The sequence below is a fragment of the Halichoeres trimaculatus genome, unplaced genomic scaffold, assembly GCF_033239565.1.
Source record: "Halichoeres trimaculatus isolate MK-OKI-2021-1 unplaced genomic scaffold, fHalTri1.1 fHalTri1_scaffold_19, whole genome shotgun sequence".
Lineage (NCBI taxonomy): Eukaryota > Metazoa > Chordata > Actinopteri > Labriformes > Labridae > Halichoeres > Halichoeres trimaculatus.
In genome coordinates this window covers 18,464,722-18,608,900 of record NW_027437197.1, presented here as the reverse complement: position 1 = coordinate 18,608,900, position 144,179 = coordinate 18,464,722, and the positions used below count along the sequence as shown (strand labels likewise).

The window sequence follows — 144,179 nt, the reverse complement described above, 5'->3', positions numbered from 1 at the left end:
GGGGGGGACAGTGTGCAGGCAGTCCGTGTGGACCCCCACGCCAATACCGCCGGCTCTGCAGAGAAACAGTGGCAGCCTGCATCTCACATAATGACCTCAGTGGGTAATGTGCTACACTAATATCTGGACAGGGTAATTCATTTGCACAAATGGACAATCCATCACATTTCTGCAGACAATGAATCCTGCAGCCGGCTGAATGGATGTCTTATCAACTTTTCAATAGAATCCTAAAAAAGAAATCAATGGGAAAATACTGTAATTTCTATAAGTGATATTTAGTATGATGCAATGTTTATGCATTATCCCCATGCTTAATTGAACCTGGTTTGGTCTTGTAGTAACAGTCAAATGCATCTAAATGACTATAAATGGGAAAGATGATTTTGTACCTGATTAAAAAGTAATTAATCAAAACACAAAAAGTAGGATTAGTCCACAGTTTCAGGAACAATTTGCTGCATACAGTCACCACAGAGGTGGCTGGAAATACCAGAGGTTAATGATGCTAACAGTGACACTACCTCTGGACAAACATTTACATGGCTCAGTGGACTGTTTGGGGACATACCATGTGCTTCTGGATGTTGTGGTTTCAGGTCCAGTTTGTGGCCTGTGTTGTGTGTCATCCCTTTCTCTCTGACCCTCAAATTAAATGTTCAAATTTTGCTCCCCCAGTTTCCATGTCTGGTTATTTCATTTTAAGTGGAAACTAGAGCCCGACTGACCGATTAATCAGGCCGATTATGCCTGTCATCGATTAATCAACATCGGCCAAAATATAGCCGATTATAAAAAATGTTTGCTCCAGATTCTGTCACTCCTGCTCCTGTGTGTCTGTGTGTTGGGCTGCACACTGCCCGAGTGACCACCCCCTCCGTCCACCATTATGTAATGTAAGACTTAAGAACGGCATTTTAACGTTGAGTTAGTTGCTTTTTTGAGAGATAAACAGAGATAAATGGTACTGTTATTTCACCCGTCCACCATTATCTAATGGAAGACTACAATACGGTGTTTTAACGCCGTGTAAGTTGCTCATTGTGCGTTCACAGTTTGACTTTTTTTTCTACTTACTGTGTTTGACTTCTTTAATTTAATAGTGTTCTGTCTCTGTCTTGAATCATATGGGTGTTATAATAATTTGTGTTCATATACAGTATATATCCTGTGTATATCAATGAATTTATTATATATATCAGCCGATATATTGGATATCGGTCGATATATCAGATATTGTTTTTTTTTGCCCCCAGTATCGGCATCGGCATCGGCATCGGCCCCAAAAATCCCATATCGGTCGGGCTCTAGTGGAAACACTGGTCTCGTGTCAGGGGTTAAACTAGATGTGAGGTGCTCTGATCTTTGACTAAATGTTAATTGAGTAGTGTAAGCTAACTCAAGAATGGGCAGTGTTAGAGCTGACATTATCAAGAGGTTACCTACAGTACAAAGAGTAAAGTGCCCACTTTATATTCCATCACCTTGGATCTTTTCGTCCTCCTGCCGCCTCTTATTTCCACTCTTTCCAATCAATTTCATCTCCTTGCAATGGACTGAAACAAACACAATTTCTATTTACCAAGCAGGATCAGACACAAACAAATCTGCAAGATCTGCAGTCCAAAACAACATCTGCTAGTCAGCGTATGCAGATTAATTGAAAGTCTTTGTGCTGTCATTTCAGTTGAGTGCAGTTTGACTAACATCTTAACCTACTTAGTGCAATTAGTGCTTCATTAGAGAGGCTAACTAACTATTGCTTCTCTCCATAATGATGTGCAAGAGTGTAGACATAAAAGTACATAATCAATGGTTTCCAATTACTCCACAAGTGCAACCACTATTTCAAATAAACTGGATAATAATATAGAGCCATTACAAAGTCTAAGGTAGCAGAACCATTTAATTGCAGTGCAGTTCTTCTCAGCTCCGAGATTTTTTCACACTAATGAAGTGTCATACAAAAAAAGCCTGTATTGATTTTTTCACCACACAGCCTCCACCACAAATATGTAATTATCCTTTTTATATCTGGCAGGGGATTAAAGTAATCTATAGTATCTAGCCTTTGCGCTTCCCTGACAGGGTTGTGTGCAGCTTTTACCCTTTTCAAAATATGCAGCTTTTTGATGACTGAACTTTAGACAAAATGCTGCTCTGTTCTTTATTGTTTCGTCTAAAAACCTGTATTCTGAAGACATCATGCAGCATGTACAGCTGCCTGAGCTTTCAGTACACAATCATGGCATTTCAAGTCCTGTCATCTTTGAGCCAGGCAGTTAGGGCTTACCATCAGCTAACACACACTCAAAGCTACACACACACATACACACACACACACACACACAGATATGCTCCACAATCATACACAAAACAGAAACAGCCGCACACTTTCACACAATTTTCTTCTTGGAGATCTCTGTGAAGCGGTGAAGCTCAATAGAATTCATCACAGCTGGTTAATAAGGTTAATTTAATCCAATAATGTGTCCATGAAAATCACTGCTTCCTCTGGAGCCGAACACAAAAGCTCCCTGCTGTTCACTGTCAGACACACAACACATCCACACTCATCCTCAGCTTCACGTAATAACAGCCCAGTCCATTTAAACTTTAAGCCAGCTACTCTTCTCCTCCCTCTCCCTCTTTCTGCCTCTCTGTCTGTCTTTGTGTCTCCAGACCTGAGATGGACGAGCAACCTTAAGACTACCCCACGCTGGGCTGCCCTTCACGATAATAAAAAGCCATTACCTTGACCGCTGACACGAGGCCAAGTGTGAGGGTCAGAGTGATATTTATTGATGAAACTCTGAGCTCCCAATCTGCTGCACTCAGTGCGCATCATACAGCTGTCAGCACAGACAGGGATCAGGCAGCATGATGGCCCTCGACATGGCCCATCTATAATTTATGAACTACACAGAAAACAACCAGGAGACAACAGAGAAGCCCCGGCTGCCCAGGGATTACCCTCCAGCCCAGCTAAAGAGATCTGAACGAGAACCATCTAAGGGCCACTGTGGGCCACGCTGATATGGGGCAGCAGGTAAGCACAATAGCTGGTGTTCCATATTCAGAGGTGCCTCACCGGGATCCATCTCTCTGGAGGACACTGTTGTGAATAATATAATAGACAGTGTTTACAGTGTGGATGTAAAGTGAGTGCGCTGGTGCATCACACACCCCAGCACACTTCAGCTGAGCCCTGTAAATGAGCTAACAGAGGGGCAGGAGATGTAAACTTTCACACTTTATTCTGCAAAAAGCTCCGGGACAGCCCGCTGGCAAAAACGCTCAAAAATGGCAACTGCAGGGTGAGAATAATTCTGTGTTATTGTTACAATCCTGAAAGCATTTTCTAGAGCAAAACCCAAATACCTGTAAAATAACAGTGGTTTAAACTCCAGGCAGCAACTAGTAATTCAATTTATGATGAATGGATCAAAACTGATTTCTAGAAACCTTTTTTTTATCTGCTAAAAATTTTTTCTTGTCACTCAAAGAATAAATTTGAAACAGTATTGCAGTCAGTATTATGCTTTTTTAGGGATGCACGATATTGGATTTTTGCCGATATACGATATGCCGATATATCGAAACCCCTTTTGGCCGATACCGATACCAATAATCACAAGTTTGTTTGTTTTTTTCACTGTAAAGAAAGCTAAGTCTATCCTGTACTGGAATTTATGTTACTCTTATTGTGACAGTCTTATTTGTTTAAGAAACACACATAAAACAAGACAAAAACATTTCATTTTTACCATAAATAAGAAATGTATTATTTTTTCCAACTCAAGACATTCAGTATTGAAATACAGAAAAATAATTTCTGTAGATCACATGAACTTTAAATGTACAATGCATTTTTAAACATAACCAAGTTGCATTTGATTATTTTAGAGCTACTGTAACAACCTGGTGACAGACACAGAGCTCTGCAGTGCAAATAAATGAAGTGCTACATTTTATTTAAGGAGCTTATTTTTCAGATGGAAAATAATAATAATCCTAACTGAATAGCACCTTATCGGCTGTGCATATCGGCAGAAATTTTCAAATCTGCCGATACCGATGAACGCGTTTTTAAGCTTTTATCAGCCGATACCAATATTGTGCTGATGATGCAGACAATTTGTTGCTTAGAAACATAACTGAAGCTCTTGCAAAAGGCAAAACAAACATTTGCGAACAAAAACAATAGTTAGGGACGAAATTAGTGTCACACCTACACAAAAACTCGCCAAGGGTCAAACAGCTAATTTTGTCACAATGCATCAAGTGGAAAAACGTACGTTTAATCTTATACATGGCCCCCTTAGGATTACATATGTTCACTTAGAAAGACTTTTTAAGTTAAACTTTGGTTTGACTTTTGTTAATAATTACCGTGGTCTTAACAAGACATATGCAGGTTAAATCAGTTAGAGGCCTTTTTTCTAACTCTTTCCCCCCACTGGTTTATTTCTGTATTGTTATTTTTTTCTCCTCATTTTAAATCCCACTTGACAGTTCTTTGTGGAAACTTTAATTGCAAATACACTTCTGGCCCATTTTTTAACACAAGGGTATTCTGTCTCCATTCTTGAATTCCCTCCCAGATCAAATGCAATCCTTCATCGGCCAATTTCCCTGACACTTTCTTTTTATCCCCTGAATTCATCTTTACATGCTGCAGACAGACATATATTGTTTCTGATCAATAAATAACCATATAATTGAATACTGCTGCATCCCAAATGAAGCCCTCATTTACCAAGCTTCAGTAAACAGCGAGATTCTTTGCCTATCTAACGCTGACATTTCAGAATTCAAACACATTCAGGGCAGTGTCAGTGCACACAGCTTCTGTATCCCACTTAGGCTCCCTTTTCAATATGGAACTATCTCCAGCCAATAAATTATTCTGGGCATCTCCAAAGTCATTACACATTTATTTTGATCTCGCATCATAATTCACAGCTTGGCGCACAATGCATTTTCTCAAAATGCATGGTAATTCCTTGGTGCAGAGCAAAGTTATGATTCATTTATACTGGAGTGACAGCATAATGCAGAGACGTCAAAATCCATTAAACTGTTCAATGTCTTGGGGTTTATTTTTAGATCCAATTGAGATTTAACTGATGGTGAAAAATATACAGTCAGGTGTGTTTACCTCACCTTTAGAGGGAATGTGTTATGGTTCCAATTAATTTGTTATTCCTGTCACTAAAGGCATTGTCTATGTCAAAGCTGTCACCGTGTCTAGGGCTTTGTTTTCTGGAGAATGGCATTTAATTTCACCGCATTCCTTCATAACTATACCCGTTTAAAAAAGGTGTGCATTTGATTTAGACCCACTTAAACTAAATGCAAGCTGATTTGATTGCTCATCACAATGGCAGATTGCGAAATTGCTGCTTGTTGCCTTGACCACTGAGCTAGTTAAATGATCATCCACATTTTAAAAGACATTCAATTATCTCGTGGGCGCCTCCTGAGATGGGAGTTGAGAGGAGGGTTCTCCTGGCTGAGTGGATGCTAAATTGCATTACTGTGGACATAATGTTACCATTTAACAGTGTTACCTTTGTAAACACGTTCCTATGGATAGCAATAAATGGGTCTATAGTGAGCTGGGGGTGTGCATACACAAACTTTTCAGTAACAAATACACATGAGGGCTATTATTTGTCATAGAAATCTAAGCAGTAGAATGTTTTATTTCTTTATCACATTTATGACCATAAACATTACTTAATGTCACTTGACTATAACATTTCCAATTGTAGTTTTATTACAGGTTTAGTTCATAATTTATTCGCTTTATTAAATGTAGCATTTTGCTCCATTAAAGATATATTTTGCAAAATAAATATCCAAATAAGTAAAATCTTAAAATGTAAATAGTGTCTTAACTGTGCATACACGTCTGTCTGTATGAATTGATTTCAGTCAGGACTGAACCACACTGCTATCTTTCCCCTCTATGAAAGCCCACTGGTGCACTGAGTATGGCTAGCTGCTGTCGGGGATGGGGAAAGGCAGGCAGGGGGGATTTTTTTCCTTTCTTCTACAAGGATTTTTTTGTGTGCAGTTATGGTCCATCATTATTAAATGTCTCTTGTTGGATGGGAGAGGCGCTTTATCAAAAACAGCCATTCATCAGGCGCTGTGCAAGACAGCTCACATCTGACCTCTGCGGCAATAATGCCGCATCAAGTAGGCCAACTACCTAGTTTAGCGGCAGAGCAGGGAGCAGGGGCTGGCTCCAAGATTAAGTGTGCTGTTTCAGGTTTTCATTCCCAGGGGCTCTGCTGGCTGATGTTGTATTGATTGCAAAAGTTTACCAGTAAGTATCACAAACAACAATAGCCAGGTCAACGATCGGTGATGCCTGAACCGCTATTCCCCGGCGGGGGGCTACACGTTCAGGGCTAAAGCACTGCCATCATCATAGCTGTGTGCAGGGTGTAGAGAGGGCTCTCCTGAGCTAGGGGGAGAGAAGTGCACTGGCTGTTCCAACTGACATTTAGGAAAGCGATATGTCAGTGTGAAATGAGCGAGCGTGAGATAATTATAAGCCTTTGCATTATAAAAGGCTGCATCGACAAACTGTCGGATTGGCCTTCCACAGAGGCACCCGGCCCCGTTATATAGTCCTGCATAGGCTACTCCCCATCCCATCTAATGCTTTGGTAATTTTTTTAACAGCATAGTAAAGACCCATGTCTCTCTACACGTGTGACAGGTTCAAGCTCAGCGGATGGGAAATTACTCACAGTACAGCTTATTTCCAACAGCTCACTTCCCATGTTTATGATAGCATGTCAAGACAGGAAGTGTTACCAATAAGCAATATTTTCTGAAGGAAACTGCAGTGCTCTACTCTAAGATAAGTGTAAGAGCTGAGCAGTAAAGAACACGATTCACCCTAAGGCCATCCCCGGCAGGCTGAATGATGGTGCATCCTTGGCCCTGCATGGAGGACAGCACACAACCCTCCATCACAGTGCCACTGGACCATTACCCAGGGACTGCAACGGCCAGCCGCACAAAGCAGGCCTCCTCCACTGCCCCATGAAGCTAATCATGTGATTTGATGCAATGACAGAGTAATGACACAGATTGGTGGTGTGTTCAGCTGCCCCTGCTGGAGACTACAGAGGAGGTGGTGAACACACGAGACTGCCCGAGCCAGAGCAACAGCCAGAGACGGAGACAACACATAACAGCAAGTTAGTGAAGATTTCCAAGCACTCTCACAAGTGAAATCAAGATTAATGGATCTACTGAGGGATTCTTTTATGTCCTTCACTAACTATATTTCACTTAATGAGGGACATTAGCTGTAATAAAACTACTCAGAAGTACAAGCCGTTAATTAATGCCTCCACATTACCACTGAATGAGAATAACTGAGTTGTAGGACCCATTGGACCAAATATTAAAGGTGCAATCTGTGGGCTCATAATTTCCACTGCTCTGTGCCAATTCATCATTTCCACCACTAAGATGTATCCAAGTACTTAATTACCAAACCAGTACAGTGAAACTTTGATAACTGTACAACACATCATTCCCTATTAGACTCATTCTGTCTTCAGTAACTGTGTTTGTTTACCTCTCATTGCCATGTGAAGAGGAGGTGGATGGAATTAGAGCCAGGGCTGTTGCAGATGAAGTAAACAGTCCTGGTTCGTTTTAGTTTGTTCTGATTGTGGTGAGTCCTGCATCTCTGTTCTAAAAATGACTTCCAGATTTCCACCACAGAAATACATCTCACTAACCTCCCTCTTACAGCACCTTTATCTGGGCTATAATCCTGGCTGTAATGTGCCCTCGTTAGGAGAGCACTGCTGGCCCACACCAGTAGCAACACGGGGAAGGCCTCAGGCACCACTGGAATTAATTACAGACAAAAGCGATGGTGTTTGCAATTGTCATGCCAAATTTATCACTAGCCACTTAATGTGCCTCATCTGAACTGATCCACACTAGCTGAATTGCCCCAGGGCATCCATTCTTCCTCTGCCAGGGGTGGGGTGCTAGAAGTAAGGGAGCTTTGTGCATGTGTGTATGTGTGTGTATAGGGAAGTCTGCATCTGCTGGGGGCCTGCCTAAGTCCTGGGCTGGAGGCGTTGTGTGCTAACAATGCCCCCAGCAAATACAGAGTGTAGGAGTCTATAACAAATGTTAACACCCCCCCACAACCCCCCCTGGTCTCTACCCACCCAGCTTTGTCTCCAGAGAGAGCTTCAAAGCCAGTCCTGACATCTTTAATTCTGTCATTTTTGTGATGATAATCCTTGATGTGCTTGGATGTGGTGTCAGTAGTCATTTGTTCAATGCCAAAGTACATCTCTACACAGGCTTGGTGCACACAAAAATCCCCGGATCAATGAGGGAATCAAACCTTATTTATCCATAAATAGTGTCAAAACAGAACACTCAGAAGAAGAGCTGTAACCGGTGATCATTCTCATCATCAACTCATCGGTTAGATTTTTTTAGAAAGTCAGTAAAACTGTAACATTTCTGAAAAAGCATGTCAATCAATTGTAAAGTTTTCTCAAAATAAATATTTTTTTAATATATATTTGTTGAATACTTCTGTGATCATCTATTCCCAGAATGATTTTTTCAGTTTTATGTTGAAGTTGTGGATACAGTCGGCTAAGTAAGCATATTATAAAATTGATTTATGATACTTTTATCACTCAAGGTGAAACAGAGTTCGCATCATTTAGCATCCTTCTTTAATCCTGTCATTTATATGGCTGTTTATATCATAAGGACACAGGCTGTCCCAAATGCACACTTACACATAAGCCACCATTATCTTTCTGCTTGTGCAGCTGAAATCCTAATACCTTAGTTCAATAATAATGCAGAGGGGACAGCTCATTGGTAGCTCGGTGGTACAACAGAATAATAGCTCAGGAGGAGTCTTGCCTCTCTTAAACAAATACACAGGTGCTGCAGTTCAACTTAGGAAAAATGCAGCAAAATATTGTATCCACAAGTGCATAATGTCTCATCAACACCGATCGGTTATCAATTAAAGCAAAACCATCTCACTATATTAATGAATGGCCTCAGCCAGTAATAGCCTGTCTTATTGATGTTTGAGCAAGGTAAGCACAAACCCCCTTACACAGCACAGAGATCCACAGTATCAGCAGCTGTGAACACATTTGCAAGGAAGAGGAAACAAAAAAAAAGGAAAAGCAAAGAGGAACTGAAGGACACAACAGGCTACTCTCAGAGGGACTGCATTTATTCCAGCAATTGTCATGCAAGCCTTGTTGTAAGTAATAATGTGGCCTTTAATGACGGAATGATGGACCTGCCAAACACTGCCTCTGCCATATACTGTGTGCATGTCCCCGCCGTCCGCTTCTCACATACCCATCTGGGACATATTAGCATATCCTCGTCAATTCACAGCCCACTTTAACATAATCCATATTTGTTGGGTAAAGTCCAACAGCAAGGCTCCCGTACAGCGGTCATATGATGCTATGACACACTTCAGGAGCCTGGCCCACATAAAAGCATGCTTGGGCAGCTAAGCAATTCAGAAATGCAAAATAGCAGGGCACACCGTTCCCTACCTTGTACCTGGAGGGACAAATCCCTTTTGGCCAGACATCTCCAGACTGTTACCTCAGTATTTCTCCACAACAGTACTTGTGATTTTTATTCTAAGTGTTCAGGAAAGAGGAGGAAAAAGAACAAAAAGGAGCCTGCTGTCATGGCTGGCAGTGAGTGTGTAGAATACATTGAGTTGCTGAGGCATGTCAAAGTATGTATGCTTCACCTATCAGGGAATAATGCCATATTTTGATACACATTTGCTTCGTAAATATTCGTAGCCTTTAGAAAAAAGGAAGGAGTGCTGAAAGACAAAGCTGGAAATAACCTTAAACTGTCATTTAAGTGTAAATAATAGGAATGTTTCTTTTTTTATTACTGACACTGGGCTGCTGTAGGCAAATAATGTGTACAAACATCCACCTGCAGTTACATTAATAAACTGCTAAAAATGGATGCTGTGAGATAAATTCAGCTATGGTAAATAAAGCTACAGTGTTAGCCTTTACTAATAAAAGCACATGGGTGAAATCTTACTAATTATATCATAATGGGCTAACTCTTCAGAGGGTGAAGACATAAAAAAAGCAACTAATGATGAAGTGACTCGTATTAATTCTCCACTTTCACCGATGCACTTCATGGAAGCTATCTGCAGTAAAGACATTCAGCTGAGTTCCTTCACCCGCTTGAAGCAATACCTGTCATGAACCATCATCACAAAAGCCTTCTGAGATATAATCTCGGAGAACTTTTAACCCAGGAATTTCAAACCCTCCTGTCAAAGAGAAAGCAGAGATCTCGGGATCATGACACTCAGTCAGCAGCAGTCACACAGCTCTGGGCCCGGTGCCTCTCAAGTCCTGGACTGTCTGGCAGCCAGCAGGGCCAGAGGCTGAATTTCACATAGCTTAGTTAAATAGAAGTCCAATGGAATCCACTAACAGTTGGAAAAAAATAACATACCAATACATCAAGGCTCGCTGCATGCTATTCCTCATCGAATATTGAAAAATAAAATCTACCGCCACTGCTGGGAGGTAAACAGAGAGGAGCAAATCGTAAACATCACAGATATAAATATTTCAGCTATGTCAGTTGTCAGACCCACCTAGTGTTCAAGCCCAAGACATCTAGTTATAGCTGAATTCTAACTGAGGTTGGCTTATGATAATGACATGCACTCACAGCACGATCTACTGTAAGTATACAGGACGCCTCCTTCATTTCCTTAAGTTTAGGAAGTTTCTCATTTGGATCCTCTCTACCTTCGAAAAAAGGAGAAAATCTGTTACGCATGACTTCAATTTTAGGAAAAATTACACAAAGCAAACACGCTCCCCCTGAGTCACAGGCCAATTTAATTTGTGCTCTGGAGGGGTCAGGGAGGGATCTGGCAGAACACACATCCCCCCCTGACCGAACCCCCAATGCGGCTGCGAGCGGGACGCTTCTCCGAGGGATGTCATGCTGCATGTCATCAGCCTGGTTAAATTGCACTGCCAGTGGGTAAGCAGCAGGGGTCACATGAGGCTCAGTGTGGACTGCAACATGTAACGCATGGGAGACCACAGTCTGAAGGCTAGCCAGTAATGACTCCAAAACACCCAGATGAAGATTGAGGGGCAGCTGTTTTCATCTAAAACAACTTGTCTCAGACACACGTGCAAACACAATGGATGAAAGGCTGTGTAAAGCTTTGCAGCAAAACCTTGAATAGGGCGGTAAGGTTGTGGCTGTTCACGCTACAGAAATCAATACGTCAATACTGTGTCAATAGAGCATACCTATGATAAGGCAATTTGTAGGGTGTAGTATTCCAGTGGAGATGATTTAGTTCAGAAACAATTAGGCAAACCAGAGTATCAATTTTAAGAAAAATGTCTGTTTTGGGAGCGAGTCCAAGCGTTTGCCCTTGTAAACACAAAGCCCACATGTGACTGGGAGAGGCCTCAGTTGGGCAGACAGCAGAGGGAGTTAACAAAGCTAATTAGAGGAGGCTGACATGTTAAAGTGAGCTGCGGCTTGGGAGTCAGCTCTATCACATATGTTTCCTTTGTGGCGGGTGAAGTGGCTCCTTTGTTTGTGAATTGATGGCGTTTCGCTCCGCCGTCCCTTTGGGTAGAAGCACTGACCTGCGGAGGCCCCGACAGTGAGAGGAGGCTCTTTCTCTGTCTCCCCAATGCCTGCTGCTCCAGCTGTCCCACTCCCTCCCAAACCTAAACCCTCCCAGAGCCCTGGATGCACAGTGAGATGGGCAACACCTGTAAAAGAGCGAGTACCCCCTCAGCCCAGGCACCTCAAAGCAGCCTGCCCACCTGCTACTGAGCTCTCTGGGCCCTGCAGCTTAAACGCTCATTTTGTGCCTCTCAGCACGGGACTTATTGATATAAATAGCTGTGCACAAAGTGCACACTCTGTTTTCTCTTGGTCTGATGCAGTAGGTGTGTATGTGATTATATTCAATGGCAGCCTCTTTCAGGTGGGGATGAAATATGAGCAGTTTGGACACTGGGTAAATGACAATCTCTGCTAGATTCACTGAAAATGATTATAGCACAATTGACATATATCGAAATGGACAACATGATTCTGGTCCCCATCTTAAACAAGGATTCAATATCTAATATGTAGACACAATTTACTCTGTATTAAACATTACAGATAGTGCGATTGATTTAATGATGACCTTTCCATTTATCTTGATAAAGCTTGTCCTTTCTCTCCTCTGAAAGGTAAGGGATGTCCTTGAACAAGCCGCTATGGTATGAAAGAATAAAGCAAAGTGAGGAGCTCGTAAAGCACATTTTATTACATTTCTATTTTGTTTGAGCACCAAATTAACCTATTAATGTTTCCTATGAATGTGTTAGGGTTATTTAAAATCTGATATTAAAAAAATCAGCAGACAAATCTTCCTGTACAGACTTGAACAGGTCTAAAGTGTGAAGTTGCCCGGCGGGGCCACAAGCAAAGTTTGGAAAAAGTCAATCTCTTTCATTCACCTTAGGAGGCATGGCAACAGATTAATCCTCAGCCATTAAGATGACAAGACAATTTGTGGAGTAGTTGAGTGTAAATAAATACGTTGAGGAGGAGATAATACATTAGGCTGCTGACCGGGCTATTCCATTACAGCAGCACATTTGTTTCCATACGCGAGGAAGCCATTCGGCCGACGGCGTCTTTCCTTCACGAGGTGAAAGTGGATTCTTGTCTCTGAGAGGAAAATAAGGGCATCAGGACTCCCCGACATTAACTTTCATCACAAAAGTCATCTCACCCACCAGGAATAGAGGCTTTCTTCAGCTCGCTCATAAAAAGGAAGAGATATAATACACAGCCTTCAGTTTAAGAGGCAACAATAGTTTTGTCTCCATTAGGTGATATAAAATAACAGCAACAAGAGCTGCACCCACTGTCCTGCTTTTTTCACAAACATGGCTGTAAAACACTACCCTGTAACACAAAACAGCCTTAAAAAACTTCACTTTTTGGATTCTTTATATGCATCTGGAGATTTACTCGTCCTTTTTTTACCATTTCAGGTGTTAGGTCTGCAGGAAGAAAACAGGCAGTACGAGCCAAGTGGCCGCATTGATTTTGCAGTAATTGATCTGATGGTTCCTTGTGATAATTGACAATTATCCCTGATTACCAGACAGGGGCCTAAAATCAGTCTAAGAAAATGACCGGCATTATGGGATGTTGTACAATGGCTGAACAAAGATAAATCAATACGCCTCCGAAAACTGCTTAGAAAACAAGACAAAAGGGTGTCACAGCGGACCACATGCTGCTCTGCCTCTAACAACCTCTATCATCCAGTTTACCTTACCACTCCATCCTACACGTACACTCATTTCAAGAGCAGGAATTAAGCTAACATAATTAGTTGCAAATTGGAACATTTTCTGCATGCTCGTGTGTGTGCACAAGCTGCAAACGTCAGCATCTCTGTGAGTGTGTGTGCCCATATTAAGGGTGTGTTCATGTGTGCTGTATGTCTATATTGCTCTGTTACTGCGTGTCTGACCTCAGCTGATTGGTCTTCCTGATTCTAGCAGACAGATGCAACTCATTGCAGCTTAATAAATATAGGGGCCCAGGGGATCTGCGCTAAACAGTTCTATTAAGTTGGAAACATGTCAGCCAATATAAAAGCAGCCTGACCCCCGGAAAGGTCAACTGTGACACGCATGTTTACTCAGGAAAACAACCCGAGGCTGGAAGGTCTTGTTTTATCGGATGTCTTCAAAGGAGAGAGAGTGTCTGGCTGCCCAATTGTTGGTTTTACGTGGTTTTGGGTCTCTGAACCCAGACAAAAAAGAGCTGCACTGTCACGGAGGTTTCTGCACAGGTAAAAAGACAGTTACACAAGGTCAGGGTGTAGCTCAGTGTAGTATAGTATAGAAAAAACTATTAGATAGATAGATAGATAGATAGATAGATAGATAGATAGATAGATAGATAGATAGATAGATAGATAGATAGATAGATAGATAGATAGATAGATAGATAGATAGATAGATAGATAGATAGATAGATAGAAGGGGTGGGAGAAAAAATCGATATATTTGGATTTTTGTTTGAAAATATCAAAATTGGGATTCCTTGTCCAAAATCATTGTTTTTTAAACTCAGATTCTTCATTTCAGTATTTGTTTCTACACTAGATTAGAAAAAAGTGGTGAAATGTTTCTCTCTGACTCTCGTGATGTGCATTTTATGGGCTCCTGATATTCTGTACACATCATCATTTAACTTTTTTACATGGTCTGATATTAAAAAAGCAAACTAACAATCCCAAAAAATTGTAACTATTGAAGAATCGCAATTTAATCAAAATCAGCACCCCAAAAATCGTAATAGCATCAAATCTTGAGAATAACATATTGTCTTAGCACTAGATAGATAGATAGATAGATAGATAGATAGATAGATAGATAGATAGATAGATAGATAGATAGATAGATAGATAGATAGATAGATAGATAGATAGATAGATAGATTAAATTAAATGTTAATTGTTGTTTAATATAATATAACATCGTGTCTCTTGGTCCTGGCAGACTACCTGCGTTTGTTTATGTTTGGCACGCCGCGCGCCCGGACTGATACACTAAGCAGCGAGCGCCTCGTAGCCAGCTGTGGCTCTGCAGCGGAGGTAGCGCCGTTTTACGACACGATGAGAACTAGAGCCTTATTTAGCGTTTAGTTTATTTGTGTTTTTGGTCAAGTAAAAATTGACCCCGTCTGAGTGCAGAGGAAACCGGCAGAGGAGCAGGGAGGGGGTGTTTGGTGCGAGCGCCCTGGACTTCTGCTGCACAAAAACACTGCTGTAGGGGTAATTTCTGCCCTAAACCTTGTGATAGGACCCAACTTGTTCCATCCCGGAGTATCACTTTAAGGGTCCACACATGTTGCTCAATACATTCAAGCCATTTAGAAAAGATAGTTGCGTTTGTGCACTTAGAACATGGGTAATGTAATAATGAGCGAACAAACAGTGCCAGCAAACAAAACATAAACATCACCAACCTCTCCGTCCATGTTGTGGCTCTGATCATCCTCACTCCCAGGGAGCTGGTTCAGCTTCAAAAGACAATTGCTGGATGTTGGTCAAAAGATTTCAATCTGCAGGCAACAAGGGAAAGCGACTGCTTCTCAAACATTTTTTCATCAACAACAAATTTACCAATACACCAAACATGAAGAATACAAAAATTTTGCAAGAAGGTGACGACAACGTAGCAGCTAAGGTATACCAGCACTAAACACACTCATCAAACTTCGGCAGAGTGGTTCTTGTTTATGCTAAGGTATGCTTTAACTATAATATTAACAGCTATCACAAAGTTAGTAATCTAAAAAGTGTCCAGGGTTTTTGACCAATCATTCCGGCACCCCTGCTTCAGCGATGTTTGAGACTATAGTGTTCTGTATGAGGGGTGTTTTGTGAAGAGCAGACTGCAGCATTTCAGATACTGCGTAAATTCATGCCTTGTCAAAGTGAACACAAGATCATTTTGGATGTGCTTTCTCACTTGCATGAAATGTTTACCACGTATTGCACTTTTTAGTGAGGCTTCGCCAAACTTACTGCAGTGGCTTGCTACAGTCCACCAGATCCTCTGCTCACAACTTGTTGCCACACGGCCCTTGATCATATAATAATGTTATGTTGGCACAGAGGTACAGCAGATAAATAAATCTTCTGTAGAGTGAAAATTTCTCAATATGGTTTATCCTGCAACATTAATAAAATTAACCTAGCTAATCTTAGAAATTTAAATCTGTTTCCAAGGCAGAATCAGTTCTTGACAACTAAACATGCTTTGGTATATCATAAGCACAGCAACCAAAGGAATAGGTACAGAAAGAAAGACATGATAAAAACTTGAACACGTTTCAAGTGAGGGAGGAGGGACAAAGAGGGACACTACAGTCCGTCACGCTTCCAGTGACAGGAGTGTTGAATGGACTTCATGTCACTGGAACAACCTTCCTCCTCAATTTTTGGTGCTGAAAGCAGTGCCAGGCACGAGCACCCCCCCTGCTGTGACAACACAGTGAACCCTGTCGCTCAGGAACGGCAGAGGTGAGAGGGCCCTGCTTCTTTTCTCCACTAATCTGCCTCTACAACGTTTAATCAGCACATCAAAACATTGAGGGAGAGGAATTTCCGTGCTTGGTGAGCCTATTAGGGATGCAGTCACAGCGTTAACTAGCATTGATGAACTGTTTGCTTATGCAGTAATAATTAACTTCCATTACATTACTTTGTGTGATTACTTTCTTAATTGCCTGAATTATGCATCAATTTAATATCTAATAACCAGTCTCAGACATTAGACACTGTTCAGACACAAATTGCATGTAGTTTCCGAGCTTTAATTAAACACACTAGAATAAATGAAACGATGCAGGATGGATGTCTTGCAGTGATTTCCTGGGTGCTTAAATATGCTATTTATTATAAAAGCATATAAAATTCCCTTTCTCCTCAGGAAAGCAAACCACAAGATGCCAATTATAGTATGCAAGTTGCTTTGCCATGGCTTTTTCAGAATCTAGACTAATAAATTTGTTGAGTGGGACTCATTGTTATATTATGCAAATACATTATTATGCCATTTTTTAAGTTTCAAATTTTGTGTGCAGAGCAAAACATGTCCCCGAAGATGATTTTAATTATATAGCAGAATGGGCTCATGTTTTGCATTGTTATTGTCCTCTTGAAGGGAACGTGTGAGCTGGGATATTAAATGAGAGTCAATGCAGATATTCAAATTATTTTTCATACCACTTTAATGTCATATATCTTACATATTCTCTGCCTGAAATACTGCCATGTGTTACCGCTTGAAGCAAGGAATAAATAACCTCATCAGAAATATAAAAACACTGTAAAGGTGCAGCAGCCATAGAGCAATTATAGGAATGTTATTTTAGACGTGTTTTGGGTCGTCGCATCAGTGTGAAGAAAAGCTTTCTGCACAAACTAAATGACTTTGCTCATCTCTTGCTTTGCAATGCAAAAATAAACATTTTAGAATTAGGTCCATCTTTCTCAATTGTACCCTTCGTGCCACCTGATTTAAATTTGATTTACAGGTAGTAAAGCAACTGTATATCATATGAACGGAATATAATTAAAAAGCCAGCCAATGGAAGCACCGGGTCATTCAGTGAATTGATATTAACTTTTAGTCCTCTTGCATCATCATTTTACCCTCACTCAAAAAGTGACACATCCACTTAAAGAGAAAAATGAACCCTATTTACTTCATCAGCAGTGGTCTGGCAAACATACATGTAACAGAAACTAAGCCTGAGCACACTTCCGTTAACACAGCTTTCATTTTAAAAGAGAAAGAAAATAATGTTTTTAAAAATGTTTTTTCCTAAACAGGTGAAAACTTGTAAAAAATGTAAACGACTTATCAGCACCTAAGATACAGTGGGAATAATCACCTATGGCTGAAATAAAGATCTATTTAGCAGACCCAAACTGATGCAAATCCTTGTGACTGGTGTTAGGGCTGGCAGCATCGTTAGTCTGCTTTTTAAATGATCTCTGGAGCTGGTGAGCTGCTGGCAATGCAAGGTTAGACAGAAAATGATGGCAGCACGCTGATGCTTCACAGACCTCATGATAGTTTCCGTCTGTCATTATTTACGTCTGACTAGTCGCGTCATGTCAGCTACCTAGAGAGACACTTTTAATGTGAACCCCCCTCCGTTCTCCTATTGCTTTTCACAAGCACTGTAGTATACCATTATTTCTTTGCTTCAGTACCTTTAGGTGAAGCTCGCCCTCCCATCAGCTACAATCAAAGACAGATCCTCTGCTTGATATTACACAAGCCCTGCTCGTGCAGAGCTGGCACCCGGGCTGCATATCCCAATAAGTGAGGCTGTTCTGTATTTCATTTAACTAATTCAACAAAGAGAAGAACACAAAGAAAACAGGGTGATGTGGAGCTTTGGGGTTTAAAATATGGATCTCAAAAGATTTTGGTGGGCTCAGCTGCAGCAGCTGCTCCATAATGAATACAGGAATACTTCACAGTTAGCCTCTCACTTTTTATTGTTGTATGATCTAGTCATTAGTTTGTTGTTTGAGAAAATGATATGCATCGATTGATCAGTCGGTGGATCGATTGGTGCTGATTTTCTTAATTTTGGGGGATCGGTGATCGGCCCATCCTTACATATGAAACTGATCTTATATACCTCCAGGAAGGTCTGACAGCCAGCCATTGGTGCTTTTTGCTCTGAGACCTAAAACTCAGGACACTTTATTGGTTGTTTAAGTTAAAAAATAAAGATTTTACTGTTTCACAGGTATTGTTCAATGATTTTTATTAAATTAGATTGGAACATTGACAGGGTATATGCTGATATCCTGAGGTTAAATTCAATACCTTTTTAAGACTTTTTTAAAAACCTTTCAAAAAGTCTTAAGACCTTATCATAACAATAAGCTGTTGTTAGCAACCGATCTTTGACGGTTGTAGTTTTCATTTTAACATAAATTAGGTACACTGAGAAGAAATTGACGTAAACATTCTCACAAAAAGTAACAGTGGTTATTCAGGGCCAACTTGCAGAAAAAAAAAACAAGAATTTTATTTCATCATTGTCAAAATTTAGGACATATGCTTAAGATGGTGTGATTTGCTTTCTATCAGCGTTACATACGGGCTGCTACTAAACTACTGTACAAACTGAGTTTGTTGTCACATTAGCCTACGGATATGTTGGGCTGCTAGCGCCACATATAGCTGGTGCCTCACAAAATTACAACTTTGCTTGTTGTCACGTCTCAAACAACAGCACTACATAACTGTATTGGTAAATACCTTTCCTCATCGCGTTGTATCCAGGAAAAAGGTGATTTGAACAAAAGAATTTTTGTCCAAAACAACTGAGATCAGGGGAAGCTTTCTCTAGATCGTAGGAAACTAAGATATCAGGTGATCAAAAGTCTGAGAAATTTTCTCAGGAGGCTTGAGAAACTCTTTTGATCTAGAGTGAAATATTTTGAGATGCTAAAGCTTTTTCTAGATCATCACGCTGTCTGTGATGAGCGTGACGAGCAGAATGATCGTCCAATCACCAGGTGTGGTTATTTTTGAAGGTCCAGACCCTGAAAACATTCTCCAACCAGATGGACTTTTTCCGTGGCAGATATTTGGAACTGTCAGTCTTTGGAGTCAAAGCTTGAACACCAATGAAATTTAATATCCCATAACATTAGGGTTAAGACTTTTTAATACTTTTTAAGGGCCTTAATTTTCCCACAACTGATTTATCAACTTTTAACACTTTTTAAGACCCCGCGGACACCCTGATTGAAGGTATAAGCCGTCAGTTATAAAAAATAAAAAATAAAAATTGGTATCGGTCCAAATCGATATTGGCAGGTCAGGCTTTTTAAAGATCTGTGATTGTGATCAGCCAGAAAATTATGATCAGTGCACCCCTAATAAAAGTCTCCAGTGTCATTCAAATAAATATTGGGTTATGAACAAATCACAAGACCTGAGGATATCAAATATCCCACAGACAAACAGTGTTTCACTTTATTCAGACATTAATTTGAACAATCAAATAAACGTTCAATCGACGTGTATCTTTAGTCACACCAGCGGTTAAAAGGGTTAGTAAGAATCATCAAGAAATGAAAGAGAGAGCAAACCCAACAGGCCGCTCTTATGAGTTCTCCCTCAGAACATACAAATTTATTTCACAACAGTTACCCTCAAGCTCGATAAGACGGCCATTTATCAAAGCACTGCCCATGAATCAAGTCCCGTTGTAAAATCGATCATTGATTCACCTTATTCCCTTGTTTTTCCATCTGAGCCACATAATGATCATTAAACTGACCACAGAATGTCCAAAAAATGGATTTATAATACACTCAGCTCAGCCTGAAACACCACAAGAGTGGTATCATGAGGAAAAGATGACACAGATGTAGGGTACAAAAAAGAACGATCATTAGTGCATCTTACGACTTTGATGCTCTCTTCTGCAGCTGTAAGTGCACCAACTCTTTGGTGGTTCAGCTAAAAACCACGGACCCAAGACCTCTTGGCTGGAGTCCATCTCTACGCTTTGTGCACGTGATCCCAGCCTAGATGAGCAAGCTGTAATGGGGCTGCTTAGCCCCATCATGACCCAATGAGTGCCGGCTGTGGAGTGGATGTGCTTGGTGTGTGTGCTTGTGTGTGTGTGTCTTCCCAGCAGGGAGACAGTGCCTTATGAAGGTCACAACTGCAGCAGTCTGGGGCTCTTTAAGTGAACCCTGGAGAGGATAACAAGCCACATCTAACGCTCTTTCTTTGTGCTCTTACAGCCACTAATTCACCGGAGAATAGCACAAAACAAAACACAGTTAGGGCTAAGCAAAGCAAAGCAAAATTCTATCTCAGGATGGTACAAAAAAACACACATTCAGCCCCTGAAAATGCTGTTTTCCATTACTGCACAGAATTATTATCTCTGAGTCTGAAATCCGTCTTAAGCCAAAATGAGATATGCTCCGTTTTGAAAAGCAATACTGGTGTAGTCTGTACACAAAAATAGGAAAATGAAGAATACCAATCGCCTCATGGGAATTTCGGTTCAACCACAGTGTGTGACAGCATTGCCCTGTGTTATGGCCGCCTAATGGACAATATAGCATTAATTCAGCTTCAGATGAACAGGCAGGACAGCAGAATCAAAAATGAGGAGGGGGCCCTAGGTGTATGAATTATGCATATTACATTACCATAACCCTACAATACACTGTGCAACAAAACAATGCAGCGAAAATTGGCTTCGACTGAGATATTGAACAATTTCCTACATGGTTCTTGCCTACCTTAGAAGTGAGATTGCATTAAGCTTCCTCGATAACAGCCGAACCCATATGAGATTTGTATGTGAACACCTAGTCCAGTGAACAAAACGCTATGTAAACAAGTCAGGGGATAATTGAAAAGAAAGTCTCTTGACTGCTTTCCCAGGGACCTATCATTCAGGTAGATGGGAATTTGGTTAAATGGCAGGAGAGAAATTACTTTTTCCATTGATTTTCCTTTCGACATCACAAGCAGACGAATGAAATGGAGCAATTTACTTTGTCCGGCTCTGAAATGGTATTCAAGCAAAACATGTCAGAAACTATTATTTGCAATCATGTTGCTCTTATTAATCCTGAGGAAAAAATGGATAAATGAGAGCACACAAAGGGATTACTGGGCTACAACAGATTTTTTTTAGTTAGTATTAAGCCACAAGCAGCGCCGAGAGACACACGCAGTCACAGAGTGCGGAGCTGGAAATGTAAAACTTAAGTGTACTTTTAATCAAAGTTAGGGCACAAACATCACCTCAGGAAATGGTTTACACGATTATTATCAGTGATTACAAATAAGTTGCATCAGATGTCTACTTTGTTATTGTTTTGCTGATTTAATGAATAAAGACTGGAAATGTGAGTAATCAGCTGTTAAACTATGTCACCTGAATTCATCATGCTGTTAAAGTTGCTTTTCTCCCAGAAAACTTTGTTTCATCCATGTTTCCAATTATTTGTGTGTTTGTAATTTGAAGATGACTCCTGTTAAGGATCCAGCCTCTAGCAGCAGCAGAGTGTAAAACAGCATGTGGTATTGGTAACTGCTTCTGTTCAAGCCTTGTAATCATTACCTGGCATCTTATTGCCTCTGTGGCTTTTAAAGCTCTTGTCTCACCCCCAGAAAACAGCGAGTTATAGCTGATCTTTTATTAAAACTTTAGGAGAGCGTCCCCCTCCGGAGGGGGCGGAGGAAGAGTGGGACAAATTAGTGTTGACAGTAGACACTTAAAGCAGGAAAATCACAGGCCCACTGGGAGGCAGGAGCCACATGGGGCTCCCCGCCTGTGTAAAGAACACTCCAGATTTCACTTGAGATGCAGTTGCCTTTTAACAGGGCAGGGGGAATGTCAACAGACCCTTCTGAATGAACCAATAAAGCCACTAAAAGGAGAGGATTAACCAGCTGATATCGGGGACAGCGGTTTTGAATGAGGCCCCACCTCTCTGGGACAAGGCCTGAACACGCTGGGCGGAACATTTCTTTTCATATGCAGGGTGCTACACGGCAAAAAAGGGTTCTTCATTGTATTAACGCTTCATTCTGGTCATGGCAGAGTTAACCGTGTAATTCCATTCTGGCTTCACTTCTAATGGATTAAACTGAGTATAAGCTGAGTACTCAAAACGAACGACGTGTACTCCTAACCTCTACTTGTGGTGTAAAAGGAGCCGTTTCCTCCTTTACTCTTTTGTATAGTACTTGGACCATTATTGCTTTTACTGCCCATTTATCAGAGAGTGCTGCTGTTCACGAGTGAGGCTACACAACATGAAACAGTAATTACAAGACATCAGGGGCTTTCAATCTCCTCTTAATTTCCCAACAGCTGTGATGAAAAAACACTAAGTCCAATTAATGTGTCAAAATATGACCCAACAATGTCACGGCCTTCTCACAACCTCGTAAACATCAAATAAAAGACAGGGCTTAATATAAACATAGTTCAACCATGATGACAGCATTTAATTTCTATAAACCACCTGAAAACAATAAACAAAGACCGATTAGCTGACTTCCTTAAGTGTTGAACTTCACTTAGTACAACAGAAAGACCAGACAGGGTTAAGAAGGGACGCTCTCTTAGTGACATTTGATACAAGGATAAATATATCTGAGAGAGGTGTGTGAGGTTTAAGTTAAGGTCTGGAAACTGAGAGTCCAACGTATGGGCTGCAACATGAGAGGGCTGTGATAAATATAGGTGAGCGCCGTCTGCTTTGAACAAGTCACCCTTTACTGTGAGGTTTACAATGCACAGAATGCAAGACAGTTTCAATCAGTATTTCCAAATCGGCAAACCACATGAGGAAAACGAGCTGTGATTTCTTTTATTAATGAAATTTGCAATGCTACCATTCACTGTTAATTTACTGGTTAATGTCCGGGCTGCAGAACTTTCTGTCATGCTCCAAAAACTGGTAAACACATGATCCTGTTCATGTCAGGGCTGAGCAGCATGCTCATTTTTCTGCTGGTAACACTACATGGTTTATTTCACTGCATCACACTGCTAGTTTTAAAATATTTCTCTTGTACACGGTGCATTTTTATGTCAGATATTTAATGTCATGATACCTTTGAATCCTTTTGTGAGAATATGTACCTAACATTATGTTTGTTTTTTTAACACTGGTGCTACAGTCAAATAAAAAGTATCTTAAGCTGTTACTGAAATGGAGTGAAAACAAAATTCAGAAATTAGAATATGTCTAAATTGTAAATAAATGGTGTAAGTATATAAGAGGTGAAGTATGATTAGTGTATTAGAGCTTATATCCCTTTCACCTGACACTTGCTGGTTCCTGTGTTTAGGCAGTGTGAGATGAATTTGGCCGTTGGAATGTGCAGCTGATTTATTATGGACAAAGTGAGGGTAAAACATTGAGGGATTTCCCTTTAATCAGATCTCTTAGGACTCCATGCAGTGGACCAATACCCCAATGAGTTCTTTTTTAAAAAGCCGGGAATATTAGATTGGCTGCACGCTGCCTCAGTTTTAGCTTCAATCAGAGGGAATCGAGGAGGATTTTGTTAAATCTAAAAGCCTTTCACATCTCTGAAAAGTTCATTTCTCTTCATCTATTAACCCCGCGTAAAACCCGACCATCACTTATGCATTTGTCCATTTAGAAATCCTCAAGCTCGTGAGCTGTAGATCTGAGCCCAAATTTTGAGCTTACGGATGGCCAATCACAGAGGTGCGTGCCTCGGAGCTGAACCACCAATGGGTCCTTCACAGCATTGTAAATCAGGACCTCAAAGAGTATTATTTAGCCTCAAGCAAAGAGGGCTTGTTTATCAGATGGTGCCTGAGTCTAGGATAAAACCTTCCAATAAATCTGGTTAGCTTTTATGTGCTCATGGAGACTGGCAGGCTCATTCTGTGTTTAAGGCTTTCAGGAATGCAGAGGTGAGTACGGCGTTCATGTCAAAGGGCAGCTATTGTATGATTAGTAGCTGAAGACTACTTCTAAAGGATGTGGTTTATTAGCTGTTTGGACATATTCTAATTGCTCTTCTCAATAAAACCTGTGTCACAGTGTGGTACTCTCATAACTTAGCCACTTGATTCAAGTGCACACAAAGAGCGTAAACCACAAATCAGTGACAAATCATAACACATAAAGGGTGAATTCAAGGTGAATCTTTGGCTTGGCTAAAGGCTTTGCATTTATGATTTAGTGGCTGTTGTCACCATACAAGTTCAATAAGCATTGTCAATTTTTCACATGAAGTGTCAGTATGCGCCGCACTACATCCGACAGCGTGCTACATGTAAGTTATCACGACTGCAGCGCTCCTGCGGGTAATTTTCTGAACATTTTATTTTGTTGTCTGATATATTGCCACTCAGATATGGCGATGCTAAACCCCAGATGATAAATCAAACGTGCAGTGGCTGCCTCTGATAACTCAATAAGCACCTGGACTCCTCCTAACATGTCACACCTGCACTTGTACGTGTACCACTGGTTCTCGGGCCTCACTGGGGGGCTCAATACACCTGCCAAGTGCATTTCAGAAGCCTAGCAGCTGGGAGGGAAACATCATGCATGCTTAATTAGGAGGATCAGGAACCATGATAAATCATTGGTGTTTTTAATACACAGTAATCCTAGTTTTATTTTTAAAAAAATCCAATTATTTCATTAAAAAAAAGCAGCGAATAAAAATATGGTTGAATTTCTGTTTACAAATCACTTCTTAAATGAATTTAAATGCCTCTGAATAAAACACAAATATATTCTTTTCTGACCCAATTTATTCTAAGACTGTTTGCAATATTTGAAACAAAGAATGAGAAAAATACAAGCTTATTCTTCTTTCACACCACAGAGTATCAAATAGACTTGATTTAATAAGCATATTTAACAACAGAATACCAAGGGGAGACGCTGCTGATCAATATTATTGCATACTTCCTATCCAGTCAATGAAGTGTCTGCTTAGGAGTCTTTACCAAGTGTAATAAAAAGCTGTTTGTTTAAAAATATAATAATATAATGATTCACAAACCTCTGCGGCTTTTATTAAACTGTATGACAAAATGTTCAATGTCATAAAAGAGGAGCACGCAAAAAGGCCATTCAATGGATAGATCGTGTCCTCCCAGACCGACGAGTACTTCAAGTACACATTGATTTTCAAACCCTTCAGCTGCATTTTGAGGACTTTAGAGGGAATAAATGATTGCATATTGTAAAAGTTTATAGGTAAATAATACTAAATCCATTTTTCTAATTAAATGAAATTTTTCTACACCTTCTTCAACACCAGGTGACTAAGAATGAAATAATTAACTTCCTGTCGTAGCAGTACATAGGGGTTAAAAACGAGGGTGTGATGCAGAGCTGGGAAAAACATACAAAGCCGTGTTATAGACACGTACACAAAGGCAGTGGTGTCTGAAAGGGCATTTCAGACAGGAGGTAACATTTCCAATGAATTTTTCCCTGTTTTACGGGGCCAATCTCCTCACCAGTCTGAGAGTATTGCTTATAAGGTGTGACTCTTATCAATGCAGCTCGAGCTGTGAGTTTATCACACACTTTGAGTCGTAGGCCTTGTTCTGATATGAGGCTCAGCATTGCTACAGAGGCTATAAACCCTATAAGGGAGTGAGGAGAAGAGCAGCAGTATGATAACTCAGAGCGTCCTTCTGTAATTATGGTATTCATGAAAAGATGAAATTGAGTGCAGACTAAATCTGTAGCTCCAGGCAAAATCAACAGCTCGGTATTACGCCGTGACCCCTGCCTATGTTGAGGATACGGCAACCATACCAAAACTTTGCTGCTCTTTTCATCAGTCAAGAGTGAGGGAATGAAGTGCATCGATTGCTTGTGATTATTAACTAGACTGAGATAAGCCCTCTCCTTATTATGCAGATTACTGAGGCTCCCCGCTCCAGCATATTGTACAGATGCAAGGGAGCAGCTGCTCTTACAGATGGTGGGTACACGGATCTATCATTATGCCTCCATTGTCTCCACTTCAATTGTTTGGGGGACAACAGAACTGCATCAAAGAGGAATCCGACTGCAATGAATTAAGAAAGAGAAACGAAAACCATCAAGTAAATTTATACACCGGAGGCCGTGGAATGGAGAGGAGCGTAAAGCTGGAGCTATTTCATATATACAACCATGGAGTCGCCCAGTCATGTATACTGCACCCAAATCTGTTGGATTCAGCACTGTGCACCAAACATATGTTGCTTTTTTATTAGCAAACAGATTAATTCAGGATGCAGGTATTAATTGGAATATGAAAAAAACACTTACCAAATGTCTACAATCCAATAAATTAACGAATGAGTAACAATTAAAGTTATTGTAGCTGATTCTACAGCTGTTTGCAACTATTTTCTCTTAATGAAATTTCTGATTTTGCATTAACTCCTTCTAGTAGGGTAAATAAAAGAGTTTGTAGGAAGGTTATAATAGTTAACTAAAACGAAACTAAAAACGAAAACTGATATTTAAAATACATTGCAGTTAACTCAAACTAATAAAAACTAGAAAAGAAAACAAAAACTATAAGTAAACTATAACTGTATCTTGTGTTCACGAAACTTACTGAAACTAACCAAAATTATAGACAAAATTCTCTTGGTTATAGTTTTTGACAATATTAATAGCCTTTAGAATTTAAATTAATCCGACACATTTTCCCAACCAATTTTAAGACAGTTTTAGGCAGTTGTCAGTGCCGCGCAGCACCATCATAGTGGTGTATGGGGACGAGCTTGTTTACTGCACTGACTGGCTGTGCGCTATGCTGCGACAAAACGTAGGGGAGCAATGAATCAGAGCATCTGTAATAGTTTAATTGTTACAGAGTCCAAGTTTCTAATTATTAAAGCTCATATTTTATTGTTTTACATAATTTATGTTTATATTTGTTTATTTAAGTTTATACTATTTTTTGTGTTGAGGGCAGCAGCCAACAGTTCAGTATCAGCATTGACTGAGCAGTGAGCACTATGTTGGACTTGAAAAAAAAAAACTGTATTACAAAATATTTACTCTGACCTTTTTGAATTCTGCATCTGGCAAATAAGGTATTAAAAACTAAAACTAAACTGAAAATAAACTAAAACTAAACTGAAACTAAGCCTTGTTGCAAAATTTAAAACTAAATAAAAACTAGAATGACTGCTCTAAAACTAATTAAAACTAAACTGTAATGGAAAATAAATGTCAAAACTAATTAAAACTAAACTATAATGACAAATCCAAAACTATTCTAACCTTGGTTTGTAGAAGTCTCCAGAATTTAGATAATGCCACAACGTGTAGGCAGAATGTGCAGACAGCTTTAGTTTTGCCCTTAAAGGGAACCTCTGGTTGTCCATTTGACTCACCACACCTCCTGCTGTGCACTGCACAGAGCAGGACACTGGTAGCTCCTCTGATCAAACATGACATTACACTAGAGGGAATTACATGCTCACATTATAACAGAGAAGGTCACACAGAGTTGTAAGTCATGACAGCAGTCTCATACTATTTCACAGAGAGCGAGGGGTAATATTGCTTTAAGAATTAATGCGGTGACATTAAAGTGAGCTCGATACAAGTTTCCGACCCTCGTCGGGCAGGCTTGTAATTTAAGGTTAAATGGAAATAACCCTGCAATAAAGTATGAACAAATGATATAAGGAGTCAATTTTCTTTTACTTGCAGCTGCCAAATTGAGTGACAAAGACAAAATAGAGGATGAACACACACTTTAAGATAGCAAACACTGACACTGAATGCAAAAAAAGGTAACCCATGTTAGAAAATCTTTCTATTATAAAGTTGCAAGAGGGAAAAAAAGAAAGGAAACAGGTCATTTGTGTCTTACAGATACAAATGATGTGCACTGACATTCTTTGAGTATAACTTTCTGAATATGTTTTAAATCCTATGCTAATGTTTACAAATTTAACTACTCTATTGATTTCTTTTGCTTATCTAGTGGACTAAAAAATAAGGCCCATGAAAATGTCAAGCCCTCGTTATCCTATCATTTTTCAAAGTACAAGAGCCATTGTGGAAAATTACGCAGTGTATAACAACTCAATAATATCCACCACACAGCTGCATTTCAGTTATATTTTGTTATTGTATAAAAAAATATCAATGATGGATCTTGAATGTTGATGATTTTTGTCTTTGAGGGCATTTATTCTGCATAACAGCAGGAATTGATTACAAAGATAGGGCTCCTGCCAGGATCTGCACAGTGGTTTGCAGTAAATCCCACAAGATTCGGAGAACTAACATTACTGGCTCCAAATAGAAAATCAATTCCTTAGCAGAATATTTTCTGTTGTCGATACAATAAAGATGCTGTCTTCAGATGACCTCAGTATGAATAAATAAATCTCTGTTGACCATTCCTTTGTATTAAGTGGATTTATTCAGAATCGAAGTAAAACTCACGACAAAAAAACACTCTGCAAACAATCCAGTGCCTCAAAGTGCGCTTTGCATGTGAATAAAAACACACAAAGGATGCTGAAAAATAAGTAGCTGCATCCCAGTAGGTCTAAAAGCCATATCTCAGCATTAATTCCTTAACTCCTATCTCCTACATTCAAATAAATAACACTTTGCCTTTCTTGTTCATGTGTCATGGGTGGATAGATTGAGCTCCTGTCACAGCACAAAGCTCCCCTCAGATGTCCGCATTGCCTCGTCTGTTGTTAGGACCTGGTCCACATGGGGCCAAATTTGATTGGAAAGCCCAAAGGGAGGAGTTCCACCAGTCACAGGGGCATTGTTAGTGCCTCAAAAATGGCCCGAGAAGAATGACTGATTATGCAACCACAGCCAGGGTTACTAATAGGAATTCTATTTGAATTTCTAACATAACAGATGTTTGCTGGGCACCTCCATGGAGTGCGCATACACAGTTATGCTAATTTGCCAGTGTTTCCCTTCAACTTAGCTCAGAGTCATTAGAGCACACAGCTAGCTTGGATACCTCTGTCAAACTAATAATTGGCCATTATTGATATTAATTAACATTTTTGCTCTCTCTGTCCTTTTTGACCTGCTATCTGTTAGTAAATCCAGTTACTGAGTCCTATTAGGGCAATAAAATCCACAAGACTCCATAGTAGTTGCAAGCCATTTATCAGAAAGAGAACATAAAGCCAATTAGGAATGGGTGCAGACAGTTGTCTTCATTCTCCACTGACTACTTCTTGATCTCCATTATAAATTGCTAATAGGGCAGATACTGGTTAGCTAAAGGGAGGAGGAGTGGGGGGTTACTATTGCTCACTCCCAGCCATGATGACAGGTGAAAAGGACCAGCAGTAGTATTCTAGCCTGATGAGGCTACACCATCATCAGCTGCTGTTTTTTTCCTCTGTCTTTTTGTTGAGGGGCATTATTGTGGACCTGTCTCTCTCTACTGCCGGTCAATCATGTTAATTGGTCCAAGAGAAGACTATTACAGAAAGCCATTAAATTGTTGATTGTTCATCTTCCAAAAGTAATAGCATTTGGTCTCGGTGCTATTATGATGCCATGAGCATCGGAAACAGTGTACACCATAGCTTTATGGACTCAGATCAAGAAATCCTAATAGGTGTATATTGACTGGTTTATTTTCCACAAAACTCCAAAGGGACTGGCGATTGCAAGAAAATATATCAAAAAGGCTATCAAAAATGGTCGGGTCTTCGGTGTAAAATCAATAGTGAGCCATAGATGGCTTGAGTTTTCACAGTTCTCTCTCGTCATTTAAAAAGACTGTAGGCTATATGATGCCTAGGAGGACCCATGAGAGGTTTGTAGCGTAGCAACCCTGGTGTATGTTTGAAAGGACACATTAGTAATAACCTAATCTGTTCTGCCTTTAGTGAAAACACCCTAGGTTGTTGTTTTGAACTTGATAACTGGTTCTTGCTGCTCTAACGTGACACTTTGGGGATGAATGGTTTAGTTTTCTAGAACAAAAGAGCTCAAGCAGCAGCAGCAGTAGTTATGAGTTGTTGCAGAGGCAGGTAGTTTAACATAACCTTAGTGAATTACAACCCATGTTTGTGCTCCCTGAATCCAGATGCAACCAAAGAAGCCTAGGTTTATGACAAGAGGTATAGTGGTCCCTTAAATGAGCAGTATTTAATAGCCTGGATTCAAGTGTAAAGGCTTCCTCCCCTGTGAATTACTCCAAGAACCTAATTACAAGTTTCATCATCAATCATAAGCATTATTTATTCAGCGAAATGAATTTCTAATTAATAACTGATGAGCATTATGGCCTCGAAGACTGTAAAGCAATTAATTATGGTTGGCAATAGGGAATATCACGGTAAAGGACTAACTGGCTCACAGTCACAGCACAGCAGTGCCAACAGGCTAATGTCCACAAACAAGAGGCACTGGATTGTTTTTGTACCTAGGCTTTATTGAGATAATTACTTCCATGAATGTTGTCTGAGGGTTGACATCCTGTTGGCAACGTAATAAACACTGAAAAACTGTATACAAATTCTGTTAAATGCTGCTTTGAACTGCCATCTCCCATGCTTTGTGCTGCCACCCTCTATGTTTTGTTTTTGTTTTTGATTTTGCTCTCAGACAACAAAAAGGCCCAGGGGCTTTTTTTCCGGCAAAATTCTCTAACAACACTTCATAAAGCTCAGGCTCTCAGCCTCATTTTATGAAGATAACACTTTAAAACATCAAGGGTGCTTCACTTATCTTACGTCTGTGGTTTCTAAAAGAATTTCCTCTAGCAGTTTGAAAAAATGTCTGCGTGAGTCGGCTTCTGCTACATCGACTGCATATCAAACTTTATTATGAGTTTAACACCAAATACTGACTTATAACTTACATTCAAGTGAGTAAGAATGAAACAAGCTACAGCTTCATTTTATGTTACACTAATCATACAGCGTAATGGCCATAAAATCTTACCTAGGTGTATTTTTCTCATACTGCAAGTTGCTCATTGCAGTTATGCAACGTTTCTTTTTTGGCCTTCTGTCAAAATTTAGGTAAAGTATAGGCCCAAAAAGTCAGCACTGTTCAGTTTATGGTGATCAGAAGTAGGGCTGCACGATTATCGCAATCGCAACGGCAATCGCAATGTCAGCACATGCAATTACGTAATCGCAAAAGAGGTTATAGCAATCGCAATCGCAATGTCAGCACATGCAATTCAGATTTTTCTCCATGATAACCAAGCAAGTCTGTAGACTCATCATGACACAACTTTTTTTATTAAATCGCAAGCACAATTGCAATCGCAATATTGTCCACCTAATCGCAAATCGCACCTTTCCCCCAAATCGTGCAGCACTAATCAGAAGACCATACACCGGGAAAAGCAGGTACATGCTACTTTACCTATAACGGATACTAAATATATACCTTACGGAGCATTGTTATTTTTCTTTTTACTAATAAGGACTTCTTTGATGATTTTTTTAATAAATGTGTTGAAACGTCAAATTAACTCTAATAAAAAATTCAACGTCAATCCTCCATATCTCCTCCTTCACAAATGTAAAGGTCTGTACTTAAATCTTCACTTTATGGTAACATGACGGTTACGTGATACATTAAAATATCCCTTTGAGCTTTAAATGCATTCAGCATCTTATCTATGAGCCAAACACAGACTGGTTAAATGAAGGAAGATTAGTATACATCTTCATCCAGCCATGACTGTAAAATAGAAACATTATGGAAGTAACGCAGAGAGAGTCAAAATGATGACAAAAAGCCATGAGAAGCTGTAATTCTTTCATTCTGCAAACAGGAATCAGTGAAGCAGCTCCTTAATCTATATATGTTGTTTCTAATCAGCAAATTTTTTCAAAAATTTCTAGCACTATTTTTTGCATATATTCATCTGACACTCAATGATATCGGTACAAAATAGAGATGAATTGAGTCATGCATGGTTGTTTGAGCTTCTCAGGGTAAGTGTAAAAAATGTGCATGACTGTAATGCTGAATGTGGCATTGTCTTAATGTATGTGTGACTGTTTTATGGGTTTTAAGATAATAAAGGATTTATGAAGCTCTCTGGATGAAGTATACATACCTGTTTTGTACATGGAATGTGCTCCTGAGTTATATGGCTTGTGTTATAGTAAAATTTTAATTAGGAGGTAATTATTACTCCTATCTTGAGCACTTGTTTAAGTATTTAACATATTTTTTCTTTACTTTCTCCAACAGGCTCAAGGCATTGGAGTCTCTATGAGAATTCTTCAGTCTGTGTTTTTGTTGCATCAACAAATGTGGAAAAAATGCTGCAAACTTCAAGACTGTAATCAACAAATGAATCTTGTACAATAAAATGTATGTATCTTTGATTTGTAAACTGTCCCTACAACTTGTCAGGTCACATGATTTTCTCATACTGTGGGCTGAGTGTCTTTTGTCTTTCAACTTTTCATTACACTTTAATCAATAACAAGTATTGTATTTTTCTACTTACTTTTATGTTTATGAATGAGTTCTTGGTTCTTATTCTTATGTTTGCAAACCAGTTTACCCTAAATTGCCACCCATGGGAGGGACAAAGTATTTGAATTGAGAACTGAATCGGAACGCATAAAAATGAGCGCACAAGCGAAATGGCAGAAATAAACAACTGGAATGTGTTCCTTTGTGTGTCATTTCTTTGATGTCATTTGCTGAATTGAATAAAACATGTACAACTAAGTTTGAACACTGAAGTTAGCGGGAACAATTAAACTCAAAACTGCTAAATGCTGCTGAAATTGTCTGGAGTGGAGTGACACAATCAGCAAGGAAAATACAAAACATGTTCTATACTGATGCAAATTACTTCAGAGGAAGTTTTGCCGTTCTTGGTGACAAAACGTGGGTGGGACAATATTAAATAAATATTAATGAATATGAATCCCTGAAGGATAGGGTGGCTTTATTTGCTTGAAATACCTCTTAAAAGAATAAATAAAATCTAAGGGGTTCCCATTGGAGAAACAAATATATGATTTTGCCCAGCACTGCTCAGTTTAAGTGTTAAATGATATTTTAATGTAGGACTTACAGATAAGAGAGAGATAACCTGGAGGCACTATTTCAGTGCCCCATCTTCATGATCCTAAAGATCACCAGAACAAATTGCAGAGGATTTTAAAATAATCCCTTCTTGACTGTGTGTTTGCAAATAGCCCAGTGGCCTATATAGGATGTACCTAAACATATGCAAATTCAAGCACCGTCCTAATTTAGTGTGTTTTCTGCATCACTGGGTCAGCATGTACTTTTTTAACAGGACTACATGCAACATCTGGTGCCAATCACAAACTATGAAGTTTCTCCAAAGATGTAATGAACAAATAGTAAGGGATATAATCACGCAGGTGTATGAAAATGCTGGAGTCACCTACCTCAGCTACTGTCCTGGAAGTTAGAAGTCGTTAGCCTTGGACGTAAGCGCCACAGCCTGCTCCTTAAAACTAAATGAGGAAAAAAGAGGAAATTTGCAAGGGGTCAGAACAGTCAAAGTTAAATTAAACTCACATATGCGCACATTTCAGTTTTTTCTCCTGGTGAACACGCTAAGAGCACTGACGTCTCACCTCCAGAGCTAACCTGTAAGCTAGCTTCAAAGCATTGGCACTTTTCCGTAAGCTACATTAAAGTTTATCTTCCTCCAACCGCTCCTTGAATCAACTTTCATTTTCACATCCAAAACTGTGTAAAGTCGACTTCAAATTTATTAAATAAAGTCAGAAATGTAACTTACCATCTCAATGTGGCACGAAAACTCGTGTTTTGAAATCCTGCCTTCCTATTGGTTTAACGCAAATTGTTTCCAGGCAGATTCTGACGTCTTGGAATCACACGGTAAACAAATAATTAATGCTGTTCTAAAAAATATTCAGGGAAAGTGCAACACATTAAAAACAAAAGTAAGCATTACAGAATATTTTTAAAGCATTTAAGAAGCGTTATTGTAATTTTTTTTAGACTTTTTTTGATTTTATAATTTATTTTCCTATCATATCCTGTTAATCTTTTCTTATATTTAAAATTTTGATTTGAAAGCTGCTTTGTAAGCAAAGTTAGTTTGCTTTAATCATTAGTTTATCCTCTATGCTGCCATATATTTATTCCTGCTAACCCAAGTCCAGGTCACTTTGCTTGTTATCTAATATTTATATTCATACACTACAAGGCAATGCTTGTAATGCAAGTCTGATCTGGATGCAAATTGAGTATTTTTACAGGCTGTTTTATCTTACTAGTTTGTGTTGCCTGTCATGTGTAAAATTAAAGCATTTCCCAGTTATTTCACTGAATTACATGTGGCCAAAGAAAGAAAGAAGTAGCTGTTGAACCAGGCAGAAGTCAGCAGGTCAGTTCATTATACATTATTCCACTTTTACAGCACTGCCAGCTCACTGCTGAAAGTAGATAGTCTATGACATCCTTCAAGATGAGTGAGACACATAGCAGAGACGGGCCTGTGCACATCCTATAACTGTCCTTCTCTGCAGGTCTTCAACACACACGCACACACACACACGTACACACGTATACACACTGAAGCTCTCGTCTTTCCATCTGGTAAAGTGGGCCGTTGTGATTGATTTGTGGATTTGCTCCCTCTTTTTTTCTCTCCATTTAAGTGAAATAATGTATGGAAGCAATCTGGCGACAGACATTTTGGAAAATCTATTTGAAATCATTTCAGCTGAAGCCATGGCAGTTTGTCTTCTTAGAGGAGAGGAGCAAAGTATAATTGTCTGCAGTCTAGTAAAACACAGTATAACTGCCATCACACTTGACTGAGCTTATAGCCAGCCAGTCCCATGGCCTCTAGAAGATAGAGCAGTTAATGTTCCCTTTTATTTTAGAGGATATGTCACTTGTGTCGCAGATTTATACCATGATACAGCAATTTTGTCCAAACAGATGGATAATGGTGTCACCGGCAAAAAGCCCTGTTTTTATTGAGTTTAGAGCATATTGTTTAGATAGGGGCCTGTGCTGAACAGCTCTGCCAGCGCTTTCTCTCTTTATCTCTCTAATCTTGCCAGTATTAGATTTGATCATTTTTGTTTGAAGGAGGAAAATGTGGCTGTAATGGCTTCCTAATAGCAAACACAGGGGATACAAATCCAGAGACCCTGTTCTGTAGTGCTTCCATAAGCACCACTGATTTATAGAGGTCTTTATGACAGAAAAGAAAATGATCTGCCGCAGGTATAAATCAGGTGAGGAGTAGGAAATTGAACTTAGATATCATCTTGTCAGATGCTTAATGCTCTTCCTCCTGTCACATTCGATAGGACCAATTTGGAGAATCCTGCAGAGGTAAAAAGAAGACAATTAACAATGACAGTGTGGTAATAGATGAAGCTATAAAATGAACCTGCTGCCTGCAGGATGCTTTGTATGATTTCCACATGAGGTAGTGGCATGGGTGTGTTGTCTTGGACCTCTGTTTCTACTCTTCCCTGTGCTGTTTATGTATTTGTGCATCATTCAAGCAACACTACAGCAAAACAGCAAGATATTTTTGTGTACTTACAAAAATATAATTGAACTATGCTCCTGCATGTGATAGGACTTGTAAATTTAGGTTGACCATGTTTTTTATGTCATTGATTTTGAGGGCATGCTATATCCTAACACTATATAAAATCAATCAATATATCAATCGTCAAGCACAAAAATTATGAATGTAAAGGGGCATTTAAAATGCAAACAGACAAATAATATTAAGTATTGTCGTCTTTAAAGGTGGCTCCTCTCTTTGGCATTTAAATAACAGCAGATTGTTTGCTGTAATAATTGTCAAACTGTGTGAGTGCTCAAACAGATGTCATCGCTCAGTGGTGTAATGAGATCAAGATAGGACAGAGAATGACAATGCTCTCTGATCCCTGAATGTCACTCTGGTATAAAATACAGTGCAGTGGTTTATTGCCGACATCATGTATTCAGCCGCATGCATTCATGGCTTTGACAGATAGAACGTGAGGGAGCGAAAAAAAAAATGGGAAGCCATCCATCCTGAGTGTGTGTGGGTTTCAAATGACTTGAATTTTCAGAACTAATTTCTTGGAAGCTGATGACCTTTTGTGGAAAGCTGCTCAACTTTGTCAAGTGGCAATTCAAGCCCAAGCAGCTAAAGAGCTTCAGTAATAAGAGATCCACTGCTCGGGAAGCATCGCCCCTCGCAGCTCATCAAGCCAGGCTCTTGTGTTATCTAATTTGATTTTAATGCTTCTCTGAAGGAGATTGTGCTCTTATTACTGTGTAATGATGCTGTTGTCAAGAGCCAGCGGTGATGTCTGATATCACAACCATGTTAACTGCTTCTGTGACACTCATCTCGGTGTTTTCCACATCGTCTCCACTGCACAATGGCTTTTTTTCTGTGTATTTTTACGGCTTTGTTGCTCGTCCTGTTGCATTCCTTCTCAAGATAGACAGAAACAGTGTAAAGCTTTAAAACTCCCTTCCTTATTACCCCTGTCTGATATGGTACTTTTTTCGTATTCAGTACAGTAGATAGAGCATAACGATGAAGGTCTTTCGCCGAGATGAGGAGAATTTTGAAGTGCTCACACTCGGGGGCAGCAAATGGAAAAGTGACAAGCCTGGTGCACTTGTCTATTTTACTTATTCTGTGCCTCTGTTTCATATTCCGCCTCGCACCGCAGGGTTATTTTCCTCCAGGGTTCAGGAGGGCACGCTCTTTCATTTCTTCAGAAAATTGTTTCGCAGGATTTCAATCTTTGGCTGCTAGATATGACAAAACACAATATCAAGAACACTTATGTTTCTTATCTGCCATTTTTTCTGGGTATAAATAAAAGATCAGTATAAATTTATGTCAAGTGGCCTCGAATGCACATGTGAGAGATGAGTATGAAAAGAACTATGGACCTTGGGACAGCACCACTGTACATTTTCATCGCTTGCACAAAATTACCTTGGCACTGGGGCTTTGTGTGCCATTTGTCATCCTTGAAAATCAATTAGTGTATCCATGATAGCAATCCAGATGTAATCCTTAGAGTGTTTGGACAATTGTGCACAAAAAAACTTAGAGCAGCTTTTTTTTCTTTGACAGATACTTGTAATAGGTTTGGATGACAGTCTGTTAGGCGAGGACAAAGATAGCAGTTTGAACATCCTGATCAGAGCTGAAAGTCAAGCTTTAATAATGATTGTGCCAAAAATGCCAACTCTAAACCTGATAAAAAAATCATCTCACTGCCTGAGAAAAGGTAAAATTTTAAACAGCTAAGCCTTAAAAATAGCTTTTGGTTCTGTGTCTGTTGATTCCCCAGGTCCTTGAGAAATGTGAGATATAATAAAGACAGAAAAGTCTTACTCTGAGTTGAAAATGCTGCTCACAGTAATTCCAGTGTGAAGAACAGTCAAAAACAATTCAGTGCAGTGGAATCAAATGTATTACTCAAACCTATGTTTTGATACCGCAGAAGCGCAGAGATGTTTTGTGATATATTACTTATGATGATGCACATATGTGCAGGCTATGTTTACTGGACACCCTCCCAATGGTGTAAAAAAAAAATTCAAACGTTGTCCTATTGATGTCCCATTTTTTTCCCCCGTTTGGCTCTTGTCAGAGGTCAACCTCAAACAGCAAGCGGTGGAATCAGGCGTTACTGTCGATGTCACATTGATGCATTACAAGGCCCCGGAGGTCACGTCTCTGTAAACATACATTATCAAAACCCATAGAAGATGTGGGCTGTTGACCTCACCAATAGTTTGCGGTTTATCTTCAGGGGAAAAAGGGTCATGTGATGGCAGAAAGCAAGTTTGTAGCCGCAATGACTTTCTTGTTGCAAATGAAGAGGGTCAAGCAATCAAGACTGTTCGGGCTCCGTGTCAGCACCATTATCTTACGCTGTCTCAAATGATCAATGAGCTAAAATAAAATGATCACATGGTAAAATTGGCCTGCTAATGAAAACAGACTGGTTAAACATGCTCCTTGGTTAGAGGCTGGCCAGAGGAGGAGAGAAAAGCCATTAAAATACATGACACGACACAGGTAGCAGAAAAACACAGCAGCTAAAATGATGAGTTCATACGTTCTTGTTACCATTTTGACATTCACATGGAATTTCTTTAAAATCCTGCTAAATTTTGTTTGGTTTTGCAGTTATTGTTAAATAAAATCTCTTAAAAAAGAAAGAAGAACGTGTTAAAACACTGAGCAAAGCCAAACGTAAATTTTCTCAAAAGTTTATTAGTATTATTTAAACAGCAAAAGGATTCAGACATTCAGCTCACACATACTGTCTGTAAACACTTATATGACATAAATGTCTCTATGTAAATAGATTTCACTGACAATACTCTGAAACAGACTTTAACTTTAAAAGGCACTTAGGGCAGGTGCACAGTACTGAAATACATCTCATTTCCTCCCTTTTAGCAATAAATACATACTGTATGTGCATTCCTATTCTTGTACGAAGGTTGTGTAAACATTTTTTTAGCACTACTGTGCTGCAGAGTAGCTTGGTAAACACCGTCATGGATGGCACAGCATTATAGAAAACTATAAATAATAATTTTATCCAAGAATAAAAATGTATTCTTCCACAAGATTATTTTGTTTCAGTCGTTTGCAATCAACAAATATGGTCTCATCCAAAAATAATCAAAGATAAATACAACAGACAATAATGAAAACATGGACTTTTTCTGTAAAACAAACAAAAATAAATTTAACATATCTGTCATCTTATCTCTTCTCCTCCTAAATGACATCTTGTTAAACTGGGCTGGATCTTTAAGTGAGCTGTAAAAGTTTGCTTGGCGATTGCTCCTTAATCCTAATGCTATATGATATATAACTCAATTCATAACTACTGTGCAAACTATAAAAGCAATTCTCAAAAGAAAGGACATTCTGTTCTGTAAGTTAAAATTACATTACATCAGCTGCTGACTTACTACACTGTTATTTCAACTCACGGCGTTTACTTATAAGTTAACTGTTCTTGCTTAAAGTTCCAGCATGACTTGTGTTGGCTACACTACTTCACCTTCTTTATTCCACCTCCATGGCAGACAAATCTTGCTCCCCGTCAGATTTCTCCAAGGGTGGATCTTGTGACTCTGGAGTGCTTTGACTGTCTGATGCAGAACTGGGCTCTGTGGCTGTCGATGCGTCTGGCCCTTGGGTGTCTGATTCGGCAGAGACATCAGCAACCTTGCTGTTCTCTGTAATGAGAGATAATAATGTAGTTTATGTTTGCGTAAAGAAACTGTATGAAGAAAGGAGACTTTATAAAGTTAACTCGGCACAACTGAAAATGTAAACACTCAAATTTTAAATGATTGCTTTTCTTCTGAAGCTTGTGTAAATTTAGTTAATCATAAATAGTGAACAAAATGTGCTTGAGGGTCATCATCACCTATTAAAGACTGGTGATCATCCATGTCCTCAGCAGACGAAGATAAGGGTGCTTCAGGTGACATCTTCTGTTCACCTGGGACCTCGGGGAGTCTCGGTGCCTGAGGTCTGGTCTTTCTCGCTGGGTTCAAGAAATAACAATATGCGCACCGAAAGGCTGCGACGACAAATAAAACACCATACGTTTTGTTTATGTCACTTCGCTTACACGTTGGCAAACAGACATAGATTAATAAACATGAATATGAAGCGATGACAAAAGATGCCTGAGATGCATAAACATTTCAGATTGATGTGTAGCGCTCGTTTGCATTTTCAATCTTGTTGCGTTTCTGCTTACAGGGGTCGCTGGTGGCAGAGGCATTTAAGAGCTATATGATATACTACACTGCCAAATGCTAGAGGGCAAATGAAGGCACAGTGTTTGATGGAGACTGACAAAGAGTGTTGTGTTTCACTAAGTCTTACCAACATATTCAAATTCCTCCTTTAATGCCATGCCGTTATGGGAAAGACACTGCTGACATATGAGAGCAAATCTACGAGAGAAGAAAGACAATTGAGTTATGATAGTTTACAGAGCAGCGAGATCAAATTACTGTTAAGCTCAGAAAATTATCAGCATCTTGACTTCAATTTACAAAATAAAGAAACACATGGAAGTTAATATAGGTCTTAAATCAGCATTGCGTTTCTATAATTCTGGGTCAGCTCCTTCATTAACTATACTTACAAAAACATTTCTAAAGGTCAGAAAATTTCCACACAACACAAACAAATGCGTTGCTGGAAAAGACTATCTGCACTGTACCTGTTCTGAGGTCCATCTCCAACTAGATACTCAATGAATCTGTCCATAGCGCCTCTCTCCCTGGGGAGCACAGGTCTAGCCAGGGGGGGACCTGGAGGGTGCATCCCTGCAAAAGCACAATTTCATTGACTGTTAGACAGAAGTCTCAAATATAGCCAGCACTAAATCTAGGTACAGTAATAACTGAGTATAATGTAGGGACATAGATTCACAGATCACTGCATAAAACATGATGAATTTTAGAAAAACCCTGCCCCTTTTTTTCTTAATGACTGAACACCAGATCTCAGTTGCAAAGCACGTCCAGAATCCCTGCTGTGTTGGCGAGTAGTAATTAATATAATCTAACATCAAGAGCAATCATAGGAAGATGACTGGTCATTTCTGTGAGACTTGGCAGAGTCTCAGTATCCTGCTGGTTATTAATTTACCAACATATGGAAACTCTGTGGTGACTCTTTGTATCAAATTGCTTTTCACTTTCAATTTTCCACAGAAGCAGGTGATAACATCAAGTCATGTAAACCATTTGTGAGGCGTTCCCAATGCCAAAGGCAATTTCACCGAGCATTAAAAGACATTTAGTGAGATTCCACCACCATTGCCCAGAGAACAAACGCAGGTCTGGCTAATTAATCATAGTTAATGTAATCCTGATTCCTGCATTCCTCACAGTTGGCATTCCACATGGCAATTACAGCATGCAGCTTTCTCCAAGAGCACATTTCTTTTACTGTTTGCACTTATTTGCATCTTCCATGGGGTGTTTAGAGTCCAAATATAATTTATGTGAAATATTCAAAACCTCTACACGCCACAGACATCATACATTTACTAAAACTGCTCTAAAAGTTTTCATGGCATTGGCTGGCTTTTGAAAATTTGTTGAGTGTAAATAAAAAAACACATTTACAAAAAAATGTAATCCTGCATTAAAGTTTCTGTCTTTGTGTGGTTTTAAGTTCCAGTTTTCACCTTGTTTGAAAAGGTATGAACCTTGAAGTAAGATATTTAAAACTACATTCTTATAATTACCCATTACAACTACTGTATAATATATACCACCTTCTGACAACACACACCACAGGGCCTTGAGCAGCTGGGGACACAAAGCCAGGGAAGAGTAAATCACACCTTAATCGACCACATTATGATGTGGTCCCCCAGTGTGCAGGTAACTCACCGACTCCTGGAACAGGTGTTCCAGGGGTCACGGGCCTCCTCATCAAGCTCTGCTGAGCAGCCATAGCCGACAGGCTCCTCTCTGGGGGTCCACCTGGAGCAGAGTGGGAAGATCGGCCAGGATAGGTGGGCCCTGAGGCAGGAGGAGGGCGGGCAGCAGCCCCGCTCGCTGGATTCACCACCAGTGTGGGGGTCTTTGGGATGACATTGCGCTGGCGAAGCTCTGACACAGAAAACACAACAGTTTGTTTAAATATCAGAGGGAAAGAAAGGGAATGATGCAACCTTTTGGGAAATCTTTGCTACCTTGTCCTGGTTTTGGAGTCATCTGTAATCCAACTGGAGCGGATTCAAGCTCCTTTATAAAGAGAACAAAAAGGTGTTAGAGAACGGTCTTAAAGGCCACGCTCAGACAATGTAGCTTCATCTTTCAAAATAACTCACAAGCTTTTTCTTTGAATCAGGGTCAAATCTCTCCAGAATCATTTTGGCATTTTTATAAGTCTCAGTTTCCATAACTTCTTCAAGCTGGAAAAAAAAGACATTTAATAGTACAATAAGATAAATGCTGACATCACATTTCCAATACATAACCCAGTGAAATGAGTCACATACTGTCTCTTCTGCAGATTAGTGACTTAATGATCGTCTGATGTAATTAATAGGTGTTTTAAAAACACACACTCATATCTTAAAGTCACATACCATGACATTTTAAGTTTACGTGACTGAGAAAGGGCAGGCTGAAGTTACTTCACCAAATTGTATTTCTTCATTTAAATTAAGTACTAAACATTTCTTAATGTTTACATTTAATATGAAGAATAATTACATTCACTAGTTCGATAATGGAGAGTGTGAAAATCCATCAGCACTAATTATTGAAAGTTATTAGACTTGACAGAGGATGACAAGCAATTTCTCAGATTTATTTCTTTCCGGCACTAAATGCTATTAATTAGAGTGACATTAGCAGAGTGGGTTAAGTCATTGTACCAATCAAACACTGTCTATGGATCCAATATCAGCGAGTGTCTTTCTGCTGAATGCTGGAAATGTCCACAAGAGCAACATTACACTCACATCTTTTTAACTATCCAAATTAAGTCTCTACTTCACAAGATGCAAAATTATAACAATTTTCATAGAGATGATGAGATTTAAATTGTGTCTCCTTCTCATCTGCCCGGCTGGAGAGTAAGACATACGACAACACATCAGAACCCTAAAAGGAAGTGAATAAATATCTGTGGTATGTGACAAATTAAAAAAAAAAAAAAAAAAGACAACTCACTATTTTCCTTTTTTCTGCTTTTAGATCTTCCAGCTTTTCATCTGGAACAAAATAAACATCCATCATTACATAGTCAACATGTAATTCCTTTATGCTCAATGGTTAAATGTGGCAAATTATGGCTTACTGTTTTTTTCCGTTCTTCGTGAGAAAACAACTATAAGCAACTTTCGAAGTAACCACACTCTGGAGAGGAGAAAATAAAAAAAATATTTTATAGTAACTATGAGAACATGAGAATAAATTCAATAAAAAGCTCCTCTAGTATACTTACAATAAAGGAAATATTAGAAAGGGAAGAGACAAAATGAGTCGTCCCATGAACAGTTCAGGCAGGTACCAGAAATACACCACGATACACGTGATAAGGTAGAGCAGAGACGAGTACAGAAGCAGCCGCCACACCCATATCTTCAACTGCTTCTGATACTTTTCGCTGTATTCTTCAAGAACCTGTATGTCCTGTGAAGAATAAAAGGAGCATTACACACAAAGTGATCCTATGACCTCTTTTTTTTAGACAAGTGATAGCATGCGTTTCTCAGCCCTGTGTTCCTGGTGCTAAATTCTCTAGTGTCAGTGTGATAATTTAAGTAAACTTAAGCCTGCAACACCAAATGCATTGAGTAACTCCACTGTTCACATTTCACAAACTTCTTTCTGACCACTGAAAAACTGCATACAGAAAAGATAAATACATAGCATATGAAATACATGTGACTGATCATCTCTTTGAATTAAGAAATATTTGACTTTTTTTCTTTTGTTTGTATTACCTAATACAGGAACCTAACACCACTGCGTTGAAGTCCAGGCTACCCCATCCATAAATAACCAGTAAACAGAATGGGACCCAGTCTAGTCATCATGGTTCCACTGTAACATGTGCGTCTGTCACTCCAACGCTGCATAAACAGATCTCCCAGACAGCTGCACAGTGTATCATTCATGAGTTTTTGTGCAATGAAAATGCAAATGAAACATCTCTACAGCTGGAACAAAGAATTCTTACATTAAAGATCACAGTAGTCAACAGACTTCAGAGTCATCTTTTCAAACTTCAAAGCCTCCTGACCCCTTTCAGTAAGTGTCTCCTGCTCCAAGGACAGGTGCTGAAAATAACCTGACACAAGCTTAGCTGTAGAGGAGCACTAAAGCCTCATCAGAGAGGAAATAAGGAACTAATTTGATGTCCATTTCCTTATCTAATAACTTATCTTTGAAAAGCTGCTTGGTTACACAACGTGTCAGGAAGAGCAGCCTCTTTTTGATACTAACAATAGTGTATGCTTTGCAAAGAGATGCTTTTGATAAATTTATATATATATATATAATGCAGCTAAATTTGATTTGCTTACGTGACCAAATTCATTTTAGACGTGCACTAGAAACATTCAAATTAAAGGCAACAGCCAGGATGATTACTGGTCTGGGCGTTGAACAGCCTTCACCTTCCCAGTTCCCTTTGGTTCAAATATTGCCCAACACTGTGAAGAGCCCATGTGTGAGTACAGCGTGCCTAACAATCCAGAGCAACAAGTATACGTGCTGTAAAGTTTCAGTATAATGTGGGTAAAATCTCACTCGTGCAGTATTTTAATGAATTCAATGATGAGTCAAAATGCTCTACACAGGCACTTCCTCTTGCCTAAACCTGAGATTCACCTGTAAGTGAGGGTCAGTCTCATGCAGATAATTCTTGATTGCTAGGTGTGAACAAAGGGCAACACTGGACATTGTTGAACCGGACTCTACTGACATTGTCGCAACAAAACAGCAGCCATCATGAAGAGATTTATGTAACAAACAAAAATTATACCTCCACAACAGTATAAACTGGGAATTAGAGAATAAAGAGGACATTGTTGAAACTTTGAGCATACCTTGTCAATTCCTTCCAAAACCTCCACAGTGGATGGTTTAGCCTGTAGGGCAAACATTGTGAAATTCCAGTCAGCAACATTTGCCACAACACACAGTACTCATTGTGCAAGCAACTCGTTAAAAAAAAATCTGGAAACTTCCTGTTCCCTCTTCCTACTTCTGCTTGTTGTGTGTACTGGCCATTACTGTGTTCTTTTGTTATATTAGAGACTTAATTTAATTTACTTGTGCATACCAGTATGTTACTTAATGAATGTATTAGCAAGACTTATTTCCCCGAAATATAGTGTAATGATCTTAAGCTGACCAATCAAAATGACCCTGTTCCTTAACAACATACGAGCATTAAGAAATATTACTTTTATAGCAGTATAAAGCAAAACTGATGAAAGGATGTCAAACAAACCTTCCACCGAGAGATGACAGCCCCCATGTTGATGAGGGGGTGAAGGAGATTCTGTAGCTGAGACCCTCCTCTGGTTTCTTCTCACAGATAAGCTCTCCACCTGTTGACAACAGTAAGCTGCATGAATGTACACTCAGCTGGCACTTTAAAAGGGTACATATGATAATCATGGTTGGACAAAACTGCAGGGCAAGTTCTGACTGAACTTTCCCCTTTGGCGGCTGTTTGTGAGGTGGATTAGTCAAAATGAAACTAGTATCCTGGTTTGATATGGGCTGGAGTTTTCTAAGTACTTGTACCGACATTACAGCTATCACCAAAGTTAGTTTTGTTCCGTGAGCTAACAAGAGACAATAGGTTGTAAAAGCTCCACAAATGACAGTTCTTACAGCCTTGAAGTTTTAACATAAGCCCCACTTAACGTGTTTTTCTAGGCTGCTGTGTTTGAACGCACCTGCTTTCAGACACGTGTACCTGTTTGAGCGCAACAAACCAGCTTTACTGTTTACATGCAAAGAGCTGCAAATATTAGGCATGATTACCACATACTTAACCTTCAGCACTTCCTGAGACCCTTCTGACGTCTGAACAGCGTAACCTGATTCCATGAACAAATAGTAAATATTTCTTATCAGTAATATGTACCCAAACAGCCCAATTTAAACGCGCGTAAAACTAAGTTAGTCTTAGTTCGCTAACACAAATAGCGAACTTCTCTGTTTCCGGACCCAAAGGGCATTTCTAAACAATGCCAAAAGATTTTATCGGCAATGTTTTCGCTTGTACCTCAAGAACACTTTGTCATGTCGCTATTCGCAGCTCCTAAATAAGTTCTTAACCCACTTATAAGATCAAGCAGTTAGCATTGCCGTGCCATTAGCTAACCATGGGTAGCTAAATGCTAAGTGCTGCTAACTGTGAGGTTGGTGCAGCTCATCGTGATAACCAGCTCTAGACATTTATAACTTTGGCTCCACTCTATACAAGAAAGCGGAGCCAAATAAAAAAACACGAAATGAGAATGAGTAACTGCTAAGAGTTTATAAATACAGCAGTGTCTTTACCTTGGCAGCAGAGTTGTCTGGTTTCGACAGCCCGGAGCAGGACTGTAGTATTCCTGACTTTGGACGGAGGGTAAGTTAGCAAAGATGGGGGAGTGTCCACTAAAAGGGCAGGCATGGAAAATGAGCAACAGTCAGCTCGAACTTTCGCTGAAACACTTCAGCAAATAAAAGTTATGAATACTAAGAATATATATTGTTTACTGCGAAGCAGCTTTCGAAAAAAACGTCCCGTATAAAACAACTAATATGGTTTCTGGGTTGTAGTTTTGCACCAAAAATACAGGCTTGCTTTCAAATTTTAGACAATAGCACCACTGTATTTCTGAAATATGTAAACAACTCCCCTGCACTACTTTTTGTAGTGAAAGGAGCTTTCCTTCTAATGTAATTCAGATATAAAACCCATATAACACAGCCACATTCCATTTATCTTGAGAGATTTTGTAAGATTTTCCCCAGACTGTCTTGTTAATATGAAATAGTACTCTTTCTGAAACTATTGTGTAAAAGTCTGAGTTTAGTATGGTTTATTCAGACTTCTGAAACTTAAGTTTTGGTATAATATCCACACAAAGTTTTACCGCAGTACTTCCACTAGTTTAGTCTTACTTTATACAGTGGTGGCCAAAATAATCAGAACACCTAATACACCTGAAAGTACTGACCTTTTTTGCCACCAAAGCATACTCATGCAACAAGCAGACGGTTGCTCTGAGCAAAACAAATACCACATGAAGTGAGTCCTACTGTTTTTTTTAATCTATTTTTAACTTTAATACTGGTTTGTCCACCTTTTGCCACAGCTACAGCAGCACAGTGTCAATTTATTTCCTGAAAACTTCAACACGATCCCATGACTTCTTCACCTCAAGCCAAAAGTTTTCCTTTGACTCTACAATAGATGAGTTGAGGTTCAGACTTCAGGGGGCTGGTCCATCATTTTCAATGTTCCTTTTTTATAAGGAAAATCTCCTTATTATGGCTTTAATTTTATAGATATTTCATTTGTTTTTGGTATGGTACTGGCTGGTGTAATGAAAAAAAAAAACTGAAACCTCTTAAAAATGCCAAGTGTTCAAATTATTTTTGCCACCACTGTACCTCATGGCAGCCATAAAGAAAAAGTCAGGGATCATCAGAGTTCTTAAGAGACACCATCTTAAAGCCATGACAGTACAAAATGTACCAATCCATCTTGTTTGGTAAGATATATGTGGTTCGAAAATTTTGACCTGCTCCTAATAGTTTTTTGGATTCATCTTCTTGACACCCCAGATAACTGTATCACATTTTAAGGCCATCCAAGGCAAAATGCAGAGGCTTTGTCTGTATTAAAGTGGTGAAAGGGTTGCTCAATAGTCCACCATTGACCTCCCAAGACCCTAATTGAAAGCATGGCAAAAAAGTTACAACTGTTGCTGTAAAGTTTTGCTCTGCACTGGTGTTGGCAGCACAGTTTTTTGGGCTGTGGAGGGAGAGAAGATAAACTGGAGCAGACCACCAATAAATGGTGAAATTTATGTACTTGCTTGGCTGAGCAGACAGTTGGACATCTCATTTTCACCGACTGCCTCCACCACTGCTTCAACATGCTCGGTCATTGTGAGGGTCAACTAATGCCAACAGAAATACCACACAAACACTGGCCAGTGGTCAACCACAGAGACTCAGGCATGGCCAAATGGCACTAGAAGGCGACGGTCTGCTTTGTGCTTTAAGGCCCTTTAGTCATTTCTTTTCCTGAGCCTCATTGGTTGGCAGAGAGGTTGTGTTTACTATTTTAGCAAATAAAGCCAAAGTGATGAACCACTGTGCCTTTTCTTTTATTTTTATTTGGGTGCTCAAGAAAAAGAGTTTGTGCTGATAAACAAAGGGAGTTACTGTTCAAAGACGCTTTTGCCTTCATTGTCCTTCATGAAATGTCATTTCCTTACAACAGAACTCCCAATATTTAGGTGCTGAGGTTATTTTACAATGTTAAGTTTAATAGGTGTGTGTTTGTGTTTTTAAATGTAAAAACCAAACAGTGCCTCACACAATTCTGATTTATACATATGCAAACTTTATTTGACTGGGAAATCAGAGGTGACACCAGTGAGGCCCAGTCAAAAGTCAGGGTTGAAGCAGCAGAAATCACAGAACTAGTTGGTACAAATAATTTCTTTATTACAGTACAGTATAAAATGGAGCATGATCTCAAAACACAGCGCAGCATACAACCTTAATCACTATTTGGCAAATGGACTTTTATTACAGCTTTTAAATGCATTTTACTGCCGGTTTACTCCCCACAGGAACCATTTAAAAATCAGGAAGGACGTGTTCCCAAGTAAACCCTAATCAAGAACTTCTCACCAGTAGTCAAACCTTTTAACCTGAAATAGTTATGAATAAGTTAAGTTATTTTGCCTTTAAGATTAAACCCCTACACAGGAGGTCTACAAAAATTTGCAAAAGTTAGAAAGTTTAGTCAGACTTTAGGGCAAGTTGATATTTGATGTGGAAAAGAAAAAGGGTGTTAACCATCCACTAAATATGAACCCAGCTGAAGCATGCAGTTAGGCGAGTCAGTTGGTAAGTAGAAGCAGTAAAACTTGTAGCAGCATGTTGGCATTTATATTTTCCTTCAGCCTCTTGTCATCTTGTAAACAATGAGCAAAGGCCTGGAATACACATGTAAAAGAACAGTAAAACAACAGTAAAACAGTGCTCTGATGGTACTAGCTTGCAGCATGATAAACATTACTTGTTATGAAATGCTGTCATCTATGCAACATTTAACTCAACAACACAGGGACATCCTGTTTAAAGTTTTTCTAAACTACAGGACATTTGTGAGCATGGTTCATTTCAGTGCAAGCTGGCATTCACAAATAACATAATATTAACAAGTAGTCCTACCTTAACACTCACCTGTTTTTTCCTCATCATGCAAAAGAGCAGGTAGAGGATTAGAGGTGTTTTTACACTTCCTGGTTCTACCATGTTTGAGGAGCAGGGGTGCATCTTTGCCTGTTTATTACACACATGCTTTTCCTGTAGCCTGTAATAACATCAATGGTTTTTACAGTTGTTATTTCAACATTTTAAAAGAAAAAATAAATAATTGATAAATGTATATAGCTGAATTTTCAGTAAATGCTTGTGTCTCTCACAACCCCCCTTCTGTTGGTTTTGTCTGGTTCAAATTGGAGCCAAACTGAGTATAAAAGGGTTTGTGGAACCCTTGAACAGGTTTGCTGCTTTTTTGCAGTACGTTGCTGCATCTTCTCTTCATTTGTGTTTTTTTGCAACACATTCTAATGCGATGAATCTCCCAGCTAAACTGTGTCTTATCCTCAGCTTTGTATCCTTACGTATTGTCAAGTAAAAACCAAGACTTTGAACTGATATCCCACTGGCCAAACACTCCAGGTGAGCAAGAGCATCAAACTTAGGCTCTACAGGTAGCTGTTAGCTTGTTTTTTCTCTCTGCAACTGTTTGACAAAGCCCTTTATCCAAAAGAAGCTGAGACCAAAAAGACAACCTTTGATGCGGCTAGCAAAGCCTGGCTATAGCTTGTAGGGCCTGGCTGTGGCTAGCAAGGCCTGGCTGTGAGTTAGCCACTAGCTAATTTGGCATGGCAGTCAGCTAGGTGGTTAGCATCCATAGTATGAGTTTATTTAACTAGTTAACAGTTTTCTACAGTGCATGGAGCATTTCTAGTCTATTAAAATCACTTTTTGTGTGATCTTTTTCAGGATTGGATGCTTTCATCTGATGATACAAGATCCCTTGTAGTTTATCATTGAGGCCTCGATGAGGAGCCAAGGGGGACACTCCTCACCATTGTGACACCATTCTGCACTCATGTCTGAACTGGCAGCACAAGGTGAGTACACACAACACCACCATGATACTGCGTCCTTCAGTCTGGATTTCAAGGTAGGTGAAACACTCACAAATGTTTCTCTGAAAAATGAAACCTCCTTTTTCATGTGTTTTTTCAGATGTATTGTGGTAGTTATTGTGAGGTGATCCTAATTTTTTTATGTACATTATTGATTTTATCAACCATGGAATCTGCCGGTATTCAACTCTTTAAGTATTCGGGAGAGTGTTTGGGGTTGTGCACTGCACTCATGGTGGCTTCTTATGATATCTGAGAGTTCAGGAAGGGGATTGATTCTAATACTATTTTTTTTATCCTCGTTATAAATGAACAAGAAACAGTTTAATAAAATAAACTTTACCCTTTTAATGAGCAGCAGTAAAGCTAAAGTGAACTTATTAGACTTTTTGCTGGTTGCCATATTGAATACAAATGTCTTGTTGGTCAACCCTAGTTTTGTTTATTTCATCCTCTTTCGTTTTTTTTTTTTTTTAATCAAAGGTCTGACAGGAGACCCTAAAATGGAACATTGTCCATTAATTAATGAAATGCTCCAATAATTTGATTAACTGTTGTTTTGCCAAGTTAAAAATCCTGTAAAATAAGGTCACACTCATGAATAGATTTCAAAAGTCACATTTCACTTCAATTAGTTACAGTAACATTTCAGGCTTTATTGAGTCCATATGGCTATTTAATTTGTAAATTGCTTGAGTTGATCTTCAGAATTACCCCAGAGGTGGCACCTTTGGAACTATGCTTGCTATGTTTGGTGGGGAGAAGAAAGTTGGCAAGCACAAGGATTTTGCTCTTTAGTTTTCTTTTCACAAAATGTTTTGTACACATTACAAACACTGAAGTGTGATTAGCAAAAATATTTTCCAACTGAACATTGCTTGAAATACTGCAACCAGGACTTTGTGTGATCAAAGCACAAAATGGCTATTAACAGTATTTCATATTCATACTTGGGTGTGATTGCTTCACACGTCTGCATAAGCATTATTCATCAAGTACAACAAGGGTAAGATCAGGTACATTTCAAAACCAGTGACTAAAAAGGATCCTTTAAACATGCATAAGGAGATGTGTCATTTCGAAGAACTCTCTCTTTTGACATGAATACTTATGAGAAATCAAAAAAAAAGTGAGGCGGCCACTGGGGAGATGTATTCTCACAGCATCTTTTGGGGAAAAAAAGAGAAGTAGTAGTGCACTTGTTTGAGTCCATCATGCTCTAAAAATGTGCTCAGTGTTGAGAGCGCAGATTCAAACAAGCAGTATTTCTTTGGCTTGAGATTCAGGCAGGTCAGGATCCTTTCTTTTATTTTGTCTCAAAAATATCACACTTTACATAGTCCTTGAATTATTCAGGGCTTCTCTTCTCCTTGTTTTGTCCAAAAAAGTGGAAAAGGAAATCTCTGGGGACAAAGACTTATTAAAGAATTACACCAGAGACAAGCACAACATAATGAGAGAAACCATACAATTGAAAATATAGCCAAATGTTGTCTTGAATAACAATTTGGAGAAGTTGAGACTTTTAATACAGATAGGAAAGATCAAAATATGATTCATTTAAAAACAAAATCAGTCTGACTTAGGAAGATTTGACACAGAGGTTCCCAATAACAGTATAAAGCTACATCCATTGAGGTAGCATTGTTTGCTGTGAGAATGTCCCATAGAGATCCATATAATCTCATTCAAATGAGTGAGTGTGACACTCACTAAGACTGCAAATTAACCTGGGACCTAACATTATCAAGAAACAGAAGAATACATTGTTAAAGAGAAAATTATAATAGGAAACCACATCTTACCACTCAAAGAATGAGCTGCACATCCGGTTTGTGCCAGGTTAGGTTAAGAGAAATCTCAACGTCTTGATGGTCCCATGTCTTGGGTTGCTTGCAGAATCATTTTTACCTTCTTGTTTAAAAGTCTAAAAAAGAGTTTTGGGAACACTGAGAGAGGATTTAATAGAACAATGTCTAGCCAAGTTCTCTGAAAAATCTTTAAAAACCCATTAACATGCATTTGTTAACACGCACTTTCCTCAAAACCAAATCATATAATTTTCAAATAGTTTATTCATATTATCTTTGGGAAGACTTTATGATTTTCCAAAGAGAACATCTAACTGTATGCAAAAATGATTATTCACATAAATGTATTTCATATGAATATAAATATATCAAGCAGAAACTACAGCTTGTAATAAAGGTGTCCCGAGCTGAAGAACAATTTACTGCACCACCTTAACCATATCCAGAGCTGAAGAGCACTGCAGGAATTAGGCTTTAAACCAATAAAAGCAATTTCCAAACATAATTGAGAACACATTTCAATACATATGCATGAAAAAAGGATTTTCCATACGGCCGCCTCACATGCTCATGTAATTGATTGAGGGGATGACCCATTGTGTTAAATGTTATTTGAGAACCATCAAAACGCGCAAACTTGCAAATTGCTCAGCTTGTATCTGAATTAATACCTCATTCATCATCATTATGAGTTGATAAGTTAATTTAACCATTTCATTCTGTCTTAATGAGCTATAGTTGAATTAATGTCATGTAATATATGAAAGTAACATTTGAACAGAGGCAATGATTTGAGACAAACAGAGCAGGGACTGCTTTAGAAGCATAATGGTGGCATTAATCTCTGCAGCCTGCACTTCATGTGGCTCTTGATAAACTGAACATTTTTTTTTTTTTTTACCTTAACAGGAGTTTTAAGTATATATGTTTGGGCAGAGATTTGATTGATTTCAGTGTTTGGGTGTAACAGCTGGTATGCCAGTTAAAAAACACAACATCAGATTTAAATGTGGAGACAATATGTTTTATGATATAGTGTTGGTTGTTTGAGCGTAAGCTGACGTTTGCGGGTTAAAATTCATGCTTTACAGGACCAACAATGCTGTGTAGGGGTTTAGATGAGATAATGTCATAAGCAAGTCCTCAGTGAGGACCCTCCAGGGCTGACAGTCCTTCATCTGGCCCCTGAGTGACTGCATGTGACCATTAAGAGCTGTGCTGTCTTCTAGTTCCACCTTAAATGCGTTTTGGCCCCGCTTGCTCCCTGTAGTTTGGGTTTTTTGTCCTCCCGCAGCAGCTGTCACCCTGCATTACTCGCAGTCAGCTAAATGAAACATTATTCTAAACATATGCATCGTAATCAGTCCGGTCACACTTACAAGAACACGCGTTAATAAGGCAATCAATCACAGTGGAACAAGCGAGTTGTTCTGTAACAGCTCATAAACAGTGTGTAATGAAGAATTGGAGGTTAGCATGACACGGCGCTGATCAGATAATCAATGTCAAAGATGCGATGAATGTCAGTAAATGCACTTTTCATGTCGTTTCTATAAAATCCTCAATTTACAACAAGCAGTTCAATTACCCTGAAAATACAGTCAATTAAACGGGGCTGATTGGACAGTAGGGGCAGGATCATCGATCTTTGCATTTCTATCTCGCTGCTGGACATTTAATTTGGTTTTTCTATTAGCACCGAAATAAAGAAAATATAAAATATATTAAACAAGCCCAAAGATTTATTTTCTTGTCAAAAACCATTCGGCGGAGGTGACAGACAGTCTTCTGCATTATGATGAATTCTTTTTTCACTCGTGCACATTGGATACAAAACTAATCGTGTTATTGTGGCCGGTGTTTTTCTGGCCTCTTGTCTTCTCCTTTTACACCTCCATCTATCTCAATGCTTTTGTTGTACGGGTTGCAACCCTCGCTTTAGTAAAGAGCAAGGAAACACGGTGATATATCACGCCCATATTTGCTGCCCTAATCCTATTTCTTTTAATGGGGACGTTCAAAAAAGCAACTTATCTTGGAGTCCCTCGGGGGCGTTCATGGAGGAGGCTGTATTTTCACCAAGTGCAATTAACGACAGTATCAGCTTGTATCATTTAGAGGTAATGTAAAAATAATGGTAAATTATAGGGCCGGAATGACCCGTGATGGCAGGCCTCATATTCCCTGTAGCTTTGCACGTAATTTTAATTGATATAGCTAACACGGCATTTTGGTGTCACAGCTACTGAAAGAGCCTAGAATGTCTTCATTGTCACAGAGAAATTCTTGAAAAAGAAATATGTGTTCTTTAAAAAAAAAAAAAAAAAAAGATATTTTCGTTGGCAGTTAAATAAAGCTTCAATCCAAACGCGATTTACCTTTTACCGTCAAATCCTCATCAAGAAGCGGAGATTTGTAACGTTTTTTTCTTTATTTTCCAAGAACAAACACGATCAATAAATAACATGATTTACATTTCATATTGCACATTTTTTTCAAGTTAAAATATTTAAATTCATACAGTCATTGATCATTTAAATACAGAGATATAGAGTTATAACAGAGACCCCAGGGAGAAAAGGCCGATAATATTTTCATCATTTAAATTTCAGTGCTCGATTAGCAGCCCTTAAAAGCCTCCGTAAGAAATGTTCTCCATCTCCAAAATTCAGTGTTAATTTTGCACAAAATACAAATCAGAAATTTGGACGACATTGGCCAATGTGTAGGCTGTGTGATGGTCCTTGTTGGTGTGTACATCCAGTGTTTAAACATTAAAAAAAAACATTCAGCAAGTCACACAAAATAAATAAAAAATTGGTTTTGAAAAATAGCCTACCATCCACTTTTTATGAAGCCTTTTTTTAGGGCAAAAACCAATAATTCAGTTTTCAACTATCAGTAGGACTATCCCATAATATTTGCAAAATATTTCACGATTTACAGGTCACATGTTTTATAATTAACATATCGGTGATGTCCCAACAGGAACGAATAAAATAGCACATAGCCATTTGTACTTTGTACAGGCGCAGACAGAGTGTAAAGCCAGGCTATTTTGTCTGAGTCCCGTCAGTGTGTGCGTGTGGGTGTGTGTACATGTAGCCTAGGTGTGTGTGTGTTAAGAGAAGAGGTCCTAAAGGGATTACACACTTATGAAAATACTGGATTTGATATAATGAGGTTCAGCAATGTAAATAGAACAGAGGCTATAGTGTGTGGAGGTATCAGCAGGCAGAATGTGAGTGGGCTGCTCCAATATTTTTATGTGTCAAATATTAGCCTTCCTCACGGTGCATTGTGTGTACCAGCACTGTCGCTTTGTTCCGGCTCTTTTGTATGTCTAATGACTTCCCTCCGCGGGTTGTTAGCACATGACAGCGGGTCTCAAAACGAGCAACTTTCTTACAGTCGTGTATTCAAAGGAGCTCCATCTAGGTACATGATTGGCAATTTTTGTCATGATCCTCTCATTATTAACATAAAAATTGACACCAAAAGATGCGCTGCAGAATTATATGCACCTTCCAGGGCTGATTAGGGGAGTCCCAAAAGAGCAGAGGCTGGGTGTTGGAGAGGGTAGTCCTGCCAAAATCCCACTCTATTAGGCCTATAGTGAAGAAAGATATGCTGCTGGGCTGAAACGGCATAGACATCGTGTTAGCTAAATTTAGATAGCATAATTAGCTCACAGTTTGTAGCTATGTCGAGACCAAAGGAGTCAAGCTATAGGCTGTGTTTATCAGGCTGAATGTTTGACATTTTAGACGTAGAAATGATAAATAAATGATAAATGTTGATTCTTTGATGCATTTTTAGGATTTAAAAGGAAAAAAAAATCTGCAAAATTAATTTTAAAGGCCGTCGAAAATGGGAACAGACTGGGTACAGACTAATGAAGCGTCACGTTTTTCAAAACATGTAGAAGTTAATCCAGTAAGCGCATAAAAACTGCCCTACTGGTAAAACACAACGACAAGAACTTTTAGAAAAGTTTTTTGGGAGTTCAAAAATGTCGGCTGCCCAGCCACTGGTGTCTGATTCAGTAGAAAGAGTTTTTTGGGCGAACTTTATGATTTTTATTTTGATGTTTTTGTTTGAGATACTGCCTATAATTTCAAGTGTGTTTGATCCCCTAAAGTACGACTTAAACAAATAAAACCCTCACATGTGCTCTGCATGTCGAGTTATCTGTTGAGTGAACTTTCCTCTCGTTGGTCTGGTGACGGGACTGAGGTTTTGCTGAGAACAGCTGCAGAGTACGGCAGAAATCCACTCTCGGATCTTTGCCCGGAAGCTGTGCAGGTAAAGTCAGCGCTCGCGCTCCTGGAGCCGAGCGCGCTCGCGGCCTGGCTGCTGTGGCAGCTCAAACACGAGCAAGGCCCGGTGGCTGATGGCGCGCTGACCGCCGCCGCCGCTGCCGCAGCCGCAGCGGCCGCTGACGCTGCTGCGGAACTGTTGAGGCCTGCGGGTGACTGGTAAAGTCCTGGGTGCCGGAAGCTGCACAGGAGCTCCGGCCGTGAGTAAGGGTGGGAGAGCGCCCGGAAAGTGTCGAGAGGCCGGATGGAGGTGGCGAAAGGTGACGAAGCGGCACCGGTGGCGGCCGCAGCAGCTGCTGCTGCAGTGACACCGACGTGCGGGTAGTAATGTAGAGGCATGTGCGAGTGGAAAGGGTAAGGTAGGCTTCCTGTAGCTGCCGCGTGCGTCATCATGTAGGTGTAGAAGCTGGGGTCTGCGGGATGGGGCCAGGACATCGCCAAACGCTGCCGTTTGTCCTTCATACGCCTGTTCTGGAACCACACCTGCACACAAACACAACGAGGGCCATACTGAAGCTGCCATGTTTTTTTCAAGCTCTGAATTCAGACACTCAGCGAAACAGCTGCTTATAAAAAATGTTGCATGCAGTTTGCAGAAAAATAGACATAACAAATATAAGTTTTGATTTTGTTCTATTTCTGCATTATTATTTATGGAAAAAAAATGCTTGAAAATTTTTTACACACACACAAAACGTATTCGGCTGAGTTGAAAATTTTTAAAAAGCCAAATGATGTGCACACTTTAGTGCAAAATATGTTACAAGGTGTGCAAAAATAAGGATAAAAATAATTCCTTTTTTACACTGATATTGTAATTGGCTGCATTTTTCTGTGCACTAATACGCACACACACACAAACACACAGCCCCACAATGGACAGGAATAATGAAGATTAATCTGTTACCTTAATGGTCGTTTCGGGCAGATTTAGCGCAGCAGCTAATTCACATCTTCTCGGCCTTGAAACGTAATTTTCCCTGTAAAACTCTTTTTCCAGTCTTCCGATCTGTTCTCTGGTGAAAGCTGTCCGGTATCGTCTTACTTGATCTGAGTTAGAATTGTTTGATCCTCCCGATCCGTTCATATTCGCGAGGGAGTTGGAGCTGGATGAGCCGGAATTACTGTCTGAAAACCCTAAAATACATAAATAAATTAATCAAAAATGGAAACTTTAATACCAATTCAGATATTGATAATGTTTAAATAATGAGTGTGAGGTTACAACATGGATGACGTATGAAAACAATAACATGGAAAAATGAAAAAACTTGAGTAAAATGTGTTTCAAATAAATATGGAAAAAAGTCCATTATTATTTGTAGTATTTGACGTTCTTTGACCTTTTAAATATGATTGTAGCAGGAAAAAAATGTCCATTAACAAAAGCCAACTGTGAATATTTAAAGCCCAACAGTATAATAAATGTATCTGGGTTTATTTTTTACCGTGCATAAATAACAACGGCCTATAATATGAACAAAACAAATGGTAATATTCACGTTTGTGAGGAAATTTTATGCGCAAATCGAACGCAGAATAAATGTGTCTGAAACAGAAATGGTACCTTTGTTGTTCTCCTTGTGCTGGCTCGGGGAGCGGTGCGCAGGGCATCCCACCTCCACATCACTGTTTATATCTGATTCTGGAGAAACTGCCGAATAAAGACTCATCTTCTTCCTGCTTTCCGATGAGGAAATCTCCGCCGATGAACTGTTTTCACTGTTATGGTGCGTGCCGAAAAGACTGTCAATCTCAAATTTGCTTTTCGTCGGGATGTCCCCGAGATTTCCATGGAGCTGAGCCGAAGTTATTCTCGGGCTGAGTCGTCCGCTGTGCTGCGAGTTTTCCAGGGCCTCCAGCACTGAGTTTCCCGGCGTGCTGTCTGCGAGCCTCTTCCCTGCGACCGGACTGTGCAGCCCTCTCTCCATCAATATCATCTCTTTTCTTATCCTCTCCATCATTAAGCAGCGCGAAGAAGAGAAAAAAAAAACACAACAGCCCCACAACACTTGTCCAAAAGGGGGGCCCGGCTGGAGCAGCACTGAGTTGTGTCGGAGCTAAATCCGCATGCAAACTGTCTCAAAATAAGTGTCTGTAAAGCTTTTTATAAGCAACACGCACAAAATGAAAGAATGTGAATGCAATCGACGAGCGACTGCTCAAAGTGAAGCGTGCATCCTCCCCGCGGCTGCACAAATGTCATTCATCAAAAAGTGGATGCTGCTGTTCGTGGTTAAAATGCTCGGCTGACGTCGCTCCAATGATCATTTATTGTAACAGGTTTATAAGCAAATAAATAGGAGAGGGCTGTCACTTGATGATGGAGGCGGCCTTCGGTCAGACGAATAATATCCAAGTGGAGAGGAAGAGGAGTGAGGAGGAGAGCTGCGTGTCCCTGGCTTGATCTCTCAGTCTGTTTCACATTGCTCTTGGGTTTGGCCTCTTGGGTGAAATTGACAGTCTGATTAATAAAATGAGCGGCGCAACATTTCCCTCTTCATTTAGGAATATTATTATGCTTTGATTCTCTATTGTTTCCCTGCTCTCTGTTCGCCCTCCCCCTCTCTAATCCCCCTGCTTTTATGTTTTCTCCTAATTTCTTTTTTATTTTACACTATTTCTGACTCTTAATCAGTGCGTACAGTGCGTCAGGATTTACGTGCTAGTTTGTTAAAGGGATTAGGAGATTATTTCCTCTGCTTTTAAAGGCCACATTGATTTCGTTTCCAATATTATTTTCTGCTTTTGTTGAATTTCTTTCCATAATTTTATTCATCAAATCCTCATTTTGATGTGTGCATGATAACACGTGCACTCAGACATGTACATTCATTCATGCATTTAGCAGTAGCATTGTAATATGCTGGAATAGTCTATTTTAAATATAATTTCAAAGTGACTATATAATATTAATCCTTATTTATTCAAACATTAAAGCTCTCGCCTTTTTTCGTTTCAGTTTACGGTCTATATTCCCCTTGTCTATGTGATGACTCTCAAATTGAGAATTTTAACGAATTTCCTCGATTACAAATGTATAATTTTTGATTATTTTACATTTTTTCAATCGTATCCATTTTCAAAAGACAACCCCTCCCCTTTTTCTTTCCTCCCTGTGAAAATATATGAGCCCCTTTGTACTAGGGTAATTAAAGGAAAATAATATGCACATGTATGCATGATATGAACTCTAACATAGACTGGATGTGTAAAGACATAACACCCAAGCATGGGCTCCCAGTTCCACGACGTGGAATGACCAGAAAGACTCCATCAGATAATCCTCTACGCGTCCTCTGGCTCCCCCTGCTGGCCCTTTATATTAACTGCTTTCATTGATATGAAGTGTTGAATGAGATTGTGTGGGCGAAGGTTTACCCTGATGTCCTGACTTGTGTTTATTGGAGCTCTAGGGAATCATTTCTATGCTGGATTACTTTGAAAACGCATAGAAAACACACATTTTGATTTTGATCAAGGAATCCTTAAAAAGCTTATCCAATCTTCTAAGACCAAGAACCAGACAAATTCTGTGCTGTTTCAATGCTCCTGTTGGATATTACATTGGGATCTGAATCAAAACGGTTTCCTATCTGCCCCACTCCAACACAGCGTGTTAACAAATACCAACACGGGTACCACTAAAGAGTTTTTTAACCCCATGCAAAATTTGCCCCACCTTTTCAGAACTGATGTTGTTCTGATATTTGTATGGCTCCAATCAGCCACAGGGCCTTGATATCATTTTACCCTTTCTCCTCGAATATAGAGCCAAGAGAACAACCTTTCATGCATGCAGCTTTTGGGCTTCTTTATATTGTCTTTCCTTTAAGAATTTTTTATGTTATGAGCAGAATCACAACTTATAGGTTATGAGCAATTAAAAAAGTTTACCTTACATTTCATTTAATTATTACCATGAAAAAACGTCAGACAGTGCTGTGCAAACAACCGAGTCTTGGAATTACACTGAAATGAACTTGTGCACTGGTGGCTTTGTTTGTTGGAATGTAGTTTGGTATCATTTGAGATGCTTCTGAATAGCTTAGTTCTACATTAGACTGGTAGATGCTGCTTCCTCACTTTACACATTGATTCATTAATCAGTGGACAGAATTCTTTGCTCCACATGTCTCTTTACCAGCTAAAAGATGTATCAAATTTAAACATTTTGTGTCACCTTTATCTTTCTGCTTTGCACCTTTTCTTCCAGGCTCTGTGTTAAAAGTAATTATACTCATATCTTATATTTTCTTAAATCCCAACCCTTTTTATGATTGAATATCAGATTTTTAGTGAAGCCTTCTTTCCCTTACTTCTCTTGTCTGTCTCTTGGTCGTTGGCTCTTCCATGTGGAGAACTTGAAGTTGCTCATAGCTTCTTTTCAGATGTGGATTATTTCACACAGATACATTTTACTGTTGCTCATCTTGAAGCATTGACTTAGACACTCTGAAAGTCATTTTTCTGCCTGAAAATGAGATTTGAACTGTGTAGAGATTAGTTAGTGCCAAATACTGGGCAGAGCTGAGGTTTTATATGACAAACAAGGAAACAAATTCCCGTTTTTGTGTCACGTGAAGCTACCACACTACACAGTCTGTTATCCACCTATACATTTTAGCTTGTGTAGTGTCCAATGAGACAACTGTACTGTATTATCTGGTTTGGTATGGTTGGGTCTGGCCAAAGTTAAACTTGAAATATTTTCAAAAAGTTATTTGAACTAAAAACTGAAGGTCAACCTCACAGATGAGAGCTTCCATGGCAGATAGAGAAGTTTAGAGCAGTTGCAAAGGAAATGTGGTTTTAACTGTCGTTTTGGGAGCATTTTGGTGGGTGGACGACAGTAGTTTCTTTGTTTAGCTGCATAAGGATGAAGAAAACAGAAATTTATGTATTGAAAGTGAAGTAACCACACAACAGACCCTCTGCATTAAAAGACACAATACTTATGCTCAATGAAATCAAATGTGTAATGCAAAAAGCTTGTATGTCTCAAAAAGGTACAAATCCACACAGGTTTGCTCATTCAAACTTAAAAATATCCTTTGTGAAATGAGCTAATTCAACATTTATTAGAAGGTGAGATTTGAAAGCCATGACTGACTGTTTTATGGGGAAGTTGGTGGGATCATCATTTAGTGGCCATTAGAGGGAACTGCAACATAAGGCACTAAAATTTCTTTAACAGAGCTGTGATGGCTTCTTTGGACTGAGTGGAGGGGAAGTCTGGAGTGACTTTAGCATCACTGTTTGGCTTCCCTTTAACCATGGACCCAGACCACATCCCTGACATTTGATGCAATTAAAAAAAACGAGATGTAAGATTCTGATTTAGACATCTATCAACCCAATGGCAAATGTTGCACTAGGTTACTTTGTGCATGCAATAGACTATTAAACAAAAACTGAATTCCTACTCAAACACAGACTCTTCACTCAGCCGGTCAAATGGCACAAGTAGAGAAAGAGAAAGCAGCACTAGTCAGAAGGTTCAGTTGAGCTTATTTTGACTGAATTTGATGCAGATTTCTGACTCTCAGTATGTGTCATAGTATGAAGCATTCTGTAATACAAATGACTGTGTGGTTTTTCTTAATGCATATGAATGCTGTAACAGCCTCAAGTTGCTGTCACTGAGTCAGATTCTGATGCAGAGCTTTTGACTAAACTTTCTCATGCTAAGTATTACCTTCAGTTAGAGGTACTAGTTTTGTCCACACGGGGCACCAAATCCCTTCAAAAAGAAAGCCAATAGCTTCTTGAAACACAACATGTGATTTCTAACAGTTTGTAGCTCTATCTCTGAAAATTACCTGCACCAAATTGTATTCAACAAAGTAAATGTCATATACTCTATCCTTCAAAATAAAAGCTCAAGTACAGTCAAATCTTACTTTATATTTCTATTGCATAATATCATCTAGGATTCAAACCAGTAGGGGAGACCAGGTATGGTTGTGACACTTTTTGCTTCAGCACCTCCAACTCACTGAATTTTTGAGTCATTTTTCTCAAACTTTAATGAAAAGTACCCACATTTGTTTATTACAAACTGAAAAAACTCAAACCTCTGTAAAAAAAAAAAAATCACAGACCTCACTAGGTGATGTTAAATACATTGAGGTCCTTTGTTTCTACCATCCCTACTAACGGGGTGGATTGTAACACATATTGGGGTAAGTTTTAACAGTAAGACAAAAAAAAAAGCAAAATCAGAGGTCACATGCCTCAAAAAAAGGTTTATTGAAATAGAACAATCCAGAGCAATCTCTCTCTGTGAGTGACCATAACTCACTTCCTGCTTAACTCAAGAGTTGGTCCTTAACAGTATGTATGCTCAAAAACTACTGTGTAGCTGTGTAAAGAACTCATAGGTCTGACAAAAACTGTTTGTGTGTGTGTTTAATCAAAGTCACAAATGGTTAGTTCTTTTTTGAGGTGCAACATTTCCTCCTGCACCTCAGAGGAAACCTTGCTGCTGCTCCAGTAACCTACACTGGGATATCACTGGACCCTCAGCTTCTGCAGTGATCTGTAGTAACATGGCAGATCCCTTGTGCCTTTATGACTAATTGACTGCCTTACCGCTCTTTGTGACTTAATCAAATGTTTTTTTAAAAAAAAACGTCTATAGGCACACCTCTGTCGGTCTTTCTTTTCCACTGCCTAGACTTTATGTAACATATTAGAATCAGGAAAATGTTCTTAGTTGCACTTATGGGGATGGTGGTGACACTTTTTAAAGATGTGTTACAACCCACCCCACCCCTGTTAGCTAGTGTTTAGCAAGCTGTATTAGTATAGTGGATTGAATTTATGGGAAAATGCATCACATTTTGCCTGAGAAACTACAATTTATTCTGATATAAGTCAAATGTTTTTTTTTATCTGGAATAATACAAGTACTAAACAAAATATAGTCTTTGTAAAAAAAAAAAAAAAAAACCTTCTGATCTCAAAGTTAGTTTTTTCTTTATTATTAGATGATCATATGACTCCTATCTTATCCCTGATTGGTGGAATTGGTGGTATTACAACTCTTCCCATGTTACAACCATACCCTGTCTCCCCTACTTCAAACTATGCTTAACTGTGGAGTTAAAAGTTTGTGGTTGCAGATTAATTCAGCATTTTGCATTAATCTCAGAATTTGATTTGTAATTTTGCAGAGCACACCTTCTTCATAACCTCAAGGTCATAGGTTCTAAAAGTTGCAGGTACAAACTAGATCTTGCTAGTGAAGCCTATCATTGTTTGATAAAGTTAACACTGGCTGTAAAATTAAATTTCATCCACGGAAAAATAAGAGCGAGACTGTTTTATTTTAATAATGATTTCCTGTGATACAAAATAACATGCATTGAAGCTTGTTGCATCAGACAAACCTTTAATTTAAATCCCATCCCACAAAGTAAACTGAACCCTCCTGCTTATCAACTGTTTGTCCCTGAATGCTAAATAAAGCTGGTGCTTTGTGGAAGTTTGAAGTCAGCCATGTTTTGCTCTTTCCTTAAGTGAGAGTCCCATCTAGTGGTCACTTCTTGTCATTGCAATCAAAGAGCTAGATTTGTGCACCAACCTATGACTGGCTTGCACCTTCAGCCTTCTCAGAGACGATCTATTGGCAGGGATGGCAAGTAACGAAGTATTTGTACTTCGTTACTGTACTTAAGTAGATTTTTCAGGTACTTTGTACTTTTAGAAGTAACTTTTCACTTCCACTCAATTACATTTTCAACAAAAAGACCAGTATTTTCTACTCCTTACATTTCCCCAAAGGTGCGTTACTTTAAATATAAAGCCGGGGCCAACGTATTTATTTATTTATTTATTTATTTATTTATTTATTTATTTATTGGCACCCCAACATCAGTGTCAGAGCAGGTCTGCCACACTGCCCACACGTTACACCACTAATGGTCGAGCAGCTGCACAAAATGGACAATGGTGAGGGTCCCACGCAGTCACAGGAGCAGCACCCATGGCCTCATTTAAAAAAAGCTTTTTGAGTTTGTTGGTGATGAAACAGCTCCTGGCGAATGCGTTGTATCTCGTGCAAACCAAAACTCCAGGAAGCATTGGCGTTCAACAGTCCATCAAGTACATTAGGACATTTGGCAGGTAGTTTGTTCAAACAAAAACATTGCTAAAGTAGATTCTGTATAAATTATCCTGTGTTTACAGTCAGTGAATCGTGCAATAAGAATACTTTTTACTTTTAAAAGTACTTTTGAGTACATTTCGGAGCCTGTACTTTTTACTTTTACTCGAGCTGTTTTTTCACATTGGTATTTTACCTCTCCTCAAGGAAGGAATCCAGGTACTTTTGCCATCTCTATCTATAGGACACTGACAGGTTACTGATTAACTTATTTTTACATTTGACACTTGAAGCCTCATTCACGCTCTATCATCCCGAGCCTGACTTGTATAATAATTTCCTTCTTAAAGCACAACTCGTGTTTTATATACTTATTCAGCCAAAGGAAGTCCCACTATACCGAATTTGTCCCCCAGAAATTGGGCACAGAAACAAAAGTCAAGGCATGAAGCATGAAGTAATGTTCTTGAATTTTACAGCACACGTAATCCTATTACGGTTCGTTTTCAGCTGATTAGTCATGTGCATGTTCTTCCTTTACTGCTTTGAGTCACACTCATTATGTCTGAGAGGTTCCTATAGCAGTTGTTGATTCAGGATGTTCGTAGCAGTCCGCTGAACTCTGAATTAATCCGGTTTATTTACATGTAATTATTATTTTTATACTTTTAATGATTCTTTATTTCAAATTTTAATGTTCTTCACATAACTTTTCCCGTTTCTTTGTGATCCTTTAAAGGCTGAAAATAGGGGAGTGCGGGGTAAGATGAAACCATTTTTGTTGGACTTTTGGGAAGAAATGATGAGACACAAGTTCCCTTAAAACACGTCATCTGTGTCAGGATGTTTCCTATTAGATGAAATGATAAAAATGCTTCAAAGAACGAGTGACTGCAGCTCAGCTCAAGTTCAGGGTAAATGTTTTCAATTCATTCGGTAAATTAACCATCTTAATTTTTAGATATAGGTAAACTAAAATGATGATTGGAACTTTAGACATCAAGTAATCAGAAAGAATCACACGTTTTGTCTTTTTTATAGTTTTATTTTCATTAAGCTAATCCAAATGACACGGAACCAATTTATAAAGTCTGTTTAGAATAAATTTATATTTGCTGTTAGTAAAACAATTATTGTCTTTAAACGGGGTTACTTATCCGAATCAAAATAGCACCCTTTTTGATATTCATCACAAAAAATTTACATCCATCGATACAAAACGAAACAACGTCTTTTTTGTAGTTTGAACAGTTCGAACTTGTGAGATCAGTCTGAATCTCTCTGCACGCAGCTGATCAATAATGTTTTCATCAAGCGTGCAGGTAAACTTGATTCGTCGCTGCTCCTCTCACTAAGGAGCTTCTTCAGTACGTCGCTGCATGGTGATGATACCTCATTGTTTTCCTTGAAGGAAAAGATAAGTTTCTGATCGGAGTAGCAGCAGTGCATGGTGGCAGAGTGGGTCGAACCACTGGCTCAATTTACTCCACAGCATTTGGCTCAATTTGCGCAACACATTTACATCTGTATTTTGTTTATTCGTTATAGCTGACACGCAGAAAATTATTTTCTTACTTTAACTTTAAAAACTTTTAGGGACCACTTTTCCTAGGTGCTTCTCTCAAAAAGAAACAGATAGGAATGATGGGTGCGTCCTGAATTTCCGGTCACTTGGTATTAAATGTACACAGTGCCCTACAAACAGGACCTTGGCCAACTTGCCAATCATTCATTTTACCTCAATTTTCCGTATTATGTAGAAAAAAAACTTTAAAAGGATAGTTATAGCAATTGGAACACAGATTCGATGTTTGCAACAATAATTTAAATGATTAGAAACTCGATGTTAGCTTTGTGTCGTAAAAAAGTTCATTTTTTAAAATCTTAAAGTCTGTCCACGAGTAAACAGAGGCCATCTTTTGTTTTTCTAACAGAGTGTTCATCTATTCATAACTTTGGGCCAGTATATTTTGCACACTGTAGTAAAATAATGACACGATGCTCGGTTAAAAGTGAGTTTGGATCATGTTCGACTGTATTTTTCTTTTATAGGTAAGGAGACACTAACTCTCTAATTTTAGTCATGTCCATGTTTGTCCAGAAGTGTGACCAGCTGACTACACACTCCACTTCATCCAATGAAAAATAGATTCGCAGAAAGTTTCATATTTGAATAAAATCCAAATGATTAGGATCAGATCATCGCTATTTCAGTTTTTTTTCTTGTTTAAAATTCAGAATTCTTCGCGTTTCTTGGTCACATTTTGCTTTTATCCTATCGTTTTTTTCCATTGCGAAGTTTCAGATGATTAAACTCGCTGTGATATAAAAATGAAAGATGAGAAATAATATTGTGCGTATTGTAAAAGCTATATGACACTTTTGAGGGTCTGTGAGATCTTGAGAATACTTAACAGGACAACGTTCGCTTTGAATGTTTCCTGAGTCTCAACAGACTTCAGGAAAAACAAAATTATTGCACAAAAAACTCTGTTTTGAGCTCAGATTTCCAGTGAACACTAAACTTGTAGGTCCGAGCCTTTATTCTGTCAGTACCATACAAATCTGTAGCGCTGCATAAAGATTTCAGCACTTGGGAGAATCCAGGACAACATTTGGCAGTCAGGGAACTTGAACGAGGGAAGCAGCAAGTTTATTACCAAGGACAATAGACGGCGGAGAGCTTCCTTCAAAGGAAACATCCAGACTGCATCTCCTCAATTTGGCTGCTCACGCCACAAACGTGAAGGCCACAGAGCTGTAAACAGCACTAAAAGTCTGAACTCAGACGGCTCTTTTTTAGTAATCCTAGGAGCCAAACTACCATTGTGACATACAGAGCTTTAAGCTGTGGTTGGTGTCTTATGCAGAACAGTAAAAGCAGACATGTGCCAAATACAAACCTTTCGGACACAAACATGGAAGGAGTGCTCATAGGTGACCACACTTCAAATGAGGTTACATTAAGGAGTGTTAAAGCTCTGCAGGCTTTGATGGGAAATAAAACTAAGAGAGATCAGGCTGCTAAGACGCACTCAGGATTCAATAATGAAACAGTAAGTCAAAGATTTCATCTGGAACTTACGACGATTTAAACTTTAATTTTGCACAGGGGTCAGATCTTTTCCTACTTTTTTTTACAGAACAGTATTTGCATTTTCAGTCTTCTCTTGGTTATATGTTTTGTGCTTCCAAACGGCAAATGTTTGTTTTCGTGCTGCGGACAAGCCTGATTGAACCTGAACGTTGCGCAAAAAATTACGCATAACCTAAACACGCAGCCAACACACTGAGGTGATTTTTCTGAACATGGCGGATCCAAACTGTGAAATAAGTCTTTTCCCACAAATTCCTGCGTTATGTACATTAAACCTAAAATTTAGCAGATAATTATGTAACGTTGCTGCAATCTGAATGAGGAGAATAAAAACGATTACGCCAATACAAAAGGAAGGTTTGATTAACTTTTGGAAAAATCATGTTTTTTTTTGTTTTTTTTTAGACTTTTGGTGCAATTAACTGATTAAAACGCTTTAATCCCCATCTTAGGTGATGGTATTTTTTTCCAACACAGATTTTTTTTCTTTCTAGCAGGGTAGTGTGACGCATGCTCATGCCTATCTGCTTGATTTTATTCATAAAAAATAATTCGCAACAAATTCAATTATCATGCTACGTGGGCTTTATCTTTCTTATTTAATACATCACGAGTGCTTTAATTGACTTATTTAAATGAAAAATCAAAGAAATTACATTTACAAGGTTGAATGAAACTTCTTCATATGTTTAACGTTGCTATTTTCATTATTTCATCAGCATCAAAATCTGGCTGCAAGGCCATGTGAGGACTTATACTGCCTCCTATTGGATTACTGCCGTAACTACACGCATAACACTGCATTTAAGAAAAGGAACAATGCGTGCATCTCAGACTACGGTGCAGATAAACCAAACTCACCTTTTTGAGAGTGAACCTAGATTTGTGAAGGAAATCTTTATTTGTTTGGTAGCTGAACCTGAAGGTTTCAGAGAGATCTAACTCAAAATACACTCCAAATGTGTCCACACTGGCACTCCTTAGAGGTTGTGGGGTGGGGTCCTCAGAAATACACACACACACAAACACACTCACACGCAAACCTCTGCTTGTGACAAATTTCAGAGGTTGACTGTTTGGCGGCACAAACACAGCCAGCTTTAGGTGTCAACGTCTCATAAGATCCACCTGAGAAAAGGTTGCCCACGCTTCAGGCCTGTGTGGAATGGACGTTTTCTGAACATCATGAAAAAATAATTGAATTATTTTTCATAAAACTCAGCGTTATGGAGAACAGTACCACACTGCTCTGGGACGCTCACCATTTAAGACACACAGAAGTGCGTTTGGATTTGATTTGGTAAATCAGACTTTGAAATATTTCGGAATAAGTAGCTTTGGTGGAATAAATAGGATTACTGCCCCCTCTCAAAAACGATTACATCCCCTTCTTTTCTTTTCTTTCCTTTATTTTAAAAAGACTGAAACATTTTGTGCGCTGTTGTAGGTCACTTCACTTCATCCCAGAAAAAATAGTTTCCATTTTAGGCTATTTCACTGAAAGCGCCACTATTCAAAATACACATTCTTCTTACTTTTCCCGTCCAGTGAAATCCATCTAGCTCCAAGAGTTTCGCAAAAACTCAACAATTAAATATGGGTTTGAGTTGAGGTTATCTTGACAAACATAGGGAAACGAAGAGTAGAAAACTTCTACAGTCCAGACCTCATCTGAGCTTTCGAGTTTTTGTGTTTGTTTTTTTTTATGTAAAAGAAAAAAAAGGTATTGAAAAAAACAAACAGGAAAAAAAGGTATTTACAACCATCTAATAGAGAACTAAATGGTTTGAATTATTTTAAGTCTTGAAGAATAAAATGAAAAACATCAAGTCAGTTGAAATAGCTCAGTCTTTAATTGTCAACAAACCAGTTAATATGTACGTGGGTCCATGCAGCATTTTTATTTGCGCTGAAGTGTCAAACAGTAATCCGTTGTGCTTTTTCTTGTACAAAAGGAGCCAAACTCTGTTGTAAAGAGCACGGTGGTGTATGGGTCCTTTTGCTCATACAAAGAAATATTTTTTTTCCACCACTAAACTCACGGTCCAATTTGTGGCCAAAATTCGGCCACGCTGTAGATGCGTGAGTCTTTCACCGCTCCTCTTCACCTCAAGAAGCGTAAAATTCCGTTTTAAGACACTATAAACTCATCTAGACTGATAATAATGTTTATTTAAGAAGTAACAACTAATTCGACTCAGAATATGTCTTTTTCCAAATTATAGAGTCAAGTAAAAATGGCAGTGATATTTTTTCTTCAATTTCTCAGTAAATTTTAATTTCCTATATGTATCTTTGTTGATCTGTCTTTTCTTTTATATAATGTGTCATGTGCCCCTTTCCTGCAGTCTTTGAATGCATCGTACATTGTCCTGGGTCTCTTGAGATGCATTTAAGATCTCTTTTTGTCTCACACGTTTTCAGTCCATACAGTAGTCACCTTGTTTTTCATGTCAGCTCAATAATAGCCTGAAAAAAACTCAAGCTCTTTCAAAATAAAAGCCCCCCACACCAAAAGATTTTACAAAGATCACAATTACCCTCAGATGTCCCCCTCTTCACGGATGTTTAGACTGAAATATACCCCCCACCCACTCACCCACTCAGTACCAAAATATTTCCTCATGGAGTATTTTTGCTTTGCAGTATTGGGAGCAAGGGTGGGGCGGAACAACATATTTAGCATATCACGTGACCTTGTATTAACAAATCAACAATTACCTAGCCGTTATTCTTCAGGAGTTGCTAAAAGGCTTTGCAGGACGCGTTTGAGGGGAGCTCCATGGAAATGTGCGAGCGGAATCCTTTAAATCCGAGCTATGTTGGTTCTCTGCTGAATTTCGCTCCTCCAGAGTCGCTCTATTTCTCCAACCTGCGGGGTAATGGAGCCCACTTACCCGGCCTGCATCAGCTCCCTTACAATAGGAGAGAGGTGTGCACGCTCCCGTGGACTTCCCCAAGTTCGTGCGCGTCTGGATCGCCGGCACCACAACCACCGCCGACACCAGCACAGAGCCGCGCTTTTGGGGGCTACTGTCCGCCCTTTCTGTCCAACTCTGTGTCCATAAATTCGAACCCCAGCAGCGGGTACGTGAAGGCGCATTTGGAGCAGTCGGCGCGATGCTTTCAGGGTACAAACCACAAGACTGAGGAGGCAGGAAGGCAGGGTGACGTTTACGCAGTAGAGCATGGGGCCGCATCAGAGCGCGGGTTCTCGGACCTGGAGAGCCGGACTCAGCTCGAGCCGGAGTCTGCAGGTTCACTAAACGGCCTCAAACAGGAGCAGAATCACGCTCAGCCTTCATCCAGCCACACGTGCAGCAGGACAACATTTGCAGAAGGTGAAGTAGCCCGTTTCATGAAACTATTTGTTGCTCCAACCCAAGATAGTCTGTGTTTTAGACCTGAAATGAAGAAATAGTGTCAGCAGTTATTTTCTTATTATGCCTGTTGTTGTTGGTTTTATGCTGATTCGTATGTACTCTCCTGTCAAACCATTATGGAATTATACAAATATGTTGGAGTATGGGGGAGATTCTAGTTTATATTGAGTGCATAGCTTTAAGACTGTTTTATGGTCAGTTTATATCTACAGAGACATGTTTATTTTAATACTCCCATACTGTCCTCACACAGGTCACTGTGTCTCTACGTACAGGAGGTCTAGCTTAGACTTATTGCAGTGTTATAAAACCCCATTTAAAGAGAGGAGTAACAAGTGCTGCTGGAGAAGGTGTTAAAAAGTAAATATAAACCTTGTCTGTGCTCCCAGGTGCCCCATGGTGCTCGTCTCAAGTGAAACCCAGAAAGAAGAGGAAGCCCTACACGAAGCCGCAGCTGGCTGAACTTGAGAATGAATTCCTGATGAATGAGTTCATCAACAGACAGAAACGCAAAGAGCTGTCAGACAGACTGGACCTGAGCGACCAGCAGGTGAAAATCTGGTTTCAGAACCGGAGGATGAAGAAGAAACGTCTGATGATGCGCGAGCACGTTTTCTCTGCGTACTGATGACCTTTGGACTTGATCATGACCACAGAAATATGCTGTTTACTATGAACCATGCAACACCTCCCACACACACACACACACACACACACACACACACACACACACACACACACACACACACACACACACACACACACACACACACACACACACACACACACACACACACACACACGGTTTATGGGATGGACTTGTATTTATAGATGTATATAAAATGTTTTTATTCCTGTTCCATTATAGATTACAGTTTTATCCCAAGTTCAATCATAATAACACGTATTAACCTTCACAGCAGATTATGGGATAGATTTTACGCACAGATTTTAAGATTCCCCAAATGCGCCCGCAGCAGCAGGCCCTGTCTCCTGTAAGGCTTCTACGGCTGCGTAAAACTATAATTAACATTGAAGCCTGATAGTGGCCCATTCAACTCGAATATCACCCTATTGAAACTGGATTATAGCTCTATGTGTTGTGTGTTTTGTATGATGGCGCATGCAGAGTATTGGCCTGATGTAGAAGTAAACAGTCAAGTTCATGTTTACGGACGGATCAAACATGGACTCACGTCTGAATAGTAAAATATAAAGTGTTTGCATGCCTTTATCCCAAATAATGTTGTTGAATTTAAAACCCGATTCCCCCTAAATTGAATGTGAATCCGAGCCTGGCTAAAAATAACATTTTGTCCTTTTGGTTCGCGCCCGCATCCATATTCTGTCTGCGGAGTATAGTGCCAAATATAGTTGTGGTGATATTGAATACAATGCCTGTTAAAATGTCGATTTGTGAATTTTGAACCATTTGATTGTGTAACCTGAAATGACATTAGAACTTTGAAACAATAACAGTGGATTATTGTCGCCAAACAAACCTGGTTTACGCACGATCACAAACCACAATAATGGTATCACTCTTACTCAGTAAATTCAGTCTTTATTAAAAAAAAAAAAAAAGCATTAATAAAACATTGTTACCTGCAGAAGATTTCTTTTATGGATCATTCCAGAGAGCATGTAATATACGAAGGTAAGAACACGGATCAGACAGCAACCATCTTTTTACGCACGGACATGAGATTTTGTAAGATGAACGTAACCTGCAGATGAATAAAATTGTTAATAAAGATCAATTCAAAATGCAAGAAAGACATTTATTGTGTATAATTGTGAAAATTTTATATTTGCAGATATTATACTGCTCGCCATTTTCTCCTTTAGATCACAAGATTAGTGGGCTTTCTTGGTTATTCCGTTATGCTTATTTAGAATTAGATTAATCCTTTTAGTTAACACGTATGTTACACATTTTACCTATGAGTGTACAAAGACCTGTGTCAATAGGAGACCTGGTTGTTTTTGTGGGCCGCATGCGGCTTTGCGTGGTGTATGTGAGGGAGCTGCTGTCTTTCTTTAAAAAAATGGTTTATCGGAATATTTTATACCTTTTTACCATGAAAAGGGATTTATAGACAGTCTGCTTTGGAAAACTTTTTGGTGAGTTAAACGTTTTGATTTTTGTTTTATCTTTGCAGAGAGGATAGGATTAAAAGATTGTTACAGCCGACTTTGCACCAACTGTGATTGAAATACTGCGTCATAATCTGCCTCGATTTGGAAATGGTCTAAAAAATATCAACTTAAAGTCTTAAATCAGACGTTTTACTGAAACTCCTGCACGTTTTAGATATAAGGCTCTTTCGTGTTTGTGTACTATTTGGCTTTTCCTTTTCGGCGCAGACGCGTAATTCCTTCACACAGTAAATGTAAACCCAGCAGCAGCTCACACCAGCAGGCCAAAAACTCCACATGTCAGTGTGAGGTTACTGCGGCTGTGAACAAATGGAGCTGAGGCTAAATATGCATCCTTTAATTTCTCAGTAGAGAAAGATGCACTTTATACACTGAGAGCTTCATTTGTGTGTATAAGAGAGGGTTTTGTTAGGGTGTGTGTGTGTGTGCGCGCTCTTGGCATTTCTAATAGTGCTGCTATTTATATTATTTTACAATTTGTATTTCTTGTTGTGTTGGTCAGACATATACAAAGTTTAACACTTCTAGGCTAAAAGTGAGCAGTGCGGCTCTTGTAAGGCGCCGAACCTGCAACCAACAGAGCATTACGCGTGAGACTGAATCTAATAATGCACCGTCCGATTACATCACCATCACGTCATCAGCACTGCAACTAAATTTTCTCTGCAGGACACAACACTGCAGTCATGTTAAAGGATCATGAAAGTCAGACATTTGAAACCTGTAATTTGAAATGAAACGTGAAGACATGGTTCTTCCATTAGTGGCTGCTACACATTTTGACTTTGTCCTACTTTTTTGGGGGGCTCTTTTGCAGCCAAATGTGTCATTTTAATGGCACATTCTTTCTGCATGTTTAATTTATTATTTTGTAAGGAACTTAATTCATACAGATTCGCTGCAGGCCTGTTGTAGTCCAACTGTCGGTTCTTCCTCCGCTTTAAGCCCTTCCTATACAACATGTTTCAGCTACTATTAGCTTTTATTGCTCGGGCTATTTTGACCGGCTACTCAGAGTTTTCTATGTGGTGGATACGCAACGTTTCCTTTACTTTTGTTGCTTTATTGCTTTACTGCACAGTGAAGCCAGACAGCGTCATATAGCTCCGGCTGCTTAAGATAGCAGGGGCGCCATCACAAAGTTAAGGTCAAGTTAGTATGCTGTGCATTGCTACTTCAAAATTATTTGAACAAAGCAATTTTCTTTCGAGGTATTTGAACAACAAGGTTGTTTCTGTATCAGTTAATGTAACCAAGACGAATTCTGAGACAGCTCCTCATAATTATTTCTAAAAACAGACCCTTTGTTATTTTCATTACGCGCAACAAAACAAGCTCATGGATTATGATAATTTAATTCTAATCAAGTTCTGATGTCTCAAAACTTTGTCGTGTTATTTAAAACATAAATTATTGACATTAAATTTTTGCATGCTGTTTTGAGCACACATGCAATGTCAAAACATTAACATTTGCGCAATACTGACTATGGCAGAGGTGTATGAGTATATAAGGCAGTGACTGCAAACGTTTTATTAATGGAACAAGAAGTAGCGGGAAAAAAGAATAATGATAATGATAGCAAGGACTATGATTGTATGTAATGTGGATGTAATAGATTTTGCTTTACAAAAAAACATAAGGGGAGAAAAAGATTACACAAAAAAAAAAAAAACAAGCAACAGGTTATCTAAACTTTCGGTTCGTGGAAATTTAAGACCCACACATTATTTTTAAATAGGTTCTGTTGGTTGAAGATTTTTGCACGCCTTGTACCGAATTTTTCTGCACATATTTTCAAATTTCAACACATTTTCTCGTAATTCTTTTTTTCATTTTTTTTTGTTTTTGTTTATTTATTAAAAACAAATCCGAGCTCTGTTTTTCGTGTTGTCAATTGCCTGCAGGGTTTCAAACTGCAGCGTGGTTTTTGGCTGAACACAGAGTCACAGGGTTGATTTTACCCTCAATAACAATAAACGCCCGCAGCCGCCTTGGAGGCTGCTTCCACATTGCGTGTGACCTTCAGGCTCGAAGCTGTTAAGAATCTACTTGTCCTCTAAACACGACACTGGCCTTCAAAATAGAGCTGCACTTCTGCGTGAGGTGCGAAACCTGTTTATATTCCAGAGTTCAGAGTTCATTACCAAATAGTCCTACAAGAAACCATCGTGTACTGCTCTCTCCCCTTTACTCCAGTTTTCTTCTATATCACACAGAAAAACACATCTTAAAAATACTTACGACTTAAAAATACTGCTGGAGAATTCAAGTGACGTTGGTAGCCTTCACTAGAGTTTCATCTGTGTTTCTCTTCCCAGGAGAACAGGGCCTTACACTGCAGCCATGGCTGCCCGTGTGCTATAAACTGATTGAGGTGCAAGAGGCTAGATGGTGAATGCTTGATGGACATTACCAACAGGAACAGACGGTCAAAGCCAGTAGTTTTGGACTTGGCAATGCTGAATGTGCTGCTCGTGATTAATGCTTTCCTTCTGTCTTTGTGGTATCCAAAATCAACGTTTCTGCATTTGCAGTTTGCGCACCGCGGAGTGCTTTATTTGGCTGTTTTCGCGCGTTCATCTCCACTTATTATCAAGGTTAAAGATATGAAATTACAAGCTAAGGAAATAAAACGTTCTGGTGCTGAAGTATTTTGCATTTTTTTGGCCACAAGTCCCAGAATATATTTCTCTGAAAAACAAGAATAAATGCGTATTTTCTGCACGGTAGTATTTTGACCCTCTCTATATATTTTTGCATTTATTTGTTTGTTTATTTATTTATTTATTGTGGAGCAATATCTTTTCTTCACCATGCTGCAGGCCTACAGGTTTGTCTCTAAAATGACTTTGAATATTTCCCTACTGTGTTTGTTTGTGTGTATTTAAACGTCCCCCACCGTTGCAGTGCGCAGTGATCATGCGCAATGAACCCTCACATTTATTTCCATCAAACCCTGACTTAATGAGCCGCCTGTGAATTACGTATAAATCTGCAGGTTTCTGGTGCAGAGACCGTGCAGACATGCACAATGGCCTTGGTGCCATTTTCCTCAAGATTTGCATTAAAACCGGAGGTCAGCTTCAGTGTTCCCAACCAAACTGTTGCTAAAAATACGCACGGTGCCCTCTCAAAAGCGTGCAAATTTATTGACTGATGTGTCACTGCGTGCCATTACATCGTGAGGATGATGTTGCTGTAAAGCTTTCAATTAAATATTCCACCTCTGGTTCACAAATGTCTCTTTTTTTCAGTGAGCTATAGGGCAGAGAGGCTGGAGAGGAGTTTCCTCTGCAGCCAGGGAGCCAATGAAGTCTCTCGCATGCGCTCACATGAGTTTCTCTGGACAGTTTTTAATGACTGATATTGATGTATGGTAATTTCTTGGCTGGATCACATGACACAATTACCTCAAGAATCGATCAAGATGTATTGCAGGTCTGCCTACGTTTCCGATTTTTTCTCCCTGGCGGGGTCTCCGCACGCGCCTGTGGTGCTATAGATGGACAAAGTTTAACACAGTCGAGCTGCCAATTCCCTTTTCCTCTGTTGCAAGGAGGAAAAAAGGGGGAGAAGAGATATGACGGAGTACGAGGATCGCAGCTGTGCGTCAAATATGTATCTACCGAGCTGTACTTATTACGTTTCGACGCCCGATTTTACATCAGTCTCCTCCTTTTTACCGCAGACCACTTCTTGTCAGATAAATTTCCCCTACTCTCCCAACATAGCGCAGGTCCAACCTGTCCGAGAGGTCGCGTTCAGGGATTATGGACTGGACCATCCAAGCAAATGGCACTACAGGGGCAATTACGCGTCTTACTACTCGGCGGACGAGATAATGCACCGGGACTTGATCCAGTCCTCCTCCGGCAGCAGCAGCAGCAGAGCGGATGTGATTTTCAAGAATGAGTCCTTATACGGCCACCACGGAGGCGCGAGCTCGCCTTGCAGCTTCCTCACCGGGGTCGGTCGGAACGGGGTTCTTCCCCAGGGCTTCGATCAGTTTTTGGATACCCCTAACGCGGAAAAGTCCAGCGCGGAGCCCCCCAAACAAAAGACAGACTCTGCTGCGAATAACAATCAGGCTGAGACCAAACTGGAGCAAAACAAAGCGGACCAGAGCTCGAGCGTGGACGAGGACTGCTCATCCTCCAACTGCGGGGACAAAAACAACCAACAGAGTAAGTGTTTCCCTCTTTGTCTCGGGTTGAAGGTGTGCACTGGAGACAAAAGAGTCTGCTTTACACTGTGTCCAGCAGTGTGGCCGTGCAGGGTTATGTGGCGCTTTATAAGCATGCAAACGCTTTTATATCCCTATAAGATCTGCTTTACGCTTGTAAAGGTATTTACTATGGGAAACTGCTATGTTTAAAGATTGCCTTGTGTCTAATAACTATACCATGCTGCTGGAATTGATTTGCATTGATGGAGATTGAGAGAAAGAAAGAAAACGTTTGATTTTAATGTATTTTATCTGTTTGGAGATAGTGTTGTGCATGCGCCATGATAGTTTTTGAAAGTGTAAAACACAGAAACAGGCAGACCAAATTAGCTAATTTTTGCATGAAATCAGTAAAATGTAAGTGCAATTTGATGCATTTTCTCTTGTTGTCTCTTCTATATCGTTCGCGCGTGTGTGTAGGCCTGTGTGTGTGTTTGAGGAGAATGGGCCCTTTGTGCACAAACAAATAACTAAATGTGCGCTCATACCCTCTAATGGCACAAAAATCTCAAATTTATCTTTTCAAATGATATTTTTTTCTCAACAACCTTGTTTCCCACATTTTCATCCCTTCCTGCAGGTTCATCCACCAAGTCCAGGAAGAAGAGGTGCCCTTACTCCAAATTCCAGATCCGAGAACTTGAACGAGAGTTTTTCTTCAACGTTTACATTAACAAAGAGAAACGTCTGCAGCTTTCCCGGATGTTAAACCTGTCTGATCGGCAGGTGAAGATTTGGTTTCAGAACAGAAGGATGAAAGAGAAAAAGCTGAACCGCGACCGTCTACAGTATTTCACTGGGAATCCTCTATTCTGATGCCTCACACACACACACACACACACACACACACACACACAGTAGGAAAAAGGGAGCTACACACACATGCTCTAAAGACTGATCTCTGTGTATATCTGATTCTTGAAAATGTTTAAAATGTTCTCACAAAAATCAGACTTTTGGAAAATGACATTTTGGAAACAGTTCCTTCATTTGGTTTATTTGTCTCCACCTTTTTTCGCTTTTGTTTGCAAAAAAAATATCCCAGCAAAGCGCGCGCTGTGCATCGCTTTGAAATCCTTTATATAAGATCTATATATACTTCTTTCTTGTGTAATAATGTCCAGTTAAAAGACGCATGTAGCGAATGCACGCTGTGCTTTGAGATAAAATAGTCCCGAAAAATGTTGTATGATATTCACGAAACTTGTCACATGAACTTAACCAAGTCCTGCAGAAATAACACGAGAAAAGGGGGATTTTTTTTTTCCTCAAGATTTATGAATGGCAGAATTTGGCGCTTGTAGGCCTGTGTCTTCCCCTTATTTCATTTGCTTTCAAACACTAGGCTGTTTACTAAACCTTGAACCGTCTAGACAGTACAATAAAGCCAGCTGTAAATGCCTAAATAGGGGGCTATTGGACTTTGGTGTCCCAACCCCCAGACCACAAGAGGACTGGCTCTTCTTCCTGCCTCAAAGTATTATAGCTCCAGGCTACAAATGTTTCGTGAATTAAGGGATTTTTCTGAGTGTTCTAAGTGTATTTCACGTTTTTTTGGCTTCTTGCAGCACTATGTGCTCGCAATACAACGCGGAAAACAATGGAGGATATACAAACCACGAGCGTCTTGAAGGAAAAAAAATAGGTAATTTTAAATCTTATCTGCTCTTGTTGTGTTTTCCATATGCTCTTTGCAGTTTCTGTGCATCTCAGTCTGCTGCAGATGAGACATTTGTGATGGTTACCAAAATAAAAGCACGTTTCCATCTTTAATTGACGCAGGTGAAACGTGTCCGTCATTGTGCTGCTCCACTAACCAGTTTGCAGACGAATTTATCCATCTGAGAGCCAGGCTGTATCGCAGTTATCTTTATCTCTCTGCTATTTTTGTCTCCAATAAAAGCAGAGGGTAAATAAATGCATTGATCCCTCACAAATAGTCGTTTTATTGATCAGTCATGTGATGAGAACTTGTGCTTAAGGGCCGCTCAGCAATAATTAAACTCCTTGTTTCAGCTTCTTTATGAAAGAAAAAAAAAGATCTGGGGGGTTAATGTTTACTTAATTTGAAACGTGTGACATGTATAGTTATTTCCCAAAAAGCCAGTCGGATATGTGAGGTTTCATTAAGCGTTTAATTGGGTTGTCATCATGTCCTGCAGTGAGGGGACATTACCCACTGTGGAGAGATACTCGCTGTATCCACATGAGGGCACACTTGCTGCTTCCACTCATAGAGGGAATTCACAGAGCACATTTCTGCATCATGTCCCTGCTTGAATTCGAATTAATGAAGAAAAATCTCTTTAGCCTGGGATTTATTCATATTTGTAATTTTGGCCTTAACTGCTCCCCGTAGAACACCTGAATCTTGATGCCAGAAGTGTCCAATATAGTTTATCTTGAGCAGTGCGTGTCTGAGCTCCTCATAAGAAAATGCGCACAAAGGATGTCATGAACATTATTCTGTTCCCTTTAGATGCCACAAATTCAGCATCCTGGTTTCGTTATGTTACTCAGAAGTCACGTACGGGCGTTTCAAATGGACGAGTCAAAGAAGTAAATATTATCATCCTCCTCACCTGAGTCTTTTGGAAGACACGCTGATGTTGACCTGAAGGCCGCATCTTTTCAAATGAGTTTATTTAGACTTGAAGCAACACGGGGTTGCGGAGGAAATTGGTGTAAATATAAGATATATTTCCTTTAAAGGAATTCCGTTTTGCTGCTGTTTTACAGATTATATTCTGGTGAAAGTTTTTTTTTTTTTTTTTTTTTTTTTTTTTAATCTGCGTCCGACTATTGTCTAAAAAATTGTGAATAGTAACGAATCCAAAATAAAAGCGCCACATTCTTTAAGTACTTCCGGTTATGTCTTAAACTACAGTATCAGTACCATGTAATTATTATTGTTATAATGAAAATATTGATAGTTATTATTCTTACTTTAACGGTACAAGTAAATATCAACAGACCTATACTGCGCGCACCTAAATATTTAATTTTGTCTGTAAAATGTTTACTGTACCTCCACATTGTTTTTGTTCAGATCTTAACGTCCCAGAAATTAAAAAAGCGCCAAACAGTCCATGTGTTTCCTTGAATTAGATTATTCATTATTCAAATTGAAATACAAAATAAAATAAATTACTGGCCAATGGGAATTAAAGAAAAACTAAACGACGCCAGGTGTCTTAAAAAACGGAGTATGTTTGAATTGTAATTTGTCGCTTTTTTATTCGGTTCGTCCAGGTTGTGTTGTTGTGTGTGTGAATTCTGTTAATCTATTGTCCTGATTTGCAAACTAAGACCGCTTTTTTACAACTAACTGAATTAATGTGTTAGTGGCTTCAAATGCAGTCTTCACTCCGTCTCTCATGTAGCTTTAATACCAAAGAGATTTTTGTTTTAAACTGTATTTTGAGAAAGTATGTCTGACTTGTGCTTTCTCGATGGACACTTTGGCTTTCACGGTGTTTTTGTTTTTTCTTCTCACTCCCACAGACTCTGTTTATATTACACACGTACACTCGCCTTCCTTGCAGACAAAAACAATGGAGCCCGGAGCAAAATAATCCCCACAAAGACTGTGTAAAGAAAACAAATGAAGGTTTTTATTTTGAACATTGGAGGTACTTGTGTAAAATAAAGGAAATAAATATGGTGTGCTTATTAATATGTGCAAATAATAAAGGACAATTTTCTATCACTGTGACGTGGACTTTATTTAAAAGGCAAGGCACAGGGGGAGCAGATATGACCTTCATGCGCGCTGACATTCTGGTTCATTTGGTTACATCTGTGAAAAGTGACCCACAGTTCAACTCACTCAAGTTTTTTATTTAAAAGCAGATATCATGCAATGAATCCAAACAGCTGCAGCTCATTTCTAGTTTATTTTCTGTCAAATAAAAAGAAACTGAACCGGGAACATTCTTTCAACGAAACAAACTCTCCAAGTTGAATTGGTGCATTATCCAGTGAGAATAAAAAAAATCACAAGCTCTGATTCCTTTCTTTTTCTCCTGTCTTTAAATGTCAGAAAATACTCTTACTCTGGCCTCAGTCGTCGGTGTACTTTAACTGATCTTTTAAAGGAATGAAAACCATTTCACTCCGTCGAAATAGTTAAAAATCCTTTCAAATTAACAGGGCAGTTGTCGCCTATGCGCCATTTAGGCATTTTACGCACACACACATGCACTGACACACACACACACACTCCTTGTGTTCAGTGTGTATCCAAAACAAACATTTCTTTCAAAGCATTTCACACAGACACAAAATAAAATATTTCATCGAGTTTTTGTTGCGTCAGAAAAGAAGCAGAAATATTTCCAGATGCCAAACAAATCATTTTGAACGCGGTTGTTTGAGTTTTTAGGAGAAAGGTGGACTTTCACTGCTCTCTGCACGAGTCTGTGAAACCAATTTCAAGTCCGTGTCGTAGGTGTCGCTGTTGACCACGTCTGCCTCTGCAGTGCGAGCGCGTGCAGGGGCGAGGAGGCTGCGTCTCAAGGCCATTTTCAAATCTCATTGGTGGGCTTGTCATGTGGTCGGGAGGCATCCTGACTTCCACTGGAGATTGTTTTTCCTAGATATGTCAGCTTTCCAAAGGACATCTCTCTCCCGTAAAGAACTTAACCCCCCAAAATGTCCTTCCCCAGTAGCTCTCCTGCGGCCAACACCTTCTTAGTGGACTCTTTGATTGGCGCGTGCAGGACGGACAGCTTTTACTCCGGCACCAGCAACATGTACATGCCGTCCGGAGCAGACATGGGAACTTACGGAATGCAAACCTGTGGACTCCTGCCGTCTTTCGGCAAAAGAGGGGAGGTCAACCACCAAAATGTGGGCATGAATGTCCACCAGTACATACCTCAGATAGAGAACTGGACCGATCCGAGCAGAGCGTGCAGGATCGAGGGATCCAGTCAGATGTCAAACTGTACATTTTCACAGAGCATAAAAGAGGAGAGTAACTGCTGCATGTATTCTGATAAGAGAGTCCAAAAAGTCAACTCGTCAGAGGTTTACTCTCATGTTATTCCTGAGTCTGACGGTCCAGAGATCCCGGTCCCAGGTTATTTCAGACTGAGCCAAACTTACGCGAACGGGAAGCACCAGGAAAACTACCAGCATGCGCCGCCGAGTCCAAACCCAACACTCATGCAGCTAAGCCGGGTCACCCCAAAACCACAGCCCTCCTCTTCCTCCTCCTCTGCGTCCTCAAATTTTGCAGAAGCGGAAAAGAAATCTGAAGAAATCACCCAGAACCCAGAGACCTCACTGACGCCGGTCCCAGCAGAGAGCCCGGATCCTGCACAGCCAAGCTCCGGGGAGAAGATGTGCTCCATGGACGCGTCTGTGTCCAGCCCTGAGCTGCTGCAGCAGGAAGGGAAAGGTGGGTTAGTTACACAATGAAAGCTTTTATCTTGTGGCGCTGCTGCAGTGAAGGCTCCAGCATCATAAAAGCAAGAATAAAACACAAACAACCCTACAGTCGTAATGTTTAATGAGAGGCTTTCTCAGGTTGCAGGAACAGGCAGCAGTGCATGGTTTTACCAGATAGCATGCGCACTGTGTCCTTCTATTTAAATTCAAATAATGTGCTTTTATTATTTTAACCTGTTTGCATTATATCAAAGAATGCAGCACTCTTTGCAGAAACTAGAAATGTGGTGCATGTTGATATTTTGACTCTGTTTGGTGCGTAATTTAAAGTATCACTTTGGTATATTTAGAAAATGTGGTGCATTTGCAGCTGTGACTGGATTTGAAGGGTATTTTGAAACCTTAAAACCTGCAAAAACACTCCATTGGAAGCAGAATTATAACTGATAATGTTGCTAGTTTATTATGAGGTGAAATGTTGATGCATTTTTGACACTTGTATTATTCAAATCATAGCTTTCTTCAGTAATCTGCTGCGTAAAAGTGTTTTAGCAGTGCGCTTTGTTCACTTAGGGGTTACATCATTTCTTCTTTTTTTTAATGGAGGCAAGTACGTGACCAATCACACCCCTGCTTTTAATTTTATCCATTGTGGTGTGTTATTTCCCAGAGGTCAAATCAAAAAATCAGCACGTGAAGTTTCCTGCCAAAGGAAAAAAAAACTAAACATGTCTCTTTTGGCTCATCACAGATTGTAAGAGTGACCCTCCGACCAGCAACTGGCTCACAGCGAAAAGTGGCAGGAAGAAAAGGTGTCCCTACACAAAGCACCAGACCTTGGAGTTGGAGAAGGAGTTTCTCTTCAATATGTATCTGACCCGAGAGCGCCGCCTAGAGATCAGCCGGAGTGTCAACCTGACCGACAGGCAGGTCAAGATCTGGTTTCAGAACCGCAGGATGAAGCTGAAGAAGATGAGCAGAGAAAACCGCATCCGTGAACTCACTTCAAACCTCACCTTCTCGTGAGCTCGCATGTGTCTGTGGTTAGCTGTTCTATTTCATTTAATCCTCAGTTTGATGCTTTAGTGGCATCGGACGTTAATCATCACTTTCAAAAGAAACTGTGACTCTATGTATAAGCTATTTTTTTCTGTGTTGTGTCGTGTATTTGTGTTTTATTTTTACCACAGGGTTTCACTTTTTTGGTCTTAAATTATTGGAGAAGTAGAAGCGTCTCCTCTGCCAGTTTAAATATTCTGTTGTGTCTTCATGAAAGCCCATTTACTGTCTCGTGGTGCAACATTTGTTTTACAGTGTAAGTGCAAACCATTTGCTCCATAGTGAATTGTTTCTCTGGGCCTTTGAAAAGTGGCGGCAAAACAATGTCAGTGTGAGTTCATCGCATGTTTGTGGCATGTATCTTGCAATAAATTGTCAAATGATCTTTATTTGTATTCGTCTTTGCTTTCAAAGTGTGTATTTATTTCCATTTTGTGCTATCTGTTTTACTTTCGCACTTATCTATCTGCGGGACTATTTTCTCCTCCGCGGGTAGATTTTTGCTGGAAACTCTCCTTGGAATGAAGAAATAATACATTTAACACCTCTTTTAAATGAGCTCATGTCATATTGTCCGAAAAGGGAGCAGTATCCCCCCAACAAAATGTCCAAATGTGTTTCCTGTGTCTAAGAAATATTATTTCACCCTTGGTAATTCCTCTGATGAAGAGCCGAGGCGCGTAAATGCGGGAAAAATGTTTGCAAATTTACGCATAGCGTTTTTGAGTAGTGAGGATAAAATACAAGGCCTATATTTTTTGAAAATACTTAAAAAATTATTATATCTGCGTGAACGTTTAATTTATTGACATGACGATGAACACTGGTTCCAATTAGGGGCCGAAATAGTTGAAAGAGTAACAAAATAGTTCCAGCTTGTTTGGGTGTGTTTACGTGCAGTGCGCCAGAAGCGGTGTATTCGGGTAAACATGTTGCTGTTTTTGCAGCCCTGTTCGTGACTGAACTAATAAGGTAAAGATACTTTCAGACGTGGTGTGTTATGTTCAAGCACAAATTCATAAGTTCGGGTGAGCTCTTCCTTCCTTCCCGAGGGCACAGGCCTCAGAAAGCCACGTTTCATTTCTCACCCTCGTACAGAAATCCTTCTATGTACTGTTACTTGTGATAAAAGTGTCAAGCTGATCCAGTCAGCACATTTGTCATGAATCTGAACTATTTAGCTCGAACAATATGCACATTTTTCTGAAGTAAAAGCTGGAAATTTCTGCGTCAAAGCATGCAAGTTGAATGGAGAAGTGAGTCTAAAAAAAGCTGCGAACTGTATAGAAATGTTTCTTAAAGGCAGTAATACATGGACGGACTTTTCTTCTCCAAGCTTTTTCTTTTATTGACGGCATGTATAATCACACGCACCTCATAAAACATTTATTGATACATAAAGACATTATTGCTCTCCTTTGAATGAGCACAATAATTTCACAACTGCCTTTTCCGGCTTAGCTTTTAAAAATTAAACCCAACCCAGAAAATATGTTTCCTCGCCGAATATTAACAATGGATTCGCCGCGTTGTGAACGGAAATGGCTTCTGTTCCTTTACAACATGTTATTACATTTATTTTACGAGGACTCTGTTAAGTCTATAAACCATTTTACAAGCATTGGGGGCATCGGGACGATATTAGAAGAGTTTTTCTCAAACATTAGAATGCAGGGAATCCTGCGCTGGTGCGGAGGAAAATGTTCCTTTTTTGTTCTGCCTGTATTGTTGTAACGTCCTGCAGCCTTTGCGCACGTGAGAAACAGAAAAAAAGTCCATTTGCATTCATTTGGGCGCATGTTTTGTCCCTGCAGTCACATCTGATGGAGCTTTTTATTATTTGTGGAATGAAAAGCTAAATTAAACCTGACGAAAAAAAAGCAGAGAGAGCAGGGGCAGGATTGATTTACTCGCTGTATTGGTAAATATGACCACGTGATCCATGTAACCAATCCCTGTAGATGCAGGCCAAGCAAAAATACTATGATTGTTCATAGAGGGAAGCTTCTCCTAACAGTGCGAGCCTTATTATAAGAGTAGGAAGAGATGAAAAATGTCTTCCAGTGGCACTCTCAGTAACTGCTATGTGGACGCGTTGATGGGACAGGAGCCGGAGGATGTGTACGGAGCTCGCTTTCTTCAGCCTCCACACATGGTGACCCCAAGGCCGTCAGGTGCCGGGGACAACGCAGACTTCTCCTCCTGCAATTTTGCACCAAAGTCCGCAGTTTTCCCTTCGTCGTGGTCCTCTGTTCACCCGCAAGGCATTTATCACCCGTATGTGCACCACCACCACCACCACCAGTCCCACCTCCCCGCCTCGGATAGCAGATATGTCGGCGTCCGCTCCTGGATGGACCCCATCTCCAACCACGTTTCTTTTTCCGGATTCCACTCCAGTAGCCGCTCGTACGGGACAAAACTAGACGCCTTGCCACCGAAATCCACCGAGTGTGACTCTTTGGAAGCAGAAAGTCGTCCGCAAACTGGAGAATTCACACACGGAGTATCGGAGTGCCCAGAAAAGTCGAGTAAAGAGCACAGTGGAAGTGAGCTTTCGAGCCACAGCGAGCCCAAAGACGAGAAACAACAACAACTTGACCCAAGTAAGTAAACCAAATCCTGATTTACAGCCTTAAGAACTGTATGAGCTGGGTGCGTAAAACTGGAGCTTTTACTAACCTATAAAAGTGTCTCGTGCTATGCAGCGACTCGGGAAAAACCCGCCCTAGAAAGGTTATTACAGGGGGATCCTAAACTTTTTAATGTCACGGGACACCTTCAGAGGATACACAATGCTCCGTGTAGATTAGAGTCTGACTTTACTAGCATTATTTTCGTTTCATAAAAACAGGAATCACGATATCTCAACACTGTTTTTGCGCATTTCCCATTTCCACCAGACTAGAGTAGAGCTAGTTTCCCTGCAACGCCTCTGCCCTCATAAGTCACTGCACCCCATTTCCTACTAAATTCATTGAACTTATTGAAGTTTAAAATTAAAAACACCCCCATCACGTTTTTACTTCAACTGAGTGTGTTTTCTCTCCAGATAACCCTGCAGCAAACTGGATCCACGCGCGCTCCACGAGAAAGAAGCGCTGCCCGTACACCAAATATCAGACTTTAGAGCTGGAGAAGGAGTTCCTCTACAACATGTATCTGACCAGAGACCGGCGCTACGAAGTGGCCCGCATACTCAGTTTAACCGAGAGACAAGTGAAGATCTGGTTTCAGAACAGGAGGATGAAGATGAAGAAGATGAACAGAGAGAGAGGCAGCAAGGAGCACTTATGAAATCTCTTCTGCGTTTGAAGCCATCTGGACAATTGACTTGTTTTTGGTAGGAGCCACGGTAGCCATTTTATTTTATTTTATTAGACCCTCACAATACTGTGTCATGTCATAACATGTTGGCTGAAACAGAGACAGAATCTGCCAACAAAGCGCCTGAATCTGTTTCCTAACTCAAAGGAACCACACCCTGGGATGTTAAAGCAGTCTGTAATTTTTGTTGAACATTACGCACAGTAGGAAACGTGTCTCTCTGTAGAATATTGCTTTTTTAGTTGTCAAGAATTGTGTATAAAACATTCTCAAAGCTAAATTGTTCGACTGCTGTGTGTTTCGGTACAGAACTGACCTATTTTTACCCGGGTTTTGTCGACCAAAGTGTGCATCTGCTGAAAATAGGTGTGCGTTTTTCTTTTGCACCAGAACGGAGCAACTTAGACGTCAACGATTTAGATTTAATTTTCTCAAATGTTTAAAAACTTCAGCTATTCTTAGAGTGCTTATCCTATTCGGTTATTAACGTGTTTAAATTAAAACTGAACATTGTGGCATTTTTTTTTTCAGTAGGCTTTTGCAGCCACAAAAATACAGACTTTCAAATCTGATCCAAAAATATTCTGGATCTGGTTCATGACGATTAAAATTCATGACCAGAGATTGAAATAATTATAATTGCTGTTTAATTTTAAACGAGGTAACAAAAACCTAACTTTTCGCTGGATTTACCTCGTAACATGGGAGTTTCAAACGCAATAGTACAAGTAATAAAGTTTACGATTGGGAGAGGTGTTGCGGCTGATTTCCAATTTATTGTCCAACTTGTACGCGTAATGACTTTAAAGCAGGAAGAACCTTGGTCCAATAAAGCTTTAGAAATGGCTAGACGTCTGGCCTAAATGAGTTTATGGGCCTGGTCAGTAATTGTAGTCTCCTTTGAAAGCCCCCTTCTCCTCTCGGGCGTTTGCGGCTGTTGCTGACAAACAGAATGTGGACACTTTGTACAGGGTGTCTGCTCGATGGATTGTTCCAGAGGAAATCACCCCCACCTCAGTGGTCACGTTTATTCATCAACTGCACTTCCCAGCGATGGGAACCAAAACTTCACTTTGACTGGTGTCCGAGGAAGTCTTACTCTAGTGATTTTTGTTTTCTAGATATGAATTTTGTGGTTAAAGAAGCGACAGCTTGTCCCGATTTAATTTATGGGGCTTCAATTAGAGCAGATAAAAGAAGTTAATTTTTTTTGAAGATTTAAACTTGTAATTTGAAAAGTGTACCATAAAATTACAACGTTCGTGGCCTAATAAAATGCAGAACCCTGAATTGTGCAGTAGAACAGCTTTGTTTACTTTGACTTGGGCTTTTTGGAGTCATAATCAGAGCGCTAGAGGGCGATATTGTTCTTTTAGACTGGGTTAAAGCATCTCTTTCACAGCTGGAACTTCAATGAAACATTTGAACATAGCACACATGCAATGACGATTTTGTCTATATGAAGAAAATCTCACTCTTTGAGATCATATAAATTTAAATCAACGAGTCCTCTTTAAAGGCACAAACTGGAGGTGTTAGGATTGCAACCTTCAAAGTAAAACCAAACAATGGGGGTCAATTTTAAGTGCGTCAATTGGAGGGTAGCCTATAGACCTACAATTACGGTTCGGAATCAAATTCTATATGAAAAAAGAGGAAATCTCTATTTCTGTTTTTACTGTATTAATTTAGAGTTTCTTCTGTATCGTTGGGGTTACAGAAAATCCATTGCAAAAATGGATAAAAGTCTCGATATAATTTCTCAACATATCTCATAAGACTCTATACTCAGACCTAATATTAATCCTCGACTACGGAACTGCGTTAAACCCAAACCCCAGGATGAGATCCAGCTAATTATGTTCATCTGCTAACAACAAACTATTACCATCACTGAGTCCTATAGATAGATTAAAAAAAAGCCAAATCATCTTCACTTTTAAATTAGCCACTTCAAAAACGCGTTAATGCAAAGTAGGCTAATTGATAAATACGTGGCACATTTATTGTCTTTATTTTTTCATGTGAAGTCTTCTTGTTCAGACATGGTCCACATCGGTTTTGAGACTTAAAGTGTTTTTTTTTTTTCTCTCTGAGATACTCGAATGCAATAATTATTTCATTATATTGCTTCCATGTTTCTGTTTTAGTTCCAATTATTTCTATTGATAAGATAATTTTTCTGTTGCCTCGTGTAAAATGTGTTATTTTTCCCTCATTCTGTTCAAGACCAGTTCCTATAAAAATCAAAATTCAGTGTTAAATTAAAATGAAACTATCCACGTGCGATGAACTGAGCATAGATAATACGCTCGTGCTACTGCAGAGGGACGCGCGCGCTCACACCAGGCCCCAGGAGAGCACAAGTTTCCATTATCTAATTCAGATCAAGCTTCAGGCCTGAGCTGTTATTTATTGCTGATAACTCTGGAGCTGAGGCACAAAATAGCTTGTAAAACCACACGATTCCAGTTTGAAGCAGTGTTGGGTGTTTTTTCTTTTTCTATCTGCTGTTTTTGACTCAGTCACTGGAAGAAGAGGATTCTCTCGGCCAAAGCTGTTAGAGTAACTCTTCAGTCATCGCTGCTGAAATTGATTGTCGACAGGAGGCTTCACAGCCAAACACTGACAGTCAATAACAGCACTGATAGTGGGCTGCAGGAGGATAGACAGTGGCGTCCCTTTTTGACGTGTGAGGTCAACAGACAGTCTTCATGTGAAAACTTGACCCTACAGTGACCACGTTCAGCTACTTAGTGTAAAATCCATCACTGAATGGAAACACGCGAGCATCTACTTGATGTCGACAAAGATGCGATTGATGTTGGGGGATTTCTGTCAATGTTCTTTCAAACAGGCGGGGTCAGCTAGCTTACTCTTGGCATTAGCTGTGGTCACGTTAGGGCTCTGGAGCCACTTACACACACACACACACACACACACACACACACACACACACACACACACACACACACACACACACACACACACACACACACACACACACCAAAATTCTTGTAGCCAAAGCTTCTCATTTTTACGGCTGTGCTCAGCATCCTAGGCCATAGCCTTTAACATCATTTGTGTGTGTGTGTGTGTGTGTGTGTGTGTGTGTGTGTGTGTGTGTGTGTGTGTGTGTGTGTGTGTGTGTGTGTGTGTGTGTGTGTGTGTAAGACAGAGTGAAACTGAGTGACAGGCTGTGAGAGGAGGGTAAAGAACCGACTTGGGCCCAGTAATCGGAATTCTTCCTCGGTAATCCCTTTGAGCAGACACTGTGGCTATTAATCCAGCAAAGTAACCCAAGGTGGTAGTTCAGCAAAGTTTAACATCACTAAAATCTCGCGGTGTTTCCCTTTAAACAAGTTTCCGTTATATTTTTTAGAAACATCTGTTGAAAAGTAAAGTAGCCCACTGTTAATTTTTTTCCTATGGTTTTGTTTTCATACGGGAGAAAAACACTGAATGCAGAAATGTGGCTAAAGTTTAAATGCTCGTTATAAACTAAAATGATAGCCAGGATGAATTTTAAGTTACGAATCAACCATTAAAAACAGCCATCAGTGGGTCGTCATGTTTACTATAGACAACGTCGTTTTTATGTAATTCTGCGCAGAAGGCTTATCATAGGTTTATGATGAATTATTTGAAGTCTGGATTAAGCCATATTTAGATTATTGGAATTATTTGAAAATACTGCTTCTATTTCTGTTTAGGAAGTAGGCCTATACATTTGAGTGAATAACCTTAGAATTGAACTATAAGAAGGATTTTAATAAAGCTCAATTAATTTATTTTCATATTATTTCTTAGATCCCCTTCATTCGTTCCTTTGTTTAACAATTGTGTTTATTGTTTCAATGTTTTTAAAATCCGGAACAAGTCAATCTGGACTATCAACATTAAAAAATCAAACACAAAGAACAAAATCTTTCAGAAGCTGGATCACAGAATTTGGTGACTGGTTTTCTCATTTTGGATTTTTCTGTAATTAATATTTATATAGCAAGACTGGTGGATTGGGAACAGGCCAAATGGGACTGAGGTTTATGCAGATGATAGATACCTAGAGGTGGTTGCCACATCTGTGTAAGTCCAGTGTATTCAGACCTTATACAAACCCCACCTACCGACCAAATCTACGTCTGGTTTTATTTTCAGGATTAGTCGGCTACGAATGGTGCAAGATAACTCGAAACTATCTAATATCTTGGAAAAAATGTTTTGTTAAATCTTATATGACCGTGATTGTTTGATATCTACTGCTTTTGTAAGCACATAGTTTTATTTACCAAAGGAAACTGATCTGTCTTCAGATCTCCATCATTCGTTCATTCCCTACTTTCTAGAACAAACTTGAGTTTATAGGTTCTAATCTTCATGAATAATCTGACCATCTCATAGAAAACCTAAAAGCTCTCCTAATCCACATTTTTACCCTCACATTGTCTGTCCTGTGGCCCCAAACAGAGCGCACAGACTAACAGTAGTGTCATATTCAAAATACCATTTTCCACTACACACGTAAACACATACTAGTCTGCACATACACACACGTACTAGCACACACTGAGCTATAGAACAGGAAACCAGAGACAGAGCCATGGCCGGACTATAAATCGCACAGTGCTGACTCTGGCACGACACCAGATGAAGCAGACTGAAATGAAAGAAATTCCTTCTGGCTGCAGACATGCACACATGGACGGGAATGCATCTGCAATATTTAGCTCCAATAGCGTGAGAATTTTGTTATATTGGCATATCGCTATTAATCTTCCACTGATTTTATCAACGCATGCATGAAAAGAGGCCTGTGGCGTGAGAATACGTTTTTTTCTTTATCAACGGTTGTTCTGGATGCAGATATTTACGCCTCATTATTTCTAAAGAATCATTCACATGAGCAAAGGGTCAATATGAATTATTTTTATTTTATTTTCTCACTCTAAATTTTTACACATATTTCAACAATATAAACGCAAAACAAGCAAACAAGAAAAACAAAACATATTTGAAAACATGAGTTTCGTTTTCTAGTTGTTGGTATAAAAACGAGAAAAGGCCTGTGCGTCAAATCTGCAAATAGAGTATTCCAGGCGAGACATTACTCTTTGGTTGTCAAAGAAGAGGGGCGTTAACCTCTTCTCTGTGATTTTGTAAAAAAAAAAAAAAAAAAAAAGAAAAGAAAAGAAAAAAGAAAAAGAAAAGAAAAAAAATCCACAAGCAAAGTTTTTTTATTTTAATTTTTCTCTGTACTGGAGAAATATGATGAACCTAAAACTCCTTGACTTCAGTCGTCTCAGGCTAATCAGATGCAACATTTTCCCTCTGCGTAATAATAACAAAGATCTCTTGTTTTCCTCCAGGGCTCATGGAGGGGCTGCTGCCATTATGCGCAAAGATGGGGAGAATTGCTGCAGTCGAAATTCCTTTTTTGTGAGGGGACAATTTACAGCTCAGTAATAGACCTTTTTATGTGCCTCCATCGCCTGTCATTGGATGCCACTGGTCATGTGTGAGAGGCAAACGTCTTCATGGCTCTTTTCCTGATTTCCCAGGCGATTTTTTCTCCCTCTGCATTCTGCGTGTATGGCGTTCAAACTGCTACTTCACGGTCTGCGTTCTTAAAAAAAAAGAAGAAAAAAAAAAGAAAATACCAATCGTCTTCGTCTGTTTGATCGGCGCATATTTGGCGGCACTGCGATGCTCCTTGTGCTGGATGCCAGGAGGAGCGGTTCAACTTTTCCTCATGTCTGACCTCTTCATCGTCCCGGCAGCTCCGTCTCTGCACAGCTTTATGAAAATGCTCAGCAGATGTACAGCTCGCAGATTAAACATGGATTACCTCCTGGCTTTAGGTAAGATTTCTGCGTCAAAATGGATCTGATTTAGTCTCGAGTGGTGTCTGGATGTGAACTTTGACAGCTTCCTGTTTCATTAGTCATGTAAATTAGCAGCAGGTTGATGGCTCTCGGGTAATTTGGTCGTCTCATGTGTTGCTGGATGTGTTCTCAATGATAGTTTTTAGACTTTGCATGCAGAAAATACCGGTTATGATACCCTTGGTTAAAAAAAAACACGCATTTGCAGCTACAGATTGGGAAATATTTCAAAATAACAGGAATCAAGTTGATAATTGTAACCGGAAAACATTTTTTAAAGCTCGTATATCATCATTCAGTTTATATAAATGCAGGGAAAAAAGGTTGTCTGAAGTCCGTGATGATCTGAAAGCTCTTGAGCATGACTTCTTTGATGCAGACATCTTTGTTCTTTTGACGTTTCAACGAACTGAGTCATTTTTCCCTCAGTATCAGTCTGAATCTGATTATCTGCATTTTGAAATGCCCTTTTTTTACTCTGAAATGTCTAAGCCTTGCCTGAAAGACTGTGGAGCTATGTTGTTATCATTTAGCATTTCTCTGCAAGAACTCTCTGACTTGGTGAACCTTCATTCCATTTTACTATCCCTGAAATGCTTCACTGTCAAAATCTGTCTTCTTCTACTGCACATATGCAATATTGGCACGAAAAACAGGGATTTCATAGCTTGTGTTCAGCTGCCTGCATGAAGCAGAGGCAGACTGAACAAAGACAGTATTTCACTGTGGCCTGACAGGCAGCTGCGAAAGTATTTACAGCCTTACTGCAATGCGGCAAAATGGACCCTGCAACACAGGGACGAGCCTGAGAAAATCCGCCTGGACTCATTCAGTGTCCTGATCTTTAAGAATAATTCTGCTTACATTGATCCTAAATTAGTTTGATATCTCATTTTGTGGAAGGACGCTTAACTGGAGGCCTTACACACATTTTAACAGATAGCTGATATGTGTGAATGTGGTTTCCTTTTATTACCCTTATTCAAAACCCCTCCCACTGAAGGTCTTTTGTGAGACTGCTAGCCTTAGAAATAGTCAGTTTTACTTAATGCGTGGTTTATTTACTTATTTTTAATTAAGGAATACAATAACATTGCTTTCATTTTGGTACCCTTACTTTTCCTTTTGCTGTTGGATTATTATTTTTTTCCTACCAATAGCTTTTTTTTAAAATCTTTTATATTCAAGAGATGCATTTCTACATGTTTTAAGACATTCAATGAAGAGCATTATTATCCACATTGCAAAAACATCCACACTCACATTGCATGCACTTTTTAAGCCTCATATCCTCTTAACTTCCTAAATTTTTCTCAGAAAGTGATACACAAAAGCTGACCACTAGCAGCCTTTTTGTTAATAACTTAATAAAACCAACTTCCTGTGATAAATTCCTTCAACATTTGCTCTTAAAACCCCAACCCCACCTCAGTCCCGCAAATCAAAATAAACTAACTTTTGATACATACTGTTAATTCCACTTGAGCACATCTCCACCAGTGCTTTCCCATTAAAAGGGTACGGGTCAATTTATTTTCCTGCACTGGTGATTTTTTTTTTTTTTTTTTTTTTTTTTTTTTTTTTTTATACAGTGGACAAAATGGGGAGGTCGTAAAAATGCCAGCAGAAGGCGCTGTTGCCCAACACTCAGCCTCCATGCGCCCTTTCAGCAGCGTGTTAGCGGCAGGATTCTGAGCTCTGTGGTTGGCCGAGGCAGTGGTCACGTGACGTGTTTCAATTTTGAAAGTGGTTTTGGGGGAAATGTAAGGTTGTTTTCACCTGCTGCTGAAAAAAAAGTCTAGGTGAAATCTGATAAGCTCCTGTCATTGTTCACGCCTTCTTTTAATACCAAGTCATTTCCCCACAACTTTGCTGAAGAGGAATTACAGTAATCAGTGTAAACTGATGCTCCTAAAAATGCTGCTCATTTTGGATACATTTCCTCCAGCTAATCGAGAGCGAAAGCTGCTTCCTCAATGGAAGTGAATGAAAGTGAAAGTAAAACCACATTTCAAAGGACAATACTCCCCCAGAATACACTCAAAGCTGGAAAGTGACCACAGCTTCCTCCCTTTCGCTTTCTGCTCTTAAAACTATCTCCAGGGAGTTAACTATTTATGAGGCCATGGGTGTAAAGAGTGATAACCTCTATATTTATCATGCTACTCCCACATCATCATATCGTTTCCAGAGTTTGCACAGAAAAGGAGAGGTGGTGTAGGCCAAGTGCACTCTGGGATAGAGTGGCATCAGTCTTGTTGTGTCAGGTTCACTGGAAAGAAAAACTGAATGTGATGACAAAGTGATAAATGTTTTTGACCTCACCTTAGAGTTATTAAAGTTATTGAAATAAAATGAAATAATTTAAAAAAAAAAAAAAAGATTTATGGTAATATAATCCACTTGTGGGGAATATTCAGAGGTCGAGGTTTTGCTGTTTTTCAAGCAACTTAAACTTTGATATAAAAGCCAAAACAAAAGCATTTTTCTGTTTCAACCCCTTGACTTTGCCTCCATTCCCCTCACGACAGTTACAACCCCCCTAGCTTCCTCCTTTCTACGACTTTCCTCAGTGCACATCAGTGTAATCGCCGTTATTGAGTAAGTGCAACTTTGAGGATTATTTATGGGCCTGCGCGCGGCTCTGAGTGGCTGCGAGGAAACACGTGACGCCATTAAAGTTTGTTTTATGGCCCGGGACTTGACAAGCCAAAATATAATTCTCATTGTGTATTAGTAAGGTGCTCTAGATGGGTTGGAATAGAGCTTGTATTGGAGCTGTGGAGCTGCTGCACCATCAGGCTGACTTTCCCCTACTGCGTGGACGTGTTTGTTTCACGGGGAACGCCATGTGTTGGAGTCTCTGCGGTAAGCTGGGTTTTTATCATTCTGCTCGTGCTATGGGCGTGTGATGTCACGCGCTTAGAGCTCAGGCTCTGGTGTTTCCTGCCTCTTAAAGCAGAGACTGTGCGTCAGGACGCGTACAGATAGATGGAGGATGAGCTGTGTGGGGCTAATGTAGAGTTAAATATTTGTTTGTCTGAACTTGGTTTTCATTTTGCGTTTTTTTTTTTATTCACTTAGCTGATGTTTTCTTAGCGGTGCTGCTTATATTGCTGTTGCTGTGTGATGCTTTTGTCTGGTAGCACTGGACTTTTTCATGGAGGCAGAGAAATCAACCTGTTGTCACTTGATTTTCTGTAAAATAAGAGAATTTTCTTGAAGGCTGCTTAAATTGATATGTTTTCTTCAAATCTGCAGGACATCAACTGTTACATTTTACGGATTTAATTATTCGTTTAATCGTCAAAGTGAGCCTACGGAGAGTTACCCTTTGTCTACTGAATAATAACCTCCTAAAAGCAGCCTTTGTGTTAAAACAGTGCAATTTCTTAACCCTGTTTTCGTATTATTCTGCTCTTTTTTCCAACGAGGCCTGATGCTTTATTTGCTGAAGGCCTTTCTAGTTTTTCCCCCCATCATTCATTTTTCGATACAGTCGAAATGGGTTAATATATTGTGTAAAAAGCTAAACGCACTTTAATTATGTTGTTTAATTACCCTTATCATATTATTTTTAAATGCGGAGGATAAATAGGCCTCGCGATTATCCGTATAATTTGTTTAGATACAATCCGAGTTTAAACGTGATAAAGATAGTTTTTGTGGCTAAAAATGAGTCTTGCCGGGACTGTTCAGCCTTTGTTTTAACACAAGCTGTCAGGAAACGCTGACTTTATCATTCTTTTGTTGTGATTCTCGGCTTTGACCCGTCTGAAGACTTCAGGGCAAGGTGACAGACAGGTCAGCCTGTCTAACTGAAGCTGAAATGTGAAGTGCAAGAACGAATTCTACTCACCATCTCTACGTTATAACTGAAGCTTTTGATTAAGTGACGATAAGAAAAAGAAGAAGCAATCAAGCTACTGTTTTATTTGAAAGGCCCACATTTAACGTGACAGGGTGTTCCCCTTTTTCCTTTTTTCTTTGTTCGAAATTTAAAAACTTTATTGCAATTTCCATTAAATAAACCCAACTTGTCATAGACTACAATAAACTTATTGCAATGTGAATTTTCTTTCTTAATAAAGAAGAAGCTTATGGGACGTTATTCAAACCCTGAGATTAAAATTCTTAAAAACTGACTACAATCATGTTGTTGCCTCAGGAATTCAAGCATAATTGTGCATTAAATTCAGAATAGCCTATTATAGGCCTGGCTGATAGTAAATCTGACTAACCAAAAGAATTATAGGCCTATACTTTTTATTATAGCGCCAACAAACGGAATTATGAAAACCGAAAAAAAAAGAGTTTTGGGGGGAAATTTTGCAAGATAAAGCACTTCTCAGTTTTAATTCCGTTGGCTTCCCCAGAAAGAGCTTCAGTAGCTGTCATGGTGGATTGGTTAATGGCTGACGAGGGGTTGGTAAACTTTTGCACCCTTTCAGCTGTCAGCAGCTCTGAAAATAATTGAAGTTTCTGATAAGTTTGTAAATGATTCAGTTTGACCTCGGTGGCCTGTATAGCTTCATCTGTTAAACTGTGGTTAGCATGTGAACTATCAGAGTTTTTTTTACAGAGACCAGATTTCTTTTTCTTTTTTTCCGTCAGCAGTGAGAACATGGTTTCTGTTATTTATTACGATGTTAAACTGTAGCAGAAGGAAGTTGTTGTTTTTTTTAGCAGCAGATTGAGTTAGCAGCTAGCTTCTCCAAATTTCTATCATGTAGCCTTTTTTAAAATAGCATTGGGGTAACTGACGTGACCTTTGAAGAGACCAGGTGAACGTTTTCTGTTTAAACCCTCAACACATAAGTCCCCGAAAAACTTGAGGTCCAGAAGATGCCTGTAGGACTACAAGGATGTCATAAAAGAAGAAAAAATCTTAATATGAGGGAAGGGGAGTAAAAAAGAGCAGGATATGCTAATGATATCAAAGCTACGATAGCATGTCAACAGAAAGCTCACAGGGATATTCTGTTAATAGATTTTAAAAAATAGTGTGTCATAGGTCTGAAACTGTCCACTCTCGCTTGCCGTCGTCTATATATACCCTGTAGAACCGAATTTGTGTGATAAAATCAGAGTCACAGATTCGATTCTAGGGGAGTATATGGTCGATGAAAAAACTTCAATTTATCGACTTGTTGCCTCTTTATCAGGTGCTTTATGTTGTCAGATGTTACAGTGACACTTCTTTATGACTGACTGACACTAAATCTGACAACAGCTCATAGTTCACATGTTGAGCTCAGTATAAGCTGAAACTCCAGAGACTTTAAGGAAAACCTGACGCAGTGTTATAAATAAACACACTTAGACTTAGCCTGCATTTGTGTTTATGTTTGACTGAAATATAAAGTGGGTTTTAGTAAAAGAACCCAAACCACAGCACACTCCAGCTGCAGCGTTTTTTCCTCCTGTGGCTCGTTTGTGTCTCCACATTATTGATTCCCAGAGGCTGCTGCTGCTCCTGTTGGCCAATGGGCTCCTTAGACAGTTTTTTCAAAGGGATGGGAGCAGATGAAGGGATGAGATTGGTGTAACTTTTGGATGACCCCTTCTTGACAAAGACAGTGTCCATCAATTGTCCTCAGTCATTATTCGCTGCTTTTATGCCGGGGGGCTTTTTGTAGCTTTTGTTGCTCTCTCTGTTGAACAGTGCCAGCAACTAAGACCTTTATAAACTGAAATATTCTATATTTTTACTCTGATAAAACATCTTTGAGTACAAACAGACTTTATTAATTTCTTTATTCTTTATACTTTTTTAGAAAAATAATACATAAAACATAAAATTGAGTGTTTTTCTGTCATTTTGCACCATGCTTTTCAAAATCCAGACCTGCAAGAAGATTCTTCAGAGCAGTATTTGATTTTTTTTTCTCTCCAGGGTCTAATTTCGGTCCATGTGAAGTCAGATAAAATTGCTTTTAGTTGTATGTTTACCCGTGTGTGGACCAGCATCACCTCCATTGGCCGATCTGGTCACATGGTTCGCTAACTTTATTCAGTTGACACCAAGTAGGAGGGCTTTATGGAGGGAGGAAAAAAAGACAACTCGAGAAAAATTAGTATTTTCTACCTTCAGAAATTAATGGCCATGAGTTCGTTTTTGGTGAACTCTAAGTATGTGGATCCCAAATTTCCTCCGTGCGAGGAATATTCACAAAATAACTATATACCTGAGCAGGGCTCGGACTACTACAGTCCATCGCAGGACTCAGACTTTCAGCATCCAGGGATCTACCCCCGGTCAAACTACGCGGAGCAGCCCTACAGCTGCAGCACTGTGCCGGACTCCAGCGTGCAGCAGCAGCACCGGGGTCATGTGCACGACAGATCCGGCCACTCGAGCCCTTTTGGCGGGCAGACTGACCAAGGGGGCCCGGTGCAAGTGTCCGGACCACGGACTTGTGGACAGCAGCAAAACACAAAGAGCCAGAATGGGATACAAGCCAAGCAGCCTGCAGTAGTTTACCCCTGGATGAAGAAAGTCCACGTTACTACTGGTAAGACTTCCTCCTCTTCTTTTCTTGTGGGGCAGCTGACTTTAAAAATCACTCAGTGTAATATTTATGGGAGTCTTTTAAAGGCCTCGCCAATTACACAAGTCATAAATTTTTATAGCTAAGGAAATAGGCCGCGAGGTGAGCGCCTGAAAGCTACTCAAAACACATATTGACCGGTTGAAATGGTGCTGAAATGTGCAGCAGATTTTCTTAAATGTAGTTTAAAAATCAGCCACCACTTCCTTGTTTCAGTTCCTCGTGAATTCTTAGAGAAGTTTGAGCGCCATGAGCCAAAAGGAAAACTCCTCTTGCTGTGTTGTTTGCTTTGAGCTGCTTTGAACATTTGCTGACTTTCTCTGCGTCTCTTTGTTTTCTTTCTCCAAAAGTGAACCCGGACTACACAGGACCTGAGCCCAAGCGCTCCAGGACAGCTTATACCCGGCAGCAGGTTCTGGAGCTGGAGAAGGAGTTTCATTTTAACAGGTATCTAACCAGGCGGCGGAGGATCGAGATCGCCCACACTCTGTGTCTGTCCGAAAGGCAGATCAAAATCTGGTTTCAGAACAGACGCATGAAATGGAAGAAGGATCACAAACTGCCCAACACCAAGGGCAGATCAGCACCAGCCTCCAGCCATCTGCAGAGCATGCAGAAGGACAGCCAGACTGATATCACAGCGTTATAAGAAGGTTGGGAGTGAACTGTACATAAAGAGACTGAGGGTTGCATCTGACTTTTGCATGGACTGATATCGGTTTTAGATTTTTTTATTATTATAATTATTTAATTAAAATGACCCCAGCAGTGTTGCCTCAAAAGTGAGTCCTAAAATCAATCAGTCTTGAGGTTTAAAGTTGAGCCATTTTCAGCTTTTAATTTCCTCCAAGAGGCTCAAAAGTTTTTAAATTTTCGTGTTTTTTTCGATTGTATTTTTTTCCTTCTTTTTTTTTTCCTTTTCTTTTTTTGGACCCTACACCCTGAGGACATTTAATGAGCAACCACGGCTGTTTTCATGGATTTAAACCAAGTGTTTGAGCTCCTCTCACATGGATTCACGCTGCTCTAAAGATTGTATTCAGCATAGGGAAACTATTCCTTCAAATTACATCCAAAAACACTCGCAAAAATATATTTTTCTTTAAAAACGTCACATTTAACGCACAAAATATATATACTTGAAATTTCCGCCTGAAACACAGCCTTCATTCGTAAGTTTCAACCCCCCGTAAAATCCTCCTCTTTTGCGTTAATTTCTCCTTTGTTAACTTATTTTGTACAATAAAGCTTTGATTTTTTTAAAAATCTAAATATAATTCTCAAAAAGCAAGACATTCCTGTGTGCATACTCCTCTGAGTGCCCTTATAAATCTCTCTGACACCTTTGTAAACAGTGTACATGCCATCTGAAACTCTAATATGAAACAGCATTTGTTCCTGCATGGCACCAAATTACTATTTCTCATCGGGAATAATCCCATCCGGGATATTTTAGGAGTATTTCTCTTGCTATGATTTTTTACGTCATTATTTATTGTTTGAAACGTGTAAATTTTCGTATAGCACACACAGTTTTAATTAAAAAAAATATTGGTTAAATTTTAATTAATCTAAAATATGTTTGATCTCTTGTGCATTATTCGCATGGCTGTATGCAAACTTTTAGTCTTAGTTTGATGTGGAAATCTTTCAGTTTTTCGAGCAAACCGAGGGGGGCTTTCACGTCACGTTTGAAGACAGATATTTCTTGTTTCAGACCGTCATTGTCTCTCAGAACAAAACACGAGAAAAAAAAGGCCCAGGAGCTCTTCTTGTAAACGTGGAGGTCTTCTTTCTGAAGTCTCCACCATGAGGGAGGCTTGAAAAGGTATTTGAAGCGAAGGTCGACAAAGCAGCAGCAAGCAGCAGCAGTGGCAGGTTCATCCAGGGGACACATTTCAGCCGCAAGGACTGACCCCAGCACCCCTGACCCGCCGGACAAGCAGCATTTTCTCTCCCAGGCGCTGCGAGCTCTGCTTTGGAGGCATTTTCCTCCACACTTTAAAGACTAGAGTATTCAAAGCAGGATTCTGCGTTGGATTCCAGAGTTTACACGAGTTTGAACAGTATTTTCATCAGGAGTACCCCCCAGAAGGTTCTGATTGTGCATTTGTCTCCTCATGTCAATATGCAATCTTTTTGGTTTTATTTTTGTACATGCTTTCTACCTTGTATTGTGCATTGAGATGCGAGAAGTATATTGGAAAAATAAAGATTTCTACTGATTATGCATTTAAATATTTGTTAGCCGCACTTTGTCACTTTAAAAAAAACTCAATCAGCAAGTATTTAGATTTTGTGGATTCATATTATTCCTGGCTCATCAGGAGAGTTCTCTGACCATCGAAACTTTTTTTCCCCTTTCCTTGATGAGTCTAGTTTGTTTTGCGCAGTCCGCAAAAGGCGCACTTTTGGCGGAGAAGAAGTATTTTTCTTTAGCATGTGGAGCCGTACCCACTGCGCTCTTTTTACAGAACACCCACAAACGCACCAAATGGGCAAAGTCAGCCTCTTCTTCTTCTTAACTTTTATTCATCCTGCAAAAAAACATTTTTGGTCGTCGACAAATGTTGCATAGCTTCAAAAACATGCGTAATAGCAAGTTTCAAACCAGGTTTGTCTCAGTTTTCATTCATGGGCTTCTATCCAAAGAGGCGCACGATTGCGTAAAAACGCGCCGAGAATTCTTTGTGGAACTGATGATGGTTTTATTTTATAAAAAGCTTGTAGATAAACTCTTTTTTTGCTGATATTAGATATTACATGATTTTGATATTCGAAATCTTGTTTTTGTCCTGGTAATTTCAAAGTGAACAAACTTTTTAAGGGCTGCTTGGCCAAAACTAGACGAATCTATCGCTGAATGCAAACACACCCAGTGAACCAACCCATACACTGTTAAAATACACCAAATACACAACATTTACTTACATTACACTATAGATTTGATATAAAGACCCCTCCAGCTCCTCGAGCTCTGACTTTATTGAATGTGACCCCCACAGCAGTGACCCCGACCCTCCACACTCACTCACACGCACACACACATCACCACTGATACCAACAAACGTGCCCATAAACAGTCTTCAGTCACTCATCTCTGTTTCCATCCAGTACATGACCCAACCTGAGCACATGCGGCGTGATAGTGGCGTGCGTGGATTCTATATATGTTTGTGTGTATGTGTAACAATGATAGGGGTGTTTGTGTGTGTGTTAGTGCGTGTGTGTCATATAGATTCAGAGAGAAGCTGAGACAAAGTGATGCTACCAATCCAGCATGCTGCCATCAGTGATGTGCACAGAGATGCTGAAGAGAGGATGAGAGGAGAGGGGTGTGATGTTTGCACAATTGGACAGATAACCTCCCTTAAAATCCTCTTATACAGGCTAAAACATCACTTGTTCAAGTTTTTCAAAGAGAGACCCATGTTTAAAAGTTAAAATTACACGCTATCTTAAAGCATCTTAAAAAATATATCTCAATTTCTTGTTGGAATATATCACGTTTAGAAGTGGGATGCATCATAAAACAGTTTCCCCGGCCGTTTTCAGGTCAGAGCAGCCTCCTCCAGCATCCAGCGTGCAGCCACACTGACCTACATGTCTGAACGGCAATAAATGGGAGCCAAAGGCAGTGCCATTTTCAATGACACTGCACCCAGTGCAGGAATACACCGTCGTCGCTCTCCATCCGGCCATATTTGATTTCCAGCTGTTTTTTCGCAGAAGCCTCTCCGAGCCAGACAACCCCCCTAAGATATATTAAAGTGCGCTGTCTGCATTCACAGATCTAATCCGGAGACTATACCACTCCGCTCTCCATTCTCCGACCACGTGATTGTCTAAATAATTAATGCAGCACGTCCCCCTAGAAACACGGCGTCGTCATTAATCGCAAGGACTCTATCAGACTTGAAAACTGAAGAGATCCCCCAAGAAAATAATATCCGATACCCGGCGCGAGCGTGCAGCCCCGCACTTTAGCGACACATCCGAACCGATGGATGCTTGGGTAGGTAAATATTTCAGCTTTTTTCCTGTTGCCAGAGCTGCTAAATGACGATATCAAATGTCGTGATATATGACAAATTGCGCGCTTTTAAAGTGTGCGCTAATAGCTGCGGTTAGTCGCTGAATGCTTGTATTCTTTTTAATTCCATATGCCAGGAAAAAGTGGCTCATTGAAGGGTTGTTGTATTACGCAAATATGGTTGGAGGGATTGATAGGATGAATGGTGAAAAGTAAAGGGCAGTGACATGTATTTATGGATGCTCGCTCAGAATAGATGCGCTTTTGGACTCATACAGACCAGGGTGGCCCCTCACTGGGCCCACAAAATCTCTGTTTAAGTGTCCTTTTATTTACCAATTTATTACAAAAACAAAGACAGACGCAGTTTATATGTGGAGCATTATTAAAATAATCTATAATGGTCTCGTTTGACAAGCAGCGTTGAATTAATCTCTTTTTTTCTTGACAAGTGAAGAGCTTCTTTTCTTGAATTTTTGCATTGAAGATAGGTCGTTGTTGCAGATTTTATTGCTGTTTAGACAGATTTGATTTCTAAGAAGCCCCAGAAGTTTGGGCAGCCTGACACTCCTGCCTGCTTGTAAATCATTCCCCGTAATTCCTGAAAGGGTGCGAGGCTGTTGGGGGGCCGGCCGAAAACTGTAAATCTTTCACTTTTATTACCCTCTGAACATATGCTGCAACGCTACCAGCTCTGCATCCCTGCTTCTTCTGCTTCTTCTTCGTCCTCACAGCGAAGATAATCCAGCAGACGCTCTGCTGCTCCAAATCTTCTTCATGCATCCACCCTTGTATTTTTTATAATCTTTATTTCTGCGCAAACGGATCCTTTGATTTTTATTCTTCCCCTTCTTCCATTTACCATCACATTGGAAACAATGCATGAGAAGCCCTGGCTTTCTCTTTCTCTTTGTGTGTGTGAGGAGAGACACAGCAAACAAAAGATGATAATGTGCTTTATTTGAATACAATCCAGTCCCAGATGGAGGAAAAATGCACGTCATTTAATTCATAAATCATTTTTAGATGCACTGCACACCATTTGGACGGCCATACATTGACTACAATAGCTTTATAGTGTTTTAAAATACTACTGTGGTGCGTTTAAGGCCCAAGATCCATGTTTTAATGTGGAATTCAATGCAACTGCATTTGAGGGAAAAAATCAGATATTGCATTTTCAAAGCTGTAGGATATAAAATGCACAGAATTCTTCACAATTACGCACGCAAACAGACTGCGTTGAGGATGTTGTTTCATAAGCCCAAATCTAACATGGTATTGTGTCAAATCCTCTTCATTAATAGCTGTAAAACGGCCCACAACACCGTGCTTGTGTTGAATACTGGGGTGCAGGAGAGCTGAAATGCTCGTGATGAAAAGAAAAAGGCAGTGAGGCATTTTCACACAGCTCAGATGAGGAAATAAACGCCACCCTTTATCAGAATGGATTGGTGAGGTAAGGCTCGCTTGAAGAAGAGAACAATCACGTGAACAAATATGCTTGTATCTCACAGCAGCCGCCTTTATTTGTCATCACAAAGCTTCCGAAACACCCCAAAAAAATCTCCTAGTGTTAGAGCTCCAAATCCGTGCAGGCCTATCCGGGCTGTGAAATCCTCTATATTCCAATGGGTGATTGATTGCCAGGGATTTTTTTTTCTGGAATAAGGATACCTTGTTCGCTTTTTATTGGTAGTTGAATGCGAGTGCTTCCATTCTTTCGGGAATACTGTCTCCACTGGTATATGGAAATGTCTGAAAAACAGCAAGATCAGGTTTAGGACAGCATTGTGTACAGACAAAGGGTGAAGGATTTCTTCTAGAGCCTGCGTGGAAAGGAAGGAGACTGAGAGGGAAAGTGTGTTATGATGAATTGATTCTCAGGTAAGAAACTGCATGGCAGAAAGCAACCTTTAACCACGGGTTAATATAATGCGAGGGGAATATCTGTGATTTATTCCGCTCATGGAGGTGATGCTTGTTAATGTCGCTCTCTGCGCCGGATATATGGAGTCCATATCTACCTCCTCTAAAGCACATTCATAATATAGTTTTTTTTAAGCTTCAAATATTATCGACAGATTGCGCTCTGCGCTTTTCAGCTGGTTTCATGTTTGGATGAAAAGCTGCTCAGAGGAAGAAGTAAGAGGGGAACTTTTCTTTTTCACTCTTGGATCGTAAATCACATTAATTTGTTGTCTTATCGTCACTGTGGCGTTTGCTGTGATTTATGTGGTTTCTGCTGTATGGCTTTGTTAACCTGAGACTTTATTTTATACAATAATTCATATTTGATGGTTTTAAGGATTACCGGGATGGATTATGGACAAGGATTAAGGCGAATACTTCATTTTTAATGTGGTTTTGGATGCGTTTTTGTTTACTTTCATTAGTTTTGTGCATCTGATTTAAAATCATTTTCTTTGATTTTTGAGAAAGAAACGTGAGCCCTTTATTTACCTTACGTATTTACATCAATATATTAATTAGTTTTCTTCATTTTCTTCACATTTTGCTCACAGATTCTTCTGTTTCACATTGTTTGAGGATTACTATACGTGCGTAAACACGGTGCTATGGATTTCAACAATGAGCTAAACCTACAACTGCAAATAACACTTCTGCATTTTCCAGGCATGCACCTCTTAGTTTTGATTGCATTTCTTCACGTTAATTCAAAATATTTGCAAGACATTTTAATCAACTTTACCCATGTATCAAATATTTTACTACAACTAAAACTGCGATTTGAGTCTTCGCAACGCGCAATACTGACAGGATTCAAAGGGTTTAGCTTGAGAAACTACCATCCGACATAATAACACTCCACTCTGAGTCCGGCCCATTGTGTGAACCAAACTTACCGTAACAGCGCGTAGGCGAAAAACACCGCTGTGTGAAAAGAGGAGCATGTCTGCTACTAGTAACACAGTGGGCTCAAAGGCACTTCAGGCGCAGATTATTGACCAGTTTTCACTAATATTCCACAACGAAGGAAGCTGAAATCTTCATGGTTATGCATTTTATCCGAAAATAAAAACATGGATAAGAGATGGTTTCTCACAAAGAATTAAAAAAAAATACGGGTGAATTTCTGCGGTTATTTTTGTATTTTCTTGCCGGCGCCTGAGCATCTTCTCCTGGCTCAGTCAGCGCTGAAAAGCTGCTTTGAATTTATTTGAGACTTGGGGCTACTTGAAGCCAAACTGCTCGTTGTTCATTAAACTTTGACTAAATGCTGAATGACCCAAAGGTCACTAAAAAAGCTTATGACTGCTAAATATCCAGACTGGCTCTTTGTGTAAATGTGCACATGTAGGACTTTTCTCTCTCAGGCAGAGGCTTGAAAAATGTGTAATCAGTGATTGGACAATCCGTGCTATGAGCAAAAAAGATATGCAAATTATTTTGCAAAAGAGAAAAATATTTCATTGGAATCATTGGTTCATTTGTTATGTCTTTATTTCAGTGTTTGGGTTTGCAGTCATATTTGGACAAAAAGAAAAAAAAAGAAAAATGCCTGAAATAAAAAATAAATAAGCAGTGGATAGTCAGATCCTTTATTTCTCTAAAATGACGTGCTCACCGATTTATTCAACTGAAAACAAACCGCTGTGAAAAATCACGTCTTTAATTTCTCTTGCAGGTCGAGGTGGGAGCAGTGATGAATGCGTGAGGGACATTAAGGAGATTTACGCAGATTTCGGTGAGTAACATTTCTTTAATGAAGGGAGTGAGTAGCACAGCCAACTGCTAACAAGGTGAAAGGATGATTTGTTAGTAGGCTGCATATTAACGCTCACGGACTTTCACAGGAGGCTTAAATCACAACAACACACATGAAGGATGACTTAAACTTAGCCTGTGCGCGTAATTATTTGCGCAGGCCTGTTCTGAGATCTCCCGATATTACGCAGCAACTAGAACGCATGGAGAAAGCACAACAAAGGAAGATTAAACTTTTTTTTTCCACAAGAAAATGAAACAGAAAAATTTAAAACTAATTATTAAAATATTGTTTGCGTCAGAGCTGAACATGCAAATTACAAAAACATTAAATTAGAAAGTTTTTCTCTTTTTTTATCTCACGTTTTCGACATTTCCCCAGGTAATGCGCAAAGCCAGTCATTTCTCTGCCTCTTTCTAACGAACAAATATTTCCAGTCCCTCTTCTCTCTCCATGTCAGCTCTGCAGCCCCGCACTCGGCCAGAATGGAGGCATCATTTATAACCCGTGCCTCTGTATGGGAGAAGCCGCCGAGTATGAAATTCTTTCCCTTGCCTTCCTCCTACGCCTAGTTTTACACTTCTGAGGGCCGAGAGTCCTGAAGAGTGTTTTGCTTTTCATTCCTCTCTCAGGCCGTTTACAACCATAACATTTGTGGTCATAAATTCTGCCCGCGGTCCACACTGACAGGTGCAATTGTTATGCACGGCGCGGACTGCAGCTCCTGGAGCCACCAACATACAGTACACGGCCCTTTGATATTTCTGTTGGGTTGAGATGGTGACGCGCTGCTCCCTGTTGGATCTTTAAAACAAATGTAGCTTTAAAAAAAAGAAAAAGAAAAGGAAATATCAAGCAGAGTAATTTCACATTTTATTTACCTAAAATATTGTGTTTGAAATGTGGCCTGAAGGTCAGTGATTCATGACTGGATCAGAGGTGGAAAACCAATCAAAAAACCCAAAACATGAGTTTAAGCTTGTGTGTGGAAATAAATTATATTCAACTGCAACTTCAACTCAGTAATCCATCCCCACCCCCACCCCACACTCACACACACACCTCCCTTTCTCTCCTTCCTACCTCGGTCATATTAACATTAATAACAATCAGTGGAGGAGATCAGTTTTTAGTTTCTCCTGTGCGTAAATGAGATCCAAACTCTAGTGCGCGCGGCCTTGGTGGGCTATATTTCTACTGCAGGGAACAATGCATGACGGGCTTTGTCAGGCCTGGTGATTAGTGAAAAGGGTATTGTGTGTGTGTGTGTGTGTGTGTGTGTGTGTGTGTGTGTGTGTGTGTGTGTGTGTGTGTGTGTGTGTGTGTGTGTGTGTGTGTGTGTGTGTGTGTGTGTGTGAAATGCTGATTCAGCTGATTTCTGAGGGACTCCCAAAGCCTCCCTGAGGGTCCTTTTAGAAAAAGTTAAACTTTAACTGTTTTGTGCCAGAAATGAGTCACACTGCTCGGACGTGGTGCTTTGATATGCGTCACTGTAATGACTACTGTGTTTAGCCTTCAGCTATTTGAGCCAGGTATAGAGATTTGGTTGGAGTTAAATTTAGGGAAAGTTTTAGTTTTTATCAGGCCTTAATCATGAGTGGGATGTGTTTCTCTGTGCAGGTCACAGACTGGAGCAGCGGTGGGAAACGCCAATCACTTGAATAAACCCCATCAATGCCATTGGATCCAGTCGCTCTGGCTTACTGGCTTTGAATCCTCAAAATGCAGAAAGCAACATATTACGATAACTCTGGACTTTTTGGAGGTTACACCTACCCCAAACCTGACTCTTACAACTACGGCGCAGCTCACCAGTCCTACTCCACCTCTAACATAGAGGCTGACTATCAGAGCTCAGTATGCCCCATTCAGACCCCCTCTGTCCGGCCCCCGACCCTAAAAGACAGTGACCTGAACGGGGACTGCATGCGCCAAAGCGGCAGTCAAAGCAGTAGCAGCAGCCAGGCTAATGGCATTGGGGAGCAACAGGGACCTCCACTGTCCGCATCCTCTCCCAGCTCAAACGGATCTACATCTAACAAGAAGAAATCTCCAGCCAGCAGCGGCTCTAGCTCTGCCACACCAGCTCTCACTAAGCAGATCTTCCCCTGGATGAAGGAGACCCGACAGAACTCGAAGCAAAAGGGCAACAACTGCGCGGCTGCAGGTAGAGATCATGATGGAGACCCCTGTGAGTGTGTGTGGGAGGGATGGGCCTTATAATGAACACGCTTTATGATTGGATTAGTCTTCAGATGGCTAACATGATTCCGTTTTTGCTTTCCAGGTGGAGAGGTGAGTGATGAGAAGAGCCCACCGGGTCCCGCCTCCAAACGGGTCAGAACTGCATACACCAGCGCACAACTGGTGGAGCTGGAGAAGGAGTTTCACTTTAACCGCTATCTGTGTCGCCCTCGGAGAGTGGAAATGGCCAATCTGTTGAATCTCACCGAGCGCCAAATAAAGATCTGGTTTCAAAACCGGAGGATGAAATACAAAAAGGACCAGAAATCTAAGGGGCTCGCGCACTCTCCCTTGGGGCACTCCCCTGATAGGAGCCCACCTCTGAGTGGCCCAAATCACATTGGATACTCTGGTCAGCTCCAAAACAGCCTCAGCTATGACGTGCCCTCGCCCCCATCCTTCGCCAAGCCCCAGCAGAACATGTACGGTTTGGCTGCCTACACGGCGCCCTTGGGTGGCTGCATCCCGCAGCAGAAGAGGTACCCGGGCGCCGAGTACGAACACCACGGCATGCAGAGCAACGGCGGCTTTGCCAACGCGAATTTGCAAGGCAGCCCCGTTTACGTGGGGGGGAATTTTGTTGATTCCATGCCAGCCTCTGGTCCCATGTTCAACCTGGGCCACCTTCCACACCCGTCATCCACCAGCGTGGACTACAGCTGTGCCGCTCAGATCCCGGGGAACCACCACCATGGACCCTGTGATCCCCACCCCACGTACACAGACCTCACATCTCACCAAGCGTCTCAGGGAAGGATTCAGGAAGCGCCTAAACTCACGCATTTGTAATATGTGGTTCCTTTGTGTGTGTGCGTGTGCGCGTGCGTGTGTGTATGTGTGTGCCAAATTATGTTGCGCTCTTTTTATTACCTCACTAGTCTAATAACTACACTCCAAGCGAGTCGTGTGTATTATTCCAGTATTATTGATATTACTATTAATGCTATTGTGTAATAATTTTCTAAATAATACAGCTTTTGTCCATTCCTCTCGACGCGCAGACGCAGACTGGTTGTCAACTCCTTTTTATGTTTTTCTCAAGTGCAATGCGCAATTTTTTGATTGAATATTTCATGGCGTTACTTGAAGGTAAGTCTTGTAGATCATGAAAGTAGAAGCTCATGTTTAGAGAGAAGGACTTTTAGGGAAATGTTCTGTCTGTTTGTCAGGATCTCACTCTCCTCACGGGCATTATTTATTTTCTATTACGTTTGCATAATCCTCCTTCCTAGCATATTAGCCTATTTATTATTTAATAACTTTTGTATTGCACATTATTTATCGTTTATATGCGAGTATTTATATGTAAGTGTGGATTTTTTTTCCCTCTAAGATTGGACACATCAGTGCACTTGGAAGTGTTGGTAAAACAGGGTTTTGGAAAATGCTATGACTCGCAATGTATTGTCGATAAAAAAAAGCATTTCTTAATTGTAAATCTGGCATAAATGGGGCATTTGATAGTGTATAAACACCACTACATGTCCATGTCTATCTTGTGTCAAACCTTAAGCAAAACGTAGACTATCGAAGTATGAAATATTATACACACCAGCATGTCATTTCGTGTAGTCCATTGTTTTATTTTGAATTGTCTCATTGTTATTCCATTCGGTTGGATATCCATAAATTTATGAAACCCCCTAATGATATTAAAATGTTATATTTTATTGTGTTTAACATTTTGTAAATAAAGTGCTCAAACTTGTATTTTTTGTTTGCATTTTGGTGATTTTGCAGACACCCAGCAGCGCTCCTCATCCTCTGATTATTTAAATTCTTCATTGAGTCTGAGCTCACACTGAAACAGTATACAGAGGAGCTTATTGACTGCACGGCTCTACTGTATAGTCCAAACAGGCAGAGCAGATCAATAATTAGACACCAGGATATCTGAAACTCATCAGACGGCTCTATGCTTCCAATGCAAAGTGCATTTCAGCGGAATAAAAGCCTCTGCGCGTTATTGATGTTTTATTGGACTATGAGGGAGTCTATGAGCTTACTGCATCTCCCACATGGCGCTTATTATATTTTTTTAACACTCAGTCACGTGATTACCTCACTGTCTATTGATAATAAAGGGAATGAGCTGCACTTTCCTTTAAGACTGAGGCATGATTTCTAATTGATTGGTGCACACTGAGAGTCAGCAGCAAAATATTTTTTCTTCATTTGTTCCAAAAGTAGAGGAAGAAAAATGTGTCATTTCATTTACTGGTGGGTGAGGCTGAGCAGATTGGTGACAATAACAGCGAGAGAATAAAAAATATTCTTTGACATTGGGAATGATGCAATGCTCTGTGTGTGTGAGAGAGAGAGAGAAAGGCAGAGAAGGAGGGAGAGGGAGCGCAGTTCATCCTTTATTGCTCCTGGAGAGCCATTTCAAAGCTCATTAATCAAAAACTCGTCGCTTTCAGACTCCTCGCTGATCCCTCCTCCTCGTGAACAAAGCATTTGCATTCCAAATCCAAGTAACACATTTCAAACCGAGCAGCAGCAATCTTTAATGGTGGGGGGAGTTTTTTTTTTTTATAAAAAGAAAACAACTGTGCTCACAATTTATAAGATGATGTGATGCATTCTCAGATTTTACAGCACATGAAGCATCAAGTCAAATTTATGACACAGGCATCATCAGTGATTTAAAAATCTGTGCAGGTCCTAAAAAGTTTCAGCTCGTAAAATGATTCAGTAGTGAGCTCTTTGTTGTTGATTTCATTCATGGATTTGGGTGTATGAGCTGCTTCACCACAGGCTACAAATCACCTCAGGACTCAGTGGATGGCGGCCATTTTAACCCTGAGTGCAGCTCTATCCCTCTCCCTCCTTCAGCTCCTCCACTGCAGCTTCATGCACAGAGCAAGTCTTTTATTTAGATCTAACAGTGGTCACATGAAAAAGAGTTTTAAATAAATAGATATATAATCATTCTATTATAAAAAAAAAATCAGATATTATAAAATTACCCATGAAAGTATCAGAACATTTTCTGTGATCTGAATTCTGATTTAAATTAAAATGTAATGAACATGAAGTTATTAAAGCTCCTGTGGGAAGTTTTGATTGTGTTATGAAATAGGCTAAAATAAACAGTGGGGCTTTGTCACAACCTACAAGGGTAATAAAAATTATAAGCAAAAAATTTCTAACTTCTCTGTCTTCATTTTAATGCATGCACTTGATGTGAGGAGGTAGGTGTCAGATGAGGGATTTACAGCAGTAAAGGAGAACCCTTAAAGAGCAAATAGACTTTTTCAACATAAAATATTTACAATACTTGACAAGTTTTACACTTCAAAAGAAAAGAGTGAGTTTATTTTTATTTAATTATTTATTGTCAAAATCAGCAATGGAACAAGAGGGATCACTTTGACCACAGGGGGCGCCATAATCAACACAAACAATCTCAGGGGAGCTTTAATGACTAAAATGTCTGAGGTCAGTGTTTCTGGGAGGGATAACATTTAATTCTGTTACAACATCAAAATAGCTGCTGTGAGGTAAAAACACAGTCAATTTAGCTGTCCCAAATTGACCAAACAGAGTTTCAGATGCTATCTTTACCATCGCACCCCTGACTCTGTTATGAGCCTGTGGGTTTTACTGAATTAAATTCAACAATCAAGCGTGTAAAAGGGAAGTTTCAGCCTATTTGACACAACAGCTGCACATTTCCTTTGCACTGCAATGAGAGACGATTGAATTGAAGAGTGTTTTTTAAGGGAGCATTATTAAAGTCCTTTTTTTTTTTTTTTTTTTTTTACTATTTATGAGGTTAAATGCAGATGGGATGCCTGCTAACTGGAGGTATGTTTCCACTGTAGCTGCCAACTTGTTTTATTTTAGGCAAAACTGTAAATTTCACTTATTCTTATTATTCTTATTTCACTTACTTATTATTCAAAAAGTAAATAATAGATAAAGTAAGACTGAATTCAGGAGACTCAGAACGTGCAGCATGGAGCTCATTCAGTCCCTGTGATTGGATGAAAGCAGTGAAACCACGCCCCCTCCGTGCAGACTAATATTTACATGAGGGGAAGTAGGCTTGCTGTAAGCTAACTATTAATGAGAACAAGAGGAGCAGCTCTGAACCAGGACACAGTAAATGGAGATATTTGGTCTTCGAAATTGATGAATTACATAGTTTATCTTTAAAAAATGTCTTTTGTTGTGAGTAAGGACGAAGAGAAGTGCTCATGTGTGTTGCAGATTCATTTAAAGTGTCTGAAGTAGAATGAAAGAGGTGCAGCCACAGCTGCTCCTCGTATGCTTTTAGCACAGGGTTAGGGTGAGTAACAGCACAAAATAGTCCTTTTGTGAGCTCTTAAACTAACTTAACGTCGGTGTTGGAGGAACATATCGCGAGGATTGGTCGGTGTAGTGAGCAGCAGTCGCCTCTTTCCCAGGAGCTTTTATTTTGTGACACGCGCAGGCTCGAGAGACCAGAGGGAGCAGCAGAGGTGGAAACGGTGCAGAAGAAACCAAGGAAGAGATCTCCACCTTTACCTGTTTTGATTTTATGAAACGACTGTGTTTCTAATGTGTGCATAGGAAGTTTCTGTGGATTATCCTCTGTTCAAGACTGAGCAGCACCACAAAGCGTCAAACGGAGAGGAAGAGAGAAAGGCTCTTGTGCCCGTATAGCTTCTTTGGACCCAGACTTTCAAAAGTGGAGATTTTTGTCGAGAAAAGAAAGAAAGAGCAGGATGCCCGGATGTCTGCTCTGTTAGGATCTGTGTTTCCTGTAATGGACATATCGTTTGTGAATCCTGGGGAAACTTTAAAGAGTGGGATGTCTTGACTTTTAATCTTATTGAATGTACCAAATAAACAAAAAGTTGTTTATGCAATTAAGTTACTTTACTGCCCGGTTACATTTCTTTTAGTTTACTATCATGCTTGTCTATCTTTCTCTAAGTGGAGGATTGTTAATGGTTATAGATAAGGAATGTGTTCTGAATAATGCTTATGTTTTGATAAAAAATAATGTAGTTATCTTTAAGAGATTTGCCTTTCTTTTAAATAAAGAATAAAAATTTACCTCTGTTTGCTGTGGTCTTTCATCTGATGCTAAATCTCTTTTGGCTTTTTATTTATTCTGCACAATAAAGAAGATAACCCCCCCTCTATCTGTGATAGTATTATTTGAATAAAGAAGGTGTATTTTCCTGCAAATGTGAACACATTACAACTTATTTTACAGGACACCAGTGATGTAATGTTAAAACAAGATTTTAATGATCCTATGATATCACTGTATGAAACTCTTACCATTTGCACTCACTAGCTGAGGATATAAATGTAAGTTGACCACATTGTCAGAAGTCCTTCCCCTCCTCTGGCCTCTGCTGTCATCAAGAAATCACCATAAAGAGTACAGAGGCGGTGTCTTCATAGTGAGGGCATCTGTGTTATCTGCTAACTCACACAGCCTTTGTCACATTTTCCTCTGAAGTCATGCAGACTCAAAGTTCTGCTGGTTGACATCACATGTAAACACTGTTGCATGGGAGAAAAATTTCCATGTACTACAGACATCCTTTAAAAACCAAAACAACTGTTTGTCTAAGGCACTGAGCATGAAATAGGTCTGCAGAAAAGGTTGCCATGCACTGAGGACCAACTGATTCACATCTCAAACACCCAAAAACTTTAAGACAGCTTTTGCCCAGTGTTACCACACTGCAGCTGAGACTTCTGTAGACAATAGTGGGTGACAAAAATATTGTTTTTTTAATGAAAAAAAAAGAAGAAGAGAAGTCTCAAGGTAGAGTGCGTAGGCTTGTTAAATTCAAAAGAAAATGTACTTTATTTCACAGAAACCCCATCAATCTCACCCCAAGAAAAAAACAGCATTCTAAGTAAGTTATCTTGAATTAAAAATGTATATTCTCACACCTTTGATAATTTTTCTTCTTTATTTTAACAACAGGAGAAGAAAATAACCTCATTGAGGACTACTTTCAGTGGCGGATTGATTCATGCTATAGCTAGCTGTAGCAGAGCAATGCACGTGTGATCGAGTGATACAAACTAAACTGTGTTGGCGGAAGTGACACTCAAACAATGCAGCATGGTTTTAGACAAGTATCAACCAATATCAACCTACAGGTGTTTTTTCACTGGTGGTCCGTCGTTGTGCGCAGCTGACATGCCCAACAGGTGAGCTTCAGGTAAGTCTGAGACTGAAAATCTCGAGTTTGATTCCTCGAGCTCCTTAAATGTGAGAAATCTGCTCCCAAACCGTCATCTGTGGCCGAAAAACCTCCCCACATTGATCACGCATGTTGTCACAGGCTCTGATGTGCGTGGATTTATGGCAGCTCTTATGTGTTAGTGATATTGATATAATTGTAACTATAATAAATGACTCTCCTCCTCAGGGTATGATTTAGAGGGCTTGGCCAAAAGACTGCTCTCCTCCTTCCTCATAAGAGAGCGAGATAGCTCACTGATGTGAGGAAACCTGGAGTAACTCATACATTACCCAAGCCTTGACTACAAAGCTTCAGTATCAAAAAGTATTAGTGCCTCTACCCCTCTCTCTGATGCTCATATGGATTTCTTTCACGGCCTTTTCTGTGTGAAATTATGAGTGAATAAATTGCATCTTCATTTATCTTGGAAAAAGCCTTCTGTGCTGACTGCGATACTCAGCTCTCAGCGCTTTACATAATTATATTAGTCTTCTGCTACAGCACCAAATTGATTGCCCAAGAAAATGAACCTGGCTTTGCTATAAATTACACCTATGGATCATAAGAAATGTGTTATTTTGTTTAAAATAGTACCTAATATAATTAGAGCTCTAATTCATGGCGAGCTACAAGTGTGCCTATTACAGTAACAGGGTTTGGAATTTAATCTGTCTGCTGGATAAAGAATGATCCTGTGTGGTTTTCATTTGTAATCCCAGACACATTATTCCAGTAAAATAGTCTGTGACTTTTAGATATGAGAGATGGATTGTTGAATGAATAACTATATATTCATAAGTTTCAGTATTAAAGTTAACAGCTCATGCATGGAGGGAAGTTTTAACATCAAACCCACAGTCTGTCCTGGGGAACTTTTTTCTGCACAGTGAAGGACAGAGTGGAAACTACTGCTTTGCTTCTGCAGAGGATGCAGTTAGATCTCTATCTCTTTGACACACACAGTGTGGATAACACAATGGATAACAGAAATAACAATGTGTAAAAGGACCGTTTAACTTATTTCTCCAAAGTAGTTTTGAGTTGGTGGTATTATAATCGTTACAAAAACAAAAAGACCAAAACCTAATTTGTTGGTCTCTTGAAAACTGGCCCAGGTGGATTTATTCCAGCTGAAGACATTTTAAAAAAGGACAAATGTAAAGTTTCATTGTCATTAAAAAAAAAAGAAGTAATAATTTCAGTAAACAGTCTGACAGTGTAGTTTCTTAGATATCTTATCATTAGAGGAGTGCACATCCTAGTTTCAACCAAGCAGAAACAACATATTACGATATCTCTGGACCAAGTGTTTGTCAGAGCTGTATCTGCTGCATATAAATGCAGGACATTTTCTTTTGTTGCTAATTGAAATTGCTTGTGAGACAGGTGATGAGGAGAGGAATCCGTCCATCAAAAGTGATGAGGAAACATTTGTACGTACTTTGGGCTCATTGACTGTATAAAACATGGACGTAGTTTCACTGACGTCACCCGTCTGTTTCTGAAACGCAAAATGAAGCACATCGGCTATCGCGGCCATATTGGTAGTAGCAAGGGCTTCATGTACAGCTATTGGGCACCTGTTGGTCATGTGACCTGAGCTGTGCCACTGGTTGGGCGAGCTCCCGATCCTAATATCCTCTGAACTGCCAAGTGAGAAAAAAATGTACCCCTTGTACAGTGTGTGCTTATAGTAAAATTAGCAATTCAAACAGGAGTCGTTTTTTTTTTAACCAGGCTGTAAATAGGTTGATTTCTGCTTTGAAAACTGTTTTTTTTTTTTGGCTTGGTGTGTTTGTGACTTCTGGTATTTCCGGATCCAGCCTGAAGTGGACACTTGAGGAACAGCAGATTTTAGCACTTCAGCATTGTCTCACATTCTTAGACCAGAGGTTGCCGCGAGTTTGGGCATCAGCTTCAGGTTTTCGTTTACTGTCATGTTTTCTTAATTTCTCATATTTTTTGTTTGAGTTCTCAATGTAGCCTATGAAGTTTAGTGGATTTGTATTTTTCTATTCTGCTCCAAGATGCATGGTGGCGAGTAGGTGTCAGATGATTTGCAAATTAAAAATTCTTTGCAAAGGAAAAACTGCAACTTCACCAAAGAAAAACACAAGGGAAACCACAACAACACAAATGCAAACGCCACAACACAACAAAAATTAAAAGAGGTCAGCTTTAGCAGTTTACTAATAAATGGTTATCCGAATGGACACGGGAAATTTGTGAAAGTAAGTAAAATGTTTTCAACTTGTGACGTCCTTCGCGGTACTTATTGTTGGTGTGGTTGTGTTAATTTTCACGTCGTCTGACACCTACCAGCCACCGTACTGTTGGGGCACCTCAGTCAAGAAAGTCTAGACATGCCACTGTTATGTGTGGTGTCAAATTTAACTACAGTTCCCATATTCATGAGAAAAGTATCAGCATTAAGATGCTTTTTTAAAAGTTTTTCAGCGATAACAGAAGTTTATGACCAATGACAAAAACGTTATACTAGTTGGTTCATCCATGCAGGTGTTAGTTTTTGGTCTCTGTTTAAATGTATTGGCAACAAAATCAGTCTGGATAGAAAACTCTTGGACCTGTTTTTTTAACAGTCAGGCCAAAGGGGTGTTTTTATATATTCAACTGTCAAGAATGATCCATATTTTCTTGCTCTATAAACTCTTTGGTGTGTCAGAGATCAAGTAACAGGAAGTTGAGTAGTGTTCATTGAAGGTAAATGAAATAGGAGTGTACTTTGGAACAAATTTGGTGTTTTTCCTTTTTAGCCCAAGCATCACAGCTGGTGTGACTTCATGGACGCCACATTCAGTGATTTGATTTCTGATGATTGGAGGATGTGTTCCTTTATTTTAGGCTAACACACAGGAACAGTCTCTTCTCGAAGATACCCCTCAAAAAATCCTCATTCTGAGTGTCAAATTTCAGCGTGAATCCCTAATGTGAGTTGAATATTGTAAAGCTAACCCAAAATATAAAGAGGCTTTCCTACCTCCATTGTTCTCCCCACCTACAGGCTCCTGCATAACAATCTGAAGTCCAGGAGCACAGTAGCAGCGTGCAGGGTTAAGTAATTCTGCACCACAGAGAAAGACATTTGATTTCATTTGTAGTATGTCTTGCAGCGGGCGGAGGTGAGCCCACCTTTGGCTGCGGGAGGAGTGAAGCGGCACACATATCTAGTGCTGGGAGACACAAAATTGACAATGCATTTATCTTTGAATAATGTAAATGTCCTGAGAATACGGTGGCAGTGGTCCTGGTGTGTCCGCTGAGGGCGCAGGGCTGTCAGACGCTGAGCTTTCTGGCCCTGCTGCAGCATAATGTAGCCTCTAGCTCCCCTGGAGCATCCCGCTGCTCTGCTCGCCTCTGCCTCAGGCCCACATTCCTGCTCCGGCACACTGCACTAGCTCCCCTCTTAATTTACGCTCTGCTAGGAGAGGGAGTTAATGCAGAGGAGGCTGCCAAGAAGAATCTTATCTCCTCTCCCTCCAAAGCTTAGCTAGTGCTGCGAACAATAGAGGAGTGGAAGATGGTGGAGTTTTTCCAGCACATCCCTTATCATGTCTGCTTTATTCAAATCTAAACTCATCAGGCATAAAATGGAACATTTGTAATGAGACAACCCAGTGTTTTTAAAGCTCCTATTATTTTAAAACCTTGGCTTAACTTGAATGGTTCTATGAATTGTGTTATTGTTTCCAAGAAATGTGCAGCATGGTGACTAAAACACGTATTGTTTAAAATGGATGGCTCCTGGCAGGCTGACAGTGCTGTTCAGTGAGGCAAAGTGCCAGTAAATTGTTTGTCTTCTGCAGAGCTGCCCTATAATTCTTCTGGGAACCGATGGCATTGTGTTTGCCAAAGAGAATAATGATAGATGGGATAAAATCAAACTGGAGGATTTTTGGGGTGCACTCTGACCAGCAGGCCAAATCTGAATATATTTTGCTGAGAATAGTTTGTGCTTGTGTTTCTCCTGTGTCTTGTCTGTCGGAGATAAAACTTCATTTTTAACCATTTGAATATGTGTGTGCTCTGTTCTCGTGATGATTTATATCATTGCATACCCTCTGGATTAGATTTAGTTTTAAATCTGAATTGAATTAACCCTAACACGGGAACAGTATCCAGCATGGGAAATGCTTCAGTGCAAAACACAAGCATGTAAACAAATGCTACAATGTAAATGCATTGCAAACAGATACACCTAGAAAAGTAAGACAAGCATGAAAAAAGAAAAAAAAATTACACCAAGGGATTGACTCCTTGACCGAACAACTAATCAGTAAACTCTGGCTGTTTTCCAGACCGCCTACTACACACTACATGCGAATGTAGTGTGTAATAGGCACTACATACTACCTACTGCTTTTGCCTGTAGAATGTAGTATGACTGTTCTGCCGGGTCTATCAACAATCTATGGGCAGATCTCAGCCCTTTAGTTATTTTGTCAATCATATAACAGTGGATCATCATACTTGATTCTAATCTTACACCAAAAATTTTTATCATTTCTGAAAATAAATCTGAAAGGGATTTTTATTTTTTACAACTGATTGAAAAAACTCTTCTATATAATCCATGTATGGTTTCAAAAGTGAATTAGCGGCTTATATGGGCTAATGAATTTGTAGAAGTAAACACCATTTACTGGTGTTTCTTTGCATCACTTCGCTTCTATCTTACAGAACGTCTCACATTAGTGTTGTTGTATTGTAGTTACAGTGCCAACTCATTCCAGTAGATGGCGGTAATTCACCAAAACCTACCACAGGCATAGACAAACAGCATGAGCGCCGTGCATTGTAGGAAACAGTATGACAGGTAGACTGGTCCGTTGCATACTCAGAAAATTTCCTATATCAGTAGGACATCCAGGGATTTTTGGCATTCTGCAGATTTTGCAAGTTTTTGCATGCTACCTACAACACACTAAATTTCAGCCAAAATAGTAGGCACTGCTAATGTAGTAGTCGGTTTGGAAAGATAGCCTCAGCCTTTTTCCCCTGTTTAAACAAAAGCTGTATAAGTTAGCGCCCCCTATAGGTTTGGAGTACTTCTGATGAGATAACTGGATTTTGAGCCCTTCTCTGTTGCATTTGTTTACAGCTCAGGGGCTTAATAGCTTTATACCATTTCTGTTTTTGCAGTCTATGTGCTTCAACTGCATTCAATTTGTTTGTCTGCAGCTCATTTTCCTACTTGCATCACATCCCTGAATGAATTTTCTCATCTAAACGATCTTGAATTGCCATAATTTCTGAATTTGGAGCCAATTCCTCCTCATGGAAGTGTTCAAACCGTTGCAACACATTGCCCTTGTCGGCCAGCGTACATTAATGCAAAACTTATGTCTATCAAATGGGACTGCCCCAGACTTGAGTATATATGTTGATGTAGTGAGGCATTTTACTGCATATAAAGCACTAGTGGTAATGTCTGTGCTGCTGAGGCATGAATGTAAATGTGCAATCTGCCTGTTCAAGTGTCCTGTTGGCCCAACAACAGGAGCATGTCCCCATCTGTTCTCTCTCTGGAGTGCCCAGACAATACATTCCCCCCGCCAGACCTTCCCATTTGCTGGAGCAGAGGTTTCCCAGCCATTGCTGAGGTTACAGGCAGGGTAAACGCCTCCACCATGTGCTCACAGTTCTCTGATCGGAACAAGTTGGTCCTCATTTGCAGATCGGTTTGGGTGAGATTTTTTGATGCTGAGTAATATTTAAATGTGCTGTCCTTGTCTTTCAGGCGCTTTTGTTGCTGCTGCTGCAGTTCCACAGGATGTGAACGGAGAAAGACAAGCAGGGCTGTCAGTGGAGTGTGATTTGTTGCAAGCCCAGCCTTGCCAACTGTGAGGCGCTGAGGTGTGACCACAGAGATGCCGAACATCTCCAGTTGCCTCAGGGCCAGCCAGTCAATTACACAACACTGTCTACCCCGAGCAATGACATGCGCTCAGTAATGGACTAAAGGCAAAAATGAAACGCATTTTGGAAACACAGTTTACTCCAATGTCCACACCTCTAGCTTGGTCAGTTATACAAATGCAGGAACATAATGGAAAAATGTTCTAAAAAAAACACTGTTTGTTTTTTGATTTTCACCCCAAAGATTTTTGATGGGATACTTGGTCTCACTGATTTACATTTTAATATTATGACTATAATGAGGTGGTTTAGAGTAAGCGACTTTTGAAGTTCTGTTGTATCCTAATTCATTCCCTTGAGCTTATAGATGTGTTAGGAGGTGGACCTTGAAGGTGTGTGTGAAATTTGAAGCAGATTGGACCTGATATGAAGGAGCTACAATGACTTCCTGGTTCATGGTGAGATATCAGATCCAACAAGTCAAGCCTCCTTATAAAATAAGCTGCATGGAATCAGAAAGATTTTAGACTTGTATTCACTCATTGTCTGATATTCTGTATCTAACTCTGTGTCAAACGTCTAATTTTTTCACTGTGCAATGCTCAGATGAAATACATCTTACATGTATTTCCATGTATGTTTCCCACAGCCCTCACCTCAAAAGAATAACATTTTGCTTCCTCCTGCAGCTCAACTCTTCATGAGGACCATGTGTGTGAAACTCCAAGAGGGTCCCCTGTTCAAAGAGAGCTGGCTCTCCTTTGTGGAACACTTTATCGTGTGGATGCAGATGTGCTTTTTGTTGGAACCTTGCACCTCATCCATTACCCCCGGCCTGCCAGAGAGATAGCCCAGAGTGAATCCATTCAAAAGCACCACGACAGAGCCGGCTGCTCAGCTGAACTTTCCATGAACTAGGCTCCACAGCAGGATCCATGCATCAAAAAAAATAAGTAATTTCTCTGTGCTGCTCTGGCCTGTGTTTCATACAGATTGCTGCTATCAGCACGCCCGACATGCTCATGTATCAATCTGTCAATCTGATGTTCTTTTGAGCACTGTATCTGTCTCTAAAGATTCAATCGAGGAGGGACTAAGAGTGAGCTGGGAGTTGTGTGACTGTCTTGTCTTGTTGAATCAAGATTTTACTGCTTGGTCTGTAGAGATACATAAAACACGCTCACACACACACTTATTGTGGTGTCAGTGATGTGGGTGAGCTTTTAAAACATCTTCTGGAGATAATGAAGTTTTTATATTTGCTTTTGTACAGGGTTATTGTTAGCATATTAAATGAAAAAAGTCTTTTTAACACTCTTAATTGTGTTTTCTAAGAGCTAAACAAATTGAATTTTATTGTGGTCTTTTTTTCTAATTAGATTTCATATTGTTCTGCACACTTTATTGTTCTTCTGTAGCTAGGAAGGAGTTTGATGGCACAATATTCTCAGAAATCTACTCTTTTGGGAAGTACTTACAAATCAATTAAATTTGTAGAATTAATAACAAGATGAACACGTGTTACCCTAATATTTGGCTCACTGTTCCTTGTGTTATTTCTGGTTGAAGCTGTCAATTAGTTTTGGTATCTCCTTGTATTGCCTTGAGACGTTAAAAGAAACCCGTTTGTTTTGGTGTCAGCTGTACTAACAGTATTTCGTTTTACTTAAAAACAAAAAAGTCATTGGCTTGATATCAATGGTACCACTATTACTTATTCTTAGAATTTATATAAAGGCAGTAGTGTTCATTGTCTTGAGGGGCTTTTGATGTTTTTTGATTTATTAGAAATTGCCTGCAGTACACAAAGATAAAGGAAACTGACATTTGAAACAAAAAGCCTTTTTTTTCTACTAGCAAAACTCTGGAACTATTGACATAGACCTTGGGTTGTTATATGAAAAGTCCATGGACACATTTAATTTCTCTCACCAGTCAGGCTCCACAGCCACAATGGATTTCTTTTATGGCCTAGCCTCTGACTCACACCGCACATCTGTGTGTGTGTGTTCAAAACACAGTTTCTCCCCAACCCCGTTCCCTCCTCCACCCACTGCCTTTGCCCTTAAGGTGCATTTCATCCACATAGAAAATGAAGTTATATCTGAACTTCGACCAATAGTCTTGCTCGCCCTGGGGAGAGCGCTGTAAGGAGCTTGCCTTCGTGTGACCAGGCAGCACAGACCTCACAAGGCTGCACAAGTCCATCAATCTCTTTCTGTTACACAGCGCCTCTAATGACTGCATACATAACAAAACCCTCCTCTCCAACTGAGAAGTTCTGCTGATGTGAGATTGTGGTATTTCTTTGGATAACTCACAATCTAGTGATGCTATATTAAGTACCTTTACCCATATACTGTAAATGCTTCTAAGAGGCTTGCCCAACCCGGGCAGTCACAAAAATTATTAATAAATAATTTTGTCATGTAAAGTTTTTAAGATTCATTTTATTTCTAAGATTCAAGATTCAAAGTGTTAACTGTTACGTGAACAGTAATGAAATGTGTTTCCCTGAAATACTTTCTTTGCTGTCCACAATGAACACTGCAATAAAAGAGACGTAAGAAGGCAAAAAATATAGTACATACGGTACAAAATATTGAATATGCAATGAAGGCAGCCAAAACCAAATGTTTTAACAAGAAATTTAAACGTAGTGCAAAAATGTAGTGCAAATATGGACTGTACAATAAAGTGCAGGGAACAGTGAGTGTGTTCACATCTGTTAGTCCGTAATTTGTAAGACAACTGGAAAATATCTTGTTCTGGCATTAATTAAAAAATATAAATTCTTGTATTTTTTGTCTTTTAAATGTTTTATGTTTCTTTATTTAATGTCTTGAATGTAAAATGTAAAAATGAAGACAATGCGTTGTAAAATGCAACACCCAGTAGGTGGCAGTAAAGAGAGGGACGTACATGCGAACTGCTGTAGAACTCAATCAACAAAGAAGACTGGTTATGCCGTTGACCGTCGCTAACTGTAGCACGAAGGTACATACGGTAAAGCGCCAGAAAAACTGCTCCCAAATTGTTTCATGACATGTCATTACCTTAGCTACAGCAACTTTTTGTGTTGAACACTAGTCATACAAAAAAGCTTTCGTGGAACATGCATTTTGTTTCTTGTACACAAAGAGGGAAAGTGGATTACTCTACGCGAAGATTAAATACCAGTTCAACAGATGCTAACTGCTAAAGGGAGAGAAGGGTATGTTGGCATGTTGAATAAATGTTGGATTATGATGATGAGGAGAAGGACAACGAAGAAGACGGTCTGCAGAAGCTTCTTCAACATGGTAAGTGATTTTTTTCCGACTCAGCTGTGTAGAACATATTAAGATCCAGAGTTTGTGTGATGAGGCTCAGCTTAGCTGGCTGTCAGATTTCACCAACTAAAACTCCCCTAGTAGAAACAGATGGGTGACGTCATGGAAACTGTCTTTATGTTATACATTCAGCAGTTTCACCCCTGGAAAAAATCATACACTATAATAAATAACCATTTTTTAGCCCACGAAACTTTAGATTCAGTTTTTTTTTTTTTTAAGTTTATTTGGTGTTTAGAAGGACACATGGGCCCTCTTGTGCATTGTAGTTAGTGGGTTTTTTTCCCCCATTGTATCAATTGCAGATTTTACAGACAAGTTAGAAAAATCAGGTTTACGTACTGGTTGTGCAAGGACTTTAGAAAGGATTTTTGTTGTTAACATAACTTGATTTGAATGTGATTTGTTTTTGTCTGCAATTATTGTGCAGTGTATTTACTGTTGTTAATTTGAGTTTTCTCAGTAGATAATTCAATCTATTTTTTATAGATTATCATTAGCTCCAATAAACAAACAAACAAATTAAATCCTCAGCACTTGCAACAAACAATCCAGCCCCTCACAGTTTAACTCCCTGTCTTTGCACTGATCCAACATCTTCAGACCCCTTGTCCTGGAGCAGAATGTTTGAGTGCTGGATTATGTCCAAAACCCTTGTTCAAGAAAAATGTCTTGTTGACAACTTGCGTGCAGTAGCTCTTGAAAATGTGACTGTTTCCTTTTCTAATGGCATGTAGCAGAGGAGTGTGTTCATGGTGACTGACAGCACTCCAGTCAGCTCTGACTGACAGGGAAATTAATGATGGGGTTTTCTGCTTGGGAAGTGCTGACAGTAGACTTCTTTAGTCAGGGCCTGGAGGAATGTGATTTTCTACCAGTGTGACTCATGTTCTAAGCTGTTTCTTTTTTAGCTAATCTGTGCAGTGAGCGCTAGTACATATTTAGCGCCATTGAGCATGAATTTATCATCCATTGTATTCAGAATCTGACCTGCCCTGCAGAGAGAAGTGTGTTTGTGTTGAACATGAAATAACAAAAAAGGCTCATTAGAAGTTGTTTGAAAAAATAAACTATTTATTTGATGCATATTTTTTTTAAGTTATAAAGCCTGAAGAGAAAACTGATAGAAATCCCTGTATTCAGGGATGCACAATATGAATTGTTGTGAGCCTATACCTATAAATGACCAAAATGTATCTCCTGATGAGTAATACAATAAGATTATAGATACTTTTATTTCAACTTCTTGATTTTAAAAAGAAGTTTTTAATGTGAATACAAGATGAAGTAAACAGAGGTATACTCAGGAAAGTAACTGAGGTTCCACATAAACTTTCTGTCTGCAAAATCTTGAGTCTTCTGGCGCTAATAGAGGTTGATCGTTGTAATAGTGCAATAAATTCAGCAAATGACCATCTTTTGCTAACTTCTTGTTGTTAAAAGCATTAGTCTCTAGGACAGTTGCACTAGCTTTTTGGTTTCTCAATGAATTATTGTGGCACACGTTTTGCAAAATGCAGCCTCAGAAACGGTGTAAATAGTCACACTACTATCAGCTGGTTTTGTCTGATGAATTTTAATTGGGATCTTAAATTTGAAAAATATACTCCTGTTATTGCCCAATAGTTTATCAGACCAGTTTTGTAGATTTTTACTTGCATCAGTTACCAATGGTGCCCTAAACGCCATGACTGGGAAAAAGAGAAGAATACGAGACCACACCTTAATACTTCACAGACAGCGGTTATCACACATTGTTCATCACAGTCTTAACAAAAAGTGCTCCTAGCTATCTTCTTTAAGGCTCTGGTAAGATAAGACCCACTATGTTGAAGCTTAGCAACCAATCAAGAATGACAAATGACGACCTGTGACTGTTGAAATATAAACACACAAGGCTGACTGAGATTTCTGCTTTGGCTTGTTTCTAAAAAGTGCCAAAAAATGAGTTACCAAACATTAAGGTATGGTGATAGTTATAAGAGGGATAAATGATGAGTGACATGGAGCTATACAAATAGAATCTACTTGACTGATCACTGTTAGGACTTTGCTAATCCACACTCTTCTCTTGGAGTAAGAAGAGAAATGTAGGGGCCTTTTTACTGTGGCACTGTGAAATCTCATTAATGACATGTTGCTAACCTTTTCTCATTACTGTCGTCTCATCATAAATCACACCCTCTGCCAGTGGGATGTCGCCTCACACAAAACTATTACAACCCCTCCTGTTGTTGCTGTTTTAGGTTGAGGTGTGCAGCTCATCACAAACGTATCGTCATCCATTAGCTGATTCTCATCATTTCCTCCTTCTCTCAGCGTCTCGTCGCTCTGGGTCCAGGTAGTTGTCACATGAATTGGGGGAGCCACCTTAGAGATGCTGTGCCCTCTCACATTATTTGTCCTAATTAATATTTAATGAAATGTGGGCTCTCTGAAATTGCGTCCTGCAGCTCATAAATGAAACATTGTAGTGTGGTGTTACACACAAAGTGCTCTATACATCGTTTATTTAAGCCTGCTGAAAGAAATGGCAACTGCTGTGCATCGGTATAGGAGCTCAGCCCCTGCCTTTGAGAAACACAACTGGGTCCATTAAATGAAGTTTTCAAAGTCAATAGTTTTGTTGTGGCTCGGATATAATGAATAATTCATTTTCGGATATACAGTGTGTGTGACTTCCAACCACCATTAAACCACAGATGAAGGACAAATACCAGTAAACACAAGTATAGTCTGTGTGTGTGTTAGTGCATACTTTGGTGTTTCCTCTTTCGAGGGGTGGGCGTATCGATCTAAATATCGATAGTTTCAATACCAAGATGAGTATTGGTATCAGATCGATGATCGTGATGAGATCGATACTGCAGTTTCTCTTATGTTGTCCAGCAATTTACTTTACTTTCCTCCGTCTGCCGCCTTTCTGTGCAAATGTGGGGGAACTTTTTGTTATTTTACACTCATGATTTCTTTTTCCTAAACAATTGTGGTGGTAGGATAATTTTTTTATTACTTTTATACAGTTAAAATGTTATTCTATTGTCGTGGTTAGATTAAAAAAAAAAACATTTTACTGCCTAAAATCTCTGTGCTGTGTTTTACCATAATCATAATCAACCAACTCAAGGCAAAATCACACAATTATTCAATGATCATTACATTTCATGTGAGAAGTATCGGTACCGGTATTGGTATCGGTGATTTAGTCCTGTATTTACTTTGTATTGGATCAATACCAAAATTCCTACTATCCCCACCCCTACCTTTTACTTCTAATAAACCAATTAGATGATCTTTGTATGATGACCTTATAATTTCAGCAAGTCCTGTGAAGTTCCTTATTCCTCTATTCTTCTATTTAATCTGTGAACTTTCTTCTTCTTTTGAGTAAGCTTCCTAAAATCACACACAAAGTGAGACTGTTATGTTTACTCTTAGCAGCTACATAATAAAGCAAGAACTGTTGTTATATATCGGGTTGATGCACAGTAAATCATATGACTAATAGTCTGAAATTAGATTATGTTGAGGCATAAATTGAATTACTAAAGTAATGTGCTGCACATGTTCAATATCCCAGAAAGCCAACCTCTGTGTTGCTCAGAGTGTACACGCTGATTTAAGAATCAAGTCTTCTGATCTGAGTTTATACTATAGAATAGCACAGGGGTCAGAGGGTTGTAGTTTTTCTTTTGATATCTCAAATAAAAGGTCATTGCAGTCGTTTTTTTTCAAGGCATATAAAAGACATCTCTACACTTTAATGTCAATGATTTTGGTGGTGACAAAACAGGACTCACTTCCATGTTTCTATTGTTTTTAATGCTTTCATCAGCCTTCAGAAGAACCTGTTCATATTTTTAACCTGGCTTCTTCCACATGCTGTTCACAAATCAACAGCCTCTCCTCCAGACTCTCACTGTGAATTTAAATTCATCGACGTATCCCGAGATGATGAATACGAAGATGAAAGAACTTTTATGAGGAGCAAATTACAGGTGAGGGTCATTAGAGATGATTAAGGGCGATCTGATGAGTTTTATCCCCACCTTTGTCTAATATTGGGCTATTACCTTCCACCCAACTAGCTTTTTAATGTTCTTGCCTTTCAGCCCTCTTACACAAATTAGCCAAACGTACCCTGACCTCAATAGCTCTTAATTTGCAGGGGACAGAGCTTCATTGGATAGCTGTTGAGGTTAGCTTTTAGCTACATTTAACATCACTGTCGTGTTTCAAGGTAAGGGCTTGTACTTTTATTGAACCGGTTATAAGCTCAAGAATCAAAATACAGCCCATGTATACGTCCTGATGAACTGGGAGGAGACTCCTCTTTACATGAGTTGTTTGAAGACTTAGTTAAGCACATCAGCTGCAGGGAGGACTCCAGGATCAGAGCACAGGTTCCTTCATTTCATTTACTCTCAGGGAGGGTGAAGGGTAAAGCCACTGGAATGATGAAACTCTGTTACCAACTCTCATTATTTGTAAGGCCTGCTTGTATGTGTTCACGTTTCCCTTTAACTCAGAGCGCGGGGGGAAATTATAATTAATCTGTTAATGACAGTCGGGGCTGTCATAGGCTCGGGGAATGTATAATAAATTGCTGTAATAAAAATTAAGATTGCATGCATCATTGAGGCCTTCAGAGGGTTTGTTTAATGTAGTTACAAAAATGGTAGCAGCTGATGTGGCGTCCACTGCTCCTACCAGGAGAACGCTAATTTCTGAGTGACACTTAACCTGCTGTAGCTCAACCACAGCTGAGGGAGGTGAGAGGAAACCTAATGAGTTTTTCCTGCGTCCCATTTTGAGAACCACTGAACTGGATGGCCTGGTTTGTATCCAAAGGCGAAGAGGGAAAAAAAGAAATAATAACTTGCATTGTTCACAGGAAATTAATTAGGCCCTCAGAAAATCTATCCATCTTCAATCTCCAGTCGAAGAATTCGTAAACGATCGGTCATTGTTTCTCTTGGCTCAAACTTTGCACAGATCACTTCATGCTATGAAAAGTCAGGTCAAGGTCAAAGGTGGGTTGTTGACTTGCTCCTCTTCCCTTTAACTGGATCACGAGAGATGTTGCATCATCAGTAACATGCACTCAGAGCAGAGTAGGACTTCCTCTCCTTTGATGAGCACAAAGCTCCCTCTGTGGTGCTGCTCTCCTATTAGAGGAATGACCTCAACTTTGTACCGTGGAGGAACAAGAGGACAAATCTTCAGTTTCTTTCCACACTTGGTGATATCATGTCTGATATATTAAAACTCTTTCCCCCTTAAGTATCTGTTCTTGCACACGCTTTGGTTCAGAACATGACACGCCAAAGACAGGTTGGCTGACCGGTTTCCTGTCTAGTCACCGAGGCAGTGTCACCTCTTCTGGCCTTTTCAGCCACAGATATTTGTCATGAGCAGCTTTGGAACCTTATCTTAGCTCGTGTTGTTTGGGACACAAGGGGCCTCGTTCAGGGTTTAGCCCGCGGGCAGGGTGCTACACTGCACTTGTAGCCTGACACCAGTTGACACAGCATAGTTGCCCAGGTCACCCTACAAAAACATGGCTCCCACTCTGGATGAAGCCACAGAACAATGGGGAGATTTTTGTTGACAGACAGCTCTTGGTTGCTCTAATTGAGACTAAGCTCACTCTGCTTGCAGAGAACCGTGTGGTGGTGAACTTTAGAGCGATAACATCCTTCCTGTTCTCATGGTTAACTTAGCTTGAGACTTCTTCGGTTGGAGCTGTGGTTCAGGAACCTTTCTGAGAGCTGGAGCTGCAGGCAGGCCAGTTCAGCACCTGGACTCTTCTACTACAGAGCCAGGCTGTTGTGATGTATGCAAAGTAGAGATGGGTATCAAATTAGGTACTTTTATAGGTACCGACCGAATTCTGTCAAAAGTACCGGGTATCAATTCATGTAAAACCAAAAGGTACCATGTTAAGGTACCTAAATGCATCCTTGTGACTGTAAGGGAGTGGAAGAGTAGGTGATTTCCATGCCGGACATGAACACAGCATTGCAAGGTTATATATTGAAGAATAAATTTGTTAAATTGAAAATATGTTGTATTTAATTTTTAAACAAATTGATATTTTTTACCACATAAACACAAAAAAGTACCGAAACTTGGTACTGTTGAGTACCGGTACCGATTGCCAGGTACCGGGCATCGGTACCGTATCGTTTCAGACGTGAAAGGTACCCATCCCTAATGCAAAGTGTAGTCAAAGTTGAAACTACCCTCATTATTTTGGAGATGTCGCTCTTCTTCTTTCTTTATTTGTTTTCAAGTGTTAGTTTTTAGTGTTTTGTTGTCCTTGCCCCAACATTCTTAAATCTGGTGCTTGCATCAAAACTTTAATATGCATAGCTATCATCTTTTCTACCACTTATCCTATTCAGGGTCCCAGTTGGCTGGAGTCTATCCCAGCTGTCTTAGGGGCGAGAGGCAGAGTACACCCTGAACTGGTCACCAGTCAATCACAGAGCTGACAGACAACCTCTCACACAGACACTCACACCTCCAGACAAATTAGAATCATCACTAAACTTGATGAGCGTGACTGTGGGAAGAGGAGGAGCCACATAACCCAGAGAGAACCTACACATGCACGGGGAATAGGGCTGTAGCGATACACTAATTTTATGATATGATACGATACAATAAGATACGATACGATAGGATAAGATATGATACGATACATGATATTCAGCTCACGATACTATATATGTCACGATACTCAGCTAACGATACGATTCAATATGATTTGATACACCTCCATCATTTTCTGAAAGATTTTGAAGGTACAGTGTGATTTTGGTGACACATTGTGACTGTTCTATTGACTTGTATTGATTTAATTGAAATGAAAAATTAACTTCTTTTTGGTGTACAGTATCTAGATGGGTAACAGCGACACCAGTGGCTGGCTGACCTAATCGCTCTTTCTGCAAAGTGAACAAGGTGAGGGTTAGGGGCAGCGACCATAATGCTGGGCAGAACAAGGGGGATTTGAATGACACTAAATGTATGGATACCTGCGGCAGAAAAATCAGTACTTTCTGCAGAAAGAAATCTCAGAAAAAATCTATTGCAGAATTGATAAAATAGCCCAGCCCTAACAGGGAGTACATGCAAACTCTACACAGAAACCCTTTCTCATGCTGGGATTTGAACTGGTGACCTTCTTGCTGTATGGCACCAGTGCTAACCACCATGCAGCTAATATGCATATATTCTAAAAAACAATTAAACTCTTAATATGTCCTTTTTATACAGCCTCTCAATCTTTTTTTCATTTTGTGATTCAGAATTAAAGATACATTTTACATTTCTTATGTGAAAACGATACAGGGAGTTTTTAATATGACTGAAATTTCTTTCTAAAATTTTCAAATCAACATCTAGGAAGGGTTTGATGTAACCCCTGTGCAGCTTTCTCAGGTACCCTCAGGGATACAAGAACCCTCATTTGGAAACACTGGGGGAGAGGCTTGGTCAGGTCATGTTGTACCCTCTCAGGAGCTCAATTATTTCACATTTGAAAATGAAGTCGAATTCATCTTGGATAAATTCTGATTTATTACAGAAAAAAAGTATCAGCAGAGCATTACAGAGAGCAGAGATTTGTTCTGAAATTTCTGTCTCAGCTGAGGCCTTGACTTTCAAAGCTGTAATCAGGAGCCAGCAGCTGAAACATAAAGCTTGTGGGCCAAACCTAATGGGGCCTCAGTGGAACGACCGCAGCAGCAGATCCTCCTCTGTGATTCATCTCTATTGTTTTGCAGGTTTGCAACCTTTCTCTCAGAGCCCAGTGCTCCCTCAGCCTGTTTAGGTTGTTATCTTAACTTTCTTCTCTCATCCTCCTCATCTTTGTATTTACCTTTCAGGCTATGCAGTGTTAGTTATACATAAATGTGTGATGCATCACCCCTCGGCCATGAAAGATAATTATGGACCAAAAGGAGCAATGGGCTTAATTTTCCAAATTAAGTGAAACTTAATAATTCTCGCCCAAGTCTTGGCAGAGATTAATGGCTGTGAAGGGATTAGGCAAAAATGTTATGTATATACAGGTCAGCTACTTGTTCTATTGCTGGATAAACAAAGCCAAGTTTTGTTCTGAATGAAATTAGATATAAATAAAAACATTAACCAGCACTGAACAGAAGAAAACACAAAATACACAAACATATTTCCAGTGCTTCCAGTGTCACTTAAAAGTTTCCATTACAGACATATTAGAAACTAATATGTACTATCTATATGTGACCAAAGCAGCTTCCACCCTCCACCTAATGGGAACTTTTTCATACATTTAGGGAAAATATAATCATTCTTTTTAATTACTGCACCCAGGCACTCTATTAAAATTCTAATTCACCTCATCCACCTCGATTGATCTGTTCACAGTGGGTGGCTGTGGTGAAATGCACTGTATAATATTCATGCTGGTACGCCTTGGTTGTGCTGTGTGTCAGAAGCCATCTTGCAGCGAATCCCTCACCCACCTTGGAGCGCAGCCTGTGGAACTGATGAGGTGAAGAGCATTGCTCTGCAGCTCTATGCTAGTAATCACGGGACTGAAGAAACACATACATCATCTGCCACACAGGTTGGCATGGCGAGTGAAAAGCCTTCACATCACGTAAGATGTTGGACAAATGATGGCCATACGCGTGTTTGTCTCCTCACAGATGGCTGTGCATCTTCAGTCAGGAAAAAAAGCTGAGCCTGGCACTTCTTCCCCTCCCCCAACCCGCTCCTCTGGCTCCCTCTTCCTCCCTCTTCCTCTCTCCCTCCATCCGTCTTTTGCAGCACGTCCCTCCTTTTTTTGCCTCTCCTCTGCAGGAGGTTTGATATTGGCAACACAGTTAGTGCCCTCCACGGAAATAACAGTGGAAAAGATGACATAAATTATTTGCCAATTGTTTGACACATGCAGGGCATTGTCCTTGCTATAATCATCAGCACTCTGTCACCTGAAGGTATGAGCGGTGCCACTGCTGCTTTGTGTCTCTCTGCTAAACCTCTCGGGCTGTGCAGGCTCCTGCTCTCTTCAGTTAAAAGTATACAATGCGCCTTTCCTCCAAGCTGTGAGGAGGAATGAATCACAATCAGGCGTTTAAATTGAAAGGCTTCCACGTTCACATTTGCACCTGTGCAAAAAAAACACTCGGCCAGTTCTGTAATTAAAAGATAATGGCAGCTAATACTGCAGTAATCTTACCCACTGAATGATACACATTTTGCTCCTCTGTTGCCAAGTTTCACTGCTTTAAGGGACACTAACTTAAATGTCATCATCTGGCCATTGTTAAAGCCCCTTTTAAATATTTAATAGCATGAACTCATGAGGAGTAGGAAGGGGAAGATAGCCAATGTGCCTCAAGTGAAATAAAACTAACTCTGTTTTACTGGAACAGTGAAGGACCTGGAGACTTCCTCTGCACTGCTTCCTCATAAAATGTCATAAATATATTTTTCTCATTATTATAAAAAGCTGTTTTAAGCACCCTGAAGTGCTAACTATCTATGAAACTAGTTTTATCTTTGTTTTGTAACTGACCCTACCACACACAGAGGAAACCCTTAGTTCAAGAGGAACAGTCAAAGTCTGAGTTTTACTTACCCTTGCAACAAGCTGCCACAAACCTACAACACAGTAAGCAATGATAGTAATGGCATTATAAGACATGCACTGATTAATCTGTACCGATTTCCTTAATTTTGGGAGATCGGTGATCAGTGGTCGGCCCATCCTTACATATAAAACTAATCTTTTATACCTCTGGGAAGGTCTGACAGCCAGCCATTGTTGTTTAAGTTATAACATAAAGATTTTATTGTTTCACAGGTATTTTTAATGATTTTCAATAACATAAGATTGGAACACTGAAGGTATAAGCTGTCAGTAATAAAAACAAAAAGTAAAAATCGGTATTGGCCCAAATCGGTATCGGCAGGTCACGTTTTTTTAAAAATCGTTGATCGGCAGGAAAATTGTGATTGGTGCACCCCTAATTATAATGTTTGAAAAAGTAATTACTAGATCACCCATTGCTGGTAAAAAAGTAATGTCATCAGTAATGTTGGTTTTTGTTTTCCCCAACACTGGCAGCGAATGGTGTCAACATTAAAACAAAGTTCTAAGTGTCAGTGTTCGGTATATTTCCAAAGAGCTCACTAACAGCAGTATTAAATATGTTTTAGTCACCTTTTTTTTTCCAACTGTAGTTGTTAAAAGATGAATTTATAGTCCATTGTAAACAAGAGAGTCTCCAAGTGGCTTGATTTCAGGCGTTGCATGCTCTCTACACAACACATTACAGTGCATGGATATGAGAAATAGTCTTGGATCAATACATGATTTAGCTAGATGAAGAATGATGTGCTGCTCAGTACGAGAAAATACAACAAGAGACAAAAAAACGGTCCCCCCCTCGTGAAAAATGCTCATTATCAATGGGGGAGGTGTTTTGTCTGGATGTAATGAGATACTGTCATGCTGTGGTACAGTGCAGAACAAGCAGAGCCACCCCTATGCAGCCTGTACCATTCTATAATGTCCTTGCCCTTGATCAGTTCCCGCTGCCTTCAATTGCACTGAAAGCCATTATAAATTAATCACCTCATCTCGCAATTTGCATAAAACACACACACACACATGCACACACGCGCACAGCACCATTTCCATTCACCTCCATCTATGAACTGGATTGGTAGAAACTGCTTTAAATGGCACATTAAAGGAGAGGAAGCCGATCTGTAGCGAAAAGCAGTAATTCGGTGACAGTGGCAGCAGAGCAGTTCCTGCGAGCGCTATAATTAATGTATGCCTCACAACCATACATGGGGAACAGCTCAGTGCATTTGGGAAGAAATGGAGAGAAATCTCTCCCAGGAGTCCCCCGCTTGGTGGTTGTGAATTCTTCAGCTGAGTCTAAAGCCATGATTTTGCATTTTGCCAAACCTCTTCATGTAGAATCACTTGATTGAAATTCTGAAGAATTTCTACATCTTATCATCTGCACCCATAGTTGTTTAGAGCGATATAATATAGCAGAATCCTGATTGATTAGTTTTTGCTTGCTTGAATTATATCTAACAGATTTTCCCTGTTGCTGTGATATAGTCAGTGTTTACAAAATGCCCTGCTATAACTCAGTCGCTGAAGAGCCAACTACGACAATAAATTCTAACTGAAAAACTAAAGATTGATCGCAGGGTTCTTATTTAGACAAACAGGACTTTGTGAAAAAGGCAATTCATCTGATCTGTCCGGATGTTTCCCCCTATGAATCAGCAAAAAAACAGAGAGGCCATCTCTGACTGAGATTAGAAAAAAAGAGCATAAATCATGCAATTATGTTGTCAAAACAACGTCTGATCTTTGAACACGTGCTTCTGTTTACCTATAAAGAATACCTTTATCCTAATGCCAAGCTTAGATGTTCCTAATCAATCTAGTTTTGCTACTAGCTTGCTCTACTTGCTGCTTGAATTTTAAAGCAGGGATTGAATATTACAACTTAAGTAAATGCTTTGATTTATTTCTTTTTTCAGAAATACGAAAAAAAAACTGTCTCCGAAAGAGCAGGACATAGATGCAGTATTATATCGTTTCCTGATAAAATGACTATCATACCACTGGAGTTTAGCAATTTTCAATCATAGTTCTCCAGTCAGCCTCCACTGGAGTCCAGGACTGAGCTGGCCTTCTTCACCAGTTTGTTTAGTCTCAATCTCCTGTATTCTGTCTTCCCACTGCAGGTGAAATCCTTCCAACATTGTATTCGTGCCCGGTGTCCGCTCTGTTAGCTATATCTATGTATAGCATAATGCTCCTCTGCCAGTATTCCCTTTGGTGTTGGGTTAGCACTGCTAGCTTGACCATCTTAATGGAAATAGATCTTACATTCCCCACAACAATTGTTGGACAGATGTTGTCTCACAACGCAGCACGTTGTCCTAGCCTACATCTCTATAGCTTGCAGGGAACATTGGGCCTAGCACTGGTTAGCATCAACATGCTACAGGCTGGTAACAGCTGATTTTCTGTGTAAACAATGCCAACATAGTTACACAAAGGATCTCCAGAGACACACATAAAATGTAACGACAGACTCAAAAAAATGAAATTATCCTAAAAAGAGAAGAAAAACGGGGAAAATTAAAGAGGAACAAAGAGATAATGAAAAAAAGACATTTCTTACCCGTTTACATAGTGATCTAAAACTATGAGAAATCGACTAGTCCAAGTTTAGTTAATGGCTAAAAAAGCCACAGAGTCTGTTGGTAATAGATGTTGAATGGACGTTGAGAGTGTGGCTAACAGTAGCAGAGCTAGCACCACAATAAACCTTTAATTCTATTTGTCCTCCTATGAGATGCCATTTGTCATGACTAGAAACAGATTTTTTTTTACCTCCAATCGAATTCAGATTTTTTTATGATATGTTTTGGTGGTATAGATCTGATACCGATCCAATCTGACACCGATACATTTCTCTGATAAATCCCGTACTCTGTTGGGGGATTCAGTTGTAGATTAAAAATTATATTTGTTGTTTTAGAGTGAGCCCTGTTGGTACCTCCTTGAGGAACACTCACTGTACAAATGTTGCAAGCCGTATCGGGCGCCAATACCGATCAGTGTATTGGATCCCCAGTCATGACTGCTGGTTACATCCTTGACAAAGAACATTGTTGCTTGATGACAGTAGTCATGAACTCAGTCAACAGCCTGGGCCAGAAGCAAGTGGTTGCACCAAAGTTTATGCACATTAGGGGGCTGTAATAATAAAAATACTAAACACTTGTTCAGGAACTTTGGTGCAGATAAAAGAAGGCGATGCTGTTTTATCCTTTCCATGGCATGATGCACAAATCTCAGTTTACATACTTATTTTAGATTGACTTGCAGTTTATCGATAATTGCGGGATTGGTGAATGGTTAAAGTGTCTTATTGTGCCATGAGTTACCCTCAGATCCCCCACTCCTAATCTGCACAGTGAGTCACTTTTATTTTGTCTTTTTACTGCAGTTCAAACCCATAAATGGTGCACTGGCTTACATTTCTGCACTGGGTAATTGCTCAGTCATACTCAGGATTAGAAAAACAAGAAAGCGCACGCAGTCTGATTACGCTCCGGCTGTGTAATGGACATCAGGCTTGTAAAGCTGCCTGCCTGACAATCTCGTTTGGCAGTGAGGAGCCCATATTAACAACACAACAGTAGTTATTCTCCCAGTGCTTTCCTAAATGTCACAGTTTGCATTTGTCAGATTGCAATGTATCACTTAGAGGGGGGTGATGGGAAACCCTCCAAGAGTAACCTTGAATGGCAGCCAATCGGCACGGGACCAATGGCCTCCCATTCCTCCTCTGCTTCACTGCACCGCACTAGTGCTGCACTCTATAGTATATTTAAACACATGCCGACACCCAAGAGGAGGAGAAATGGCACCTGACCTCCTGAAACTGATATCCTCGCAAGCTAGGGAGAGGGGAAATTGTTTAATGAAGATGGATCACAGTGATGGCTTTACATTTCATTTCTTAACAGCGGGCATACGGCTTTATTACAGCCACTCCTCACCTTTGTCCTCACTCTCTCTCAGACGAGGCACTCAGGAGGCTCCGTGCACTCACTTTACTTTGGTTTTAGTGCCTTTTTGGGCAGTGTGTGCATCTTTCTGTATGTGTGTGTGGTGTGGATGTAAAAATCTGCCTGCTTTGTGGAACTTGCTCAGCTGGCTAGTCAACAGGGAAATGTTGACAATTCAGCCCAGTTCCATCTGGCCACATTCTTCCTGGTCTAGTTGCTCTGTGAGGTCTCCTGTGAAATGATGTCCTCTATCAGCAGTGAATGTCACAGGCCTTACACCATTATTGCAGAGTAGGATCCCAACAGTCTGCATGGAAAGCAAAGGAATCGACAACTCTTCCATACCTGATTCTACTTGCTCCCTACCACATGGAGTGAGAGAAATGTGTCTTGATTTCATGAAACATATCTTTGATTTTAATTTTGAGCTCAACTATCAACTCATATCCTGCCCATCACCATGACTTTTTTTGTAGTGATGGACGATATATTGGTATTAGTATGGGTATCAGCCGATGTTCATCATTTTTTTTAACATATTAGCTGATGTGAAAAGGGGGCCAATATTTACTCATTAGTAAGGATGCACGATATTATCGGCACAATATCAGTATCGGCTGATAAAAGCTGAAATACACGTTTATCGGTATCGGCAGATATGAAAATTTCTGCCGATAAGCACAGCCGATAAGGTGCTATTCAGTTAGGATTATTATTATTTTCCATCTGAAAAATAAGCTCCTTAAATAAAATGTAGCACTTCATTTATTTGCACTGCAGAGCTCTGTGTCTGTCACCAGGTTGTTACAGTAGCTCTAAAATAATCAAAAGCAACTTGGTTATGTTTAAAAATGCATTGTACATTTAAAGTTCATGTGATCTAGAGAAATTATTTTTCTGTATTTCAATACTGAATGTCTTTAGTTAAAAAATAATAATAAGAATAATAAAATAAAAAATAATACATTTCTTATTTATGGTCAAATCAAATGTTTTTTGTCTTGTTTTATGTGTGTTTCTTAAACAAATAAGACCGTCACAATAAGAGTAACATATAAATTCCAGTACAGGATAGACTTAGCTTTCTTTACAGTGAAAAAAACAAACAAACTTGTGATTATCGGTATCGGTATGGGTATCGGTATCGGCCAAAAGGGGTTTCGATATATCGGCATATCGGATATCGGCAAAAATCCACTATCGTGCATCCCTACTCATTAGATGCCATTTTTAGAGCATGTTGAACGATCTTTCAAAACCCAAATAATATTGTTTTCTATGTCTATGTAAACACCCATACTACCTAAGAAGAGTGGACAAGGAAAATAAGTCTGAAGATGAAGGGAGATAATCTGATCATTTCAATTTGCAGTTTTTTTTCTTTTACCAACATTGCTATCAGTGAATATTGGTTATCGGCCATAACACCAATATTAATATCTGATATCAGTATCGGCCACAATTTTCATATCAGTGCATCCCTACTTTTTTGTCAAAAGTGTTGAGTTTACTCACACCCGTGATAAGCTCATTTGCAGACAGAGCATTTCTGTGGATGTCAGAGATGGAGCACAGTCTGCACCTTTGAACCCTGAACCAAAGGCTGAGGGTTCAAACGATCAACTGGGCCCTCAGGCAGATAATCTGAACCCTCCTTACCTTGGATGACTTCACAAAAGTGCATCAGCAGTGGAGTATTTCCCTCAAACTGAGCATATTGAATATTTTTACATCATGGAGAGATTTTAATCCACTTATAGGACCAAACATTCGGAAGATTTGAGGCTGTGCTGCAAGAAAATTCAATTTAGCACCGTGGGTAATTCATTTTTGCCCGTTGTATCTAGATATAGCTGGACATTCAGGTTCTTATACTGTAGGAAGTGGATTTTAAATGAAAGTTAGTGGAAGTTTCAGTCATCAAAAAGTCTGAAAAGCTCGCTCTTGTGAAGCAGAGGGAGTGTTTGTCTGCTATAACAGAGATATATGAGTCTCAGTACACAGCTCACTGGTCTTAATTAGGTCGCTACCATCAAATGGGAATAGTATCATCACATTGATATGAGCTCTACAACATGCTCAGCCCCTAACCTTATACATTTATGAATTCCAACATTAAGTGTTGCAAAGAATACTTAGAGGAATAATTAATGCTGAGCTAAATTGAGTTTGAAGAGCCTGTGGTTTACCGTGTCATTGGTGCACGATGTCAGCCAATCGAGAGGCTGAGGAATTGGGAGGGTCAGTGTGTAATGTCCGTGCGATGAGTAGTGCTGCTTTACGACTTCCATTTCCTCCACTGCGGGCAGCCTTCCCACCGGTCCTCGCTAATGACGCCTCTCTAATGCTGCATGGAGGAACAGAGGAGGGTAATGTAAGTGCAGATAAGGGAGCCACTTGGGTAAGAATTAAAACACGATAATTGATAATATTTCAATGTGGCTTAACGGCATTGCTCCATATCATGTTCAAGAGGATTATCAATGAATAATTAATAAAACATACACTTATTCTATAATTGAAACTTATGAGTGTTCGATGTTGGTCTGTGGAGTGTGGAGGTAATAAGCAAAGCAGTGAATGGAAACAAATGCTGACCGTGCTGGTTCAACTATAATTAGGCTAAAATCACACTCACTTCTCCTTTCAGTCGTGATTTTTTTTCTTTTCTTTTTTTAAATGTATTTATTATTTTTTTAATTTTGCTGCATGTTTGAATCACACACCAGTGAGTGCGTTTATATCAACACTGGAATCCTGATTGTGTTTATGTTTTTCTTTTTAGCGTTGGATCAGCCAGAATTACTCAACATACCACAAAAAGTAAGGTAATCTGTGTTAGGAAGATGATTTCTTTGGTTACATCAAGCGGCGTTGAGTGTTTGCTTAAGGCTGGCTCTGAAAGTACCGGAAACCACATACACACCAAGCCAAAAAAAAAGACATTTTTACAGCAGAAATCAAAATGCTTACAGCCTGATACAAAAAAGTCTCCTGTTTCAAAAGTTAATTTCTCTTACAGGGAATGAATTTTTATTTTGGACCTCAGTTTGGGAGATATTATAAACGTGGGTTTGCCCAATCAGAGGCTCAGCTGATGGCCAGGTCACCCTATAGCCAGAGGCTCAAAGCCCACTCCATATCCACTGTGTCTCCTCTCAACAATTTGCTTCAAAACTCTGTTTCAAAACCGATGAGTGACATCATGGAGACTACATCCATTTGTCATACAATCTGTGGTTGGCATTGGCAAATTTTGTTGGCGCAACTCGCATACTCAACTCTGCTGCTCATCCCAACCCCAAATCCAAATCCAAATCCAAATCAACTTTATTTATATAGCACATTTTAAAAACAGACCAACGTCTCCAAAGATCTGTACAAAAGCAAAAACCATAGAATAAATAAAACATAAAAAATAAAAACATGAATTAAAATAAGATAAAATATATTAAAAGACACAGAGGACCACACAACTCACCCGGTGTTAAAAGCCAGAGAATAAAAGTGGGCCTTAAGAGGCAGTCTGCGATGTATTGAGGGGCCAGTCCATTCAAATCTTTAAAAACAAACAAAAGGATCTCAAAATCAATTCTAAAATGAACAGGGAGCCAGTGCAAAGAAGCTAAAATTGGGGTGATGTTTGCGCTTTCTGGCCCCTGTTAAAAGTCGTGCCGCAGAGCTCTGGACTAACTGCAGCCGAGAGTGCATTTTTGCCTATACCCGTGTAAAGCGCATTGCAGTAGTCCAGGCAAGAAGAGATAAAAGCATGCACGACTTGTTCAAGAAGATTAAAAGATAAAAAAGGTTTTACCTTTGATAAAAGACAAAGGTGATAAAACTCTATTTTAAAACCGCATTGACCTGCTTATCGAGTTTAAAATCGCTGTCTATGGTGACGCCAAGGCTGGTGACTTTGGGACACAAATCATTTTGGAGTGGTCCCAAGTCAATGAGGGAATTACCAAATAAGATGATCTCTGTTTTTCCCTCGTTTAATTTAAAAAAATTTTGGGCTAACCAAGCCTTGACGTCACCAAGACAGTCGAGGAGGGGTGTCAGGGGGCAGTGGCTGGTTTTGGTGATGGGCATATAAATTTGGCAGTCATCAGCGTAAAAAATGGTATGACATGCCATGCTTTCTGAAAATTTCCCTGAGTGGGAGGAGGTACAGCGCAAAAAGAATTGGGCCCAAAATAGAGCCCTGGGGGACTCCGCAGTGCAGAGGAGCAGAAGAAGAGCTGGAGTCCCCCAGCCTCACAGAGAAAGACCTCCCACTCAGGTAAAATTTAAAACACTTTAAAGCAGTCCCTCTGACACCCACACAGTTTTCCAAGCGAGATAAAAGAGTTGCATGGTCTACTGTGTCAAAAGCAGCAGTCAGGTCTAAAAGCACTAAAATGGCAGAGTTACCAGCGTCAGTCTTAAAGAACAGATCATTAAAAACCTTAAGAAGTGCGGACTCAGTGCAATGAAGTGCCTTGTATCCTGACTGGGAGGGGTCTAAAATGCCACTTGCATCTAAAAACGTTTGCAGTTGGGCAAGCACACATTTCTCCATGATCTTAGAAACCAGTGGAAGTTTGGAAATGGGACGGTAGTTTGCTAAAACCAAAGGGTCAAGGCCAGGCTTTTTAAGCAGAGGTTCAACAACAGCGCTCTTACAAAAGGTGGGGACAGTACCAGAAACCAGACTCTAAAGTCTAAAGTCAGACTCTAAAGATAATCTACTAAACATCAATAACTTCACTTTTTGTGCTAAGTTTAGATCTTGAACTCTAGTTCAGTCCTCGCAGAAATTAAAAGTATCAGCACTGCTTCGTTTGTTTTTCATTTTCAACAGAACTTGATGTTTTGGCAATATTACTTTTTTGTCATTCCATTCAAATAAAGATGAGTTACGTTATCAAGAAAACTGTCCAAAAACATTTGTGTTCCTTTAAAGCTTCTTCATAATAACACCAAAGATTAGGGGAAGAAAACTCTAATCCTTAAATTCTCAGACCTCGCTCCTGAGTCCCTGCCAACTTCACTGCTCATACAAGCCTGCATTGTTTTACACCGTACACTATAGAAAATGTAATGGGTCAGTGGTGGTCCAGGTTCAGCTATAGGTGAACCAGCAGAGTCATTAGACTCCACCCCACAGTGTCATGGTGCTATAGGCTCTCGCCATGTTGTGCTTCGGAAGTAGAATAATTGCAGGAAGCGAGCGAACCGGCTAAATCATGCCAGTCTGGGGGGAAAGGAGAGGGCAGCAGACAGGAGCTGGACTATTCAGCCGTGATGCCTTCGGGTGCATTTCCTCCGCCGTGCCCCCTCTGATCCAGCTGTCCCTTATATCAAAGTTGTTCTGTTTGTGTTTGGAAATCAATTGATATTGTGCATGATGGATGAGCTGTTGGCAGACCTGCCCTCGCTTTGGAGTGGAGTCAGAGGTGGCCCGACTTAATGGATAGCTTGTCGGCCTCGAAACTGAACGTACAACTCTACTGAAACATGAAGTAAAGAGCGGGTGGAGGGTAGTTTTAGATCACTGGAGTGTCATGATATCTGTTGGGGACGTGAAGATGAGGAGTAGGTTGAAGTTGTATCCTGATATTTTGACTGGGAGAAAGTCTTGTTAAAATGTGAATAAAGCATTTCAACTCAGAAAAATAAC

General features: G+C 39.7%; 8 protein-coding genes and 1 long non-coding RNA gene across 13 annotated transcripts; 7 read left to right on the top strand and 2 right to left on the bottom strand.

Annotated features, from left to right (window-relative positions):
• Positions 1-38,925: 38,925 nt before the first annotated feature.
• On the bottom strand, positions 38,926-46,373 carry lnpa (limb and neural patterns a). Its single transcript, XM_074694514.1, has 13 exons — positions 46,271-46,373; positions 45,207-45,306; positions 44,800-44,841; positions 43,191-43,378; positions 43,044-43,102; positions 42,917-42,957; positions 42,067-42,150; positions 41,929-41,980; positions 41,624-41,845; positions 40,441-40,546; positions 40,098-40,168; positions 39,631-39,786; positions 38,926-39,436 (listed from the first exon to the last, which is right to left on the bottom strand). The coding sequence occupies exons 2-13, from the start codon at positions 45,231-45,233 to the stop codon at positions 39,264-39,266; spliced, it is 1,221 nt and encodes a 406-aa protein (XP_074550615.1). The 5' UTR covers positions 45,234-45,306; positions 46,271-46,373; the 3' UTR covers positions 38,926-39,263.
• A 3,158-nt stretch (positions 46,374-49,531) lies between these two features.
• On the top strand, positions 49,532-111,126 carry hoxd3a (homeobox D3a). 3 transcript variants are annotated; one of them, XM_074694518.1, is made up of 5 exons: positions 49,532-49,684; positions 50,012-50,142; positions 107,164-107,223; positions 108,865-109,411; positions 109,532-111,126. In XM_074694518.1, the coding sequence occupies exons 4-5, from the start codon at positions 108,967-108,969 to the stop codon at positions 110,275-110,277; spliced, it is 1,191 nt and encodes a 396-aa protein (XP_074550619.1). In that variant the 5' UTR covers positions 49,532-49,684; positions 50,012-50,142; positions 107,164-107,223; positions 108,865-108,966; the 3' UTR covers positions 110,278-111,126. The 3 variants fall into 3 exon arrangements, with proteins under 3 accessions (XP_074550619.1, XP_074550616.1, XP_074550617.1); XM_074694515.1 differs by having other exon boundaries at positions 108,865-109,435; XM_074694516.1 differs by lacking the exons at positions 49,532-49,684; positions 50,012-50,142 and adding an exon at positions 103,395-103,496 and having other exon boundaries at positions 108,865-109,435.
• On the bottom strand, positions 54,500-58,743 carry evx2 (even-skipped homeobox 2). Its single transcript, XM_074695162.1, has 3 exons — positions 57,858-58,743; positions 57,198-57,427; positions 54,500-56,773 (listed from the first exon to the last, which is right to left on the bottom strand). The coding sequence occupies exons 1-3, from the start codon at positions 58,252-58,254 to the stop codon at positions 56,159-56,161; spliced, it is 1,242 nt and encodes a 413-aa protein (XP_074551263.1). The 5' UTR covers positions 58,255-58,743; the 3' UTR covers positions 54,500-56,158.
• Positions 70,280-71,508, top strand: hoxd12a (homeobox D12a). Its single transcript, XM_074695270.1, has 2 exons — positions 70,280-70,838; positions 71,270-71,508. The coding sequence occupies exons 1-2, from the start codon at positions 70,280-70,282 to the stop codon at positions 71,506-71,508; spliced, it is 798 nt and encodes a 265-aa protein (XP_074551371.1).
• hoxd11a (homeobox D11a) lies at positions 76,624-78,084 on the top strand. The gene is made up of 2 exons (XM_074695223.1): positions 76,624-77,233; positions 77,849-78,084. The coding sequence occupies exons 1-2, from the start codon at positions 76,624-76,626 to the stop codon at positions 78,082-78,084; spliced, it is 846 nt and encodes a 281-aa protein (XP_074551324.1).
• Positions 81,922-83,688, top strand: hoxd10a (homeobox D10a). The gene is made up of 2 exons (XM_074694519.1): positions 81,922-82,672; positions 83,414-83,688. The coding sequence occupies exons 1-2, from the start codon at positions 81,922-81,924 to the stop codon at positions 83,686-83,688; spliced, it is 1,026 nt and encodes a 341-aa protein (XP_074550620.1).
• On the top strand, positions 85,763-87,018 carry hoxd9a (homeobox D9a). Its single transcript, XM_074695187.1, has 2 exons — positions 85,763-86,327; positions 86,774-87,018. Exons 1-2 carry the CDS (start codon positions 85,775-85,777, stop codon positions 87,016-87,018), a joined length of 798 nt encoding a protein of 265 aa, XP_074551288.1. The 5' UTR covers positions 85,763-85,774.
• Positions 98,916-100,189, top strand: hoxd4a (homeobox D4a). The gene is made up of 2 exons (XM_074694520.1): positions 98,916-99,445; positions 99,832-100,189. Exons 1-2 carry the CDS (start codon positions 98,971-98,973, stop codon positions 100,128-100,130), a joined length of 774 nt encoding a protein of 257 aa, XP_074550621.1. The 5' UTR covers positions 98,916-98,970; the 3' UTR covers positions 100,131-100,189.
• A 4,465-nt stretch (positions 111,127-115,591) lies between the features above and the next one.
• On the top strand, positions 115,592-123,958 carry LOC141808529 (uncharacterized). 3 transcript variants are annotated; one of them, XR_012599913.1, is made up of 4 exons: positions 115,592-115,656; positions 121,450-121,732; positions 121,936-122,026; positions 122,258-123,958. It is a non-coding gene; the product is annotated as an uncharacterized LOC141808529 (long non-coding RNA). The 3 variants fall into 3 exon arrangements; XR_012599912.1 differs by having other exon boundaries at positions 115,592-115,667; positions 121,450-121,565; XR_012599911.1 differs by having other exon boundaries at positions 115,592-115,667.
• Positions 123,959-144,179: the final 20,221 nt, after the last annotated feature.

Excerpts from the sequence above, each read along its gene's own strand:
- lnpa (XM_074694514.1), bottom strand. The coding sequence starts at position 45,233 with ATGGGGGCTGTCATCTCTCGGTGGAAG. Across the intron at positions 42,958-43,043 it reads ACGAAGAACGGAAAAAAACA|ATGAAAAGCTGGAAGATCTA; the intron begins GTAAGCCATAAT and ends ATTTTGTTCCAG. Across the intron at positions 41,846-41,928 it reads GACTCCAAAACCAGGACAAG|AGCTTCGCCAGCGCAATGTC; the intron begins GTAGCAAAGATT and ends TTTCTGTGTCAG.
- evx2 (XM_074695162.1), bottom strand. The coding sequence starts at position 58,254 with ATGATGGAGAGGATAAGAAAAGAGATGATATTGATGGAGAGAGGGCTG. Across the intron at positions 57,428-57,857 it reads GCACAAGGAGAACAACAAAG|GGTTTTCAGACAGTAATTCC; the intron begins GTACCATTTCTG and ends TATGTATTTTAG. Across the intron at positions 56,774-57,197 it reads TGCCCGAAACGACCATTAAG|GTGTGGTTCCAGAACAGGCG; the intron begins GTAACAGATTAA and ends GTTTGTGTGCAG.
- hoxd12a (XM_074695270.1), top strand. The coding sequence starts at position 70,280 with ATGGAAATGTGCGAGCGGAATCCTTTAAATCCGAGCTATGTTGGTTCT. Across the intron at positions 70,839-71,269 it reads CAGGACAACATTTGCAGAAG|GTGCCCCATGGTGCTCGTCT; the intron begins GTGAAGTAGCCC and ends CTGTGCTCCCAG.
- hoxd11a (XM_074695223.1), top strand. The coding sequence starts at position 76,624 with ATGACGGAGTACGAGGATCGCAGCTGTGCGTCAAATATGTATCTACCG. Across the intron at positions 77,234-77,848 it reads AAACAACCAACAGAGTAAGT|GTTCATCCACCAAGTCCAGG; the intron begins GTTTCCCTCTTT and ends CCCTTCCTGCAG.
- hoxd10a (XM_074694519.1), top strand. The coding sequence starts at position 81,922 with ATGTCCTTCCCCAGTAGCTCTCCTGCGGCCAACACCTTCTTAGTGGAC. Across the intron at positions 82,673-83,413 it reads GCTGCAGCAGGAAGGGAAAG|ATTGTAAGAGTGACCCTCCG; the intron begins GTGGGTTAGTTA and ends GGCTCATCACAG.
- hoxd9a (XM_074695187.1), top strand. The coding sequence starts at position 85,775 with ATGTCTTCCAGTGGCACTCTCAGTAACTGCTATGTGGACGCGTTGATG. Across the intron at positions 86,328-86,773 it reads ACAACAACAACTTGACCCAA|ATAACCCTGCAGCAAACTGG; the intron begins GTAAGTAAACCA and ends TTTTCTCTCCAG.
- hoxd4a (XM_074694520.1), top strand. The coding sequence starts at position 98,971 with ATGGAGGGAGGAAAAAAAGACAACTCGAGAAAAATTAGTATTTTCTAC. Across the intron at positions 99,446-99,831 it reads GAAAGTCCACGTTACTACTG|TGAACCCGGACTACACAGGA; the intron begins GTAAGACTTCCT and ends TTTCTCCAAAAG.
- hoxd3a (XM_074694515.1), top strand. The coding sequence starts at position 108,967 with ATGCAGAAAGCAACATATTACGATAACTCTGGACTTTTTGGAGGTTAC. Across the intron at positions 109,436-109,531 it reads AGATCATGATGGAGACCCCT|GTGGAGAGGTGAGTGATGAG; the intron begins GTGAGTGTGTGT and ends TTTGCTTTCCAG.